This window comes from Chanodichthys erythropterus, chromosome 2 (genome assembly GCF_024489055.1).
Source record: "Chanodichthys erythropterus isolate Z2021 chromosome 2, ASM2448905v1, whole genome shotgun sequence".
Lineage (NCBI taxonomy): Eukaryota > Metazoa > Chordata > Actinopteri > Cypriniformes > Xenocyprididae > Chanodichthys > Chanodichthys erythropterus.
Genome location: NC_090222.1, coordinates 24,249,298 through 24,393,476, shown reverse-complemented (window position 1 = coordinate 24,393,476; position 144,179 = coordinate 24,249,298). Strand labels below are relative to the sequence as shown.

Sequence of the window (144,179 nt, the reverse complement as noted above, 5' to 3'; positions counted from 1 at the left end):
TTTGCTGTATAAACACATTTTCTACATATGTGGCATTCCAAAAATCAGCAGAAAAATCATGGTACATGTTGCTTTAGATGCAGCCTCTCTACATCATCTTTGTTTATGAATAGGCTGTGTTCATTTATGTAAAATTATAGCCAGGATGTAACTAATCCAGAGTCTGGATCTGGATTGCAGTCCATTAATTGGTGACCTCTATCTTCAAAATAGGTAACAGGCAAGAAAAACAAGTACAAATGTAGGACGTTTCCCTGGGTTCAAATCATTAGAGTTGACTTGTTTCCTAAAGTCAGCATGAAGCGTTGTGATAGTCTTTTCTTATCTATTGTGACATATATCTGAGTGAAACAGCTTCTGGAAAAAATAAAAAATGTAGGACGGGACCTGATTTTTTATTTTATTTTTCATCAGGAATTGACTGGATCATTGTGACTCTGCTCATTGTGGTTGGCTATTGCTGCGATCTCATGTGAGTGACTCATAAAGAGATGTGTCGTTGTGAAGTTATTTTGCTTTTTTTTTTTTAAGTCATGATGTAATATAAACACTGCTACTGTATATACCAGAAAAGAATAAGAATTGCCCCTTTTGATTTCATTTTGATTTCATGACTCAGTTTAATGTTTAATCTTTGTTCTACGCTGTACATTAGATGGATATTGAACTTTGGCCATATTGTTTTACTTGGTAGCCTATGATTTATCCTACTTCACACATATTGCATCTAAATGTTAATGCATTAAATAACCTCTATATTTAAAATCTGGTCAAAGTTACTTTATTTTCCACACTGGCAACATAAAAATGTAATTTTGATCTTTTGTCCCCATGGCACTCTGTTTATAATATAAACAAACAGCACTGATGTTACCATTAAACAGTCACATTCTAGCTATTCTATTCTATTATGGGTGGCACCTGATGATGTTTCTATGCCCAGAACACATGGACAGCATCCAGAGCAACACATTAAACAGCTAATCAGAATGTTACAAGGCTGACATTATAAACTCTGTCAAATCATTTAGCAAATAAAATAACTTCATACCTGCCAGTAAGCTAGCCGGCATGTGCTTACCACTGAGAAGTCACGCTAACAAAAACCTTCAAAGAAGATTCTTTACAATATTCTTTATATTCTTAATACCACATCCAAAAACATGCTTTTAAGAACCACAGCATAACTATGACATGTTTCAACAGCACAAATCTTATTATGGATCAAAACTACGATGAACAAGAAATCAAAAGTGACACTGTAGTGACAAGAGTTTATATATGAATTTTGGTAGCCAAATTCTGATGACTGACAAGGGGATTACATCAAACCAGAAAAAACTACTGTTTTCTGTTGAAAAATATACTTGCCAATATAGCCTAAGCTAATTATAATTTTAAGAAGTTAAAGTAAGATACTGTTTTGAAAAATAGAGTGACAGCAGCAAGAGATAACGAAATTATATTAAATATCATAAAAACACTGACATTTAGGCTACATAAAGTTGCAAAACGTCGCAAACCATCATGAATTAATCTGTTCATTTACGTGAACCGTCCGAACGAACCGATTCACTAGAATGAATCGGACTTTCCGGACCATTTAGGATGAACCGACTCACTAGAATGAATCCAACTTTCCAACAAGAAAGGTGACCATTTAGGATATTTATTTATTTATTTTACACTTTATTCTACAATTTATGACAAGAATAATTCGGTCAACGCTACATACGTGAGGCGCATTTGATTATTCGAGACAGAAAACAACATTAGCCTAATTAAAATAGCAACGCCTGTAGCGTTTGGTCGCTGCTTGTTGTTAGAAGTAAGTTAGCTTGTTATTGAACTTTAAAAACAGCTGAATTTCTAATAGCACTGTTTAAAGACAATGTAATAAGTGGACATAAGTTAGCTACTCACCAGCACTGGCGTCTTTTCACTCCAATTCAGTGTCACATTTGACAAAATGCGTGGAGGAGAGCTTCTTAAAGCCCCATATAGTTTTCAAGTAACACCGGGCAGATTCATATAGGCCTAGTGCAAACTGATTAGTGAGCTAAAACAGATGCAAGACTGTCAATGTTTTCAGTGGCCACCACTGTACTTGTACTCACTGTGATGAAAATGTTGAGGTAGGTTAATTCACTCATAACACTCTCTTGCCAGCTACACTTCAGACGTGTTGACAGTGGTTAATTTAAGGATGATGTAAAACACTGAGCTCAGACAGGCTATTTTTCTCCCTTGGCAATATACACAAAATTATGTTCATTTTTGTGTTAAGATTTTAATAACACAAAATTAAATATAAAACTTAATGTAAACTAAGAACTTTTTGTCTTTTCTCAATATTTATTTAAAATCAGTGTTTATGAATGCTTGATTTTACAATATAAATAGCTTATTGTGCATCACCAGCTTTTCATACATCCCAATCTCATGAGAAAATGTAACTATTTTACAAGTTTAAATTTCAAATTAATTTGTAAAATATTTTTTGTACAAAAACAAGATTTTCAGGGGGAAAAAGGAAGGTCCAGCCCTAATCCTACCCCTAAACCTAACCCACAATAGGGCGTAAGCAGATCATACGAAAACGTATGAATGAGATTGTAAAAACTGACCTAAGCGTAAAATAGTTATGAATTGCCATGAGAGTGAGTTGTCCAGGCCCACCCCTGCTTGGGGCTGAGCCAGTAATTTTTGTGCCAGCAAGCTATGATTTTTTTTTTTTTTTTTTTTACCTCCAACCCATATCATGATGATCTCTAAGTCATCTAGATTTCCTCCATTGTTTTAGCTTGTTTACTCCTTGACCAATCCTTGGATTGCCTGTCAGTTGTTAGGACAAAGTTGAGAGTGCGTGCCGTAGTCTAATAAAGAGCAGGAGAGTTTTCTTACGAGTTTTGGCTGAGCTACCAATATAAAAGAAAATATGTATTGTTTACACCAGATCTGGCCTCATATAAACCAATCTTGCATGACATGGAATCATACTAAAAGTTTTTCCTAGTTGAAGGATAAACGTTTTATCAAAAGTTTCCACTGAAAAACAGCAGTTAGCCCACAGCGCAGCGTCTCTCCTTTCTCTCATCCAGTGAGTTTAAACGAGGATTAGGTGTTGCCATTTTAATTTACGTAATTGGGAGTAATTTCCTGTCTGTTTATTGTTACCGAGAGGGATCAGTATATAAAGGAAAGAATTTAAAATGAGCTATTCTGAATTTTTTTTTTCTACATCAGTAATCAGAAGTTGTATAAGGTAATTTTGTCCATCATATAAGCATTATATCTTTTAAAATTATTAACTTTTTTTATTTTAGTTTTAATCTTTTAAAGTAATGTTCATTGATACTCTATGAAAGAAACTAAAGAAGTTTGAGAAAGTGTGTACTGCAATTCTGAAATCAGTATTCAGTGTTTTATGGTCCATTCACAGCAGCTAAGTGTTGACCTGACTGCATATGAAGCTGACATCAATCATAAGGCACTTTCCATTTCCTCACAATTCAACAAGGGGCCATAAACAGTTCCTGGAGACTCCTCTAAACAGATACCATGAAAACTTTGACCCATCTACAGCTGCTAAAATCTGCTAACAGGTAAGTTTAATGTCAAGTATTTGGGGTTGATTTGTTCTGTTCCAACCTGACAATGTCCTTAAATGTGGAGTGAGAAAAAATGCTGTTTTTGTGTCTCCCATAATGTTTCACAGTGAAATCCACATCTCAACAGCATGGTGCTGTTCCCATGAAGCAGTAAGTGAAGCATTCGGGCAGCAGTTCTTGTGCGCACATCTCATTAATCTCAGCCATTCTTCAGCGTTGTCATTGGTCAAGAGACAGGTAATGCTTATCTCCAAGATAATACTGCATACACACCACATAAAACAAAACACCTCTAGCAGGAATAGGTATTTAAGAGAGTTTGCATAAGATGTGCATGTGTTACTGATGTGAGAAAGTGGGTGGTTATGAAAGTGAGACTGCATGCTTTCAAAACCTGTCAAATGAATACTTTGATTCGGATCATTTCAAACTGTTCACTGAAAATAACTGACTTAAAATAGTCATTCATTTGAGAATTCCAGCTTCTTCTGATTCTATACACACGTCATTATTGCTAAAATATTGTCAAGAAAAATGTACATTACCATTGAAAAGTCTGGAATATTTGAAATATTATTACAATTTAAAATACATTTTCTTTCTATTTTATTATATTTTTTTATGTAATTTATTCCTGTGATGGCAAACCTTAATTGTCAGCATCATTAGTCCAGTCTTCAGTGTCACATGCATTTATTAATCTTTAATGTTAATTTCAACATTTACTAATATATTATTAAAATCTTGTTAACATTAGTTAATGCACTGTGAACTAACATGAACAACTGTATTTTCATTAACTAATGTTAATGAAGATTAGTAAATACAGTAACAAATATATTGCTCATGGTTAGTTCATGTTAGTTAATACATTAACTAATGTTGTAAAGTTTTACCGATCATTTTAGGGCATGCATCTTGAATAAAAATATTATTGTCTTTAAAAAAAAGTCTAACCCTAAACTTTTGAACAGTAATGTTATACATATATAATAGCAGTGCTTCTCACTGTGAATTGTATTTTAATATATGTGCTGCTTTTAGCAATGATATACTCTCCATCAGTTGACTGGGTGGTTGTCTAGGGAATTTTGTTTTGCTCATTTTATCATCTGCTTGGCGAGTTCAGTCCAGTTGCTTGGAAAAGTACACCCAACAACTCGCATTGTTTGAGGGATCATTAATATCTTGGGTTTAGGGGTTTACAAAAGCTTTGATATAGACTACAGCTTTGTTTCTGATGAAATATGTTTGCAGTGAAGTTGTGGACTTATCAATAAATATACAGAACAGGCCTCCAACATTGTCGCACCTTCTCATCCTTAAGTACGCACGCCTTATGATATTACCTGGACGACATATGTTAACATTGGCAATAGGTTGTCTTACTGTAAATAATTTCACGTTCAATATATATAGCACTCCTTAGTTTTTGTGTTAACGTTTTGTCCAGATATGGGCAGAATCGCTTGCTTGATTAATCTTCAAGTTTCTGAGATATGCTGTAATTCTTCTGCTCTGAATTGCTTATGAAGTTTTATCTTTAAACCTGATCTTTAAGCCTTTGTTCTCAAGCTTTAAGTATAGGTATTATTGATCATCTCAAAAATGTATACTCAAAGGTAGCAATGATTTACACTGTTTTTATAAGTATCAGATACACAGCATCTGTTTCTTTTCACTGGCGCTTTGTAAAGTAACACACGGCAATGAATCTTGCAAGACACCAGGATATGAAGGAGTTCTATTGTCCTGCTCTTTTTCTCACAGATCATACTGTACCTTTGAGCCTGCAGAAATGAATAAATGGTTATTGCCATAATCCACCCCCCAGGATTTTAATCCAGTGCTCCCCATGAAGACAGAGGCGAAAGGAAAGCAGTGGTGGTCTCGCTCATATAGAAGAGTATAATACGTGTCTTCAAGAAGGGTGAAGAATTCACAGTGGATGCAAGACATTAAAGAAAGCATTAGGTTTTAAGAAATGGTGGGAAAAGGATTTTCTGGAGTTGGGGCTCATTCAAGGAAATAAATCCTGTCTGAGAGCTACTTTATATAAGATACAATTTCACAAGGGGAGGATGTCACAAAGGATATACCTAAGTAATTTTAAGGTTAGGTCAGTAAGGTACAGTAAAACCACAGCCTACATTTAAAGGGATAGTTCACCAAAAAATGAAAATTTTGTTATAATTTACTCACCTTTATGTTGTTCCAAACCTGTATGAATTTCTTTGTTCTGCTGAACACAAAGGAAGATATTTGGAAGAATGTCAGTAACCAAACAGATCTCGCCCTCCATTTACTACTATAGTATTTATTTTCCCTACTGGAAGTAAATTGGGGGCGAGATCTGATCTTGAGACAAAAAATGGCACTGACATATTTTAAGATTTGTCAGTGCAAGTTGCTTTCTGTTAAAGGTGCCCTAGAACTTTTTTAAAAAAAGGTGTAATATAAGTCTAAGGTGTCCCCTGAATGTGTCTGTGAAGTTTCAGCTCAAAATACCCCATAGATTTTTTGAAATTCATTTAACTGCCTATTTTGGGACATCATTATAAATGAGGTGATTCAGGGCTACTGGCCCTTTAATTCTCATGCTCCATGCCCACAGAGCTCACACTTGCCTTGAACAGTGCATAAACAAAGTTTACACAGTTAATATAACCCTCAAATGGATCTTTACAAAGTGTTCATCATGTATGCGGCATGCATGCGTCGGATTATGTGAGTATTGTATACTGTTATATTGTTTACATTTGATTCTGAATGGATTTGAGGTTGTGCTCCGTGGCTAACGGCTAATGCTACACTGTTGGAGAGATTTATAAAGAATTAAGTTGTGTTTATGAATTATACAGACTGCAAGAGATTAAAAATGAAAATAGCGACGGCTCTTGTCTCTGTGAATACAGTAAGAAACGATGGTAACTTTAACCACATTTAACAGTACTTAGCAACATGCTAACGAAACATTTAGAAAGACAATTTACAAATATCACTAAAAATATCATGTTATCATGAATCATGTCAGTTATTATTGCTCCATCTGCCATTTTTTGCTATTGTCCTTGCTTGCTTACCTAGTCTGATGATTCAGCTGTGCACAGATCCAGACGTTAATACTGGCTGCCCTTGTCTAATGCCTTTCATAATGTTGGGAACATGGGCTGGCATATGCAAATATTGGGGGCGTACACCCCGACTGTTATGTAACAGTCAGTGTTATGTTGAGATTCGCCTGTTCTTTGAAGGTCTTTTAAACAAATAAGATTTATATAAGAAGGAGGAAACAATGGAGTTTGAGACTCACTGTAGGTCATTTCCATGTACTGAACTCTTGTTATTTGACTATGCCAAGATAAATTCAATTTTTCATTCGAGGGCACCTTTAAAACAGCTCAAACATGCATTTTAGTCTGGGGGTTTATCTTTTTACCTGGGCAATATCCATGTAAATTTTCTGTATATTTTCAGTAGTTCAAGTGACACTTTTCAGTCTCAAGTAGTTAAGGTACATGACTATAGAAAAACTGACCTGCACTAGAAAAATATTCACTGGACTAAAAACCTCGTTCTGCCTTAACAATTATAGACAATTTCTGGATGTCTGGATGTCAGTTAAATCTTGTAATATTTTGATGAGCGATTCTAAAAAAGCACAGCCATTACTGAGATGAGATTTATGACCTTTGGTTTTCATTTGGGAAGGACTTGTGAAGTTTATGGCCAAGCATCTGCTTGCTATCCCTTCAGACACCCCTCCTCAGTAAAGAACAGAAAGCAAATCTCTAAAATGGTCAAAGCAACTATCATGTGTCTTGTACCATTTGTCATTCTCACATTGAATAATTTAGTGTTGTTTCTTAATCTTAATACCAAATGTCACAGAGCCATGGTCTTTCAAATTTAAAAGTTAGGTTATCGAATCTTATTTGGCATTTGCCATTCTAATTTTAGTTTTTTAACAGTGGATTAAGTGTTCATATAAAGAGTCCACTGTATAATTTCATTAATGTTATTCCTTATATTATCCCCTTTATTATCCTCAACCTAAACAAAACCAACTGTTGCAAAAGCAATCCCACTTTTTTTTTTTTCTTTTTTTTTTTGCTGCTGTGAACTGAAATTGTGTCGTTAACCTGTGGTGCAAGTATCAGCAGGATTCTTCACACTTTTCATGCCAAATCAAAAAGCATTCCCAGCTCCCACCATCATTGCTATTAAATGTTAAAGTTAAATACCCATAAACAGTGTTCTTGGACATTGAATTTTACAAGCTTTGCTGTGATCGTTAATTAAATTTACAACACAGTTCTTAAATTTGGTGATTGCAGACGCCTCCAGCTGTATTTGGTCTCTGGAGGTCTGCAGCATGAGGTGACGTTGCAGTATTATTTTCATATTTCCAGCTAGAAGGGTAGAGAAGGCAATGATATAGAAGGCAATGACATCGACTTTAACCTAAAACGCAATGAGATGACTTGGAACGGAGTTAAAAGCCCATATTTACTCAAACGGCATCACTGCGGTCCCTCTCCAAATGGGAGTGCCACACATCACTTATCCTGCCAAGAAATTTCCCAGAGGGAGCACTTAAAATGAGCCAGACAGCCTTTGCAGTGTCAGATGTAAGATGCTTGTGCATGCAAATATTATAAAATATACTTTATTAAGGTAATAATTTTTGCTGAAGTCTATCAGCCAATGGTAGTTAAGGTTGTTGTAATACCTCCAGGGTAGACTGCAGAATGGCCGGTTTAATGAGGGACCTGGGGATTAATGATGTTTAATGATAGGTTTATGACTCCAGCATCAGGATGTGAATGTCAAAATAAAACATATGGATCCATCACGGCTAAAAGGAAAAAAAGGAAAACAAAAAACATCATCATAATCCTTTGGCTAAAACAGAGAAATGAATAATGGGCCAGAGTAAGAAATGGAATAGAGTACAATGCCGTGTTGTCATGGGTTAATGGCTTAAACATTTCAAGTTTGTCCAGGGAGAGAAAGAACCATGTGAAATGTTGTAACAATATCTGTAGAGGGAGACTGGCCATCAGTCTGTCGTGAACCTGTGATTCTGTACACAGAATCATACATGAGATGTGCAGATAGACATTTGCTGCATGCTTCTTAGAATTACGGTATGTGCATAAATCGTTTCTTTCACATTAGGTAGATAATGCCAGAAACGCACAATAGAAGTAGTCTGTTTTATATGTGAACAACTTTAGAGATGTACAAATGTCTACTAATTCCACACTGAATTTGTGGAATGATTAAGTTGGTGTATTTAAGCAGTGAGATTAATTCAATATTATATTTACATTTAGTTCTGTTCTATCTTATTTCTGGTGCCACATTTGACTTGTGTTAAAAGGAATGAGTTTTTAATTAAAAATATCAGTATGTATCTAAAATCTCTTATGCTCACCAAAGCTGCATTTTTATTAAAATGATATATTAAAAAGTAATATTTTGAAATATTATCACAATAAAAAAAGTATATTGTATTTTTTTTATTATTATTATTAATATTTTTTTAATACTGTATAAAATGTAATATATTCCTGTGATGGCAAAGCTGAATTTTAAGCAGTTATTACTCCAGTCTTTAGTGTCACCCTTCAGATATCATTCTAATATGCTGATTTGGTCCTCAAGTAACCTTTCTTATTATCAATATGTTGACAATTGCTGCTTAATGTTTTTGTGGAAAGCATGATACATTTTTTTCAGGATTCTTTGTTGAACAGAAAGTTCAAAATAACAGCATTAATATATACAGCTATGGAAAAAATTAAGAGACCACTTAACATTGATTTCTGAACTTGGAGTGGTCTCTTAATTTTTTCCATAGCTGTATATGTATATATTATACAGCTTTTTGGGTAAACTGATAAATCATCTATTTTTTCATTGATGCCAAAATGGTAACATCCTTTCTGTCTTTTCGTGAGGATATCTAGTGCTGTGCATGTTTGCTTTCTGTCCTCACCACTAAACTCTTCTTTTGTTCTTATAAAAGCTTGTGTCATCCATCTATTATGATTCACAGCAAAACTCGAACAAATTGTGAAGTGACACTTCTGTTCCTCGATGTGCTTTCTGAAGTTGTGCCTCTATGGTTTTCTTCATATGGTAGTCATTGACACACACTCATTGTACATGTGTTACTGATGAAAGACGGAATCATTTATATTATAAGCAGGCATTAATTTGTTTGGTTTTCTTTTTCTCGTCATCTCCATGTGAGATCTTTTCATCATTGCAATACATCAGAGCAAACAAACCACTATATGATGAAAAAAAAAAAATGCAATAAACTTTGGAATTCCTGAACTCAGTTTTCATACATTTATCCATTTATCCAAGAAATCTGGTTTATATGTATACTTTGTGTTGATCAACTTTCTTACTGTGTTAAAATAGTATCACTGGAATATATAATGGAAATAAAAGCCTATCCATCCTCCTCCTCTCCTTTCAAACCAAGAAACCAATAATGGCAACAGCGTGAAGTGTATATGATAGACGTGCTGTCTGAAAGTCAAATCAAATCGGCTCTGGAATCAAACCAAAGTGGCCTTTTAAGGCTGCAGAATGTGATACAGCTTGGCACCAGGAGTTTGACCTGATCCTACAGCTCTCTTATGGCTGGGCAACATTCCATCTTGACTGATTCGACATTTCTGCACACTTAGTGTGAAAGGCAGGGTGGTATAAACAGGGTGTGATGCAGACACCCTAATCCCTCCGCAGCTCATACATTGTCTGCCATCAGGTTAGTCACTCACTGGGGGTCTGCAGCATTTGCAGAAATGTTAATCCCCTCCCAAAAAGAACATGGCCATCATCTAATGCTGAAGTGTGGGAATCCAAGGAAACTGCTTAGTAATGCTAGGGATGGAGATAAAATCTATTTTTCTCTGTTTCATAACAGCCACTTTGACACTTTGTCTTTGTATTTTTCGTGTTACAGTTTTGGCAAGCAATACTATTTATGTTTACTAATTATGTTTAATATTAATAATTAAATAAGTTGATTTATAATGTAATTAATAAATTAAGTTAAATTTAAAATGTTTCAGAGAAAAAAAGTTTGAACAAAATAAATCTTAGGCCTAGTCCACACGTACACAACAGGTATTTTTATAAACTTTTTTTTCCTCCATTTAAAAAAAAAAAAGAAAATCATCCACATGAAAAAGCAAAAACAAGCTATGAAAAGCTGGCAAGAGCATGCCAAACCAACAGGTGGCGATATAACCCTAACTGGAAAGCCATGTTGGCCAATCAGAAGCCTTGAAAAAAGGTTATTATCAGTTCCAGTTCTGACATCACAAGTCAAAATCTCTGGTTTCACCATCAACACTGCAGCCAAAAAAGTTTGGTTTCAGTGACCGGATACTGGGTTTGCATGTGGACGAATGGCCAAACTGCTTAGAAAAAGCTGTGGTTTTGAAAATACCAGTTTGTGTGGACCGTGCCTTAGTGCTCTCCCAAAAAAAAAAAAAGAGTAAAGCATCTATTACGCTATAATGTTTATATGTCTGGTGTTTTTAATATGCCTTAAGACAGACCGTGTGCAAATTCATCAGTCAACACCATTGCTGAGTATTTTCTTTTTAAATCTGCAGTGATCTAAAGAGAGTTTCAAAAACACGGTTTGAAATCGCTGGTGTTTGTGACGTCACAAACTTCCTTGTAACCAATCACATCAACATGTCGGCAGGCTTTAGCATATGACCACGCAAGGGAGTATCAAAAGAAGCTAGGTTATCCCGGTACATTTTTCTCTTGATATGAAAAATCTGGTAGATTTAGCAATATAGCGGGTGTATTATGATGCTATGATGAACTATGTCTTTCTGTACTGATGTTCTAAGTTGTTCAAAGCGTTTCTAAGGATATTGATTTTTAGAAGGGAGCTGTTTGACTCTGAGATGAACGGGAACATGATTTGTGTACCATTAGAAAAACACATTATTAGCTGTTTGATAACGTAGTCAAGCAAAAGGCTAATCATATTGATTACCGTCATGTGTCCAAAGTTGTAAAAGCAATACCATTGTGCAGCATTTACCTCAGTAAGTTGACCGAGTGGATCTCTGAGCTCGTGCTAGTGAGTGGAGGTGGGGCTAATTATCATATTCATAGATATGCATATACTAAATGAGAGAGGGGTGTAGAGTTACATTCAAGTTATTTTAAGGCATAAAGAATTTTTTTTTTTCACAGGAACAAAAATGTTTAAAAATGTAATTTTGGTGATCAAAGATGATTTTTAAGGGGATACAATTATTGTTTGTGCATTACTTCTTCCTGCATGTTACATCGTTTGACCAGTAGGTAGCGACAAGTGACAGACTTTATGAATGAGTCATTGAATCATTCATTCAACAAAACGCATTACTGTGTGTTGCGTGGAAAGTATAGTTTACTTTTTATGCGTATGCAAGGGTCAGCATACAGTGCGCGTTACGCGAATTTCCTCATCAGAAGAGTATATGCAGACTTGTATGTGCAGGTCACACGTGCATTTAACTTTTTTTATGCAGTAATTAGTTTATCCACAAGGTGGCATCCGTGCTCTTGGGGCATCGATTCACAAGGCATTCAAAGAAAAACTGCTTAAATAGAACAGACAGGAACACATGCAAGCTACAGCGACAATGGAGATAGATGAGAGATTTTGCAAAGAGGTTATGAAGTACCCTCATTTATACAACTCTAGCATGAAAGAATACAAAGATGTTTACACGGGTTGTAACTTGTGTAACTCATGCATCGAATGCCTGTATGCGTACAAGTCAAATGAAGTTTACTTTCCAAGGCTGTGTGTTCGACTGTGCGCATACATAGCGTACATGTAAAAAAAACTAATTATACCCAATGCTTTAATTGCACCCATTGCCTGTTTTACTTTTTATATAAAATGGTTTAATAAAACAAAATGTGTGTAGTATCAACAAAAAAAAACGTAATCTTTTTTTTTGTCATCTATTTGTTTATGCAGGGGATTAAGGCTGCGCATGGATACTGCAATCAGTTGATCAGTCCAAGTCTAGCACAGAAGACAATGACTGTTTTATTGCAAATTATCTTTGCTACAATTCGTCTTACTGTTCAAAAGTCATCCAAAATCTACTGAGAGCATTCAAACAAAATCTTGCCTTGCCATGCAAGTAAATGTGGAACTCAGGAATGTTATGGGAAGTATTTTCTTTGAATCCTTTCCCACTGCTTCAAGATGAAGATTGATCATGCTGAAAACAATGTGCCCAGAACATCACAACTGCCAACATATGTTGGCCATATTATGACTCGTGACCAGGCAAGAATAGCACTGGCTACAAGTAGCGCTCAGCAGGTGGTGTCACCTTCAGGCAGCCAACAACCAAAATGGATCCAAATGAAACATATAATTACAATTTGTTTAACAATTATAGCTAATTCTTTATATTTTCTATAATTATTAATATTATTCTTTAAAAATGCATTATACTGTGATGCGTAAAGCATCATTTCAGTATTCATTATTGGGTGCATACTGAAAATTGTGATCTTCGTCTGTTTTAGCCATTTGCAGCCATAGTCATTTGTCTTGGCTTTCCTGTTAAAAATAATGTGGCTTCAATAAGTATCTTTTAGAATTTTCACCTTTATGTAACACAAATACATTACATTAGTCAAGTAAAAGACAACATTAATATTCAATGAATTTTCACAAGTTTCCAAAAATAGCATCGATTGATCTACTGACCTTTATTTTGGCTATTTTGATCTCGATCTTCTCAGTTTTAGCACTTTCAACATAAAATACTCCTTTTGATGAAATGATGAAAAGACCTTTAGTCATAATACATGATAGCAAAAGAAAGAAGACAGAAGCTATATGGCAAATATGGATCGGGGGATCAAATAATAGTGTTCGGTTTGGTTGAGATGAATGGGTGTCATCAGCGGATCTGGTGCTGTTCTGTCAAGGCGTACTCATAGTGATTTGTTCTTTTGGATCATACAAAAACATTTCATTTGTGTTTGATTAATTAGGGATACAAATCAAAGACTCATTTAAGATTCCTTTTAGAAACATGTACCAGGAGCACCTTTCTGTGTGATGTCTAATCAAGAACATGAGGGTGTTTCTGTAATCGTGCAGACCAATCTAAGATGATCTCCATTCCACAAATTTTTCAACACTGTCTCTCAAAGGACGCTTGAAACATTTCATGCGCTACTCTCAATGCGATTTGAAACAGGTGCGAGTGATGTGCTCTTAAGTTTCAAAAGAACAACATGAAACATTCTCGAGTTTAATCTTACATCAGTGCAAATGCATCTTTCAGATGGTGACCTAAAATATTTAAATTAAATTATGGTACATTTTGTTTTGCCGGTTCTAGGGCCAAATAACGGTAAGAAATTATGTATCAAAGGTATTCCAGCATGAAAAGCGCGCTTGCACACGTTTGGAGACTTTAGTTAAGCATAGCACCATCATCTTTGGCCTAAATTACAAAAATAGCTTAAAAATAAATAAAATTGCATGGCATAATAGATCTGCCCTTAGATTATACAGTCTCCACAAACATATTTTGTTTTCAGCATTGAAAATGAAGAACTGTTTCTTGAGCCCCAAATCAGAATATTAGAATGATATCTGAAAGATCATGTGACACTGAAGACTGGAGTAATGATGCTAAAAAATCAGCTTTGTCATCACAGGAATAAATTACATTTACTAAATATGTTAAAATAGGAAACAGTTATTTTTAAATTTTAATAATATTTCACTATATTGCTGTTTTTACCGCATTGCGATTAAATAAATGCAGCCCCTTGATGAGCATAAGAGACTTCTTTTTTCTTTTTCAAGTTTAAAAAATATTACTGACCCCCAAACTTTGAATGGCAGTGTACATTTAAAGCAAAAATATACAATATTTGCATCTTTTATTAGTGAGACTAGAACAACTGGATCATATTTAGACTCCCTGGCACAGAAAAAACTCCAGGTCATCTTAATCTCTCTCAGAGACCGATGATAGTTCAATCAGTAGCTTTTGCTCTCTCTGTTCTCATCTTCAGTCAGATACACAGATGTTTTCTGCAGAGCCCTAACAAGCAGAGCAATTTATGTCCTGTGGTATGAGCTCTTTGGGCTTGAACTCAAAGGCTGTGCCCTTATTTGACCGACACTACTCATCTCCGGGAGGCAAAGGCAGCCTGAGGTGAAGGTAAGGCCCTGAAGGTCGAAGCCATAAAGCTGAGGAACTGCCTGGCTTTTGTGCAAAAGGATGATCTATATTGGTTGGTGGAGCATAAAACAATAGCTACGGTTGCCAACCTGATATAGGCGTAGACAACAATCCAGTATCAGCGAGACTCCATTGATCATAAACAGAGACACGCAAAGGGGTGGTGAACTAACAAGTTGGACAACGCAGAAATTCTTTTAAAGATTCTTTGTTTCTCCAGGTCAAAAAAAAATGATTATTTTTCAACCTACCTGAAGAAGGAGGAAAAGGCAGTTGTCCAAGACCATGTTTTATGGGTTTATTTATCTTACCACATGTTCAACTATGTCTTCCTTCCAAGGTAAAAATAAAATTGTTAAAAGCAATATATAGTCTCTTTAATTTCAACCAGGTGTAATGCCTAAGTCTGACCAGGATGTCACTATTGAACTGGTTTGCTTTGTTTATTTGTCTAACCCCTTGCCGGAATACATTACAAATGCTTTTATAATGGAAGTCCCAGTGAGAGACCTCAGAGGGTTTCTTTTCTAGGGATCCAGTTGAGAATCTTTACGCTTGTCAGAAAGACGACTCTGGATTGACATTTATAGAGTAAAGCAAATATAGCATCAATCGCCAGAAAGAAAAACTCCTGTGATGCAAGCATGAATTTTCAAATCAATTTCTTGACTGCTAGCCCACATTCAGTCTAAAAGAGATTCGTTTTTATTAGGCACTTTCCTGGAGAACTGGGCACTTAAGAAAGGAAACCTTGCTTTTGACTGGCATAAGTGTATCAGAGCAATTAAACTGAAGTGATTCATGGTCAGACCTTAATGTTCTTGGCTCTCGAACTCCCGCAAGATGATGGTCGGCCAAGCTAATGTAGGCAATACGCAGTAGCCGCAAATGGGTTTTACTTGTACCAGACAGATTTAAAACGCGTCTTTGGTACCAGCTGAGCCACGTTCAAGTGTTGTAGAGTTTAAGCAACAAAATTACTGACTTATCGAGACATTCTGAAACCAAACCTAATATAGGCATAACCCATATCAAAACAAAATGTTATCCAAATCACATGCAGTGCATTTCATCAAGTAGATCCATTGCAGTTAAGTTGCACTATACAGGAATAGAGCAATGCCATGCCAAAATGTAGGAAAGCTCTTATTTGTCTTGTAATACCACTATTATCTTTAGGTTCATCTTTCCTTTTATTGCTTTTTTTATGTACATTTTATTTTAGTGAAATATAGACAACATCAAAAACAGTATATTTCACCAAATAAGCACTTCTCTAATGTTCCCTAATTGTATTATTTGTACTGTGTATTATGTTTCCACTGCTTTGGATAAAATCAAAGAAGCCATGGCTAATATTTCCTAAATGTGTTTTGCTTGGAACGGACTGCGCCGCAATCTCTGAGTTATATTTAATGCTTCCAAATGTGTAGTTATTAACAGAATAAAATCTCCCTTCTCAAGCCCTTTGAAAAGTGGAACAACGTACAAGGCTTTGATCATTTAAAATGATATAAGTGATATTGCAAAGGAAAAACTGGACATCTTATCTTGCTAGGTAGTACATCAAATGTCCTGGCATCTGGTGGAGTGTTGGAGAAGGATTTTTTGTGAAAGGGAAAAAAAAAACAAATTCAATATTTTGTGGTCACTTTTAACGGCATTCTGTGTTAGTTCGTATACTTGTTGTCATTTAGCCTCGATTGGTCACTAGTGTATATTAAACACCATTCAGACCTCCTGTGTAAGTATGGCCAGTTGTTCATTCTCCAATTGTTTTTTGTCACTGTTCTCTTCGTACAGAACATCATGCAATACCTGCTCTCCAAAGCATTATTTATTAGCCCAAGGAGATGCATTAAATGTTAAATCTCACAACTAGTGCAAAGTTTTCTTGTCCCTGCCCAGCATCTACAAGCTCCATGTATTACCCAATAAAAATCTGACTAATCATATATTATTTTAATATTATTATAAATTTATTGTTATTATTTTTACTTAATACCTCTCCACAGATGTTTGGGAACAGTTAAAGGTGTTAATCAATGGAAATGTCCTCTTTTTCACTCTATCCCGTCTCTGTCCTGCCAGTATCAACTCTTGTGCTTTTTACATTACAGGGGTAATGAGTTCGTCGGCATCAAATGGAAGTGATTGGGAGAAACATTTTGTTTTAGCTCTTTGGGAATTTGGTTGCATGCATTTGTCTAGTTTTTCTTCTCAGCTCATTTTTTCTTCACTTTGAGTTAAAAAAAATCAGTACTGTAAACTCAAATTCAATAGAAAATGTAATAACAAAGCTGCGCTAAAAATTTTAACACAGATTTGAACTTGCAAATTTCATTAACATCATGACATTTAACTGGCAACTCTTTTCATTTTGAGATGTTTTAGATGACTCCGGTTGTTTTTAGAGCTCTTGGTTTGTATTAAATATTGCAAATCCAGTTAGGAGATCACACTGCTGAAAGAATCAGACTATGTTTCATTGTGTGCCAGCATTGCTGAACAAATACTGATAGAAATACCTGTAAAAAGATACTGGTCAATGTCTTTATTTGCCTTCATTTCATGCTTTCTGTATTATGTTCAAAGCCTATGTTTTACTGGAAAATAATATAGCTTTACTGATTGCTTGCTTAACTGATTATAATCATGAGTATTTCTTAGTGATAGAGCAGGTTAAACCATTATTTCATCCTTTAATTAAAGATAGATTTTAAAAGTTATTCACAAATTGGAAATTGTCATTTTGATATTCAAAAAAATGAAATAATGAAAAGCAGACACAAGCTCTCGTTGATCAATATACTTGATTTGTGCCAGTCAACTGCAGATGAAGTCTTTAGCTTGCACTGAAGATTTCAGCATCTGCAAATACACAAATACATCTGGACATATTTGACAACTTGTTAGAACTGGAGAGGCTGATGCAAACATAATCCAAAATAAACATTTTTTGTAAGTTAAGCATTTTTTTTTTACCGTCTGAAGCAGGAACAGATGTATGATCCAGCTGATGAATTGAAACCATCTGAAACAACTCTTACAATCTTGCTCCATAAATATACCTTTCAACATTTAGTGTGAGATCAAGAAAAAAAACAATAAGAAGGAGAAGAAGCAACATGTTTGCCAGCCTTGTCTCATGGGTTCGCTGTTTCATGGTGAGGAAGTGCTGTACCTGACACTCTTATTATAGCACTTTTGTTTGTTTATTGTATAAATAAATACTTTCTCACAAGCTTTAAAGTATGTTTAGACAAACACATCTGAATGATCGCATGATTTAACTTTAATTTGACGGAATTAAAATGTGTTTTATTCCAAACCCTCTGGGTCATGGCACCAGATTTAACCTCTAATAGTGTATGAAAACTGAAATTTTGCAAGTGCTAGAAAAACACATTTTTGAAGTGCATAAAGTTAACTCAATTTTTTGCAGTTTGGAGAAACGATGGCCATTTAGCTCTTACTATTGCCTGAAAGCAATTTAAGATTGGGTGTACTGATATACAATCATATATATTTGCTAATGCTGCTCACAATACTCTGCAGCAGAAGATACACAATACTAAATTACAGATGGAATAATTAAAAGTGCAACAATTTTATGTAAAATGGATTGATACTAGCGGGTGACATTCATTAAACAGGGTACAGTCAGTAAAGACAGTAATCCCCAAAGTTCAATAAATGAAATTAACATTGCATTATGAGAGAGAGAACAAACAAAGTGCAACCAATCAAACAATTTAGAAATGGAAAGGGCAAGTTCAACACTTTCTCAGTGTTCAAATAAACATACTCCAACTTTCAAATAAACACATTCACGCTTTTCAAACAAACACTTTCAGCATATTCAAATAAACAGTTCCATGGTTTCATTTGCTTTTGCCAAATGGAGAAAAAAAAAAGGTTAAGGTCACCTCAGGTCAGTTAGGTCCAAACAAAATTCTAAATTCTCCAGAGCTAATTTCTGTAAATTTCAACATAATCTGGCTTCTTTTAAACTGTCTGTATTCTTTCAGACTTGTTAAGTAAATAAGTGCTATTTGTGTGTCTGTTACAGACTGGAAGCTTGAATCTAGCTTTTTTCCAAGTTCACTCTACTCCATAAAAGTCTATACATTGCAACCAATTGTGCAGTGCTGATAAAAAGTGTAAAGATATCATTTGCATTGAGTATTTATTTGTGCCACCTTTTGGTTAGTGATGTCAGAACCCATTTACTGGTTTATTTGTGCCAAAAGAAAAGAATTATTAGCAAAAGATTTTCTGCCTTTTCTTTATATCACCTCATTACAAAAGTCTCTCTTTTTGTGTCAAATCTTTAAAAGGAAGTGTAAATATGCAGAGGGGATGTCTCTACTTTGCACAAAGCCTTTAAAACGTGCTAATGTCAAAATGGTGGAGTCATTCAATAGAAACCAGAGCTGTGTACATCTGTGACTTGTGTACTGGAAATGTCAATATGCTAGTAATTAGTCTGTCACTTTGCAGTAAACACCATGTATCAAAAATCGAATTTCTTGTCAGATGAGACAAAGCTGGTAGAATATTGGTTGCATGTAAGTAGTGCTTAATCTCCATGCCACATTTCCTAAAAGCACTGTTATCTATAGCATGTAAAAAAAAATTTTTATAAATTATGATCAAAACTGATGAGTGCATCTCATCTTCTTCTAACTAATCCAGTAGCAAGGCATCTTACATGTTGCATAATGGCAGATACAAGCTTATAGCCCTCAAAACAGATGATCTATGAATGCACAGTGTCTCTCTTTATCAAGATATATAGATCATAGGCCTTGTAATGCTTTGCTGTTTGCATCTGTTAAGTTTCCAAAAAAAATGAGAAAGCAGAGCCCCTAAAAAATGATCTACATTGTGTGCAAACATAATCAGACTATAACCACTCTGACAGTATGAATGCTGTAATAATAACACGCTTGTACTTTCATAATTTAACACGTTTCCTATGACACATTAATCTAGCTTGTTTTTCCAGCTTAATTATTGCAAAATTTCCTTGTCTGAAGTAAATCTTTAGTGTTTTAAGATTGTTTTAAAGGTGGTTTTATTTGCTTGAAATAAAGCAAATAAATTTCCCAGAAAGATATACACGCTCACACTTGCATTCACATAGCTGCAATCTTTGGGAGTATAGATGAGCTCATCTCTTGGCAAGTAGCTCTCAGTCTAAACACTGAGTTCACCACTGATTGGCCCATTGTAATCCTTCCTTAAAACAAATTATGTCATTTGCTTGACTAAAAAAATATTGGAATATTGTCACAATGGCTTTGATTGGTGACATTAATCTGGAAAGTGGAGATAATTAATCACTGGGTTGTCTTGATGCATTGCAAACTTTAGCTTTGGTTGAAGTTAACTTCATATTTGGATTAATGTTATACAGATACTACTGTTCAAAAGTTTTGGACCAGTAAGGCTATGTTCAGACTGCAGGCAAATATGATTTTTTTCTCAGATCAGATGCTTTCAGGCAGACTGTCCACACTATTAATCGCAAGTGATCAAGTAATATTTGTGTGTCCAGACATAACCAACATGTGTGACGAGGCTTTAAAACAGATGCAGGGAAAATAGAGGTGAATCATCTTGCTCTTCAAATAAGTGTCCTGTTGAGTTGTGTCGCCGAACTCCTACGTTGCACAGGAATATGCCGAAATCTTTGGACATACCATTTGAACACCATATGAATGCTTCCGGCACTTCAGTCACCAGTTTTGACGTTATTGCTATCGTGTTGCATTAAGAGTTTGAAATCCAATTTGAGCAGCCAGAGCATCCAGACTGACTCATCAGTAAAAATCTGATTGTAGTTTGAATTGGATTTTTTTGCTGTCCAGACCTGCAAAAACCCATCTGGATATGCAAAAATATTTTTAAAACATCTGTTTGTTTTAAATCCAAGAGTCCTGACAAAAAATGTATCAAGGTTTTCACAAAAATGTTAAGCTCAACTGTTTTCAACACTGATAATAATAAGAAATGTTTCTTGAGCAGCAAATCAGCATCTTAGAATGATTTCTGAAAGATCATGTGACACTGAAAACTGGAGTAATGATGCAGAAAATTCAGCTTTGCCGTCATTAAATTACAGATTAAAATAAGTTATTCTAAATCAATGTTACTGTTTTTACTGTATTTGATCAAATACAAATTCTTTCAAAATTTTATATTTTATATATATATATATATATATATATATATATATATATATATATATATATATATATATATATATATATAATATGAATGATATTCACATTTTGATTTAATATCAATATATGCCTCTTAGTGTACGCTGTTAGCTTTAAATCCATCTATATGCTATTGTACTTTATATAGATACATGGACTCAAAGCTAACAGACATGTACAATAAGCCACAAACCTTCCAAGCTGCACATGTGTCTGGACGTGTCACACACTTAATTGGGCAATTTCCGCACACAGGCCATACACATTGAATACCACCAGGAATTTCCTACGTTTTCTATTTTCATGCAGTGTGATGAAGTGACAAGGTGAAGTTTGCAGGCAACCATATGGACCTGCCGTCTCATTAATACATCAAAAACACTTCTCTTGTGAACCTATAAACTAACTGAACGTTATGTTTTTGTTCTCCTAATTGTTCTACTAAAATGCACACATGCAGATGCTGCCAGTGTGTCTAAATGAGCAAAATTAAAACACTGCCATGACAAAACAGTTCATATGATGAAGAGGCCTCTTGGTGAAAGAGCTAATATGAAGATTGAATGACCTGTGTGAGTATGGCTTTTGTTTGTGCATCCCTCTTATGTCTGCTTGAAATCAAGCCTCTGCACCATATGCTCTCACAACCCTGCATTCCTGTAGCAGGAGTGTGCATAGTTCACACATCCTATCAGCTGGCTCAATTTAAATATTTTGCTGTGTTTAAAGTGCTTCTTAATTTTTCTTCAGCCTTCTCACCCGATCCATTCCAGATGTGCGAGCCACAGGCTAAGTGAGGTGGCAGTAAATTGCACACTTATGTTCTCATCGCACGCCGGCTGTGTGTGAGCACACAGTACAGTAAATCAACACAATGGTAATTTATCATTTGACAAATACACCTTATTCTATGGAGAAGTTATAATATTGCTGTACCAGATGGGCTCTGCCCTCCCAACTACATCAGACTTCAAACAGTTGTACGTGATATTCAGCACAGGTACTGAAAAACAAGCTCATGAAGTTATGGCACAGACGCCTCTTATTTTGTTCTGCCACACCCCAAGAGACAGAAACATGGAAGAACCTCAAAATTCCCCTCATCCTTGAAGGGAAAGTTCACCCTAAAATGAACATTCTGTCATCATTTACTCACCCTCATGTCATTCCAAACCCTTTTACTTGGTAGATGAACACAAGGATATTTGCTGAAGAATGCAAGTAATCGCTCTTTTTTCTGGGTCGAAACTTAAAAGCAAAATTCCATAAAGATATTGTAAACGTCATGCATATGACTGCCGCAGTATGTAAGTTGAAACCGTACGACTGCATAGACTGTATAAAAATCTACCATCACGTGACGTCTTGTGGATTTTCAAGCTTCCCGTACATGCTCGTTTAAAAACGAGAGAAGCAGAATGGGAAAATGGGTTTCGCGTTAAATGCTGCCTTTACGTGCTTTTTTCCTAAATTTGAGTTTCCTAGTTAAAATTGGACATGAACTCCCTCTCAAGTCGTATTCATCACTGGGATGCTCAGGGATAATTTTAAAATGCAAGTTTTCAAATTTTGGCTGGCCACAAACTTTAAAAAATGGTGAAGGGGAGAACGATTGCTGCTGTGACTTGTGTTCTTTATTAGTTTTTTCCACAACAGGTAAAGTACTACATGTTTACATATATGAATAACCAATCTTATTGTATGTTTTAGGCTACACACAGAGAAAACAGCCAGTATTTGACAGAAATTCCAGAATCATCAGCAAGCTGCTGTTAACACTTTCTCTAACAATAAAGAAAGTGTTAACAGCAATATTAAATGACAGTGATATCTATGGACTTCTAAGGTAACCATGCTAGTTATTTTTATTGTTGCTGTTTTAATATTTTAATATCCTAATGTTAGTGAGAAGAAGAAAAGTAAAAAACGTTTAGATCTCAATCTGCATATGCGATAGACATCGGTTATGCTCATCTTTGGTAGCTCTTTTGAAGGTATACTGAGTAAAATCAAGTCCCTTGAAAGTCCACATCCAAGACCAAGTCCTATCTGTTTGATTGGTGGAATCCTGAAATCTTAAAAACTGCTTGCCAAACTCACAATTAAATAACATCTGCAGTGATGCAATGACTTTACCAATCAGTGATTGGCTCTTTTATTTAGAAGGCGGGACTCATTGCAGTTTCTCCCATTCTTTGAATATCTATAGTTTTTGGTAAACAGCTCTATATTAAACAAAGCACATACGAAACATCGGAAGCGATGCAACCTGTTTTACAGAATAAGTAAGTTTGTTGCACATAGCCCCCAATTCATAAACTCTGGGCTTAAAGGGATAGTTCACCCAAAAATGAAAATTATCCCATGATTTACTCACCCTCAAGCATCATTCTACGTACGTCCAAAAAGCGTTAACTTCCACTACATAGTACACAATGCCATGACGTTCTACACAATGACACTACGCGTTATGGCATAGTGTAGAATGTCATGTCATTGTGTACTACGTCGCGGAAGTTAACGCTTTTTGGACATACGTCGAATGCGTATGGCTGTTGCGCCGGAAGCTCGTTATTTTACTTTATAAAGTTTTAAATAAGGATACTTGTCGTACACAAATGTACGACTTTGGTCAGTCCTGACTCCTGTGGCTGTTTTAAAGAAGCTTTAAAAATAAATAAACTTAAACATAAATGCATCGATTCACTTTAGAAGGCATTTATTAACCCCCTGGAGTCATTTTTTTTTTTTTTTTGTGGCTGGATGCATTATTTTTGTCTTCAGAATTTGGGCTTCCATTTACAAACATTATAAATCTTGGAGGACTATGGATATTTTGAAATATATCTCTGATTGTGTTCGTTTGAAAGAAGATAGTCATATACACCTAGGGTGGCTTGAGGGTGAGTAAATCATGGAATAATTTTCATTTTTGGGTGAACTATCCCTTTAAAGAAAATCCCAAGCTTTCCACTTGTATTCATGTAGTCTACCGTTAATGTGCACGCATTTGAACGCATCATTCTTTTAAAGGGGACCTATTATGCCCTATTTAACAAGATGTAAAATTAGTCTCTGATGTTCCCAGAGTGTGTATGTTAAGTTTTAGCTCAACATACCCCACAGATCATTTTTATAGCATGTTAAAATTGCTACTTTTAGTGGTTGAACAAAAACGAGCGGTTTCAGTGTGGTCCCTTTAAATGCAAATGAACTGGTAATTTGAATTTAAATACATCATTTGCATACGAGCTGATTCTCCGGTGACAGTATTCAGTCAGGACGCACAATAATGTCAGAAACTGCGAATATATATGCTGCATGGTTGTAGAACAGGTATAGTTTAAATTATGGTTATAACTTATATTGTCTTCTCTTTTTTATCCATTATATTATGTTACAGGCCTGTTGTACCGTCCGAATGATGGCCAAAACTATACAGATAAGTTTTATGACGTTTATTGTAACGTACTTCACATAAAAGATGAAGCGTCTGTTTTTACTCTAGAAAATCACTATAAGAGCTTAATAAAACACTGCAAGTTTGCGTTAAAATATTATCCATAAACTCCCTCTCTTATCCCTGTATTATCACCAACACTCATTACAACTAACAGTAAACAAATATATAAAGACCTTATGCCTTTCGGGTGCTGCTTAATAAATGTCATACCCGTAAATAAACTCAGATGAACTGTAATAATGTGCCCTCACCTTCATTACTGCCATACAGTATCACTCTGGAGACTGTAAGCTGGATCACGAACAGTTTTTCTTGTATATCCTTGAGTAGCACATTTTAGCACAGTCTCTGTTTTGTATTGTTCTTTTGTATTGAAATTCGTTCACTGAGTGAAATTATTCGCGCAGACATAAGCTAATTTCGACAGAACTGAGGGAGCATTTTCCTGTAAAACCAAGTTAATCCACCTCGTTTTCAGCAGCTCAGATTTAGGTAGTAAATGAAGAGAGCTCTGTGGATTAATCCATCCAGCTACAGAACACCTAAAACGCTCGGGAGACATTCTCGTTAGTGCAGCAATGGCGGACTCCTTGTAAACAACGCGCTCAGGGCGGTTCTATGTTCAAACTTAAGTGTCAGTCAACACTGTGGGCGGGGCCTGTGGCTTTTGTGACATCACACTGCCAGGGATCTGGAACGCAGGCTGCGTCCGAAAACTGGAAAATGCTGCCTTCCGAGGACACATTTCAAGATAGTAAGGCATCAAGGCACGTCCGAATCCAATGTTAGCTTCACTTCCTCTCTCATGAGATACCTTCCTCAGATCGATTTTTGAAGGAAGCATAGATGTATCCTTAGCTGCCTTTGATATCCCACAATCAGGGGCGTAGCAACCGGGGGGGATGGGGGGGACACGTCCCCCGCACTTTTAGAAACAGGTGATTCTGACCCCTGCTATTTTTTATTTTTTTGGATCCAGCGTGAATATTTCCGGCACCGGCAGTGTTCTCTGATTTGTTACTTAGATTTGAGTGAACTAACATTCAGCCAATCACAGAGCGAATAATCTCTTGGGCGCGTCTGCTATGAGCTTCAAATCTCTTGTTGCTGTTGTGAGTTTTCGTTCGTTCATTCGCTTTGCTATTAGGCCGTCTGGGATAAAATGCACCCCAGAAAAAAGCAAAGGGCGATTACATCCTTTTTTCAAACACACACTGTAAGTATGTTACAGTATGTCGCGATGACACGAATCACGCGATAAAGTTTTCATGTTATGATTTAAACTAACTGTTACTGTAACGTCAAAAGACAACAGAACCCGTATGGACCTCGTCACGTCGCGCCGGATTCAGTGTGTTAAATGCTCTCCTACTTGTCGCTTTGTATAAAAGCGTCTGCTAAATGAGACGTAACAAATTATTGGTTTCTGCTGTCTTTTGTTGCCTACGTGCTGCTCGCGGAGTAGAATTATCCTTTCACAATAAATCAAATTTGTTTTGCACCGAATATCTTAAAATACTTTATCAAATTTAAAATATATATATTTTTATACTTTATGTAAATATTCTACTTTATGTCCTAACTGGTCTGTAGGAAAGGCAGGCTGTGACGTCACTGACAGAGAGAGGGGACAGTTGCTCAACCTCTCCAGAATGTGTACAGGTGAGATTTGTATAAAAAAAGCAGATTGACTATTTTTAAGGCAGTGTTACTGCTTGCCAATATTTTAAGGAATTACACATCAATTTAATTCCTTAAAACAAAAGATCAACCATCAATCACCTTTATTTATATAGTGCTTTTAATAATACAGATTGTGTCAAAGCACTGAACAGTATCAAATAGGAGAATAGAGTAATTTATAATGACACGATTAAACACTGAATTTCCAGTTTAAGGAATTTTATTATTGAATGCAAAGACGTCATTGTCTAGGTCAGCTCAGTTTAAATAGGATCTGTGTAATCAAATCAACGATAATCGCTAGAAAAAAAAAGATAACATTTTCTATTTTATGTTCAAACTGTTAAATAAAATTAGTTTTATGTATAAAGGCTGTGTGGTCCAATAGTGTTAACTACTGTATTAATTAATGTATAATTATAATTATATTAATTAATGTATATTAATGTATAATTCAGTTTGGAAGTTTTGTTTAAAAATCTCACTTCGATCATGAAAATATTAAAAACTTGTAAATATATATTTTTTTAGGTTTTATTGATATATTTTCATAAAATGTATGCTGTATAAAATTACTGTAGATGTAATCTGTATACTCATTTAACACAACTATTAAGAAGTAAGAAAAGTTATTGTTCAAATGTAGTGTAACTGAAATATTTTAAATATCATAAAATATCTTTATCTAAATAAAGTATAGATGGTCTCACATTGGTCTCAAAGTCCTGCAGTATTTTTAAATTTTGAGGATGATTTCACAAAAATAGGTTCCTGTAAGCTATCATGGCATGTTCCCAAAATTGCCACTAGGGTGCTGTAAAATGCCAATTGGTATTCTATTTAGAATTTATTATTATGAATATCAGCTTTGGGTCACATCACCATACAGCTGTCCCCCCCACTTTTAAAATGGCTGCTACGCCCCTGCCCACAATCCTGTGCTTTCCATTCTACATTTACATTTACATTTATTCATTTGGCAGACGCTTTTATCCAAAGCGACTTACAAGTGAGGAAATATAACAAGCGAGTCGTCATGACGAGGCAAATAGACAAGAAGTGCTCATAATACAAGTTATAGGCAGTGCTCAGATTATCCTAAGATACAATAGAGAGGGATTAGAGGAAGTGAAAGGATAGGAATAAGTTTTTTTTTTGTTTTTTTTTGTTTTTTTAAGATGAGGTTAAGTGCTCACGAAAGAGATGGGTTTTCAGCTGTCTTTTGAATATTGCCAGGGATTCCGCATTCCGGATGAAGGCAGGAAGATCATTCCACCAGCAAGGGACAGTGAATGAGAATGTTCTGGAAAGTGATTTCGTGCCTCTCTGTGATGGTACCACAAGCCTTCGCTCCTTTAATGAGCGCAGGTTTCTGGTAGGAGTGTAGACTCGTAAGAGTGAGCGGAAGTAGGAGGGTGCTGAGCCTGTGGTAGATCTGTAAGCAAGCCTCAACACCTTGAATTTGATGCGAGCAGCAAGTGGTAGCCAGTGAAGAGAGATGAAGAGAGGCGTGACGTGGGCTCTTTTGGGCTTGTTGAAGACGAGACGTGCTGCTGCGTTCTGAATCATTTGTAGAGGCTTGATTGTGCATGATGGCAGTCCAGCCAGAAGTGCATTGCAGTAATCAAGCCTAGAAATGACCAGAGCCTGGACCAGAAGTTGTGTTGCATGTTCTGTTAGAAAGGGCCTGATTTTCCTGATGTTGTATAGTGCAAATCTGCATGACCGAGCTGTCATTGCAATGTGGTCTTTGAAGGTCAGTTGATCATCAAGGATTACTCCAAGATTTCTGGCCGAATTTGATGGGGTAATTGAGGATGTGCCTAGCTGGATGCTGAAATCGTGATTTAGAGTCGGATTGGCAGGGAAGACGAGAAGCTCAGTCTTAGCCAGGTTGAGCTGTCGATGATGTTCTTTCATCCATTCTGTGACAGTTGAGCTAGAAAAATAAAGATGGCGTTCGAAAGTTGCGTTTGCTGCTCAGTTTGTGTATAAATGTACGATTTTGATCAACATATTTCAATTTTGATATCATTTCTATCGAGAAATTACTACTGTAGTAATTAAATATTTGTCTAGTTCTCACCAAAGCTCGCGCTATATTGCTGTAGATCATTAAACTGTTACGCTGCCTCAGAAGTCTGTCCGAAATCAATTTCGTGAGGTACCTTCATGCACAAATGCTGCCGTACAACTCATTCTCTTATAAGATAGCGAGGCAGCAAGACAGCTACCTAGGTTTTCGGACGCAGCCGACTGTAAAAAAAAATATGGACGTAGTGTCCGTGACGTCACCCATAGCGTTCTGAACAGCATTTTTGAAGCGAAAATGAGGCCGCTGCCATCTTAGCAGCACGTGACCGCACGTCACTCCTGGATAACTGAAAATGGGCAAAGAGGCGGGACGTTGTTGGAGCCCATGTTTTAAGGTGCGTTCACGCGGCCTTGTAATTCCTGTAGTTACAAGATTCTAGCTTGTAAAAAGCGTTCACGTCCTCGTAGAGCTCGTAATTACAGCTTGTAAGCTGGGAGTTTTCTGAAAGCTCCCAGATGTACCACGTGGCCGCTGTACCACCTGACCGCTGTAGATTGATTTATTAGGCGTTGATAGTGGTGCCATGGAAACGCATAATTCCCAGTCCAAGGACCAAACGGACGTGAAATGCTCCGAATATAACGTCACGTGTTGTCATTTCAAGATTCTGGTAAATACGAGGTGACGTGAATGCAGCTTTACTGTCAAGCTTTACTGTCAAGCCCACGTTTTACTGCCAAGCTTTACTGTCAATCTACGGTATTTTTCTTTTATTTTTTCTTTTATAAGATATAGATGCTCCAACACCATTAATTAATTTGTGTGGGGTGTGCAAATAACATGAAAAATCAAACGGAACTTCATACATAATGAAATAGAGATCGCGAGATGAATCCAATCTGAGGCACATGGGTAAAATGTCCATTGCAAAACAAAAAAACAGTACTTTTTGTCCACGAAAGCGTTAAATCCATGAAATATTGATATATTATCCATTGTTTGCATCACATTTCTTCTGAATGATCTGCTCTCCATCATCGTTCTTCAAGAAATAATGCAATCTGAGCAGCGTTTATGTTGTAAAACTGTGTGTGATCCTATCTAACAAACAAATGAGCCGTGTCCAAAGTATAATTTTTCAAAATAGTGCAGCAGTTTTAGATATAATATCCAAGCAGTGCTGTCGGAGTTTTATATCCTCCTGCTATTGTCATTGTAGTAAATCTCAGGAACTTTTAGCCAATGCCACGATCCAACAACGTGTGTTCTGTTTATCTTCCGCATTCGAGCACATGTTGACAGACGCACATCTGTCTCGACTATTAATGCAGCAAGCCATATTTTATAATTGTATTAAAAAAAGAGAGAAAAAAAGCACAAATACGGCTGAGATGCCAAATTCAGCGGCAGGAATTAGCTGCTGAGGTGACATGACGGCTCACAGCCTCAGCGGCATATACCTGTCACTCAAGTGACCACGCCCTTAATTATGCAGAACTTTAAGGCTTAGTATAATTTAAACAGTTGAGTTATAAAAAAAATTAACCCCCCTCAGAGTTGTCATGAAGGGCAAAATTAGCTATACAGATCAAAACCAAAATTTGAACCAGACTGTAAACATGTTTTTTTCTGCTGTAAACTTGGCCAATTTAACATGGAACTCAATGAGATTCTGCTCTCTTCTGCAGCCTGTCCCCAGCGGCCAGTCGATGAATCGCAGTTTAAGTCACTTCTGTATTGGCTTCACGAGAAACTGGGGGAGGTTGCCGCTTGATCTGGAAACGGCTTGTTCTGAGACACTGCTTATGATTTATGTGGATTAAAAAAAAAAAGGAGTGGGTGGATTTTTATCATTGTAGGGTGGTTGTATACACACACTGCCAACATGTCCAAACACCAGGCAAACGTGAATTTTGCATAATAGGTCCCCTTTAAATTTACACCATGTCTTAAAAATGAGGTGCTCATGCACAAGATGCTGAAAAAAATCAAAACTTTTAGGACTTTTATTTTTAAAATAATTTAAAAGCTGCATAGCATAACAAATAAATGAGTTCTGTGTAAATCAGCTCATTCAATAAAAATGCTGATATATACTCTAACATCAACTTCATGAATCATGAAGAAGCCATTCCCATTTCAATCAAATATCTCTGGAGTCAAATCTTTTTATTGCATCAATTGGTTCACAAATCCGGTATGAATGATTCATTCACAGCAGTCAATTATATTACTTATATTAAAATTACTTATATACATACAGTATATATTACAATTACTTATATTATTATTCAATTATACTTAAAAAAAAAAAAAAAAAAAAAAAAAAGGCACACAAGCCACGTTGGGCTGCTAAAAGATGCTTTTATGATACATGTTTTGAATTTGCAATCTTTCTAAAGCTTTATAGGCTACATAAAAATATACATAAAATGCAGCTGTTTCTATTTTAATTCTAGACAGCAAAACAAGGTAGGCTATAACAAATAAGTCATTGACTGACTATGGATTTCATTGCAGAAGATGAAGTGTTGTTTGCACAAACGCCACACTGTTCAAATTAATTTAACAGGTATTTCAAAGTCCTGAGTGCTGTGTCTCTTTCAAGGGCTGTTTCTGTGCCACTTGTTTTGCTTTCTTCTGAATGGACATTTAGAAGTGCAGCGCTTAAAAAGATGGAAAACATTTAGTTGGAATGTGAGTAATGAGTAAAAATGTAATGAAGATGTTGCTTTATGATGGGCAGGTCACTTTGTTGATGTCATATGTTTTCTCTACAATTTCATGGAGATTTGAAGATAAACACGATGAAGAAAATTAAATTTAGAAAAAAAAAAAACATTTCATGCAATTGACCACAGTCTACTAAGGCAATTGTTGGTACAAATATTGGCACCCATTCTGAAGAAAAAAAGAGTCCCACGGAAGTACAGAGAGGGAAGTACAGACTAATTTATCCCAGAAAACATTTGGAGCACATCTCCTTAGGCTGTTGGTGATGTGCTGGTAAAAGCCCTATTCACTCAACACACAAAAGAGTATGGACTCCATAATGAGGTGCAAGACATGACTTTCTGTCAGAACTCAGTAGTTAACTTTTATATCACTTCATTGGAAGTTTACAAAAGTGCTGCAATGAAGAGCAAGGACACACATCTATTATTCAAGGTTGACTTTTCCACAGTGATGGAGCTTATCTTTCCTTTTTTGCCTTTACGTTAGAGTTAACTTTTTTCTTTCACTTGACATGAAGCCTGGACACACAGAAATGGTGTGACCTCGGTTTCAACAAATTTATGGAAGGAAGTGTAGTAAGACAGTTTTGGCAGTGCGAATGCCTGCGCAGATGCCTTCCCGGCTAGAGAACACCATTATCTGGCAAGGCTCATTCATCAAAGGAGCATAGGGGACCTTAATTTACAGGTCCTGGAGCATGCATCAGATGGAATATTATATTTGGCCCGAAAACGTCATCTCTACTGAGAGCTGGCTGCGAATTAAGAACATTTTCTCATACTGCTGAATATCTGGTAACCCTCCATTAATACCGGCAGTCATCTTGACCCGTCTGAAAGTTTAAAAGGGATTGTTCAACCAAAAACCAAAAATTTGTCGTTACAAACCTGTATGACTTTCTTTCTTCTGTGCAACATACAAGGAGATGCTGTGTGAGAAACAGATCCAAATTTGAAAATCAGAAATGTCGGACATTTTGAATATTTTCAGTGGAAAAAATAACTTAAATTTCAGTTTGTTCTTCATAAACCATATGGCTTCAGTAGACTTGGAAAATGGTTTTATTTGGACTAGTTTTATGGTGATTTTCTTTACAGCTCCAACCCCCATTCACTTTCATTAAATGGATAAAAACCACATGAACGGGCATCAGAATGAAAGTCATATGGGTTTGGAACTAATGAGATCGTATAAATAATATTTGTATATTTTTGGATTCTGGAAAAAAATATTGATCACATAAAGCATTTCTTGTAATTTATTGAACATTTGTATATATTTTTTCATTTTATGCATATGTTGGGCATCAACATTGTAGATATCGCTCAATCCTCTAACTTAACTTCTAACAAACATCTTTAGTGACGTTTCTGTGCAAACAGAAATTCATTATGCTGCTTTAAATCAAAGTCAGTAAACCTTTGATTGATACAAAATAAACAGAAGTGTTTCATTTCATTTTATTTAAAAGTGTTTAACTGCGAACATTAGAACCCACAAATCATTGCTGGTAAAAGAAGAAAAAACACAGAGACACTGAAAATCTCACATTTACAATCAAATTTACTCCTGAAAACAGAGATTCAACAACATTTTAAACAATGAAACTGACAAATAAATAATATTATCAGATTCACATTACAAGCCAGTTAAATTCTCTTTTTATGACCACCTCGCCAGAGCTCATTAAATTATTTGAGAGTAGTGGTACAGATTGTTATTTTGTAGGACTGCGCTGGGTAAACATGTCTGTTAAATGTTAAAAAAAACTATCTCTGGCCTCTTGTTTTGACTGTGATTGATGCAGGTTAGACATTATGACCTGTGTATGGAGAAGTAGCATGAAAACAAACAACAGAGAGTGAATGTGTAAGCTTAGAAGGCAACAGAAGCACACTCGAGATGATTATATTGCAGGATTGCCCATGCCCTGCATCAACATGTGCATACTAAAGTGCATCCTTAACTCATGTAAATGTATATCTCAGGAGAACAGTGAGTGTGATGTATTGATGAAGCATGCCATCTAGGTGCATCTGAAGACTCTCTTCAGCTGAATCCAAACATCATAGAACAAGTCTAATTCCATTAGGTATACACTTCATTGAAGTTTAAGGGCACACAAATAACATGCCCACCCTGTAACACTGACCCAGAATGAGTAGTGTGCAGTGATATTTTCACCTCGTAAAAATGCCACTGCCTGGTTTTAAAACAAATCCACGATGGCTCTATAGCAGTCATATAAAGGTGGGATTGAGGCTGACATGTGACAAGTCATAGACCCTTATTTACTGAAACCGCATATGATTCTCTTGGAAACAGCTGCTGAAAAGTCAAGGCCATTTTCTGAATAAACATCATCAGACCCAAACACTAATCATCTTTGGTCAGTTTGATGTCAAACAGACATGGGCCTGAGTAAAGAGCAGAGAAGAGAAACAGGAAAAGTCATTTGATTTCATGGTCAAAGGAAGCAAGGAATCCGAGGATAGTTGGCTGACTGCTCTGAAACTTTTTTTGAACAAATTTCCCTGTTGTGCTGTAAAATAACAACAGTTTGCTGACACTCAAAGTCAATATTTAAATGAGCGTGCTTTTTGGCCTGTATTGATAAACTCATTTGTATTTTTTGTGTGTTTATGTAGGGGAAAGAGAAGTGCAAAAAAACACTCCTGACCTTTGACAAAGTGCAGCCTTTGACAAGATACATGAAAAAATATTCACCTGGTTACATGTAGAGATTGAGTGCAGACCAAGATTGGCCCGCAGAAAATGGGACAGGTCAAATAATTCAAACTTTACCTGTTTTCTTCATTTCGAGTGAGCAGAACAGTAAAAACCCTTTGTAGTGTCAAACCAAAAGGATATAGGGATCTTCCAGCCTCTTGGAGTTATGTGAATGGGTAACATATTGGGATGGTTTAGATTCTCAGAAAATGTTCATATAGCACAGCCAACAATTCTTCCATGACCAGTTCAATTTTGAGAAGTTATATTCTGTGGCACCTCCGTAACACAATTACAGCTAACATTTACTTCTTGCAATTGAATGATATTGTACAACTTTTCCATAATTTAGTTGTTCTTTTTGACCTGCTCTTCCTCGGCCAGACAGGCAGAGCCAGTGATCAGAACTGACCACAGATGTGTTCCTTTTGGAAACCTTTAAAGCATTGGTTTATAATTCACAAAGTTCAGACATTTTGAACATTATGCACTCAATCAACATAGAGCAAAGTATTTTTTTCTCAAGCTCTTATGTCAGCTGATTTTTTTTTTACTCTAAGGGAAAGGGTGGAAACTGGCTGTTTTCCAGGAGATAGAATGGATTATAGTAGTGTGCCCTCTTTTGATCTTTACTGAGTAACTTCCTCTGGAGAGATGGACCTGTGTCTTTACAGTCTAGGTAGTGAACAAAGAACAGAAGACTAAGTCAGAAAGAACATGACTGAGAGCTAAATGGCCTGCACTGTTGTCTCTATCTATGTTAAAGGGCAAAAGATAAGCACTGGAGTCAGAGGCTCCCGGGTTGCCCTATGAAGTGAGCATTTTATGTGTAAATAAGAAATTTAAAGAAATAAATTCACTTCCACAGCTAATGATTCTTCATTGAATCAGAATGGTCATTATTTAGCCTTAATTAATTAGCTATTTTTTAAGATCACAAAAATTCAGAATTTGATGCTTGACCATCCAAAGCATACCCAATCCCCCCTTCAAATACCTGAGGAAGATCGCCAAACCAGATGCACTAAAGTGATGCAAAGAGAGACTAGAATTTCATGACGGCTTGTCTGACTTTTTCGAGATGGAAGAGCTTATTTGTTTTGGCTAGACTTAAAACAGACTTGGTCTGGCAGTACTATAGGTTCGTGAAACTGAGATTGTGGGTAGAGAGCGATTTTTGGATTACACTTTAGATTAACACAGGAAACCATCGTGCGGATATTTTTTACAACAGAAGACAATTAGTTGTACCATCTAAGGCACTAAAAAGTTATTTTATGAACAGAATGGCCATGCCAAGCTAAATGGTACTGCGTGTTGGAATAGAATGGAATGGCTTATTTACTTTCCTTCTTGTTCTACAATATGTTTTAGTTAGTTCACTGGTTTTAGATAAACATAGAAACTGAGAAAGAAGGGGAAATTACATCTTCATACCACTGACACGATTGCACACACGCCGAACACGTCCGCATTCAACCTGTCACTCACATGAGATCACAGCAACAGCATACCACAACGATCCAATGATACAATCAATTCCCGATGGACAAAATCATGTCCCGCCCTACATTTTTTCTTGTTCGAGAAGCCATTTCACTCAGATATACATCAAAATACGGAAGAAAACTTGCCACAATTTTCATTTTATGCAACTTTAACTTCCATTTTACAAATTCAATGTGATGAAACTCTAGATGGCGCAGGCTAATATGACCTTAACTCAATCTGCTTGCAATCACATCATTCTCTATGGGGCACAGCTGCTGTAGCAGTAGCCAATGAGCTCGCTGCTCAACATTTACATGGTCAGCATTTGCTGTAGCAGTTGTAGCGCGTATTCAGAAACCCTCCACCTTCCCCAGCTCCACCTGTATAAATCAGCTACGGGTAATTCATGTATGCAATACAGCAGCAGTATGTCTTAGTTGTGCATAGCAGCGGGTTGTGTATATATTGTCAGTAGCATGTCCCGTACTTGCTCTGCAGCAGAAGCAGCAATTACCAGTGTAGCAGACCTATTCCGCCAAGTCCAAGCATATCAACATTGTCAACATTGTCATGACAGAACTTAAATTGTGTTAAAATGTTCAAGAATTGTGTTGCTAGTTCATTTTAATTAGGTATATTGAAAAAGCAGCATAAATCTTTTTTTTTTTTTTTTTTTTTATTTAATTTAGTCGTGGAAACAATTATATTTACATGTTTAGTAATGTAAAAGTAACTCCATATAATAAATATTCATAAGCCAAGTTTTAATTCCTAAGTTTATAATAACTTGGCTTTTCAGATGGCTCTTATGCTCCTGGCTAGTGGGTTTACAGATAGATGTTTTCCTGTCTCTTGCTATGAAACAAGTAGAAGAGCTTCTGGCTGATCTTCTTAAAACAGACACAGTGCTGACACACAGTATAAAGAGGCCCACCGAGAGGGCCAAAAAAGAGTACGGCAAAGTTCATTGGGTTCGTCACGCACTATTTTAGGATCAAAATATTAACCATATTATTTCCTTGTCTTCAACTTTGGTGAATTACATAGGAGAGGGGTCGTCATAAACACTGGTGGTTTAAGGAGCGTGTTCCTGGCACTATCTCTATCAACTGCTGCCAGCAGATAATGCTGCCCTGTGATTTATGTGGTGCGAAAACTGAGGCTCCAGGGAGCAGAGAGCTAAACAAGTGGAAGCTTAAGGAGTAACTTAACAGAGGATAAACACATTAGTGGATTAATGTAACACCACACACAAAAAACCCACACACAAGTCCTGGCTCAGATGTGCCTATCTGCATTGAGCAGTATGTATTCACTTGCTTCTTAAATTGTTTTCATTTTTTATGCCCATAAAACACCCAAATATGATGATTTCCATGTGAGGGAATTATAAAGGCAGTTATTCATGTATACAGTACAATAATAATGATAAGTTAAATACTAAATTTACTAAAGTAAATAATCATTGGCCTTCATACTGTCATTATTCTACAGCAATTTATTTAAATATTACCTGAAAATCACTTATTTTGTATTATATTTGTTCTACTCACTGTTAGATTTTGTTAAAAACACAGAAACAGTTTTTAGAGTTCCTCCAAAATCTGACCACTGCTTACAATCCATATCAAGTCTGTTTTTCCTATAATATCATGGTACCCAAAAACTGTCACAGTCTTTGCCTGATCATCTTTTCATCTGGCTTCTTAACTTTATCAACAACCACCTTTCTTCTTTCATTGTATCATTGAAGCTATAAGTTCTAGACATGAAGAAAGCATTTGTTTTAAAAAATGGCTGTGCTGACAACATAAAAAGTATTTTATTTCATTTCAAGCCTGCAGTGCTTCATTCTAGCTATACATTGCTGTCCGATAAAGATGAGTAAAGTGTCCTTCTGAAATATTATCCAGATTTGCACATATGAAATCATAAGACAGTAATTCAACTCGACGTGACCGTGCAGCGTAATGGAATATCTGTCATGAGGCATGTTTTGATTATCCGGTGGCGTGGTTTCATTTTGAAAGAGAGATGTACCTTTTAGACTGTAGCATCTTGTATCTGGAATGTGTCTAGTGACAAAGAGGGAGCTCAAATGTTTTAGTCCCAAAAAAAAACAAAAGTTTATGATTTCTGCCACAGCATATTATGATCTGAGCAAAGAATGGTGTTTATAAAGGATCATTGTGAATTTAGGAATATTTTTGTTTAACCAGAAGCTCTTATTTGGGATAAAACAATATGCTACGCTCTCAAACAGATGAAAGATTTGAATGTTTACATTTATAAACCTGGAAAAATGCACTTCCTGTTCATAGTTTTTAGAAACAAGTAAAAGTAATATTTACATAAAGTAATGTTTAGACTTTTCTTATGAAGCTATTAATATAACTACTATCCTGCAAAAGGTTTAGCATTGCTAATTCTGTTAAACTAAAAATGTTACAAGTAATGTGAAGTCTCTAGAAAGCCTCAGTGGTTGTCAGGAATTAATTGTAATGTCACTTTTTGAGATACAAATGATGGTTATATTGCATTTCCATGTTTGCCAATAACATTCACCACTCTCATACAAAAAAAAAAAAAAAACACCCTTTTTCCTTCGAAAGCAGTTTCAATCAAACTGCCGAATGTCTTTGAATGCCAGGAAAACACCTAATTTATTAAACAAAGATTCTGGCTTTTGTAATGACTTAAAATATTCACTGCCTGTCACTGGTGTGAGAAATGTGGATAGAGTGCATATGACTTCCTGTATTAAATTACAAAGTCACAAAGTGTGCAAACAGTCATTTTCATTCCCATAGCAGGTTCTTAAAATAAATGAATAGAATGTAAATAATAAATGTGAGGTCAAACTGTATTAATTTGTCTGCACTTGTGCCTTTATCCTTTTGTTTTTGCATAAAAAAGCAACTGATTGGGTCTTTAGTCTGTTAGTGTTTTGCCTTTCTGTTTTGCCAGCAGTCAAGTGTTGCCAGTAGGGTATTTAACTTGATGGTTTAATGACCAGTTTAGCCTAAATCCTGCTTTAAGTATAGCTTCATGTACTTCCCTTTGCTGATGAGAATAATTGATAGCATTTGCTCTTTTAAAAGGACAAACTGTCTGCTTTCAATTCTTTCTTTTTTTTAAGCTTTAATCTTGTATCATTTACCAGTGACTCAGCTATGATTTGCTCAGTGCAAAAAGGGGTGACGAGGCCGTAGGCCATGATGACTGACTGTTGAAAGATAACTCTGGAGCTAGAGATCGTCTCTGCACTACAGATGATTCTATGAGTTGTGCTTTAGCGTTCATCTTTAGTGCATTTTCTTTATAATTATAAATGTGCTGACATAAAAACAAAAAAGATTTCTTGATCTGTAACCTGTCTTGGCTTCGTTATGGTCATTTATTAAAGTTGATTGTTAAAGTCAATTGTGGACATCAGTGGACATCACCCAAATGTGCTGGGTAGTTTTATTTAACCCAACTATTGTTTTAAAATTACTATTTGTCTGGCTTAAAATGAACCCAAAATAGGTTGGAAATTAAAAATTAGACACATAATTACTAGAGGCAACAATAATAATCAAAAGGTGAACATTTATTAATAAGCAATTTAATAAATGTTTATTGTTTAATTATTATTCATTACACTCTAAAAACAACTGCTGGGTTGTTTCAACCCAATTTTAGGTCAAATATGGACAAACCCAACCTTTGGGTTAAAAAATGCATTTAAAAAATTTAACCCAATGGTTGGGTTTGTCCATTTTTGACCCAAACTTGGGTTGAAACAACCCAGCATTTTTTAGAGTGTACACTTATTAGTACATGTTCATTTATTAATAATATTAATAAATATTAATTTCCAACATAGGCCTACTTTGGGTTCATTTTAAGGCACCAATACAGTCATTTTTAAACAATAGTTGAATTAAAGAAAACTACCCAACAGGTTGGGCAAACATTTATCCCAACGCTGGGTTTGTCCATTTTCAACTGAACTTGGGTTGTTTTTAACCCAACATTTTTTAGAGTGTACGTTTTAATATTTTTAAAGAATTGAAATTAATTAATAACATTTTTATATTAATATTTAATATTAAATATTATAATTAATACAAGTATACTTATATATAATTATTTTCTCTAAAAAAAATGTTGGGTTGAAAATGAAAATACTGGGTTGTTTTAACCCAGCGGTTGGTTAAATGTTTGCCCAACCTGCTTGATAGTTTTATTTAACTCAACTATTGTTTAAAAATTGCTGTATTGCTTGGTTAAAATGAACCCAAAGTTGGAAATTAATAAATGTTCACCTTTTGATTATTATTGTTGCCTCTAGTAATTATGTGTCTAATTTTTAATTTCCAATTTTTAATTTTGGGTTCATTTTAAGCCAGACATATAGTAATTTTAAAACAATAGTTGTACCCAAATTTAACCCAACCACTGAAACAATAGCTGGGTTTGTCCATTTTCAACCCAACTTGAGTTGTTTTTAACCCAGCAGAGTGTGCTTATAATGATTATAATACATTATGTATGTATGTATAATTTTAATAATTTAAATGTATTTAATGTTTATAATAATATAATTTGAAATATATTTGCACACACTTTATTATTAAATATGTAAAATAACACTGTACATAAAGGGATCATTTGTTAACATTAATGAATGCATTAACTAACATGAACAATGAGCAACATATTTTTATAGAATATATTAACCTTTGTTAATGTTTCTTAATAAAAAGGTTAGTTAACTAATGTAAACGAATACAACTTTTGATATTAATAACTGCTGTAGAATATTGTTCATTGTTGGTTCATGTTAATTAATTTAGTTAACCAGTGTTAACAAAGAACCCTTATTCTAAAGTCCTACCGATATGTCTGTTAGATTTAAAAAATATATTCATTCAATTATAATATTATTTTTTAAATATTATTTTATATAATGTAAATAATATAAATATATTAATCTTGAATTTTACAACTAAGCAGATTTTTTTTATCAGTCATAAAAATATATATTCAGATAGTTTTGGTTGTATACAAATAAGTCTTCTTTGTACAAATATATGATATTTTTTAACTTTCCTTTTCTGCTTTAGAAATGGGAAATGCAAAGAATTGTTTTTTTTTATTGACGTAAGAAGTGTGAGTTACTGATGACAGTGGACACCTGAATGATGAAGGTGATCAGGCCCTGAACAAATAGCCTGCTTACTGCATTTCCCACAACCAGCCAGATGCATCCAAATCCAGCAAAGACTGTGGACTAGATCATTACTTTCTCCTGTGTGGCTGCCGAGCAGTTTACTGGCAGTGCCGAGAACAGATTAAGTGAATACCTAAAGGGATATCATGACCCTGCAACTTTACCTAATCTTGACGGAAAAATCAAACAAGCAAATTCTCCCTCCCCGACTAAAACAAAGTGGACCTATCAGCAAGCCATCTTAAAAATACCTCTCACTCTGGCATCAGTTGTTGGAGCACACCTGTTTGCAACTGCTGTTGAATTGCTCAATAAAATATAATGAATGCTGAATCCTTTATTTTAGGATGATATTTAAAAAGAGTTGATTCAACCTGGGCTGTTATTCTTAGTGTTTAACATGAAACTGTGGTGTCCTCATTTGACTTTTAGAGTTAGAAAAACAATTCACACACCATTTCAATGCAATTTACATTTATTTACGTACTATTTATTATGGTAATATCTGGCAAATGTAACAATGTTGTATTCCTGAACGTGAATAGCTCAACAAGTTTCTGGAATAAAAACAAAATTTCTACAAATCCTTCTCCAGATGTACTTTGAGTAACTGTCATTACTTCAATTTTCAAATATTCAGTACAACCAAATCAAATATTGCTCTAGTTAATACTATACATGAGATGCCATTAGTAATTTTCAAATATTATTGATGATAACTTTTCATAGACAACAATATACTGTTTGAATCCAATCCAATTTTGAAAAGTATTGTTTTTATGGTGGCTTATACCGAGCAATCATAGAAATGAGTAAAAAGTCTGGAGCTTTCATAAAAGGATTGGAAACAAAATATAGAATTTCACGCAACCGCAACTTTCAGAGACAGTTCTCTGAGAAAATGTCTCAGGAAATCATGATGATTTGCCTCTCATTCTCTTTTATGATGTCAGCTTCTTGTTTAAGACAAGTTGGACATCAGAGTGATGTGGGTCTTAAAAGGGAAAATTAAATCTGAAAATAATTTATGCATTGTTTTAGTTTCTTGCTTGGTCGACCCCTATTTGCAGTGCATTTCTGTTGTTGTCACATTTGATTTTAACTGAGTGAAAGCGAACAACTGAAGAAAAACATGACAAAAAGAACATTACAGAGTCTGAACTGTTTCTACGATATTAGTGCAAATCGGTTCTCTCAACTCTCAAAGTTATTCCCCAACAGTGTAAAGATGATTCCAAAACGAAACTTAAGACATATAGGAAAGTTCTAATCTCTTATGCTGAAATAAAAGAAAATACAAGAAAAGAACAAGTTTTTATTTATGAATAAAAAGTATCTATAAAATATTTGGAGCCAAGTAGAAACATCAAACTATTAAAGATGATCTGTGATATTTCCCTGGATTCTATGTCTATAGAATACTAGTATTATACAAGGTATGCCTGGTTCTCATTGACTGTGTGGGCCGCCCCAGAAGCCATTATCTACGCATTCCACACAGGCTCTGTGCAGGTTTTAAGTTTACACGATACACCGGCTGGCAACACAACACAAATTTATCATTGCTCCGAGCTAAAAACTGTTCAAATGCATCTGTGTAATGTTTTCTATAATTCCATTTTGACAATATGTAAAGTTTATTGTTCTTTTTTCCATTTTGTTTTCTTTAACTTGACTGGAATGTAATCTTGAAGAGTAGAACAAGCTGAAAGAAAACAGGTAAGTTATACATCTTATTATAATGTCAAAAAGTTCAAAAGGCTCTCTTTAATCGGTCCAAAAGCAGAAGACAAAGTCTTGATTAAATGCAGGGAACAGATACTGGTTGAGCTTAAAGACATGGGACAGGATAATGAAACTGAAGCAATAACTATCCCGGCATGCCCTCTTCTGGGTATACAGAGTCCTGCATGAGTGTAACGCGTGCATTACCAATAGTCATTCTAAAATTTAATGCAAATAAGAGTTTTCATAATTCATCAAGATTTCATTTAAATTAAATTTATAAGTACAAGTTTATATTCTAGAACTATATTCTTCTAAATCATATTTCTCTGTACATTAGTTTAACTATCCTGCAGGCATTTTTTAAAATAAAAATAATCCATGTAGTCTCTCAATTCACATAAGTTCATAAAACTGCATGTGCAATAATAACCATGAAAGATGTTAAAATGTTAAAATTCAATAGAAGTTAACGTGACCTCGGGACATGTTAACAATGCATACACCGGTTTGTGTACATGGACCTATAGTTAAATTTGTGCCTTTTTTAGATATTTAAATTATAAGTAACTTAGATTTCAGTCCGAGGAGCAACTGACTTTACCCAACTTGGTGAAAAAAACGAAAAGAAAAAATCTGTCGCCTGATTGATGACGTACTTCCTGTGCTGTGTAATTTATTGTAACACGTGGAAACCTAAAGTGGACTGAAATACAGCTTTATTTCTTTATTTTCAGTATTGGGAGTGTACCGGAGTAATCGGTCACAATGGTTAAACCAAAATTCAAGGGGAAAAGCTCCATAAATCCCTCAAACTCCAGCAGTAATCCCGGTAAGATAAAATGAAGCGCTGGTCTGGATGTGAACTGCTAGCCAGCTAAACTATTAGCCAACTCTTGTTGAGAAGTATACGAGTCGTTCTGTAGCTGTATTTTCACCGTTGCATGTTATGAAGCAACTTTCTTCCATTCGCAGTGGGTTAGTTGTTGATTGTGTGTAACCATGACTTCTGACAAACCTGTAAATGTCCCATCACAGGCTCCTGGCACTTGTATTGTGAAGACTGTCTGTGTCTTGTTTTTACATGACAATTATAACAATAAATAAAAATCGTACTACATTGCTACCACAACGTTTGAATGTTTTCCAAAAATGTTCAGGATAAGTGTCAGAAATTATCTTTATTGTAAGGGTATATTTGTCCCCTAGAATTGATGATTGTTGTTTTTTTCCACCATTATGCGGACATATTTTTCTAACTAAGTTACATGAAAACACACTGCATGTTGTTCATCTATTTCAAATGCTTCAATTGAATCGGTATAAGTTACAATTATGGCTGTCTCTTACAATAGCTGTCACATTTTTAATATCCCAAAGATTTATTGCTGTCAGTGCCATATTGCTCCAAACCCAGAATCTTTTTTTTTTTTTTTTACACTGCGTATAATAAACTATTTATAAATAAAGGCAGTCTTTCTCTTTGGTCATGGGATCATGCTAAATATTTTTACAATCTGAAGCTAACATAGGAACTGAATGCTACAAATTATACATTACCAATCAAAAGTTTGATGTTTAAAAAAACATAATGAAAAAAAATATTCAGCAAGGATTCATTAAATTAATCAAATATGAACGCTGCTTTTTTGACCCATTCATCATAAAATAATTGACAATAGAGTATCGTGGTTTCCACTAAAATATTAAACCGCACAACTGTTTTCAGCAATGATAATAAATGAAATCTTTCTTGAGCACCAAATCAGCATATTATTAGAATGATTTCTGTAGGATCATGTGACACTGAAGACTAAAGTGATGATGCTGAAAATTCAGTGTTCCGATCAGAGAAATAAATTACGTTTATAAAGTATATTTAAGTAGAAAACAGTTACTTTAAAATTGCAGTCTTGGTGAACATGAGACTTCTTTTAAAGACTTACTGTCCCCTAACTTTTAAACATTCGTTGTTGATATGTATGTGATATAGGCTAATAAAATATATAGTGAAGACAATTGAGGTTTACACACAAGCAATGATATTTCACCTGTTTTTTTAATTGAATAAAATATTTAAAAATAGAAATTGTGCAGTCTATTAACAAGGCTGTTAGTAGACTTGTGTTCCAATCACAGTTACGCAACTCACCCAAAATTACTGTAGATTCACTAGATTGCACTATATGTCCCTGTGTAATTTATATTCTTAATATTATGTATAATATTATTAATATATGTCTTAATATTCCCAACCCTACAGACCGAGTGAAGGGAGCTGGAGGGAACAACATGAGGGACCGTGCCACCATCAGACGATTGAATATGTACAGACAGAAGCAGAGATGGTAACCTGTCATTCACAAAATGACATATACAAGATTCAGATTAGTAGCAAACAATAGATGAATTATGTGGTTTTTGCAAGAATTAAAGGGTTAGTTCACCCAAAAATGAAAATTATGTCATTAATGACTCACCCTCATGTCGTTCCAAACCCGTAAGACCTCCGTTCATCTTTTCGGAACACAGTTTAAGATATTTTAGATTTAGTCCGAGAGCTTTCTGTCCCTCCATTGAAAATGTATGTATGGTAGACTGTCCATGTCCAGAAAGGTAATAAAAACATCATCAAAGTAGTCCATGTGATATCAGTGGGTAAGTTAGAAATTTTTTAAGCATCGAAAATACATTTTGGTCCAAAAAAAACAAAAACTACGACTTTATTCAGCATTGTCTTCTCTTCCGGGTCTGTTGTCAATCCAGGTTCATGACTCCGCAGTGACGCTGCTGACTTGTTATCCGGTGCGCCCGAGCTTCGTTTACAGTCTGAGGGAGACGCACGCTGTATTCAAGCTATTCTACATTGTTTGTATTTTGGTATTGCTATATTTTTTAAAATGGTGCGTAAGTGTGCATGTCGCGGATGTCCTAATCGCCAAAAACAATGACGTAAAAGAGCATTACCAACGCCGACAGATGAAAGGATTCAACGGAATCAATTCAATTGAATCAGTTCAATGGAATCAATTCAATGGAATCAATTCAATGGAAGCAATTCAATGGAATCAGTTCAATGGAAAGGATTCCGGAAGAGAATACAATGCTGAATAAAGTCGTAGTTTTTGTTATTTTTGGACCAAAATGTATTTTTTCGATGCTTCAAAAACTTCTAACTAACCCACTGATGTCACACGGACTACTTTGATGATGTTTTTATTACCTTTCTGGACATGGACAGTCTACTGTACAAACATTTTCAATGGAGGGACAGAAAGCTCTCGGACTAAATCTAAAATATCTTAAACTGTGTTACGAAGATGAACGGAGGTCTTACAGGTTTGGAACGACATGAGGGTGAGTCATTAATGACATAATTTTCATTTATGGGTGAACTAACCCTTTAACTATGATAAAACGTGCATGTTTTTTTATTCATATGCTCACAGCAACAGTCGAGGTAAGGTGATCAAGCCCTTGCAGTACCAGAACACAGTTGCTCCTGGAACTGTGGCCCGAGTTGAGCCCAACATCAAGTGGTTCGGTAAGAGCGATACATTTTAGAGTTTTCGGCCACGTTCACACAGTCATTTTTTGGGACTAACAACCGCATTTACTTTACAGGTGTGAGTCTCGAAATGTCTCGTTCACACAGCAACTTTCAGTAGCGTCTGGAACACTGTCTGTATGAACGTGCAGCAAGTGTCAATCCTGTATTCTCTTGCTAGTAACCATAGCGACTAGGGGTGTAACGATACGCTCAGGTCACGATACGGTACGAATCTCAATACGGAGTTCACGATACAATACGTATCACAATATTTTGAACAAAATTAAATTGAAATTCAACTAAGATTTATTTAAAAAACATTAACAAATTTCAATAATTTTCCTTGTTGTACATACAAGATCACATTTCAAAGTTTAATAAAAACCTTCTGTATTCAAATTAACAGCTGAAAAATGCGTGGAAGACGCGGCCGCACTGCTTCTCCTCCTTTCCAAAGCGCTTGCGCTCCAGTGGCATCGGTCATTGCTTTGCAACCATGAACTGCGCTCACCAAGAGGAGTAGAAAGTTTCAGCAAAGGATAAATTGATTTCTAGCCCTTGCATTACCTTTACTACTAGATATATTTATGTAGATAAGATATAAAAACCACCCTGTACTGCTATGATCAGCTGTTCGGCTGAGATTTTGATGTTTTGTTACAGAAAAGCCAAATCTGACCGGTTGGTTCTTGTCACATATCCTGTGGTGCGCTTGCGGCATTCTGAAAAGTTGATAATTTTTCATCTCGATGTGCCTGGAAAACCGCGTTGCTTCCATTATGAGCGCGCCTGCCGCGTGGCTACATTTGAAATAACTGACTTGCACACGGAAAAGACGCAATATGTGAACGGCCCCTAACTTCTTAAAGCAAAGCATCGCAAGCATCTTTTGCAAAGAAAGCCACGCATTTTCTCACGTGACCAAGAAAGAGACTGACATGAGAAACGTTTAAACCTGCTTGCAAGATTCGATGTGTTCGCGAAACACTTACTGAACTAGAGAACTGATTGAGACACACCCTTAATATGCGGTGACAACCCGGCTTCTCTCACTCCCACCTCCATGTTGCGGAGTAGGTCACGTCGGCAGCTCAACCAATAAGAATAGACTGCTGTCATATCGTAAAAGTATCGCCATCATTCTACGATACATATCGTAACATTTTTGCATCGCAAAATATCACACTACGATATATCGTTACACCCCTAATAGCGACAGTAATCAACATAATATTAAAGATTGAAAAGTATGATCACTTTTGACATGACAAGAGACTAATTGAACCGCGAGTTCATCCATCAAAACTTCATTAACCAACAGCAGCATGTAAACACACGCTAGCCAGAGTCTTTAACAGCTGCACACACGTGTCACGTCCTATACGACATCTTGTGCATACGTGGCATTTGAAAAGAAACACAAAACTGACATGAGCCGCTCCGGTGGAAAACAGTGACTGGATCTAATTACACCTTAAGATGACGCACAGCTTACATCTGTCGCAGTAAGTTACTGAAAGTGAAACCACACACAAAACACCTTAGAAGAGCAGCTCTCTCACACTGACAGACAAATAGTTGTCTAGTCCGGTTCCGTTCACACAGCCTGAGAATTCCGAGAATGCGGTCGTGAGTGCTGAAAATGTAAATGAGTTCGGTTATAGAATGCGGTTGTCACTCCAGTAAATAACCGTATTGCGCGTGAACGCAACCGTATTAATTACTCAAATACAGGACTGACAACCGTATTCTGCTGCTGTGTGAATGTGGCCTTAATGAATCCTAATCTGTGTGATTGATTATGAGGGGAATTAGCCTAAATTGTCCTCTTTTTTTCAAGTAGATCTGAATATATGAATATTTCTTTGCTTTTCCCCATATGCTCTCTATGCAGCCAATACACGTGTCATCAAGCAGTCATCCTTGCAGAAATTCCAAGAAGAGATGAACGCAGTAAAGAAAGATCCGTACCGAGTAGTGATGAAACAGAGCAAGCTACCCATGTCCTTGCTACATGACAGAATAAAGGCACATGTGAGTATGCAGATACTTTAGTATACATCCACTGTTTTTTAATACAAAAAATTTTAGTCTCAATGTAGCCTGTTGAGAAGAGACAGGTAGGCTAATTGTTTGCATGAAACCCTTAGAAAGAGTTTGAGATTTGCGGAGTAGTCAATCCCATAAATCATTGTGATGAGCTCAGAAAAATAAATCCATCCAAGAAATGTGAATCCTAAATATATTTATAATTCACTTAAAACCAGAAAAATGTAACATAAATAAATAATTGAATTAGTTTTTACGTATTTTAGAGTACCATAATAATGTGTTAGCATTAGCGACATGCTAACGTCTAACTCTGGGCTTTACATGAGGCAGTGTTATTTTAGTATTATTTATATCCACAATTATAGTATTTGTTAATATTTCTTTGAATAAGCTTTTATTTTTATATTTTCAGTTTTTATTTTATATTTGAGTTCCTTTTAACTTAAGTTTCAGTTAACAATTTTAGTACTTCAAACTTAAATGTATTCATTTCAGTTCATTGCCAAGGCTATATTTTAATTTACATTTAAGTTTAAGTTTTTCATCTTATATTAATATTTAGCTTTATTTTAATTACTGAAACGATTGATAAGTTTTATTTAACAATAACAATGCTGACATTAATAGTGCTGTTTTTTATGATACACAGAGTTTCTGCCTAAGTAGATAGGAGTCAAAGTATGATATTGCGTATTGTCTTATAATTAGAAAAAATACAGCAAAAATGTCCCTGATGTAAACCAGAGGGGGTAAGGTTGCCCTTTCAAAAAGTTCATTTCTGACTTGAATGACCAGTTGTCCATTTCTGGCAAATTCTCATAAACAATTGGCCTTTGCTCATGTGTGTTTATGTTTTTCGGGACACCTCTTGGCTAAACGTCTCGTACTTTTAAACACATGAGGTAACTACAGCAAGAACACAACAATATTGTTGTGCCAAATTGTTGTGCCATGTCAACAACAGTTATTTTGTTAGTCTGACAGCGGTGCAGTGAGGGTACGGCCTGACCTGCGATAGAACTTACTTTTTGGCACCTAAGGGCCTGCTATTTGCCAGTAGTAAAGAACAGAGCAAAAAAAATATGTGCTCAGAATAAAATGTAATGTTTTTCTCAGTTCTTCACGTTCCTTCTGCAACTGTTGTTGATTCGCTTTAGGATCTAAACTGTTCCATGTGTGAGCAAAACCTTTTAGGTCTTTGTGTAATGAACATCTCTACTTTATGTTCTCCGTCTCAGAACGGCGACTGTTTTTGTTCTTGTATTCAACCTTGGTTGCAGGGAACTGGTAATGCTATGTCTCAATTATTGATTTTCTTCCTCTCTTTTTGATTTGTGGTGTTTGAGCAGCTCCTCCAGTGCGTGCTGTAATGCCCATTGTTTGCGCACATTTTTGCTCTTTCTCAGAAATATTTTGAACATGTTGTGATGTGGTGGTTAGCCTCAAATCAGGTTGCTTTTTTATCATCCACGTCAATTGTTCCAAAGAAATGTAATCTTACCAGAAGTACAATTTCTTACGAGAAATGTTACTGACTTTGACAAGATCTGTAAATTGCTTGTCGTTTTATTTCATCCTCTGTTGCAACAGTGGTATGGCTTCCCTTTTGTTTTGTTTTTAGGTCATTACAGATTGCAATTTGGCCTGGTGCAGTTAAACGTGTAAGATGTTTCTTTCATTATTCTTCATTCAGGTTTTGTTTGATTTTTGTCTTGATATAGGCATATTTGTCTTTATAAACACTATAAAATTAGCTGCCTTTTTGTTAAAATGTTAGTTATATTCTAGCTACACTACTGATCATAAGTTTGGGGTCAGTAAGTTTTGAAAATGTTTTTGAAAGAAGTCTCTTATGCTCACCATGGATTCAGTTGATGATCTCACATACAGTAAAAAACAGTAATATTCTGAAATATGATTATAGTTGAAAATATAATTTTTCTATTTTAATATATTCTAAAATGTAATTTATTCCTGTGATGGCAAAGCTGAATTTTCAGCATCATTACTCCGTGTCCCATTAGGGCTGTCAAACGATTACTCGCGATTAATCGTATACAAAAGAAAAGTTTGAGTTTGCCTACTTTGCAAACTGTGCTGGTTAATATTTTTATCTAAACCATGATATATTTGTTTTTTTCAGGATGCTTTGATGAATAGAAAGTTCAAAAGAATAGCGTTCTCAGACACTTTTGATCAATTTAATGCATCCTTGCTTGAATAAAAGTATTAGATTGTTTTTTAAAAAAAATTATACTGTAGTGTATATAAAATTGTAAATGTGTAAAGCTGGTGTTTACAAATCTGATTTAAACCACATCTGCATTTAGTTTGAAAAAGTTAACAATCTGATCTTTTTTTTTTTTTTTTTTGGAGTTTGTCTAAATAATGGTCAGATCGGATTTAAAGTTTTCCTTTGTTTGGGATGTTACAGAGTGTGCAATGCTTTCTGGTTCTGTGGTCAAATATACAGATTTAACCTGGTTTAGTGTATTATGTCTTTTAGCATCGTGTTGAGGCTTAACTCTTTACTATAGTCGATACAGTGTAGACTACACTGTCTAAACAAACAGATTTCGCCACTTCATCAAACAGAAAGTCAGTCCTAAAAATCAGATTGAAAAAATCAAATAGATTTATGAAATGTTTACAGTCTCATATTAATATATGCACACTCTTGTAAGCGATAAAATGTGTTGAGTACACTCTGCCATAAATCAGTGGGGCTTCTTTCCTCTTGGGAATGGGGCACAGATAACTGAAAGATCAGATACTTCATCCAAGAAATTCCAAAAGTTATGAAGATCTTGGTAGGAGGTTATAACAGTTCTCAAGAATCTGTTTCTCAGTTGATCTTCTGCTGGTTCTTGTAGAACTCCAAGGTGCACATTCTGGACACAGAGACATTCGAGACTACGTTTGGGCCAAAGGCACAAAGAAAGAGACCCAACTTGACTGTAGGAGAGCTGAAGGACTTTGCTGAACAGGCAGAGGTCTCGGCTCAGAGCTACAGTGCTGAGAAAGACCGTGATTTGGTGTCTGAGGACAGCGGAGTCAAGTGAGTCTAGTGACTTGTAAAGATCCTATAGTTCAGAACATCCCTACTGCAGGAACTATGCCCTGTTTGTCTATCTGATATGGTTTATATATCCTGACATAACTGGATAAATGTCTTAAAGCCATTTAATTTCCCCATCACTGCAGGGATGAGGTTAGGGAGGAAATCTTCAAGAAGGGTCAGTCAAAGAGGATCTGGGGAGAGCTGTATAAGGTAGCTATGACCGTCTCCCAAGAACTTGCTCTTTGAAAGTTTTGATGAAAACCACAGTACTCCCTAATGATGGCACATCCTAAAACGAAGCATGTTTTGTGCAGGTGATCGACTCTTCAGACGTCATTATCCAAGTGCTGGATGCTCGGGACCCTATGGGCACTCGTTCCCAGAGCATTGAGTCCTACCTAAAGAAAGAGAAACCTTGGAAGCATCTCATCTTTGTGCTCAATAAATGTGACCTCATTCCCACATGGGTTACGGTAAGAAGTTAATATCTATCAATACTAGTTAATTATCTATACTAGTTTCAAAACCTGTTGAGCTGCCTCTGAAGGCTGGAATGATGTTCCAGATGCTTTTTTTACCTTCACTTGGGAAAACTCAATGTAGAATGCAAGTATAGTGCACTTCAGTAAGCTAAGTGAAAAAAGCCCATCCAAATGGCAGACACAGTGCCAGAAATCTCAATTATAAATCTACTTATTCAATCATTAGTAAAATTGTTTTATCCAGCATTTGTGTGTGCTATGTATTAGAGTATTGTGTTGTTAGCTTAGCTTAACATTCCAACACACCGTTTATGTAGGTGAAAGAAAATGTCAGAAATCTTGATGATAAATCTACTTATTCATTTAGCAGCAAAAAGCAGTATTTTGAAAAATGAAGATATTGGTAGTTCAATAACAAATAAAAAAACTACATGTAATCTGGATTACATAATCAGATTCCAAAAAAAAAGTACTTGTATTAACTACTTTTTAAAATACTTGTAATCAGACTACAGTTACATTTTTATGGATTACATGATTACATATTATGATTACATATTATTTACACAATGGCAGTAAGTTGTTCACAATTCATTGATTCTCTTCATTTTTTTTTACTTTTATATTTTTTTCATTATAAACCTGCCGCTTACATACATTCATGAGTTTTTCTGGCGGTGAGGGGGAAATATAGATGAAATATATATGAAATAATAATAATATATGAAATATAGATTAAATATTTGATGTAGCAGTGATATTGCTGTGAATTTCATAATAAGTAAATATGTTTTAAAATCCTTAGATGTGATTTTGTTTTATTCAGTGTTACTATCAGCAAACTCTTAACAGGTACATTAGTGTTAGTATTTTGAAGTATTAACTGTCCATACATTGCACTTTAAAAAGAATCTGTTGAGGCTCTTGTTGGTGAATAGAATATACTTTTTTGGAATATATTTTTTCTTTGTATCTGTCAGAATAGTACAAAATTATCCTACAACATATGTGACATCAAATAAGGGTTAGCGCAAAAGTAATCTAAATGTAATCCAAAAGTAGTTAGATTACGTTACCAAAAATGTGTAATCTAAGGGATTATATTACTGATTACAAATTTTGTCATGTAATTTGTAATCAGCAACTGATTATAATTCATAAGTCATCTACCCAGCTCTGGCGTTATTAGTTTAGCTCGCCTTTTTGATATCCATTTAAGTTGGTGATAGAAATGTCAAAGTCTTAATGATAAATATACTTGTTCATTAAGTAGCATAATGTATTGATAAAAGAGTTCAATCTAATAAAAAACTTTTATCCTATATTTATGTGTGTTATGTATTTGTATGCCTATTAGAGTATCGTGTTGTTAGTTTTGCAAGTACTTAGCGAGTTCCTGCCTGTGTAGAGCTATCCAAAATGGTCACTTTTGCTGTTCGAGGACAAATAGGATATATGGAACCACCTACGAAGGCAGTAGACAACAGCACACTAGGTTTTTGGAACAGGGCCACTGTCTGCAATGTGTCTTGTCATACATTCAATTATCCTGTCTCTGGAGTTTGTTTCACTGACAGACAGGCATGTTTATCTTGACTTTCCCAACTTTTCTAAGATTTAACCAGTTAAAGGCTCCTTCTCTGACAGATTCCATCTTTCACATCTATAATTCTTGTTGTTTGTAAATTTTGTTATTGCCGATTCTGAAATGGAGTAACAAGGAACGAGGGAGCTTTACCAGTTGTTTATAAGCTTCAAACCTGACTGAGGTCTTTTATAAACCTAATAGAAAAATGATTGGGAAACCCACTATTTTTGTTGTTGAGAGGGAATCACTTATCATTCTGCAGTGATTTCTTGTTGGGCAGCTTGTGCCCTTGTGCTTTTTTTTTTTTTTTTTTAAATCTGTTCTCTCTTATCAAAAACCATTTCATATATCACTTCTAGTGTCTAGACCTTGGGAGACATTTACAAAGTCCACATTTGACCAGATTTGATCCTAAATTCCATGGATTTCATCCTACATCAAGAAGTGAATAACAAAACAGGATTTATAAAGGCAGAAACTGACATGAAAATCTTCTTATGTATATGCCAACTGAAGAGCATGCATACATTTATTTTTTTATTTTTTGTGCTCATATACCAGCAATTAAAATAATCCAACATGTAATATGAAAGATAAAGAGGCAATCACAATATGCATTAAAATTATAAGTGCAAATTTACAACATTTGAACTGCTTTGTGTTAATTACTTGAAATGAATAAATTCATTAATTATATGATATGAATTAATTATAATTATATTGACTCATGAAAAGATTTTTAATGAGGACCAGATTTAGTTTTAGAATTTTAATCAAAGATTAAGATTAAAACCCTTTTTATTTTATTTATATATTTATTTACTTTTTACATCTTTTGCTTTTTTATTTTGCAATGAATATAGCCGGGGTAGCTGGCAACAAATAATTATAACTATACTAATACACATTTTATACACATGAATATACTCTTGAATTTAAGATTACCTGTGATTTATAAAGAGGGATGCATTTTGGATTTATTTTTTTTTGTTGTTGTTCATATGGACGTTTTATAAATCGGCGTATAAAATGTTATACATTCACTTACGATCATTCTACGGATTCTTGCTTATACGTGTGTGTATTTTGTAGAAACGCTGGGTTGCGGTTCTCTCTCAGGAATACCCCACTTTGGCCTTTCACGCCAGCCTTACCAACTCCTTCGGCAAGGGCTCCCTCATCCAGCTCCTGCGGCAGTTTGGCAAGGTGAGACCTTAAACATTTACAACATATTTTTATGTGCATACACATCATCATGCCTTGGAAACCAGGGGCAGCAGGTGTTAAACACAAAGCAGTTTTGCTCCACAATGTTTATCTACTCAAGCTGCAATTTTAGGACATGATCAACCTGTTTTCTGGTCTGTAATGGCAACAGATGTTGAAAGCAGATGCACCCCACCCTCCAATATTTTTGGGCTCCTCTTCTGTCTTCACATCTGCCTCTAAGTTATTTTTGGGAGCACAGCCGTAAACAAAAACTTGGAAATACTAAAAAGGAGAGTGGGCTTACATAACATAAATTTTGTTGAGAGTTATATGACAAGACACTCTTTTAGGAGTTAGAAAACAGCAGCACAAAAATATCTCGGTTACCATGCGTGCAATATAAATCTGCAGGTGTAATGACATTTAAGAGGCCTGTGTTGGTTGTGTACCAAGTCTTAACTTCTTGGCCAGGGGCCCCACTTTTAAAAGTGAATAGTGTAATGTAAGAGGCGATGTGTGCAAATTATTGGGGAAAAAGTTGAACCAAGGTTGTCTTGTTTTCCTGACCTTGATACCATGAACCCGACATTATATCAGAGGAATTGACAATATATTTGTGTATTTCTTCTATTTAATTGCTATTTTTCAAAAAGACTTTTGCCTTGTATTAACATGTCCATATTGATTTTTGCTCAGCTCCACTCAGACAAAAAGCAGATCAGTGTTGGCTTCATTGGTTACCCCAATGTTGGAAAGAGCTCTGTTATCAATACCCTGCGCTCCAAAAAAGTCTGTAACGTGGCACCCCTTGCTGGTGAGACTAAGGTAAGACCTCTGAAGCTTTTTTGTTTTCATCTCAAGGGTGTTTTTTTTTCTTCTTCTTTATCTTCTTCCATATTCATATGGATTTCTTTTTTTTTCTACCTGAAATGTATGACCCACCTTCACTGTGTAAATCTGAGAAAATACATTTGTGTTTTCAAATACATTTTAAATACTTTGTTTTTTAACATGCAAGCAGATTATGATGTTTTCAGTGTCTGGGAGAGGGTTTCTGTGTTTCGTCGTAATATGCATTTGAAAATGCAGTGCACCAACCATCTTGTTAAATTTGTAATGATATTTGTTTTTAAGTTAAAGGGATAGTTCACCCAAAAATGAAAATTCTGTCATCATTTACTCTCAAGTTGTTCCAAACCTCTATGAATTGCTTTCTTCTGCTGAACACAAAAGAAGATATTTTTGAAGAATATGGGTAACCAAACAGTTGATGGGCCCCATTGACTTCCATAGTATGGAAAAAAAAATACTATAGAAGTCAGTGGGGCCCATCAACTGTTTGGTTACTGATATTCTTCAAAATATCTTCTTTTGTGTTCAGCAGATGAAAGGTACTCATACAGGTTTGGATCTACTTGTGATGACAGATTTTTCATTTTTGGGTTAACTATCACTTTTAAGCTCTATGGTTTAATGTTTGAAAGCAAAGAAAGTACGACAGCCAAAAATATTAGTATTGTCACTTTACTTGTTCTGTAAAATAAAAATATTCTTCTTAATAATAATAGTAATAATTTACAGTACATAATATTTTCACAATATTAATATTCTAATGTAATTCCAAACCGGTATGAAAAATCCATACAATGAATATTCCATACAATGAAAAATCCATGCAATGAATATGAATGATGAGGAAAGGCTCTCAACCAGCCAATAACCCATTCAGCACTTAAACTGCATTTCAAGTCACCTTCTATTTAATAATTTTTAGTGATCTGTCTGTTCCTATAACTTCCACTTGTAGTTGTTATGCTCTGATCGTGAACATCAGACGATTAAGCGACTGTTCTTGTGAAATTTATTTTGTAGTCCACTAGCGAGTGTAAGACTACCTGCCTGTTCCTGACATGTGTTAACATTTTGGACGGCTTAAGTTTCCAGCAGTTTGGTTTTGGCTGCTACTTTTGTGTATTCATGTTTTTGTGTGAAATTACTTTTTTATGTTGTCAAATTTTTCCTCTCATTTCACAAACATGGAACTGAGAAATGGTTTTCAGAGAGTGAGTGAAAGTTCAAGGCGAAGGAAAAACAGATTACTGACAGAGGCCAGATTGAAATCAAATTCTAAACAAATCTGGACTTCCACGTTCTGCTGTTTATATTTTAAATGATAAATTATATAATTTAAAATTTCCCTTGTGGGCTCTGATTTGGGTGATTCTTCAATTATTAGACGTTTTCTTTCCACTATTTTATTTTCTTTTAAAAACAGTGTTTCTAGTTCGATTATGAAATAAATAGATAGGTTTGATTGATTAAGAAAAACTAGTTAAAGAGGCACAACAAAAAAGTATTTTAATGTTGAAATGTTAAATTTGCCTGAATCACTGTTTAGGCCTTTGGCCAGGCAGCAACATTCAAAAACAATCTGTTCAGTTTCATTTTTATAAGCTCAAAAGTTAATTGACTGCTTTCTAACTTGTCGCAAGTTATTATAAATTGCATTGTTTAAATTGCAGTTCCTTATATTGAAATGTTTTAGGTCTTGTGGTTTCTTAAATGGGGGAAATGGATGAATCTATGGAGCTCAACTTTTATGCCACAATCAACTGTTTTGTTTCTGTCTGACAGGTCTGGCAGTATATCACACTAATGAGACGTATTTTCCTCATTGACTGTCCTGGCGTCGTCTACCCCTCCGACGACAGCGAGACTGACATTGTGCTGAAGGGAGTGGTACGATGGCCTTGACTCTCAAAATCAACCATTCAGATTTTGCAATCGCTGCGGCTTCATCCACTTATTTTGTATCTGTTGTTTTTAGGTCCAAGTGGAGAAGATCCGAACTCCAGAGGATCACATCGGAGCGGTGCTGGAGAGGGCCAAAGCGGAGTACATCCAGAAGACATACCGCATTCCGTCCTGGAGCTCCGCCGAGGATTTCCTGGAAAAGCTAGCCTTTCGCACCGGAAAACTGCTTAAGGTCTGGACTGATTGTGGAGTATCTGATAAAATGAACTGTCAGCTCGGTCCTCGCAACACATTTGTTTATTCGTTCCTCTAGAGTGTCCGATTGAGATGTGACAGTTTGCTTACTTTAAGCCGGTGGAAAACATTTAATTTAAAGTTTGAATAGCCAAATTTTTAATACTCTCATGCCAAAACCACTAAGATTTAATTCAAAATCAGAGTTTTATAAAAGGGTTTTAGCCTACAGGTTGGTTAAACTGGTTAGTTCACATCTCTATCTTTGTCTAAATATTGTACGTGTCTGTGCTGTAACGGTATTTTGTGTTGTTCTTGTAAAAAAGGGTGGAGAGCCAGATCTGTCTACTGTGTCTAAAATGGTTTTGAATGATTGGCAGAGGGGACGCATCCCCTTTTTCGTGAAGCCCCCTGGGGGTGAGATGGATGAAGAGGTAAATGGACATTTGTTCTTAATTTTCCACAAATTTTAGATTCTTTTAGTAAAACAATAGCTCAGGCTCTATTAAAAAATGGGTTCCAAGACAATTTTTTGCTAAAATTAGAGCTTTGTGTTTTAACAGACCTCAGAAGACATTGTTTATATGTAACTTCCTTAATGCATATTGAATTACTTGGTACAAATCCTATATTAAGTCACTGTGGCCAACAAAATTACTTGAATTCTAAATTACTTGGATCCTAATGCACTTTTAAACATTTATAGTCTTAAACTGACACTCGATCTTTCTACTCAGAACAAAGCACAACCGATGCTGGAAATGCCTGAGATGGAAACTGAGAAGGAAGAGTTGGAAAACAGACTTGAAGCTCAGGATGTGGAGGGGGCCTCATCTAGCCAGCAGGATGATCAAAAGCTGCTGAGACAGAAACAAGAGGAGATGCAGAAAATCTTCAGTAACGTCAAGCAGAACTTTGGCAAAATTAACGTCGCTCCGGAGTTCAGCGAGGAGGATCTTGTGCCTGTCGAGATGCCTGACATACTGGATCCCTCTGGGTCAGAAGACGAACAAGACGAGGAAAATGAGGAGGATGAGGAAAAAGAGCAAAATGGAGAACTACAGAAAGAAGAATTGTCTGTTTCCGACCCCCTGACCACGGCAGAGAAAAAGAACACGCGTGAAGTGAATAAAGAGATGGATGAGAAGATTGCCAAATTGAAACAGTTTCTTGATCGTGCCAAGTCAAAGCAGTTCTCCGCCATACGGTTTGTTTACACTCATACTGATAAAGTTATGAGAGGTTTCTGTGATTTTGAGTTCAGTGTTTAGCTCTTATCTATTGATATTATAATGTGTTGTCTTGATGTTTTTACAGCATTCCTAAAGGCCTTTCTGAAAAGGTGTTTACTGAAACCATAGCAAAGCAGAATGCTGCAAAGAATCTTCAACGGAAAGGTATACCCAACTAACCCAAGATGATCCCAAATGTTTGCGTATTAAAAAAGATATGGCCACTAGAACTGCATATTTAGTGTACATCAAATACCTATTTTTATATATATATATATATGTAATTTATTCCTTTGTCAATCATTAGTCCAGTCTTCAGTGTCACATGATCCTTTAGAAATCATTCTAATATTCTGATTTGCTGCTTTAAAAATTTCTTATTAATATCAACATTGAAATTAGTTGAATATTTTTGTGAAAAACGTGATACATTTTTAAGGATTCTTTGGTGAATAGAAAGTTCAAAATAACATTTATTTAAAATTGAAATCTTTTTAACATTATAAATGTCAATTTTGTACATCATTGCTAAATTAAAGTAATTTAAATTTCTTTAAAAAAAAAAACGATTACTGACCCTAAACAGTATTTAAATATTCAAATATTGATATAGACATCAGTATAAAGAATTTTTTTTTAAATCTTCATAATGGAAGGTATTGCAAACCCAGTTGAAATATACTAAATATTTCCATAGAATCTTTTTAGAGATGTTTGAATGATTAGGGGATGTCTGGTACTTTAAAAAAAGTGAGTAAAAGACACTCATCCTCTCTTTGTTTTCCAGCTGTGACAGTGGGCAAAAAGAGGAAAGCTGTAGAAGATGAGGAGTTCGCACAGCCTACCAAACTCACATCTAAAGAGGTATGCACTGTTCTCCAAGCTCCACTGCTGCTGTCACTCTTCTTGATTCCTCGATTCCAAAATAAATTTGAAACCAAACTAATTTCTCTCTCTGTTATACTACTTCAACCAAACAGAAAAGAAGACTGGAGCGTGCCCATAGAGTGAAGAAAGTGGGGGTCCGCTATTATGAGACACACAATGTCAAGAACAAGAATAAGAACCGAAAAATGCCCTTGGATGGCAAGAAAGCCAAACGAGCTAAGCGATAAGACATGGTCAGATACCCAGTCAAATCAATCCCTGTTCCCACTGTCATGTCGGTGACTAAGTTGGTACATCTGGAGTGGAATCACAGTGATTTGTGTAAAGGTGAAGGTTTGACTGATCTGTGACGCAATCGTTCCAATGGACTGTGGCATCAGCCATCCTCATGAACATTATGACTACAGTTAATTTCAGCACTGTGCATTTTTTTAACTTAAGACAGAAGTGTTGAAATGTGGATCATGTACCAGTGTGTCTATGTCTGTTCCTTTTCTTTTGATTGGAGAAAAAAGAATAAATACTCAGAACAGATGTTTTTATACATGTTTTATTCATTGAAACTGAATAGTGAGTATATTATTATTCTAATAATATCTAGGCTTTATTCTTCAAGGTAATTATGCCTTCCAGTTGTGCCTAAAAATAAATGGAATCATTAGAGTCTGCAAAATAATGTCATAAATCCTGATTATGATGATCTCTGCTTTACCTTGAGTTGCTGGTTGGTTCGTTTGAGGAACTGGACCTCCTCAGCATGCTTCTTTTCCTCAATTTCCCGCCGTTCTGCTTCCCGTCTCTCGATGGCCTCACATTTAGCCTTCTGCTCATTCAATAGCCTCTCCAAATCTCGCTTCTCGCTCTCCAACTCTGAAATCTACCAAGAGTTTTTATCTCACCAAGTAGAAAATGATAATTGTCAGGTCTTGCTTTAAAGATAATTTTTTTTTTCTTCTTCTTCTGTAGAACACAAAAGATATTTTGAATAATGTCTGTTTTTTTTCCTACAAAAGTCATGTTGTTTTAGATGCGATTGACTTTCATTATATGGATAAAAAAAGAAAGAAACATTTGAAACATCATCTTTTGTGTTCCACAGAAGAAAGTACGTTTTTGGATTTTGGTTGAACTATCCCTATAAGGACCTTGTTCTCCATGTCAGACTTTCCCTGTTCCCCCTGAAGTGCTTTCCTCATGCCAAAGGCCACGCTGCTCTCGTACAGTGTCTGATAGGCAGCGATGGTCATGCGAATCTCATCTCTTACTTGCAGCAGCAGGAGGCCCCGCTCGGCACAGTTAATGGTGACCTGTCTGATTAACTCATCTAAGAGATTTGAAAGAGGGAATGTCATGTAAATGAATCAAGAGCTATTAATATGACACTTCATTTAGAATATGTGTATTTTTACCAAAGCATTGAGAGTAGAGCTCCCTGCGGACCGGACAGATGCCCGTCTCTCTGGCCTGTCTCTCCTGCAGGCTTTTGTCCAGCTGTTCTTGCAAATGAATAACATCCATTCGTGTGCATGGAGCGCTGGACACTGGCTGCACCCACAACTGGTTGTCCTCCATCCATTCCCTGTGACAGAACCATTTGTACGATTTAAACAGTTCCAATTGTATGAGTTTTCTATTTTAATATATTTTCAAATGTAATTTATTCCGGTGATGGCAAAGCTGAATTTTCAGCATCATTACTGCAGTCTTCAGTGTCACATGATCCTTCAGAAATCATCCTAATATGCTGATTTGCTGCTCAAGAAACATTTATTAGTATCAATATTGAAAACAGTTGTACTGCTTAAAATATTTGAGGAAATCATGATGCATTTATTTCAGGATTCTTTGAATAGAAAGTTCAAAAGAACAGCATTTATTTGAAATAGAAATCTTCTGTAACATTATAAATGTCTTTACTTTAAAAAACTTTACCTTTACTTTTTTTTGAATCTTACTAAGCCCAAAATGTTTAACTATTGTGTAATGTGATAAAACACATTTGCAACTAAACTACCATGCTATGGTAGTTGCAACACCCAGTTGAAGAAAAAATTACTAATCATTGTAAGGGTTTATTTTACTTTGGTGGTAGAATGGCATTTAGGATATCTTCGGTTTGCTGCTTGCTGGCATCCGCTGAGGGACTCTTGGGTTTGGGTGGAGGTGGGACTGGGCCGGAGTCAACCATCTGTTGGGGACTCACTTTTAAAGGACGGCTCTGTGTGAAATGTAAAGGAAGAAATAAATATCAATTGTTAAGGCTTTGTTACAACAACAAGGTATACTTTACAGTGTTTGCAGGTTTGTTTTTATTCGTAGACATACAATAACTGCTTACCTTTGGAGACTTCCTCTCTGTATTTTTGCTCACTAACACCGGATAATCATACTTCAGCAAGGAGTCAGACGGAGGAATCATGCTTATGATGTAAAAGTGCCAAGAAAATATACAGAAATGCTTCAAATTCTGCGTTTTGGTAACGTATAAAGCTTGGGAAGACTTCAAGGTCCCTCTGTAGCGCTGTAGAAGTTTCGTTTTGTTGCTATAACAACCGCGCGTGTCCCATCAGGTCTTCAGTCCATGGGAGTGAACCAGTCGAAGTATACTGCTAAAAATGATCGATTAAATATGTATGACTTTTAAGCCTTTTAAAATAAATTACACAAATATATTGTGGTATTTTATTTTTATATATTTTTCTGTTCTAAAACAGAAAAAGAGATTTCGCCACTGGGTGGCACTAACGTAACGTACATGTTAAAGAAAAAAGGCTATTGGCGCGTGTAATATCCATGGTAATATCAAATATGATTTTTATAGACGAATGCATCCTTTTACTCGTTGTATACTTGTTTTTGATTTATTTTTTAGTTTTTATTACGCTCTGACACTTTTTAATTTATTTATTTATTATAATTATATATAATGTTTATTTTACTATTTGCATAATTTAACCAGTTAAAAATGGTTACTTATTGTATATTATTAACATTTCTCTTGTTTAATTTCTCTATAATCTCAATCTCTTTTAAAAAACGGTACATTGAATCCCTGAAGAAAGCGGAACTAAATTGCTTTCCAGAGAAATGGGGACAGATTTCTTCAGCGTACAATCATCGAACCGGAAGTGTACATGGAAGTTTCGTAAATGTGGTTTGAATCTGTTTTCATGCTCTCCTTTGGTATGAACGACTCTTACGTTCTACGAAGCTAATAGGCGAGCTCATATCATAATGGATAACAAGAGACGGCACAGAGAATCTCCTGGCCGGGTTGTAAAGACGAAAATTAAGCAAGAAAAAGTGAGTCCCGCGCGGCCTCCGCGGACACGTCGATCCAGTTCAGGCTCCAGCCGAAGCAGCAACAGCCCTCCAACGAGACGACGAGACAGCAGGTGAGCGCCTTAGATCTCACAGCCTGTTTATCTTCATGACAGCTCAGCCGAATAAAGAGATTGCTCCTATTTTTTATTTCATTTGGCCATTCCCTTAAAAATAGTGTAGTATGTGGGGAGGATCAACAGGTCATTTTATTTGTAGCCAGTGGTTTCTTACAGACTGTTTCCTGAACTGTATTTGTAGATCACCAGTCAGAAGAAAGGACAGATCGCCAGCGAGAAGAGACCGTTCCTCGGGCAGACAGCAGGAGAGGTCACCTCGGCCCCGGAGGAGCAGAAGCCCGCATCGCAGCACCGACGTCAGGTTAAAGCGGGTGAGTTGAGTTCAACAGATACAAATCAACTTGTACCGAGTTATGTCATGAACTGATGAGAAAGCTGTATGAATGTAAGGTGTTGAATGTGATTTAGCTGTTGATGTATTGTTTTTCTTAATGTATGTTCTCTCTAACGTGAGGGAAATTATCTAAATATACTCCAGTGGTCATTAAATCTAACTAATAGAGTTTTATTAATTGTTTTGGGGTTATAAAATGTTTAATTGTTCAAGTTAATGTGTTAAAATATAGCGTTAAATGTCTCTGGGAAGCTCATTCTGTGATCGAGATAGCTCGAGGGTTTTGGAGGGACCTTGGTGGGGAAAAATGTGATTATAATAAATGATATATATTATTATTTACTTCTAATATGAATTTAAAATACATGTTATTAATATGTTAGATTGTGGGTATTTTAAAATATTTTATCATAATTTTTCATTGTTGTTTACAGAAACATTACAGCATTACAGATAGAATATAGTAATCATGCATTATGCTATATTATTTTATTAAATAGCCAATTCAAATTCAAGTTATTATTTTTGTTAATTTGTGGATATTTATTTTAGAATATATGTGAGCATATTGATTTACCTTGTTTACAAAAGATTTTATATACTGTTACATTACACATCCAATATAGTCATAATAATATAGTAGGTTATATAATTTTTTTAAATAGAAATTTAAAATACAAATTATTATTTTATTTTTTTTGTTAAATTGTGGATATTTTAGAATATTTGTATTTTTATATTTATATTTTTTTACAAAAGATGTTATTTACAGTTACATTACAGCATCGCAGACCTAATACAGTAAGCTATATTATTTTCTTTAATAGGAATTTAAAATACAAATTATTATTATTATTATTATTATTGTTGTTTTTTTGTGTATATAAAATTTTGTTTATTGTAGAATACTTAATAAGCAATTTTCATTGTTTACAAAAACTGTTATTTATAGTTATATTACAGCATTACAGACTAGCATACATACACACACACACACACACATATATATATATATATATATATATATATATATATATATATATTAGTTGTTGTTGTTGTTGTTGTTGTTTTTGAAAGTAACTAAAAAGGCATTCTAAGTGGAGATTTTGTTTTTATTACAGGAGCAAGATGATCACAGAGGGTCTGAAAGTCATCGGCATCGTGAGAGAAGGGATGATTCAAATGACCGCAGGGTAAAAAGGGAGGGAGATCGTCCACGGCAAAGAGAGCGAGACAGAGAGCAGGACAGATATAGGGGAAGAGAACGGGATGCCCACTTACAACAGCAACAGCAGGCTGAGAGGGAACGGCATAATGAACGACGGCGTGAGAATCGCCTCAGACAGGAGGCTCAGAGTGGCAGTGGTGATGACGAGGCAAATGAGTTCGGTGGTCAACAGGATAGCGATTCTGCCCCTGCACCTGAGAAGGAAAAGCCCAACTTTGAACTATCAGGTGCCTTGGTGGAAGATACCAATACATTCAGGGGGGTGGTGATCAAGTATAATGAGCCTCCTGAGGCCCGAATCCCCAAAAGAAGATGGCGTTTGTACCCCTTTAAGAATGACGAGCCACTTCCAGTCATGTACATCCACAGACAGAGTGCGTATCTACTTGGACGGCAGAGGAAGATTGCAGACATTCCTATCGACCACCCTTCTTGTTCCAAACAGCATGCTGTTTTTCAGTACAGGTCAGAACAACAAAAGATAGCATGGTAACACTTTACAGTAAGGTTTCATTTGTTAACATCAGTTAACTACTCTAGTTAACATGAACTAAAAAGGAACAATATTTCTACAGCATTTACTAATTTAATAACGCTATCATGGATTTACTATTGAAACAAATTGGAGAAAATGGAAACTCAAAAATTATATATGTAGTAGTTTCCATTCGCCATCATAGGGTTACCCATCTTTGATGACTTCTGCTTCTGAGAACCCCCCAGAAATGTGAAAAGGGCCTGTTGACTGCAAACTTGCATTCATATCTGCCTCCTATCACCTACTAAGTATAGAACCAAGTCCTACCTTTTTTTCTCACTCAGATGTACATCACGATATGGAAGAAAAGATCTGTTGCTCCTTCCACAACATTGCGACTTTAAAAAATAAAAATAAATATTACTGAAATATTACTTCCCATAACGGTTGACCTTTTCTCTTTGCCTTTTATCATCTCCAGATTAGTGGAGTTCACACGGGCGGACGGCACCACGGGCAGGAGAGTGAAGCCGTACATCATCGATCTGGGTTCTGGTAACGGCACCTACCTAAACAATCAGCGTATAGATCCTCAGCGTTACTACGAGCTCAAAGAAAAGGATGTACTGAAGTTTGGGTTCAGCAGCAGAGAGTATGTGCTCCTTCATGAGTTCTCCGACACAGCCGAGGTTGATGCAAAGAAGGAGGAAGAAGAGGATGATGAAGGCCTGGATGAGTAGTTCTTGTCCCACGTTTACCAAAGTTACCTGTTTTGTGCTGGACTCTGAAAGAATTTCCTGTAGGAACAGGTCGAGCGTAAATTGCTCAATTATTCATAATTTTCTTCTGGACAATGAAACAGTCACGCTTCAGCCTGCCCAAGTTGTCTGTATGACTTTATTCTCAGGTGGATAGCTTTTGTATCCCGTCAAACTGTGTACATTGTTGTCCCTCAAAGCAAGTGCTTAATGCCAGAACTAATTAATCTATCCTCAAAAAAAAAAAAAAAAAACATATATTTTGGATACTCTTGAAGTAGTGAATATAATGCCCAGATTTGGTTACTGTAAATATTACCGGATGTAATTGATGTGCTTGTTTCACGTGTTTTCATTTATAGTCTGTTATTAGAGACATGGTTAGTGAGCGCCAGCAAGTTAATCATCCTCATGGTTATTCAGAAAATACTGATATTAAATTGAATATTGCTATACAAAAGATGCCATCTTTCTTTAGAAATTTTCTATTCTCTCACAGTACGGTCGTATTTGATTTTTAGATGTTTTGTATTGTAAAATAAATATGGAGAATAATGAATGTATGCCTTTTTGATTGATTGCACACGTAAGAGCAAATGAGGAAATCTGAAATTGATGGTCCCTCTGATGAGCCAAGCATTCTTTCTTTTGTCATATGTGCATTGAATTAAGAAGTCCAATAATTTTATTTGTTAAAAGCGATTATAATGTTATATTTTAAATGTTTCGGTTTACATTAGTAAACTTATTTGAATGAAACTATCGCAAATATACAGTGAAAACATAAAGCTCACATTTTGTCCTTCAAATTATACATTTTCTCCGTATAAACGGATAATCTTATGCTATTTCACGCTGATTTCGTCTGATTTATACAGTTTTGTAACGTTTCTGTATTCACTAATAAAAAGCATTAAGTTTTATGGGACTTTTATTTTGGAATAATAAACATCCGGTTCCCAGCATGTTTCTAGCATCATGTTGCAGCGAAATAATTCACTGACTTTTAAAGGTTTGTGTTTTGTTTTATGTATGTCTTAGGACATTATACATATTTCATTTTCAATATACGTTAATTCTAGTTTATCTTGGTTTTGTCTTCTCTGTCTAAAATATTTTGTTTACGGCTGCATACAGACTTATTCAAGGACCGCACAAATCTGCATAATCATATCTGCTCTGTAATATTTACATTTAAGGATAATAATACACGATTACCAGAGAATCAAAGTTAAATGTCTAATTAAACTTAGTTGTACCTCGTTTTTAATTTTCAATTTAAATTTGAAATTTTCAATTTACTCAGCTTCATGTTGTTCCAAACCTGAATGACAGACACATTCTTCACAATGCAAGTAAATGGTGACTTTTTGAATAAGAACATGGTTCATTTGTAAAAACATTGTCAATTATCTTTTAAACTGTACAATTCGACATTATTTTCTAAAAAGCTGTCATTTTCTCTTTTAGATGAAGCCTAGTTTGTTTGCATAGTGGTGAACCTGTCTTCATTGTGATGGCATCACATCCTTCAAAACCAGCTCTACATTTCGGCCAGGTTGTGATTGGTCCACCTGGTTCAGGTAAAACCACTTATTGCCGGGGCATGCAGGAGTTCCTGAGCCACCTCGGGCGTAAGGTGGTTGTCGTAAATCTGGATCCTGCCAATGAAGGGTTGCCTTATCCATGTGCCGTGGACATATCCGAGCTCGTCACTCTGGATGATGTGATGGACGGTCTAAAACTTGGCCCCAATGGCGGCCTCATCTACTCTATGGAATATTTAGAGGCAAACTTGGACTGGTTAGAGAACAAACTGAAGCACCACCATGACTGCTACTTCCTTTTTGACTGCCCAGGTCAGGTGGAACTGTACACTCATCATAATTCGGTCAAGAATATATTTGCGCAGCTGTCGAAGTGGAATTTTAGGGTAAGTACATGGTGGGAACTTTTCCTGAACTTCTCTCTGATTTATCAAGATGTATTTCCTGTCTGATTTCATCTGATATTGGCAGCTGACCGCAGTCCATCTGGTGGATTCCCATTACTGTGCTGATCCGGCCAAGTTCATCTCTGTGTTGTGTACGTCCCTGTCCACCATGCTGCATGTTGAATTGCCACATGTCAATGTGCTCTCAAAAATGGACCTCATTGAGCAATATGGCAGACTTGGTAAGATGATATAGTCCAGACTGATGCAGAAAGTCTGAATAAATAATCAATTGTGGATGAACTTTTCCATTAATACCAACTCTCTTTCAAAAGCATTCAATCTAGACTTCTACACTGAGGTTCTTGACCTGTCATATTTGGTGGAGCACCTCGCTGCGGACCCTTTCTTCAAAAAGTTTCACCACCTGAATGTGAAGTTAGCTGAAGTGATCCAGGACTACAGCTTAGTGTCTTTTGTACCTCTTAATGTCCAGGTTAGTGCACACTTTTTGTAATTGTAATTCTTCCTGTAGCTCAAACATGGTGCTAGCAATGACAAGGTGATAGGTTCGATTCCCAGGGAAAGCTAGAACTGATAAAATGTGTACCTTGAATGCAATGTAAGGGTGTGCTCACACTTGTACTTTGGTTATCTCGGGTCTTTTGGTCCAGACCAAAAAAAGAAAATGATACATCTAGTCCTGGTTGACTTAGCATTTACACTGTCATTTTTAACACCGGACCTATAGATACAGAACAAATAAAACATATTTTATGCCATATATTTTGCGACAGAATATACCGAACACCCAAAACTATGCAGTGTGCTGGACTAAACGCGCTCATTGTATGTGTGTACGTATGGCGGTATTTTTACCATCTAAGAACTGCTTGTAAAATGTCCAAAGGAGTCAAAATAGCACCAGAAATTCCTCTGTTGCACACAAAATGAAGATTTTTTTTTTCGGTCTGGATCAAAAAAGAAAATAATAAATTTAGTCCTGTTTTGCTTAGCATTCACAGCACACTGCTATCTGTGTTGTGTATATATTTCAGTTGTACCACACCAAAATTTGTTTTCAGAGGGTCTCGGTCCTCTTGTTTGGTCACACCAAGGTTCGGATTGCAGTGTTCACACATATTCAAGTGAACTGCACTAACAGAGCAATCGCACCAGAGTTCATTTTAATTGAACAAAACTGCCAAGTGTGAAAACACCTTTAGGGTGCGTTCACACTTGTCATGTTTGGTTCGATTAAAACGAGCCCTGGTGCGATTGCTCGGTTAGTTTCGGTTCATTTGAACATATGTGAACGCTTCCAAACGAACTCTGGTGCGGTTCGAATGATATATGAACGCAACACGGACAAAGACATGTAACCGAACCAAAAACAGGAAGACGAGACCCTAAAAAGGACAGAATCCTCACGCATGTCGGTTTTTCTCGTCATAGACGCGAGTCTGCTCATCACAGCAGATTGTTTGTGTGTATGACGGATGGATACCCGCCAGTGTTTTGACTACTTTACACATTTTATAAGCTCTTCACGAGTTCCCAGCTGGCCAAAATACCATCACAGGCTACGCCCCGCTACACACACACAACAAGCGCATTTACCTCAGCAAACAGCACTGTTTTGGATGTTCGGTAAGTTCCGTCTCAAAATAAGCAATACGTCATAAACGCCGACCAATCACGTTGTAAATGTATCCCTGTGCCTTAAGGTTCGGTATCTTTTGGTTCAGTGATAAAATTGCCAATCTGAACGCTAACCGGACCAGGACTAAATTTTTTATTTTTCTTCTTTGGTCCGGACCAAGTGAACCAAACGAACCGAACTACAAGTGTGAACGCACCCTTAGTCTCTTTGGATGAAAGTGCCTGCCAAATACATGAATGTAAATGTAAACGTATGTGGTTTTGTGGCATATCTTTTAACCATTGTTATTTCTCTACAGGACAAGGAAAGCATGATGCAAGTTTTAAGAACTGTAGACAAAGCCAATGGCTACTGCTTTGGAGACCTGGAGGAGAGGAACCTGCAGGTCATGATGTCTGCTGCTGTCGGAGCAGACTTCCAGTTCAGCACGTATCCTTCTCATACTGTTTAGTTTTCTGTTTTTTGTTAAAGTTATGTTCCATTAATTCATGCAGTCACAATCGTGAAAGATTGTCCTTAACAATTTATTTCAGAACTCTTGGTGTACAGGAGAAATATGTGGAGGCCGCTGGGAAAACTGTGGAGGATGAAGTCATGGATTTGTAACCCCTTGTTTATATTGATTAAAAAAGAAAAAGTAAAAAAAAGTAGCAGAGCTGTCTTATTTCACACATTCAAACATTGTAGACATGTTGAACTTCCACAAAGGAGCAAATAAAATGCATAATAAATATAAAATAAAATAATAGAATTTTTTTTTGTTAAATACTTATTTTGCATTTAGTAACAATGAAATCATTGTCTTGAGCACTTAAAATGGTTTTAGGTAAATGCATCTCAAAATTGATCTACATAAGCATCCAGTTTATTAGATGTGAGTTCACAAGTTTAATAATTATAAATATGTATTTTTTTTAATAACTTGTAATTCAAAAAACAAGTTTCTTTATCAAAGAAACAATGGACATATGTATCAACAATAAAATGAATCCTTATTTCAGTTTGACTGGCACTGATAGAAAGTTACTGAAAACTGAATTCTCAGTTTTATAGATCTACATCTTGTTTGGGCTTGAAATATTTGATGCATAAATAGACATGGACTTTCTTTTATGAGCAGTTTATTGATCAGTGCACGGAAAATATCACCACTAGAGGTCATAGTCGTAACGGCTACTTGTTCACACAATATATTATTCAGCTTTATTTAGCCTCGTTTATTATTGAATTTTAGGAAACTGCAGTCGCCTCAATTTTAATAATGTGACCGTTTTAAAAACTGTATAATTCAAATGGCACACATTACTATCTCATTATTGTCGTGCTTAAATGTGTGAAATTTGCGACAGTTTGTTTGGAAATTAATGCTGCTTTTTATCATTGGTTACACCCTCATAAATCAGTATAAACGGTTCTGATTTGGTTTAATAATTTGCGCAGGTTTTCTCCCTCGCTCTCGTGACACAGGGCGCGTATTTTGCGAACTTGTGGCAGAGCCGGAACACCTTTCATATGTGTAGTCTGGACCTTGAAAAGGCCTTCTCACCCGCGGAAGAACACAGGAATGCATTGTACACGAGAGGAAGACATGACAACTATGTTAGATAGTGCTCGGTGTTTGTAGAACTTGTCCTTTGGTCAGGTTTTTCTTGCTAATATCAGTAAAATATGATCTAATAATTTAAGTTTATGTATGAAAGTGCTACAGCATCCCTTAGGAATAAATCTGCACCACAGTCACCTTAACACATACTTGTGCGAGCCACGGAAGTATTCCAGGAACCAGAAAGAAGTGCTTCGCCTCTTAGCGCACTCGGTTTGGGAACCATGGAAAACGCGGGATGGAGTATGAAAATTATATTGCGGTCTAAAAACGCTTGTGACAGTCAGATGACTTGGTATCATTTATATACAACTGTATGTGCTGCGATATACTGTTATATATACCTGAAAAAGAATGTACAGAGTGTAATATTCTTGCAATAAGTGCACAAACAGGACTAATGCTATTGCACACACTGCATGTCATTAGAACCTCATGTGCCAAAGCGTTATCCATGTCGGTTCATAATCCAGTCCACATTTTAATCGAATCCGTAGGGTAAAAACAGGAGACAGACAGGGAATGGAGTTGGTAATGTGAAATCTGTTTCTGCTTTACAGGTTCTGAGTATGTTCAAGCTTGACACTGTATTTGCTCTAGGCATCATTTAGGGTGATAAAAGAAGTTTAGATATTTCAGTATGAAAGAAACTTGTTGGTGTGTGACTATTGAAGTCTAAGAAAAATTGCTGCTGTATAGGAAATATATTAAACTGTTTTTGTTTTGCTCTTTTTCTTTAAATTTGGGTCTATGATTTCATGATCTTTGAATTCTGTTGACAAAATAAATTGACAGATAGGAACTGTTATAGATTGCAGCTAAAAGAAAAACAAATAGAAATTAGTAAAAAAAAAATATATATATATATAAAACCAATTTTTTCTCAGGCAAATTAAGTCACCGTGACTTGTTTTATATATATATTTATATATATATATACATTTGCCTGAGAAAAAAGTGCCTTAATATATATATATATATATATATATATATATATATATTTTTTTTTTTTTTTTTTTTTTTTTTTTTGTTGCACTTTTTTCTCAGGCAAATGAAGTCACCATGAAAAAGTCACCATAAATATTTTTGTTGTTATGAATGTCATGAGTGTGTGCCGAACACACGATTATGCCCCAGTTATGGTTTCCTATGGCTCTCTGGAGTGGTACTTCCTTCCCTAGCACACTTCAGAGAGTAATTTTGTGTGTATGACGGCTGCCCAGCAACCTGCTGGCTGAGGACCAACTTCCTTGTGTCTGCTCTTGCTACTTTATGGATTCCCATGTGGGGGTGTGTCTGAGAACAAGGGATTGAATGAAACTCTGATTGAATGAAGGGCTCTGCTGAGCAGTTTCCTCCCTTTACCTGCAGTGTATACATGTGGCTTATTGGCGCACCGAGGGTCATGAAAGGGTTTGAGTACACATGGTTTTGTTTACACAGAAAATGTGGCATACTTTGTACTCTGCCTCATTAAAACTGTTGACAAACAAGGACAGATGAAAGTCGTACTTGTTTGGCTTTCATTTTTCGCTTGCAAATCTCAGCAAAATCTATGTCTTCCAGATTTTATTCTCTCTCAACCATTGTAGGCAAAGATCAATGTATTTAAAATGACATTGTCAATGCCACTTATTTAGAGAAAGAAGACAGAAAATCTGCAACCATTAAATTTTCAATATTTAGCACAATTTATTGGATTTAATTACTTTTTTTTTTTAACTAAATATCTTCTAAATGTGAACCATTTACATGTAAATATCACAGTTCAAAACTGATTTGTGTGTTTTGTATTGATTTGTTTTGTTGCTCGACTGGTAGATCTTGGTGCTTGCAACAGGTCATGGGTTTGATCCAGAATACCAACCTGATGTCACGGGAAAACGTACAGTAAAACCAAAATTTATTCAGACACCTTGAACAATTCATTCATTAATACAGTTTATTCACTATAGTTTAAAAAATTGGTAATAAAATATGACAAGATCTCAGAGTTAAACTGTATATCTGAATTATGTCAGATAACACTTAAGCAAAACATGGTCAGGTCAAAGTGTCTGAATAATTTTTGGTTCCAAATTTTTTTCAGTTTTACTGTTAGTGCACTGTTTGAAGAATTTTTGTGTATAATATCACAGTTTACTTTATTTTGCTATCCTCACTTACATAAATGAACTATAGTGTCCTGCGCCCACGCGTAAAAATATATCAAAAACATAAAAAATGTCTGAATCATTTTTGGTTTGACTATATGTTACAAGTCGGTGATTTCCTATGAATTTGTATGATGTAAATTGTTCAAAAACGTTCAAAAATATACAAATGAGCAGAGAATTCATAAAAAATTAGCTGCCAAAGTTTAAAATAGTTGGGAATAGACAAGCAAAATGTATACCTTGAATTGAGGTTATTATCATAAAACTACAAAATCTAAAACCATGACAAAACATTTTCATTACTTAAAATAAACATTAAATGAAATAAAATAAATAAATACATTTTAGCTAATTGCCAATTTCATTTTCGTTGAGTTTAACTTGAAGTACTAAAATAACAAACTAAAAGTTAATAAAAACTATATAGGCATATTTAAAAAAAATAAATAAATAAATAACAACTAAAAGTTACAAAAACTTTAAATAAAATTGAAATGAAATCTAATTTAACATATTATGGGGTTGGACAATGAAACTGAAACACCTGGCTTTAGACCACAATCATTCAGCTATTAATTTGGTGTAGGACCTCATTCTGTGGCCAATACACTAACAATTCATCTTGGGAATGACAGATACAAGTCATGCACAGTGGCCAGAGGGATTTTGAGCCATTCCTCTTCCATAACAGTGGGTCACTATGTGATTCTGCTGGAGGAAAACGTTTTCTGACTTGCTCCTCCAAAATACCCCAAAGTGGCTGTGCAGGCCATGGGAGAAGTTCAATTTCATGTTTCATCAAACCATTCTGTCACAAATCTTGCTGAGTACTGGTTCATTATCATGCTGACACACGGCACCCCCTTCAGGGTACAATGTTTGAACCCTTACTTGCACATGTTCCTCCAAAATGGTTGGGTAGTCCTTGGCAGTGACGCTCCCATCAAGCACAGTAGGGAATACCTTGATATTGCAGCCCAAACCATCACTGATCCACCCTCGTGCTTCACTCTGGGCAGCAACAGTCCAGGAATTAAGCATCTTTGGAGCTTCTAATGCGGGAAAGACAGTGAAGGTGGACTCTTCGGAGAACAATACATGTCCACAGCCCAAGACTTGCACCGTTGGCACTAATGAAACCGACATTTTGCATTGGCACGAGTTACCAAAGGTTTGGGTATAGCAGCCTGACTGTGAATATTGACTGTGGAATTACCAACAAACAGTTTTGGTGGAAACAGGAGAGCTGAGGTGCGCATTTATTCTGAATCCTGTTGTATGTGGTTCGTCCTACATGGTGGTATGCAGACATTAGGCTCTGGACACACCAAAAGGGTTGGTCACAGATGAGCCAGAGAGACGCACACCAACAATTTGTCCTCTTTTGAACTCTGACATATCTCCCATTATGTTGTGTGGATTGCAATTGCTCTGCTAATTCAACCTTCACACTCTGCTCTTACTGATGGAATGTAAATCAGCGAAGACTGGCACAAGGCCGAGCATATATAGGTGTGAAACCTCCAATGCTACATTGGCCATTGTTTCAGTTTCATTGTCCGACCCCTGTATATATCAATGCTACTAAAATAACACAGCCTTGAAAAATGCTACTTTGATAAAAGCATCTGGTATTTACACACTGATCAGTAAAAGCATTAAATGAAAATGATTTGCTAACACATAGAGATAAAATAATGGGACTGACATGAAATAGTTTTTATTAGTTGTTCTTATTATTATTCTCTCTCCAAAAAAATATATATTGTATCATAAATGAACTTTATCTTCACCATATGTCCCTTTGACTTTGCTATTTTTGTTGTATAACATAACACCATCATGTATATTATTGTATGCTTTAAATATTTATTAAAATATACTTAACCCTGCTATCATTTTCACTGACAAAGGATTCAATAGTTATTTAACAAAGAGATTTTAGATGTCCAAATATATGAAACACTATATCACATTTCCCATAAATGATTCATCTTATTTCCATACTCGTTGCTTTAAGATGAAATATGTATACATTTCACTGAGGAGAAATGCATTTCCCAGATTCAATATACTCTTACAAAGTGCCAGAGAAGATTTCCCTACTTCACAGGACACAACTAGAGTTGGCCAGCAATGCTAGCGGCTCTGCATTGCATTAAGGTTGTGCGCTGTGCTGCTCTGCTCTGCTCTGCCCATCCCCCATACTGAGATACCAAAGCAGAGTTGTGCCGCTTTTGCAAGCAGCAAAGCTTCAGCTCGACTGAGAGGCAGGCAGGGAGAGAGGGGGTGGGGAGCGCAGAGAACGAGAGACGGTGTGTTATTCCCCTTAAAAGATATTTTTCCCAAGAGATTCTTTCTCTATCTCTTTTTAGATTCCAAACTGAACCACAGTATAAATAGATGGGCTTATTTTGTGATGATAATGTATTCTGCCTTTCAGCCACTTTGTGTGGTTTATCTGATTTTCTTTACTCGTGCTCTCTCCCTCCCTCTCGTTTTTCATTTTCACTTCCTGCTTGCAGACTAGCTCAACCCACCACCAACCCTCCCTTTTCTTACTTTCCTAACGCATTTCAATCAGCACAACCCCCTAAAACAGTTTCTTAACCGGTTTGACTTCAGAACTCAGTTTTTACTTCAAGTGATTACCTCACCAAAATTGTTTTTCATATAAAATAATAATGAAATGTATAGATGGATAAGCATGTACTGTATAGGCTCTACAATATGGAAATTATTAACCTAACTTGCAAAAAATGTTCAGTGCACACACCCAGTTATCTGTATGTAGTGCCGCCTGGAGTGTATTTACATTTATCTTGCATAGTTTCTTTTTTATGATTATGATGTTGTCATAAATGCATATTTTGACCAGCTCCTGCCAAGTGACAGATGAATTTGTGCCAAAACACAAGACACACATAGTCTTTGACAACCTCAAAAGATATGGGAAGCATTTTCTCTTTCGTGTGTGTCTGCAGGCTTTGGTACTTAATAGAGCAAACCAGAAAGACAAGCTTACTGCATGGGGAGAATGCATACAGCCAATGCAATAGTAATGTCTGGCTATACGGTTTCATTCAGTTCACTACTGCCACAGTTTTCCCACCAAAATCTGTTCGAGGAGCCGTTTTCAACCTTGCCGTTATGCAACGTCAATTTAACACCACCCCCCTCCCCACTCCACCAGCCCCCCTTCTCCGAATCCATTCCGCACTCCGAAGAAAGTCCAAGCCGTATTTTACTGGTCTCAGCGCACCTCGGTAAAATGGCTGTATCTAAGTGAGCCTCGTGCTGGTGTGATCCGTTCCTCGGCTGTAGTCTACTTCTGCAACAGAACCCCCACAAATTCCGTGTCGGTTAAATTTCATTTCCCGGGAACTCGGTGCGAGAGAGTCTAAAAAACGGGGCCGACGGTGGAGTCCGGATTCGGTCCGGCGTAAGGGGTGGGGATGAGTCGGGACACGGGTAAATTGTTGTAAAACTATTGTATTTACATTCAATGTTTCGCGTTTGATTGTGACCGACTCGCCGAGAGGGAGAGGGGGGGGATCATGGCCGCTCAGGTCGCCAGCGCTACCTCTCTCAACACCAGCCCGCCTTCCGAGCTGAAAAAACCGGATCGAGACCCAAAGGAGGAGTCGGTACCGGGGGAGAAGCAGCAGGAAAATAAGGAACCGGGACTAGAGAGCGGATCTCCGGCTCGCGGGGAACTGCAGGACCGGGCCGATGTGGGAAATGCTGGGGGAGGAGGGGAGTCGGAGATGAAGAACGGCAACGGGAATCCGTCGAGAGTGAACAATAATCAAAATGAGACCACCGGACCGGAGGGGAACAACCACCCTGGGATGGTACACCATCACGCGCCCGGGTTTCAGCCAGCTTCCTATAGCTACGCGCAGCACTACGGCCGGGCCCCTTTTCATCAACATGGCGGACAACAAAGCCCTGGCATGGCAGCTGCAGCGGGGCCAGGCGCGCTGTCGAGCAGCATGATGGACCCCTATCAACCCAACTCCCATGATCACGGCTTCCCGAACCACCAGTACAACAACTACAGTCCGTTCGGGAACCGAAGCCCGTACCCGGGCCAGGGCTACGGCATGAACTCTCCGCGCAGCGCTCCTCAAGCTCAGGCGGTAGGGGGGCAGTCAGCCAAGCAGCAGCAGCCAGCAGCGGCTGCATCTTACAGCAATCAGCGGTATAACATGGGAAACCCGCAGCCAACATCCACCCCGACTCTCAACCAGCTTCTCACCTCCCCGAGCGGTGCCCGGGGCTACCCGAATTACCCACCGAGCGACTACAACAGCCAGGACGGGGCTAAGGGACCAGCAGATATAGGCAGCAGCAGCGGGCAGTATGGTGGGGGCCATCCGGGTTGGCAACAAAGGACCCATCACCCGCCACCCATGAGTCCTGGAAGTACCGGACAGCCCCTGGGTAGAAACCAGGTAAAATTACAACCCTAATGCCTTTTAAAACTGCATCTCTCTGGCTTTGCTCAAGTCATATGAGTGGTTGAAACGCACTGTGCTTGCTATTGTCTGAGCTAGAGACTCTATAAAATGGCTGCCTCCTTGGTTTTCCACAGCAGCTCATCATTTAACTGTTTATATTTAGTTTAAATAACGAAACTTTCGAATAGTCACTAGGTTCGTGGCTGGACGTGTGTTGTAAGTTGAAAACTGTTGGCTATTATTGGTTGAGTTGAAGGCAGATCTCTGGTTGAAAATGCGTATTTAGCGCAGGCTGCTTCTCCATCGAGGAGGCTTAAACGCATTTAGCTTTTTCCTCTTAGGCCTTTCTGTGTTTTATATGCTTTTATTGTTCTCTATATTTATCTAATATGCTAGATGTAGTCGATTGGCGAGTTGTTCGTCAGTTCTGATGTCAATTAGGAGGACGATTAACATAAAATCAGCAGATATTTCATGTGGAAAAACCCGTGTTGTGTAAACCGATACGTACGTGTTACACTTCTATGGTCGACAAACATAGGCTAATTAACCTTATTTTGGTCTAAAATGTGTTTAAACGCACTTTAAAATGACGTTACTAATACGTTTGATGAGGAAAAGCTTTAATTTTAAAGCGTAGACTCAACTAAACGTTGGTCTCTGTGCGCGCAGTTTGTAAACACAAGCCCAGTGATTTGAGTAAGTGCAGATTGGTTTGCAGTGGGATTTGAATTGTGGAGGTAAAGTCCTCCTGTCAAAGGCAGGAGACAGTTGGTCTTGGGTTGACATGCTCGCTGAGATCTGATTGGCTCTGCATCCTGTGCTCTTGGCCATTTATAATTGCATATGATGTAACTGAAACACTTGCTGATTAGCTCATGTTCCTCACCTCCCTCAGTTTTTCAGTAATGTAATGTAAATGTGAAATTAATGTGATTCTTACATTTAGGGCGAATATACTACGTGTCAGGAAGTAGGAGTTTATTAATTTAGTAAGTTGGGTTGAATTCAGACACTTTTAACACTTTTAACAGCATGCTGTCACTTAATGTTTTATAAACTTTTATACAACATATATATATATATATATATATATATATATATATATATATATATATATATATATATATATATATATATATAAAGAGCCTACGTATAGAAGGCATATAAAAAGGATTCGTGTCAGTTCTCCTCATGAATATTTCTTGTATGGGAGAAGATAATATAAACAGCAATTTAAATTTTTGCAAATCTTGGTGCTCATATCTGTTGTGATGGTGTGTTAGACCAAGATTTTTTTTTTTTTTTTTCAAAACCCGTATTTGAAAAAATATAAGAAAAATGTAATTCAAACTTTGTCACTCACCGACTGGGAAGCTTTAGTGCGTTTTTGAAGTTTAGGTTATTGAAGACACTTGAATAGTCTGTGTCTTATTTCTCTAGCCTGTTAGATATTGAGCTAGAAAACCCTTCTGAATTCTCTTTAATTCATGCCAGTTGTTTACAGTATGATGTTGTGCACCATTTCCTGTCTGGTCATTCACTGCATGCTAAATTCTTGTTCATGTGGTCCCTATCATGATTGTTTGTCTTGGATGCGTCCAAACACTTTTTTTTTAAAGTGCAATTTCAAGGTTGAATTACATCAGTTTACCACAGTTAACTTAGTTTCTCATACTAAGTTGAGGCTGTGCATCTGATAAGGGTGGTTTGCAAGGTTTTTTTTGTCGGTTTTGTTTTTTCCTTAATGCCCAGAGTTTCTTAATATACTTCATTAAAGAAAATTAATTGTAAGTAACAATATGAAATATTTAGAACTTGTGACCTATTTTCCTACCTTTTTAAACGTCCTTATTAATCTGAGCATTAGCTATGCTTTGTTAACAATATTAGGATCTCATTATGGTATTGCTCACTTTTTTTATTGGAAAATGTCTATTTATTAGACAAGATCTTTTCAAAGTGAAGTGCGATCTCTGAGTTTAAGTTACTGCCAATGAAGATCTGTTTAATGGTTTGGTCCTCAATTTCCACAGTGACTGTAAATGGGCCAAAATATTTCAGGTATCATGATGGAAATCTGGTTTTCAAACCTAGATTATACACTACTGTTAAAAAGTTTGGGGTTGGTATTTAAAACAAATGTTTTTGAAAGATATCTGTTATGCATTTCTTTGATCAAATATTTTTTAAAATGTAATTTATTCTTGTGATAGCAAAGCTGAATTTTCAGCATTATTACTCCAGTCTTCAGTATGGCACGATTCTTCTTGCTGCTCAAGAAATAATTCTTATAATTATCAAAGTTGTGCTGCTTAATATTTTTGTGGAAACCATGCTACTTTTTTTAGTGTTCTTTGATGATAAAAAAAATGTATTCCTTGCAAAATAAAAGTATGAATTAAAAAAAATTCGTACTGACATCAAACAGTAGTGTAGGTCTTTTACAATTTGCACAGAACTTCTTGGTTAATTATATTTGCTTGATTGATTGATTTTTGATGTAGCTTTGAACTCTGACTCTATAATGTCTTATTGAATCTCAAACAGAGTTATGCTTACTGCAGCTTCTGAATGCCGTCCTGCCTTCAGTTGATCTATAAGTCTTCTAGTGTCCACCCCATCCCCCCCCGTGGCCAATCACAGCACCCGTCCAGCAGCCTCTCCTGCCAAGGGAGCCCTCATTTTATCTTATGCAGATTAGCCATGTGCTGCTTTTATTTATTTTATTTTTCCATTCGGACACTGGAAAATGTCAAGAGCAGCTTGCCCTCAGTCATTTCACACTTTAGAGCGTTTACAGCCGTAGAGTAGACCTTCTTTCAAGGTTTGAACTCAAGCCAAATTCAAAACAAGCCTCTTAGATATTAGACATGCTTCCTTCCTAGTTGAGGTTTCACTGGTCCAAATTTAATAGGACAACACGGTGTACTTTCTTGTCTATTTATTTTTCATGTTGTGTCATTCAGTGATGATGTTTAAGCTTTGGTCATGTTTGAGTCAGTGCCCATCTGTGAAGAACAAACAAGGCGATTGTGCCATCCATTTTTACACAATCTGACTTGAATTCACTAGAAAAAAATATATATATTTAAAAGAGACTGAAGAAAGGATCATTTAAAAGTGTTCGCTGAATATTACTGTTGTCGATTTGGTTCCCAGTTTTGCTTCCATCAGTTTAACACTTCATATCAACATTTGCATTTCATAATTGTCACAGTACCACTTCTTTGTCAGCATATGCATAAATGTGTCATTTGTACATTGTCATTTGATTTTCAAAAAACTAAAATCATTGTTTGTTTTTATATATTCTGGGTCATCCGATACAAAGATGGAAAGAAGGGCTTTGTGATATCATAGTGTGAGACTCGAATGTAATATGAATCAGTGCAACTACACTCAGGGTGCACTACAGTTACGTTGCTCATCTATCTTCTGAACTGAAATTACAATATAATTACGCCAAAAGATCACATTAATATTACAATGATTGATACGTTGCCTAATGAACTTGAGTATGTTTTATTATCATGATGATTATCACCTGATGTTTAATGTGGTGTGACAATAGTACCAGCAGCGTGATATTCAAGAGAAATGTTGAAATTTTAAAAACGTAATGTATTGCAGGATCTGGGCGATCTGAGCTAAACTTATTATATCTTGATTTTTCAGCCGTTTGATGATGTTTAATGCATAAATTTAGTATCAGACATTTATAAAATATCTTTTATAACTCTCATCCTTGGAGTTGCAAAAAGGATCATGAAACTGTTAATGACTCTACTCTTTAGGAAACTGAATGGCCAGTTAAAAAGCTTATTATAATCATCACCATATTCACAAAGTTGCTTAATTTTATTATTGTGTATATTCAGTCTATCACCCAGCCGTATTAGATGGCATAATATGGTATACATTACTGTGCAAAAGCTTGGGGTTAATAAGGTTTTTGAAAGAAGTGTTCACCAAGGCTGAATTTATTTGGTCACCTGTTTTAATATAATGTACTTTATTCCTGTGGTATGCAGCAAATCTGAATTTTCAGCTTCATTACTTCAGTCTTCAGTGTCACATGATTCTTCAGAAATCATTCTAATATGATGATTTGATGCTCAAGAAAAAATCCTTATCACTGTTGAAAACATTTGTGCTGCTTAATATTTTTGTGAAAACCATTATACATTTTGTTTTTTAGGATTCTTTGAAAACTAGAAAGGTCAAAAAGAACATACCATTTTATATAGAAATCTTTTATAATATGTGTCTTTACTGTCACTCTTGAACAATTTAATGCATCCTTGCTGAATTAAACAAATCTTATTGACCCCAAACTTTGAACTGTATTTTATGCTGTATTTAGATATCAAATACTGTGTTGGTGAGCACTGGTGAGGAGGATTTATTTGGCTGCTTTATGATCATATTAAGCTGACCTTTAGGATTTCATTTTTCATGTTGGATAGATTTAACACCATGAAACAGGACAATATGGATGAATGTACGCTTAATATTTCATGCTTCTGATTGTTTTTTTGTGAATGTACAGGGAGAATTATGAACTGCATATGCTCCTGATGTGATTGATTTTTGTTCTCTCAAGTATGGCAAGTAATTGTTCAAGTGTAAGTATTACTAGTATGAAATACTATAATTGAATGTAACACAGGTATTTAAATGAAATTTATTTTTAACCTGCAAGAGAATGGGACTATGAACTCACTGTTACAGCCACTATTCAGTCATCAGGATGTTAATTTAATTAACATTCATTTGCTGTTATTTAAAAAAATGTTAAATACACATGTAGTAAAAATAACAAATGTTGTGAGGACACAATAAAATGTTATCAATATAACTGCATGCACATGCAATTAATGGTCATTGCTCTCGTGGAATGAAGTTCAGCTTTTCAAAGGCATTTAAAGAGCAAATTTGTTTGAATCAGTCAAATTGTCTTTGAAAAACTATTTTAAGTTGCTGCAATTACTAACATACTGCCATGTTCTGCATTCAGCAGGAATAGATGATGGAAACTGGCTGTATTTTGTTGTTTATCCTAGGGCTGGGCGATATGGCCAAAAACTCATATTTTTTTTGCTGAATGGCGTTATACAGTATATCTTTCATATTTTCTTCTACTTTCTATTTGGATAAAAATATTTTAAAAAAGTTATTTCACATCCTGCACATATCGAAGGCTATGAAAACAAATATAGTGAATGCAACAATGTAGGCTGTGAGATATATATATATATATATATATATATATATTTGTCACATTATATTCTAACATTGTAACAACATTACAATCTAAAAACAGAGTAAAGCAGAAGTAAAAACCAAATTAAAAATAAAATCAAAAGCACATACTAAATATAAAATGGTAAGACGAACACATATTTACTCATCTGAGCTTATAATTATTGTATTAGTCTACATTTGATTACCCCATTGCAATAGTCCAAGTCCACTCCTGACTGTAAAACGGAAAAATTTGCAAGTCTTTCTAACATTTATAGATGAAGAATATAACTGTGAAATGTAAGTAATGCACTAAGGAAAAACACCACATCTCAAACGCATTAAACAGCACAAGTATCTGTCAGAGCATCTGACGGGTCAGGCTGCAATAAACTACATGCGTTAACTATATCTTACGAGTTATTTTGAAGCCCATAAAGTGTTAGTTCACCCAAAAATGTAAATTCTGTCATTTAATTTCTCACCTTCATGTCGTTCCAAACCCGTAAGACAATCATTCATCTTCGGAACAAGAATGACAATCTTTTTGATGAAATCTGAGAGCTTTCTGTCTCTCCTACAGCCTACACAATTGCAACTTTGACACTACAAAAGTTTATAGAGGTCGTAGCCAAAATTTTAGTCCAAATTTTCAGACACGATCGCTTTATATGATGAACAGATTGAATTTAGGCTTTTATTCAACTTCTGTATATCGATATAAATGGAATTGCCTCATCTAGTCATTTATTATGTGAGTGTGTGTATAATTATATATATTATATATATTATATATATATATATATATATATATATATATATATATATATATATATATATATATATATATATATATATATAATATAATATAATATAATATATATATAAAATATAAATTTTTATTTTTTTCTACAAACTCGAGTCAATATACCGCCCATCCCTAGTTCATCCCTGTCTATGCAGTTGTTTTGTTCTCAATAATTGCTAGTTTACAAAAACATGGCTGCAATTCCAACTCCAATATTTACATGACCCCTCATTCTGGACTTTTATGCACCAGCACTCATCTCATTGCAAGTCAAGCTGGACTTCTCCATGTCATTAAGCCCTGTGTCATTCATTCGGTGCCAAGATTGCCGTCTTTTCCGAAAAAAGGAAAAGCTGGCTTGGCCGAGGCTCAAGCAGAGCTACAGCTGGGATGTGTTAAATATTCGGCAGACTGCCCTCCATTTGAAATGAGTTATATATAGCACTGTTGACTTCCTTAACTAAGGCTGAGCAAGGTAACGGTCAGGTTAATAACCGTGGGAATCGGCAGCAGAGGGTTATTTGCTGTCTCTCTTTTTCCTTCTCCTTTTTCCACTATCGCTTCCCCCTCTGGCTGTTCTCTCTCTTCTTCTCTTGTGGTTTCTTGCATTTTCATTCTGTCCTTGCTATTCTTTCATTTCCACCCTGGCTTTTTAAAATCAAATTCTCAAGTGTGGGAGTGCAGTAGTACAGTATAATAGTTTGATTTTATGGTTTTGGAAAATATGTCCTTGAGTTTTTGAAAGCTTTGTAAATGTCTTTGTGTAAAACTGAGTTTTTACTTTTCTGTCATTATCTGTGAGTTACCTTTGCTCAAACCTCTTTGTTACTTTCGTTCCACAGACTCCAGGCTCCATGGATCAAATGGGGAAAATGCGCGGTCAGCCGTATGGGTCAGGTGGGCCTTACTCCCAGCAGCCCCATCAAGGGCCTCCTTCAGGGCCCCAGCAGGGCCCTGCTTACCCAGGCCAGGGCTATGGGCCCCCTGGCCCACAGAGATACCCTATGGGCATGCAAGGACGTATGCAGTACGGCCAACAGGTCATTGCTCTTTCTCAGTGTTTTAGGGTTCACACTTTGACTTGGCTTTCAGGGATGGCGTATGTTACGCCATTTATACTGTTTTTTTCCCCCCGCGTTGATACAATTTTTTGCTTCATGTGCTTTACACTTGCAATTAAATGGAAATATCCTGGAAATTGTAAGTGTTGTGAAACTAGTAATGCATATTTTGTAACATACTGCAATGCACACTCTCATTTGGATAAGAAATAGATGTTGGGGTAAAATACTGGATTGTTTTTCAGTGTTCTTCGATTGTGATTTCGATGCACTGCCTTTTAAGCTCTTAAAGTTAGTTCAGCAGCATAGTTACGCAGGCACTCTGTTCTGTCTGTTTTCAAAGAAATAAGGTTCAAGGTAAAACATTTTCAGTTTGCTAATAGTGTAAAATGAAATTGCAGTCAAATAATAAAAGGAATATTACCTCTCTGATGCATGTAGACATATCTTTAGAATTTATTATTAAACATTCAGGATATGATGTTACAATCAAACCATCATTATCTTGGACCCTAACCCATAATTCTAAATGACTTCGCTCTTGATATGTTTGGTAACATAAATTCAATATTGCTGTCAAATGTGGTTATGCACAAAGTACCACACAACAGTGTCTTTTATGTTTAACTCCCAGAATGCATGATCTTGAGAGGGGGAAAAAAGACCGATTAAGAATGATTATATTCTTAATTTGAAGTAATTTAGTTCTTAGCTGGTTTTTGGTGTTACAAAACATGACAGTTTTGTTTGGACAACACTGTGTCCCAGGTATCATTGGCTCTCTAGCCATTCCTAGCCTTAATAAATAATTACAAATGTGATGTCAGACAAGGCCAGGTTAAGGCCACTTTCTGCCTGGTAAAACAACCAAATCATTTCTTATTATTTAGGGAATATGAAGGATAAAATGTTGTTCGGCTCATTATGTAGAGGTTATAAATAAAACCCATCTGATCTTGTTTCTTTAGCAATAAACTCTGTCCCTATTTTGATATTTGTTCATGTAAACTCATATTATCAATATCAGGGAATTTTAAAACTGATTTTTCCCAGTTTTAATTCCCCTGAAAGAGTCATGGACATTTCTGAGGTGGAAATATCCATTTTCCTTATGGTGTGTGTTAAATTGAGTTATTCTGTTTTGCTACATTGAAGTACATTTTGGTCTTACTGATGACATTTGTAAAAAAAATTTAAGTAGTAATTTAAATCTTTTAATCCTTTAATCAAGAACGACTGGAAAAATAATGGAAATTTAAGTCAGGTTTACTTTTATAGCGCTTAATACAATACAGATTGTTTCAAAGCGGCTTTACAGTAATTAACAGGAATAAAAGCATCAGTTTTGCAAATTCATTTGTCAAAAGGAGTGGGAACCTTGTCTTTAGCATGTGAAAGGAATTGTTTCTTTTTTAGTCTATTTACCCGCATGATGTAAATCAGTGTAGGAAATGCCATGAGTTTAATGATCTTTGGTGCCATCCTACTTGTTTTCACAGATGCCATCATATGGACAGCAGGGACCAGGGGGTTACGTGCAGCAGGGGCAGCAGCCTTATTATGGCCAGCACGGTCAGGGGCCTCACTCCGGACAGCAGCAGTCGCCGTACCCCCAGCCATCCTCTGGGCAACCAGGAGGCCAGGCACCTTATTCACAGCAACCTCATGCTGCCCAGTCATCTGGCCCACATGGACAGGCTGGCCCTCCTTACCAACAACCCCACATGCCCCAGCAAACTCAGGGGCAAATGCCCGGCCCCTCGCCGGGCCCATCCCAGTCCCCGTACTCGCAGTCCTCGGCAGCATCCCAGTCTAGCCAGTCTCCCTATCCACAGCAACAGGTGCCTCAGTCCCAGCCCTCACAGCAGGGGAGCTCCCAGGCTCCTCCTGCATCCCAGGCCCAGCCCAGCTACCCACCCAGCCAAGGTCCCCAGCAGCAGCAGCAGCAGCCGCCACCACCATCATCACAGCAGCCACCGCAGACGCCTACACCTGCTTCTCAGCAGCCCGCGGGACACGGACAGATGCCGCAGGGACAGCCCACGTCATACTCCCAGAATCCCCCACAACAACAGCAGCAGCAGCAGCAGCAGCAACAATCACCGTATCAGCGATTTCCTCCTCCTCCTCAGGTAACTTAAGCTTTCTGTTGTTTTTTTTTTTTTTATCCAAGTGGTGGATGAAAATGAGAAAGTGAAAAGACGCTGAATTTTCAGCAGCCATTACCCCACTCTTCAGCTTTTTTTTCACAGGAATAAATTACATTTTAAAATAGAAAAGTTATTTTAAATTGTGAAATACTTTTTACAGTATTACTGCTTTTACTGTATAAGATAAATGCAGCCTTGCAGAGAGAGACTACTTTCAAAAATGCTGAAAGAAAATCTTTGAATGGTAGTCTATATTTTCTTTATAATGTATTATGAATGAATATGAATTAAGAATGATTAATAAATGCCGTAAAAATGGTTTGAAAATTGAAAATGGTTGTTCATTGTTCGTTTATAATACACAAACAAATGTAACCTTATTGTAAAGTGTTGCCAATGTATATGTCAAATAACTTTTCAAGTGTAAATCAACTGTATGATGCTTTGTCAACCTATATACCATGTTTATTTGTGAATGTATGCAAATGTGAAGGTGGGATGTGAATTGCTTGTTAATATTCACTATGTGTGTTTGAACTAAATTGGATGACTGCTTTTGCATTTATTTAAAAATCTGGAATGCATTTTATTTTACAGTGCCACCGCATTCACAGACTTGTACAGTAATAAAAGTGGTTTTGTAACTGGTTATTCTTAAGTACAAAAACAGAAACTTTTATTATTAACTTTGAGACTGACCTAAACTGACCCATAGTATCTGTAAGCAAAAGCATCTATGAATGCGTCCACTGGCCTAGATACCTATATCGACTGACCTGGGATGGCTTTTTCCCCCACAGGAGATTTCCCAGGAGTCTTTTAGCTCCCAGTCCAGTGCTCCAACCTCCGGCCCGCCTTTGGCATCGAAGAGCAGCACAGAGGACAGACCCTCTAGTCTACCAGTGAGTCTGACGCTTTCATTTCGCACAAGCTGTTGACTGCGTCCAGACGCATTTAAAGATGCATTGTGAATTTGACGGATTCACAAATGCACAATCAAGTTGTTTCAGTCAAAGCGTTCTATTTTATGTTGACTTTTTGTTCTGAGTAATTAGCTTGCAGATGTGAGCGTAATTCAGCCTTAGCTCAGGAGTGATTATGTAGGACCTTTGGGGTTGTTGCTAAATGGAGAATTTCATATGGTCTGTCACGGAAATATATGCCATTGGTTCTCTGTCCCTTTTTTGTACTATCCATGTGAATTCTGCTTCTCTGTCTTCGAGATATAATTGCATTTGAGTGTGTGTTATGACCTGTGAGACGGTGTCTGAAAGGGACACATGGAGAGACACCCAGCTGCGCTGACTCAGCACACGTGCAGCCGACAGCCGTAGCCATGGCAACCTCAGGGACGCTGTGATCTCACTCCCCCCTCCCAGATGAGATAAATAAGGCCAGCAGCCTCTGGCTGTGTGATTGTATGTGTACGAGAGCACTTGAGCATGTGTGTCCCAGAGAGAGAAAAAAAAAGTGTGCCAGAGTTCATTGTTGCAGGGTGGAAGAAGCTGTCACAGGGAGATTTATTCTGAAGAAGAAAAGTTTTGTGGTATAATTAAATTTGCTATTGTGCTGCTGATTTGTTATTTATTTTTTTTAAGACAATGATTCTTTTCTTTTTTCTTTATTTTTGTGAGTCCTTGGGCTAATTTTCAGTATAGAAAATATATCTTGCCTTGGCCTAACAATTAAGCAACAAAACTTATCCAGAGGCTGCAAGTTCTTGTGCTGCTGAATGTGGATTTATTTTTTTAGAGATTATTCTTTAAAATCTGTGAAAGCTGAAGATAATGGCTGACAGCTTCATTTTTAAAGTCCTAGCAGAAATGCTGAAATACCAAATGATAACTCCAGCTGAGTCTTTTTGTGTTTGTTTTCTTTACATTTTGTGTTTTGTCTTTCTAAGGGAATTTAAACTGTAAAGCAGTGATTTTGAACTCTGCATGAAATAATTTGTTTACGTTTTATAAAAGCATGTCATTGATCTTACTGTGAAGGATTCATCCATGCTCATTTTTTTTTTTTTTTTTTTTTTTTGCTTGTAATTCTTGATCTTCCTGCGAAATGACACACTGGTGATATGCCATATTTCTCCAATGATTTAGTCTACCCCTTCCTTACGATCAGCTGCAAGCTTGCATTCTGATCGGCCTCCATCCAGTCAAAAAATGTTCCACAGAACCCCGCACTCTACTTTTTTCTTTTTTTTTCAATAGTCTGTTTCTCTCAGATGTACAGTACTGTGCAAAAGTCTTAGGCACGTTAGTATTTTCACCTCAAAAAATAGTTTCAAGCCAGTTATTTCTATCTTTTGCTGTAATGTGTCAGTAGGAAATGTCAGTTTACATTTCCAAACATTCCTTTTGCCATTAATTGTAGTAATCCAGCGAGATCTTTGTATGCACAAGGAGTCTGACAACAGCCGGTGCTCCACACAGAGATCTGATCTCACCATCATGGAGTCCATCTGGGATTACATGAAGAAACAGAAAAAACTGAGACAGACTAAATCCAGAAAAACTGCAGAAACGTCTCCAGTTTGCTTGAAGAAACCTACATCCAATGCTACAGTACTACGAAAAGTTTTAGGCACTTGTGTAAAAATACTGTAAAGTAAGGATGCTTTAAAAAATTTTATAAATGGATTTTATTTATTAGGTAACTTCTATTAACAAATCAAATCAATATTTGGTGTGACCACCCTTTGTGTTTAAAACAGCTTTTTTTCCTAGGTACACTTGCGCATAGATTTCAGGTAGCTTTGCAGGTAGGATCCTTCAAGCGTATTGGAGACGTTGCCGCAGTTCTTCTGAATTAAGTCTGTCTCAGGTTTTTCTGTTTCTTCATGTAATCCCAGACAGACTTGATGATGGTAAGATCTGATCTCCGTGTGGAACATACCGGCTGTTGTCAGACTCCTTGTGCATACAAAAATCTCTGTTAGTAGGATTATTACAAGTAATGGCAAATTAAATGTTTGGAAATGTAAACTGATATTTCCTATTGACACACTACAGCAAAATATATAAATAATTGGCTTAAATCCATTTTTTGGGGTGAAAATACTAATGTGCCTAAGACTTTTGCACAGTACTGTACATCACAACATGGAAGAAAAGATTTTTTTTTCTACTTCTGTTATATCAGGGCTTTAATCTTTGATTTTCTGACCTTTATGGTTCTATTTGCTTAGGACCTATCCGGTTCTATCGATGACCTACCTACTGGTACGGAGGGTGCTCTGAGTCCTGGAGTCAGCACATCTGGAGTATCTAGCAGTCAAGGAGAACAGAGCAATCCAGCACAGTCGCCCTTCTCCCCCCACACCTCTCCCCCGGTGAGCTCGCCTGCCAGCGCCTCAGCATCTCGCTCTGGGCCGCTGTCTCCTGTCACGATGCCAGGTAGGCAAATTAAATTATTTTGAAATCCTAAAATGTGTTAGTACCACTTTGAGTCATCATGCAGATGATTTGGAATATTTACCAAAATTAAATATGAAATGTATTTCCGTAGTACCATTTGCAACCATTTTTTTTTTTTTTTTTTTTTACCCCCTTTTTTTTTATCTCAATTTGTGCATTTCTCATTTGTAGGGAACCAGATGCCTCCCCGCCCTTCAAGTGGACAGTCTGATGGGATCATGCACCCTTCGATGAATCAACCTGTCATGGGACAAGAGAGAGGTAACACAGTCTATATAAGTTCTACTTAACAATGACATCACTTTTTATTTATTGTATCAATTCATCAATCTTGTTGTCTGCGCAGGATATATGCAGAGAAACCCTCAGATGGCTCCCTATGGGTCTCCACAGTCTAGTTCTGCTTTGTCTCCTCGTCAGTCATCTGGAGGCCAGGTGCATGCTGGAATGGTTCCTTATCAACAGAACAACTCTGTAGCGAACTATGCGCCTCAGGGTGGTGGTCAATATGGGCCACAAGGTAAGTGACTTGTTGCTAAACAAATCACATCATCTAGAAAAATCAAGAAAAATGCTCATTTTAAAAAGGATCTTATTTTAAGAGAAGTGATTGTAGTGGAGGTGCAGATATTGGACTTTTATTTTAGTCTTTCTCTTTCTTCCTCTTCTTGCTGTCCCTCCAAATCCTTCTCACTCTCACTCTTTTTCTCTTTGTGCGACCAGTGGATCACAGTGTGGTTATTTTTAGCATTGGTGAAAAAAAGGGAGTTGACGTAGCATGGCTCACGTCAGTTGAGCAGCTATAGTGACTGTGGGTTACAGCAGTGCTACATGCTGCTAAAACACTCAAGGGCCTGGAAGTCTCTTCACAAACCCACCAATGAGGCATCCATACCCCACCACATTTGGCCAATGCTGACTTTTAATTGACCAAACTGCTAATGCTCTTGTTGTGGTTTTCAGACTTTTTGTTTCATTGCAGAAAATGTTATCCTGGATTAGATTTCTTATTAAATATATAGCTTTTTCTCTACAAAAAGATAACATAAGCAATGTGCTGTTTATGAAATTAACTGGCTTTTCTGTCATTGTAAAACTATTATTAATATAGCATTATGCTTGTTTTGCATTTGCATGCATATATTTTACAACAAATTTAAGTACCCTGTTTCTACACAACCCTTTATCAGATTACAATTTCCCATCTTCCTCTTCAGGTTACCCCAGGCAGCCTGGTTATAGTGGCATGCCTAATGCCAGTTACCCAGGTCCTGGCATGGGCGGATCCATGAATCCTATGACTGGGCAAGGAGGAGGGCAACTGTTTGCAGGCATGGCTTCTGGGAGGATGCCTCATGGCCAGATGGGTGCACGTCCCTTTGGCCCCAACATGGGTCCCAACATGAGTCCCAGTATGGGCCCTAATATGGGTAACATGCCCCCTCAAGTGGGAACGGGGATGTGCCCACCTCCAGGTCTCAACAGAAAGCCGCAGGATGCAGCAGCAATGCAGCATGGACCCGCCAACTCGATACACAACAGGTACACAAGAAATGAATTTCAACTGAAGTTGCACAATATTATTAACAAGTACACATTTTAAATGTCTGTTTTTTTGGGGTTTTTTTGCCTTGTGTAATATAAAATGGTGGCAGTGAGTCTGTTTGAAGTGAAATGTTACATTTTGCCTCATAGACTACCAGGTTACCCCAATATGTCTCCTGGCCCTGGTATGATGGGCTCAGGACCTCCGTATGGCCCCTCTATGAACAACATGCCTGGGATGATGAACACCCAGGGTTCTCCCTACCCCATGGGTGGTAACATGTCTAACAACACAAGTGGTAAGATCATAACAAATGTTTCTTTTTGTATACTGTATAACCTAGCTGAAATTAAAGCACTTTATTTGTAAAGTCAAATCTTGTGCCAGGTCAAAATCATGATTAACAAGTTTCTCTCCTAGGCATGTCCCCTGGTCCGGACTTTGGTATGGATGGGAAAATTAACCAAGCCCAGAAAATGAATAACAAAGTTGAGGGTACACCCAAGACTGAATCAAAATCCAAGGTTTGCTTAACATTTAGATGGTAGATATTTAGATAATGCCTTTATAGCAGAATTCAGTCACCCTTTGTTGCACCTCATGTGTAATTCCTTCCATATAAATGCTTCTGCCTAGAAGTCAAGTTCCTCCACAACAACCAATGAGAAGATCACTCGTTTGTATGAGCTAGGCCCAGAGCCAGAAAGAAAGATGTGGGTAGACCGTTACTTGGCTTTCATAGAGGAAAAAGCCATGGGCATGAGTAACCTGCCAGCTGTGGGTCGTAAGCCCCTTGATCTCTTCCGCCTCTACATGTCCGTCAAGGAGATTGGAGGTCTTACACAGGTATATCCAAGCTGTCCATACACATTTAGATAATGTTTAAGGTCTCAACTCATTTTCTCTCAAGGGTGTTATCTTATATGCTTTGGCATCCTTGTAATTGCAGGTTAATAAGAACAAAAAATGGAGGGAGCTGGCCACAAATCTGAATGTGGGGACCTCCAGCAGTGCCGCCAGCTCTCTGAAAAAGCAGTACATCCAATGTCTGTATGCTTTTGAATGTAAGATTGAGCGTGGAGAAGACCCACCACCTGACATTATGTCTGGAGATAGCAAAAAGAACCAGGCCAAAATTCAGCCTCCCTCCCCAGGTGAGTGCTTGCAACTTGGATTTGTATCATGCCATGTATTGAAGCAAGTACAGGTAAATCTGAATTAAACTGCCGCAACAAAACCCCTGTTCGAAATGAAGGAAGGAAGGTTATTATATAAATGTCTTGCTTAATTTTTTTTAGTTAAAAAAAAATTACTGTTATTTAAGCAGCACCATTATAAGTTCATCAATTAATATTGCAGGTGCAATTTAAGCTCTTTATTTGAACTCCTGTATATATGCATAATCAATAATGACTGGGTTGCAGGAGTCATAAATGATATCTTTTAAAGTGTCATAAAACCCTAAAACACATTTTTTGAGATGTCAACATGATTGCAGATTGAAGAGTATGTGTCTACATCATTAGACTATGAGCATTTTTTTCGCATTATTTGTGAGAACTTTATGAAATGGGGGCATTTCGTGACACTATCTTGGCCAAGAATTTGGCTTGTAGTACTATTGGTGTTGTAGTACTTGCATGTAAATATAGAAGTACTTTTTTTGCATGGCACAGCTGGATCTGGCTCTCTCCAGGGGCCCCAGACACCACAGTCCACCAGCAGCTCCATGGCGGAAAGTGGAGACTTGAAGCCCCCTACTCCTGCCTCCACCCCACACAGCCAGATGCCCCCAATGCCAAGTGGCAGGTGAGTTTTGCTTGTTTGTCTTGTGCTACTGCCTTTGTCATTTGAACTGCTCCTTACCTGCCCTGTTTCTTAGGAGCAGTGTGAACTTGCAAGATCCATTTGCTGATAGCGACTTCTCACGGAGAAGCACTATGACCCCCAACTCTGGCTACCAGTCAGGCATGAGCACCCCAGAGATGCCTGTACGCATGGGACCCTATGAACCCAATAAAGACCACTTCAGTGGTATGCGTAAAGGTTTGTATTGTTTGTTGTATTTTTGTATTTCTGTAACATAATTTGTCCTGTACACCTTGTATAACAGTTCATATTTTATAATAGTGTCATGAGCCATTATAGTTCATGGTAAGCTACATTAGGTATAATGAGCTGTGTGCTTGTGGTCCTAGTTGGAGAACAATTCATATCTGGTGGGCAGGGTCCCAACAGCAGTCTCAGTGATCAGTGCAACAGGGGACCACAAGGCCCTATGGGAAACATGCCTATGGGCCAGCGACACCAGTATCCATATGGCCCCGGTTATGACCGAAGGTATACTAAATCTTTACTTTTTTGGATATAAACTCATCCTTTTTCTTTTGTTGGTGTCATGTAAATGATGTAATCGGGGTTCCTACGCGGTTTGGAAAAGTATGGAAAAGTATTTGTGTTTCCAGACTATTGTCTCTATTCAGTTTTCTAATTTATTATACCTGCAAACTAGACACTTTACAGCGAAATTAGCTCTTTTGAATCAAAATACATAATTTATGTGAATCGTGTAGATCCGAAGAGGTTTTTTTCAGGGCGAGCGCGTGTCTCAGGATTCTCACAAGAATCGAAAATGGGCTACTTTCCCATAGATTGGAGTGAGTCGTGATCTTTCTTGGTGCTCTGTGGCGTGATAGATCGCTGTAGTGCTCGTGAACCGACCATCTCTTCTGCTTTACTAGTTACAGCACAAAATAAACATGATTGAACATCCGAAGGAATGTTGAAAGATAAAGTACAACTTACTGAATTCTGTATCACATGCAATCGATCAATCATTGTTTCAACTGCAGAAAGGCATCAATAAAACAGCATGTAAAAATATCACATTTAGCCTACCTCAGAAAAGCCGTTCAATGGCCAAAATCTCATTATTCAGCTACAAAAATGAACTTCAAGAGGAGAATTTTGCTAAATATGTGCATTTAATTGTCATTAAAAATGTATATAAACTTCCTTATGTGTAATTTAGCCTATATGAAAGTAGCTTGCAAATCAGTTTTAACCAATTATTATAATGATACCAGCTGTGGTTCCTTGTATAATTTACAGCATTAGTTGAATTTTTTTTTCTTTGAGGAAATTTGCCATGTATTTGACCTGATAGGCCCCCAATGAATCAATATTGAGGTAAGGTAATCAAATCAAAATCAAAATTTTCAAAATCAAGCAAGCTTCTGAATCAAAATCGCATTCAATTGTGAAATTTGTCAATTCTCAGCCATACTGTCAATAATTTATTATTATTTTTATTATTTTTTTATTTTTTTTACTTGAAGGAAATGTTGGTTTTCCCATTTATGATGTTGTCAGAGTGCACCAGAATGCTTCATTTACATGTTAAAATCACAAAAATCTTCTCCTGGGGAGGATGCCCCCAGGCCCCCCTACACATCACCTTTTACACCTCTTTTTACTTTGCAGATGTTTATAAACTTGTGAATTTCTAAAATATTTCTAAAATTTCTAAAACTGATACTGCGCTTTTGTAGGCTACTTGTACTCGTAGGCTACTCTATAGAAATGTTTTGATACCAACAAATACTGACAACAGAACAGAATGGATAAATCAGAGAAGGATGTCTATGAAGTAAATGTGTCGAATTATTAGAATGTTAAACAAATTAAATATTTACGCCTATGTAGCGAGTGGTATGGTCAGAAAGGGAAACAAAGTCACTACCCTTTTAAACAGGGAATATATTAGTACTTGTAAATTAATCCCCAACAGAAGTCACACAGCAACGTAGTTTTAAGAAGAGAAGGGCCTAGACGTAAATACTAAATACAAAACTTTATTTCAACAATCAAACACTGATTTAAAAATCACTAAAAGACTGTAAGAACCTTACTACAAACATGAAGCAGAGAAAACATAGAAAAGGAGACAGAGGCTTACCAATGGCAGAAAAACGTTTGGAAGGAGGTCTGGAAAAGTATGGAATTTTGAAATGGAACATGTGTAGGAACCCTGTGTAATAACCTCTAACCTCTCCTGCATTGCGTAGACCAGAGTCAGGGATGGGCACAGATGGCAGCATGGGGCCTGGAGTGCCACAGCCAAATATAATGCCTTCCAGTGCTGAATCTGGGATGTACTCACCAAATCGTTACCCTCCACAGCAACAGCGGTTAGTCGACTACTCTGTTTTTTTTGCAGATTGTATTTGTATTTCTGCTATATCTTTTTACTGATCTCTCTTATGTATGGTGCTTGTGCAGACATGATTCCTATAGTAATCAGTATCCTGGGCAGGGTGCGCCTCCTGGTGGCACCTATCCGAATCAGCAGCCTGGAATGTACCCGCAACAACAATTGGTAGGAAAGCAGTCATAGAATGAGTCTATTTGATGTTGGTATAATGAATAAATGAACAAATGTTACTGAAATCCTTGCCATACATTTTAAATGTAATTTGTTTGCATTTAGAACTACAAAAGGCCAGGTGATGGCAGCTACCCACCAGCTAAACGGCATCATGATGGTGAGATGTTCAGTGGGCCATACAACGCTCAGCAGCCACAGCCACCACCACAGGCTCCCCCTAGTGGTCCCTCAAGTGGTCAGCAGGAAATGTTTAACCAGTATAACAGTTCTTACCCTGGTTCTGAGCGCCGTCCACCTGGTCCTCAGAATCAGTTCCCTTTCCCTTTTGGAAGAGATCGGATGCAAGCAGGGACGGGCCCAAACTCCCAGGGTTCCATGCCACCTCAAATGATGGGCAGTCCAATGCAGTCTGGTCCTGACGGTCCTCAAGGTGGCATGTGGCAGGGCCGAAGTGATATGGGCTACCCCAGTTACCCTAACCGTCAAGGACCTCCTGCTGGTCCTGGCCAGGGACCTGGCTACCATGCAATGAACCGATCTGAAGACATGATGTCGTCTGAACCACGCATTAATCATGATGGGCAGTGGCCTGGGCCACGACAACCCCCATATGGCCCTGGTGGTGCAGGGCCACCAATGAGCAGACCCTTGCAGTCCAACTACCAGTCTCCTCAAACCATGCAAAACCACATTCCACAGGTTTCAAGCCCCACACCCATGCCTCGCCCCATGGAAAGTAGGACTTCCCCCAGCAAATCACCCTACATGCCCAGCAATATCAAAATGCAGAAGGTGGGACCTCCAGTCCCTGCATCTCACATTGTACCTCCCTCAGTACAGCCTCCAATGATGAGAAGAGACCTATCCTTCCCTCCAGGTTCCATAGAGGCTACGCCACCAGTTCTCAAATCACGCAGGCGTCTTACCATGAAAGAAATTGGTAAGAGTTCATTATTTGTTGTAGTGAATTACAATCATTTATTTGGCTTAGACCTGTGAGATATGGAAAGATAACTATATCCAACTTTTGTAGGCACTCCAGAAGCATGGAGAGTCATGATGTCCCTTAAATCAGGACTGTTGGCAGAGAGCACATGGGCCTTAGACACCATCAACATCTTGTTATATGATGACAACAGTATTTCAAATTTCAACCTTATACAGGTGAGTCGTTTTGGGGTATTGACAAAAATATTTGCCATTACTTAAGTGTTCATCTAAATAACACTATTGTCTTCTTTTGAAGCTCCCTGGTTTCCTGGAACTAATCGTTGAGTATTTCCGCCGTTGCCTCATTGAGATCTTTGGGATTCTGAGGGAATATGAAGTTGGTGATCCAGGACAAAGAGCTCTGCTGGATCCCAGCGTGCTCAAAAAAGATGAAAACACTGTGGAAGATGAGGTATTGGTGGAGGGCATGGAGGAAGACGGAGAAACAGAGGAGGAAGATGAAGGAGAGGAAATGCACAGGTCAAAACATCAAGAACAACATTCAGCACCACTCCAGATAAAACAGGAAGAAAAACCAAGGACGCTTGAAGACTCTGTGAAGAAAGAAGATTGCCAAGGGATTGAAGGAGAGTCATCCTCAGAACCCAAGACTTCAGAGCCACCATGTCTCGAGTTGGCTGTGACTCAAGAGAAGCCCAAACAGGCTAGCAAGTTTGATAAGCTTCCCTTGAAAATTGTAAGAAAGAAGGATCCATTTGTGGTGGACTGCTCGAACAAGCTTGGCCGATTGCAGGAATTTGACAGTGGCCTTCTGCACTGGAGTATCGGTGGAGGTGATACAACAGAACACATCCAGACACACTTTGAAAGCAAGATGGACCTGTTGCACCAACGGAAGCATCTTCCTGCCCAGGTCCCAGACAGAAAGAGAGGAGCTCAGAAGGACAGCCAGGCACCTTCACTGGCCTCATCCAGTGAAGAGCACCGAAAAGAAGTGGATCGGCAGCCTTCTCCAGAGTCATCCACTGAGAAAGTGACCAACGGAATTTCAGATTTGAGGGAGGACAGACCTGCTGTCTGCTTAGAAACTGCCTCTGAGGGGACATCACACGTAGACAAAGATCAAGAGAAAAAAGTATCAGAGGTGACAACTCCAGAAAACATTAGGCCAGCACCTCCAAGCCCATCATTACAGGGTCAGCACTCCATTGCCATTTTAGAGGATGAGCCACACAGCAAGGATGAAGCTCCTCTCGTCACGCTCTCAGACTGGCAAGATTCCCTTGCCCGTCGCTGCATTTGTGTCTCCAACATCGTCCGCAGCCTCTCGTTCGTCCCGGGCAATGACTCAGAGATGTCCAAGCACCCAGGGCTGTTGTTATTGCTGGGCCGCTTGTTGCTTCTCCACCATCTGCATCCAGAGCGAAAGCAGGCACCTTTAACCTATGAGAAAGAAGAAGAGGTGGATGAGAGTCTTGGTAGCAAGAAAGACGAATGGTGGTGGGACTGTCTGGAGCTACTGCGGGAAAATTGCTTAGTCACTCTTGCCAACATCTCAGGCCAGCTTGACTTCTCAGTTTACACTGAGAGCATCTGCCTGCCTCTGCTGGACGGCTTGCTCCATTGGGCCATTTGTCCTTCAGCCGAAGCCCAAGACCCCTTCCCTAGTCTCGGGCTTAATGGCGCCTTGTCCCCCCAGAGACTAGTCCTGGAGACCCTCTGTAAGCTCAGCATTCAGGACAACAATGTGGACCTCATTCTGGCGACGCCACCTTTTAGTAGATTAGAGAAGCTGTTTGGGAACCTAGTGCGTCTAGTTGGAGAGCGAAAGGTGCCCGTTTGTCGGGAGATGGCGGTCGTGCTGCTGGCCAATCTTGCACAGGGTGACAGCCTGGCGGCCCGTGCCATTGCGGTACAGAAGGCCAGTGTAGGGAATCTATTGGGCTTCTTGGAGGACAGCTTAGCGGCTACACAGTTCCAGCAGAGCCAAGGTTCCTTACTGCACATGCAGGGGTCACACTTTGAGCCAACAAGTGTGGACATGATGCGGCGGGCTGCTCGAGCTCTGCTCGCCCTCGCTAAAGTGGAGGAGAACCACTCTGAGTTTACGCTCTATGAATCGCGGCTACTGGACCTTTCTGTCTCCCCACTCATGAACTCATTGGTGTCCCATGTCATCTGTGATGTACTCTTTTTGATAGGCCAGTCATGACAGCTGTGCGGAGCTATGGCTCCACCTTCTCTGGTTTTCATACTTCCCCCTTGCCTGTCCTCCCCATTTGCGAGTGGGGATTGAAAGCAGAGAAAATTGACTGTTTCTTGTTTTTTTTTTTTTTTTTAATTTATGCAAGCCCTTTCATATTATACCCACTGGCCCCCCTTTTCTCCATGTCTCACTTTGGGAAGGTTGTCACGAATTTGCTGTGGATCATGAACCAGAACCTCAACACACTGACACAAACTGTAACACTGATGCCAACTAGATGACATGGACAGGGACCCCAACTTTTGTGTCCTTGTCTGAGGTGAAAGAACTTTTTATAATAAAATAAATAAATAAATGAATAAAATAAATAGCTTGAAAAACAAACTATTTACCAAAGTTGCTGTCTTGTTTACAGTGAGTTTTGGGGTTAATTGTTCCTTTGTTCTCTCCAAGAGGGTGCAAATAATACACAGCTCTTGTTCACATCGACAGGTAGACTCTTCATTGTTTGGTGGTTGTATTTTGATGCTACACGGTCAACTTTTCTGGATGCGTGTACAGCAGAAATGAGTTGTCATTTTCTGTACAGTACTCCACAACTGTAAACATACTGCAAACGTACTGCACTGTTCCACATTGGGAAAATGTTGGCTCAGTCGGCTCCATTTTTAAACCGTTTTTAAACCATTAGTTTGCTGGTGAGGAGAATAACCCCCAAAGTATCAAGGACGTACAACACCCTGACCTCTTCTCTTTAACCCTTGATTGTATGAATTGACCCCTATAAAGAAATCACCTTCTAGGACTGGTTTTCAACTTAAGATGCAGCTGAGGCTGTACTGTATATAAGATGTTGTACATTTAGACCTCCTTTTCTCTTTCTCTCCCTCTATCTTTCACACACTCTCTTGCTTATCCCTTTTTATCTATGAAGAATAAGAGCGGACACTTAAGTTGGGTTAATTGCATCAAAATCCCTAGGTATATAAACTGAACCATCTTTTGGCCTCCACGGTTACTCCATAGTGCAGCAAACAACTGAAATATTTTAATTTCATCTCCTGGTACAACAAAATAACTCTAGATGAAGAAACACAGTTGAGATATTTTTTTCTCCAGTGATATGAATTCTGCATATTTGTATTTCAGACTATGTAGCTTAATGTAAATTCCTTGTTTTTCCCTTTTTGGCTCAATGAATATCATTTATTCACTATGAAATCTTTATACTATATGTTCCACGTGGTAAGAATAAATGTACATTAAATCTTGGTAAGATGTTTGTGATTATTTTCATATAGATGTTTTATTTTATTTAATAAATAACAGGCCGTTTATCCTAGAATGTGATTATGAACGAAAGGTTGAATTAATTCAGTGTTTAATTTTTTTTTATAGTGTTGTCTTTGTATGTTACAAATTAGTTTAATTGGTAAGATTTAATATTACTTTAATACTAGTATTTAATGGTATCGGTTGAAAAGACAATGAAAACAGTTTGTCTCCTGAGACCATGAAAAGCTGAAGCAAAATATACATATTTTCTACGTTTATAAAGTAGAAATAATTGAATACCTAAATGTTTTTAAAGGGCGTTCATTGCAGGGGCAGGATAAGTAATATAATATAAATGTTTATATAAAGCAGCTCTACATTACCGGTTAAGCAATTGGGGCTTTTATTTTGACATTTGTAAGACTGCATGACGGAAGTGCGTGTCGTCAGTTCTATCATTCCTTTCAATGGCTTTATGAGACGAATTGGAAAACGTGAATATAATCTGCTTTTTATTATTCCACTGCGGTAGCGATGTTTTTGCTGTTGTTACAAACTCAACGAAAAAAAAGCATATTGCCTTTTTTGGCTTCTTTTGTTTTAAGGTTGCCTCGGTTATCGTATCTGCTAATTAACTGAGATTAATTTGATTATTTTCAGTAAGGGAAATGTTCTATTGTTTTCGTTAATGAAAATTTCTGTCAAACATGTCGCCTTCAAACAATTGTGAAAATCAAGACGTGTGGACAGTAGCACAGTTTGCAACGTTCACGCGACTGCTTTCCCTTTTATTACAGGTAAGCAACTGACATAAACTACTAAAACAGACGTAAAATTATACATTTTTATTTGTATTCTGCATGATGCCTGCCTTTGTGATTGATATAAAGCTTCATAAAATAAGCGTTGGCGCTTTTTTGTGAAGTTGAGATTAGAGTGACACCTACTGCAGAACTGGGCATATTACAAATCGCTGTTTGTTTATTTTGTGCCCTCTTGAAGGCTGTGCTGAATGCAGTGATTCCAGACCATTTGGCAGATGCCTTCAGCCCTCCGCGATCAGAGACCCCTCTCCTGCTTGACCCTGTCATCGAAGCATTATTTGGTGGCCTTAGTCACTGGGATGCAGAGCATTTCCTCTTCATTGCAGAACGTGGATACTTATATGAACACAACTTTGCATTCTTTCCTCTGTTTCCTCTACTCCTGCGAATACTAGCAGCCACTGCGCTGTGGCCCTTGTGTGGATTTCTCACAATGCATGGCCGATTACTTTTAGCTGTGGCTATAACGAATAGCATTCTCTTTGTCATAAGCGCCGTGGTTCTATACAAACTGAGCCATTTGGTGGTCCAGGACAGAAAACTTGCCCTTGTTGCAGTCTTAATGTACTGTCTGACACCGGCTAATGTGTTTATGGTTGCAGGCTATTCAGAGACTCTCTTTGCAGCTCTTACCTTTACAGGCCTCTGGTTACTAGAGAAAAGATTCACAATAGTAGCTTGTCTTCTCCTGGGGTTTGCTACAGGTGCTCGTGCCAATGGGCTCGTGAATGCTGGATTTTTGCTGTATCTCTCCTTGCAATGGGGTCTTTACCGTACCCGGGCCTTTAGCAAAGGAGAAGGGGGCGTTCGATATCGTCACTATGTCTTGGAGCTTATTCGTTTTGTGCTCACAGGAGCATTTTATGCAGCTGTCGTAGCGCTGCCTTTTTGTCTGTTTCAGTTTTATGGTTACCAAACATTTTGCCATCCATCTGCTACTCAAGTTTCCCCTGCTCTGCTTAATTTGGCCCGGGACAAAGGATACCGCGTGGCTGATGCAGCATCTCCAACACCAAGATGGTGCCAATGGCGAATTCCACTTTTGTATTCATACATACAGGATGCTTATTGGGATGTGGGCTTCCTTCGATACTTTCGATGGAAGCAGATACCCAACTTTATTTTGGCACTACCTGTCGCAACTCTGGGATTCATCGCCTCGTATATGTACATAATGGCTAACCCAGTGTTTTGTATGTATTTGGGGTTGGGAGACAGAGGAAAAGACAGAAAAATGCATGGCTTCTGTAACCCAAAAGTCTTTGTTTACATTGTGCACAGTTCTGTCCTCCTTCTTTTTGGAATTTTTTGTATGCATGTGCAGGTAAGACTCTTGAAATTGATTATTATCGTGCAACATATGTAGTATACTTCCTCAACATGCCTTGTTTTATTGCGTCCTCTCAGGTGTTGACACGGTTTCTTGCTTCCTCTTCGCCTGTGCTCTACTGGATCAGTGGCCATCTGCTTTTTCATTATGAACCTCTGCTGCAAGATGAAAGGTGGTTCAGACATGACCAAATACAACAGCAACAGGATCACAAACCTGGCTTAAGATGTTCTGTGGGAATGTGCAGAAATAATCAAGTCCTTTACCTCTTGATGCACTGGCAGACTTGCTCAATTTATACACGATGCATCCTGGGGTATTTCATATCATATTGGTTTTTAGGTCTGGCTTTGCACTGTAACTTCCTTCCCTGGACTTAACATTAGGGGAAGAAATTGAAGAGCTTGTTTCAGTTTTCATAACGTTCATCTGCTCTTTTAAACAACATTAATGCTGCTTGGCAAATATTAATGTTTTTTTTTTGTTTTGTTTTTTTAAAGATGGTTTTTGGTGTTCCCTAAAGGACTAATATATATTTTTGTATTTAATAAATATCCTTATTGGACCATTTACAAATTAGTCCTGTACTTATATTTCTTATGAAAGAAATAACATTGCTAAAAAGCCTTAGCCAAACTATATGCTGTTTTTGAATGTTGTTACTTTTGATATCCATGAAAATTTCATGATTTGGTCTGCAGTTTGTAGGGGGAAAAAAAAGAAAAAAAGCACATGGTCACATCACATCCCTGTTATATTGTGTTGTATCACCATCTAGTGGGTACAAAGTGTCATAAATGGTAAAATAAAAAGGTCTGTGACAGTTCCAATGTTATTTATATACTAGTATAGTATTTCTTGCTTTGTTTTTAAAAAGGAAAACATAAGTTGAATCACTTTGGCCCACAAAAGGTAATTAAAATAGATTTATTTCTTTAATATTTTATAAAGGTTTATATATTCGCCCCCTATTGTAGCCTAAACATATTTTGTTACATTCATGGTTGTGAATGTTTTGCATATATTTGTTGTTATCGTAATTTTGGTGTACAACAAATGAGTATCCATAAAAAATTACAGAGAAACGACAAAAAAATTACACAGAGAGCGTGACATAGCGTATCGGAAGTGATCTTTCATTGGTCTGGCTGAGATGATGCATCTCTTGCGAGTCATTGGTCGCTTTCTTCAGGTAATCCTCGGCTAGGGAAGTGATCGTACTGAGGTAAATATTGTTGTATCTCAACTGTAGCTGAACGATACGTTATATTAGCTCTTAGAGAATTATAAACAACATGGTTTGATGTAATTTTCAATACCTAATAGACTCATCACGGTTGGACAGCGATCGGACGACTGGGCAGCGCGAGGAGCCGACTGTCGCTCAGATGACGGTTGAACGGCGCGTGAGGATAATGTCGTCCGCTGAGATAGTTGACAGCTAGTCAACAAGCTAACGCAATTAGCTTAGCAAAGTGACTAACATTTATCGGAAAAAACAACAACATGGCATGATTATATAATAATAACTCGTCGGTGTAATCCCTATAGGGGATGTTTGGTTGCAAACGAATGCATTGAGCAACGTAATATGTACTTTGTGGACTTTCAAGTTAGCTTAGTTCAATAGATGCGTTGCCCTTAGTTATTAATATTTGTACCCAAGTGATTGGTCAGTACACTTGTGACAGTATCTTTAGTAATATGTGTCGGAGTTTTACAGCTGATAAGTAGTTTCGATCTAGCTTCCTCTTTGTTAGGGATCGGTTTGTAACCGGTTTATTAAGCCTGTTCTTAAGGTTACATCTATACTGTCCTGCCTCCTATACTGTCAGTCACAATTTCTTAAAAAATGAAAAACTGTGAGTATCAACAAATAGACCCTCGAACGCTCAGAACATCAACCACCCGGACGTCCTCCACCCTGCCCTGTGGGAGGAAAAGCTCCCATCGCCTGCGGAGAAAATGGGAGGTTTTCCCTGGAAAAAATCGCTTCTACTGCGATGGGCGTATTATGTTGGCCAGGCAATGCGGCGTGCTGCCGCTGACCATCGGCCTTATTTTCATCACCAGTGGCTTATTCTTCACATTTGAGTGAGTAGTATGCACTTACTCACAGAGACACCAGTGTTCACACTGCTAGACAATACTACTGCTTTTGACAATAGAGACATCTCCACCACCTGATGTAGTTCTTCTTGACATCATACCAGTCTGAAAGAGTTGCATTCACATGGTTATCATCAGATAGTAAGCTTTTTAAACCATATTTGTATCAGGTGGTAACTTTGTTCTTGTCTTTGTGTTTGATTCATAACAGTTGCCCCTTTCTCGTGCATCTCACTGTCTTCATTCCAGTAATTGGTGGGGTGTTATTTGTATTCGTCATCGTATCCCTCTTTCAAACCAGTTTTACAGACCCTGGGATCTTACCCAGGGCTTCGCCGGATGAGGCTGCCGACATAGAGAGACAGATTGGTGAGGCTTTGAATGTGTAGTTTGTTATTTGTCTCTATTTTGCTTTCTAACTTATTTGTTGTATATGTTGATATTAAAATTGTGGGTTTCTTTAAAGATAATTCTGGATCATCAACATACCGTCCACCTCCCCGCACTAAAGAGATCCTTATAAATGACCAGGTGGTCAAGCTTAAATATTGTTTCACATGTAAGATGTTCCGTCCGCCCCGGACATCGCACTGCAGCCTGTGTGACAACTGTGTCGGTAAGGCAGGATTTACATATTCAGCACACAAAATTTCTGCATTTAAAGAAATAGCTCATTGAGAAATGAAAATGTTATCTCTCACTCACCTACATGTTATTGTAAACCCAAATGAACTGATAACATGATGACTTGGTTGCTGTTTTTTCATGAAATTATAAAATTAAAATTCTGTCATGATTTACTCACCCTCATGTTGTTTCAAACCTGTATGGCTTTCTTTCTCTTCTGAGGGAACATACAAGAAGATATTTTAAGGAAATGTCTCTGTTTTTTTTTTGTCCATACAATAGAAGTCAATGGTAACCAAAATGGTTTGGTTACCAACGTTCTTCAAAATATCTTATTTTGTGTGTCTCTGAAAAAAAGAAAGTCATACAGGTTTGGATCAACATGAGGGTGAGTTGATAATGACAGAATTATTTTTTTTTAGTGAGCTATCACTTTAAAACTTCAACAAGAACCAAAAAAGCAGTTTATATAAATACAATATTCCATGTCTTCTGAAGCCTTACACTTCATGTATAGACTGAAATTTAAGTAATTATTCACTATTTATCTTCCCCTTCAGTGAACTGTTTACTTCTGCGATCAGTAAGTTGAACAAATTGGATCAGTCCAATTCATGAACTAATACTTCAGACCTGGATCAATCAGCTCATTCAGAAAATCGGAATAAAAATAAATGATGAATGATCTAGCTATGTAGTGTGAATGTGCCATGGAGAATTAGGGTGGATACAAAGATTTTCAGTTAAATTTATTATTTTTTAATTTTCATCTGTTTCTCATTCACAGCCATTGAATGGCTTCAGAAGTCTTGAAATATAAGACAAGTCATGGTCCATTTTTATTAAACTGTTACTGTACTTTTGCTTTTTGAACATTTAAAACTCAAATTGTAATTCAATGGAAGGAAATGGGGGTGAATAAGTAATGACAGAATTTTTGGGTGAACCATTTCTTTAAAAGCTACAAAATGTCATGTTGCTGCTGTGAAAATGAATGTGTAATAGTTTAACCCGTAATGCAGATCACTTCCTTATAATCATTGCGTGAGAATGCAGAGGTTTCTTGTAAGCGTTGTTTCTCAGAATGCCTCTGTTCCTCTTGTAGAGCGGTTCGACCATCACTGTCCTTGGGTGGGGAACTGTGTTGGAAAGCGCAACTATCGCTTTTTTTATGCCTTCATAGTGTCACTATCCTTTCTGACCTCCTTTATCTTCGGTTGTGTGATTACACACCTCACTTTACGTAAGTTTCACCACAGTCACTTTCATACAAAAACTTGATGGTTAACTTCAGGTTTGTTCAAGTAATTTACAATACTGTTCAAAAGTTTGGATTCAGTAAAAAAAAAAAAAAAATTTAAAGAAAGTAATACTTTTATAAAGTAAGCTTTTATTCAGCAAGGAATATTAAGTTGATCAAAGTGACAGGAAAGTCACTCATGATGTTATAATAATGCTGTTCTTTTGAACTTTCTATTCATTTAAGAATTTTAGAAAGGAATGCATCACGGTTTCCACAAGAATGTTAAGTAGCACAGCTTTTTAACAGCAATTCAACCGTGCTAAATGAGAAATGCTTCTTGAGCATCCAATCAACATATTAGAATGATTTCTGAGGGATCATGTGACACTGAACACTGGAGTAATTATGCTGAAAATTCAGCTTTGACATCACAGGGTTAAATTACATGTTGAAATATATTAAAATAGAAAATGGTTATTTTAAATGTTAAAAATATTTCACATTATTACAGTTTTTTGATCAATTAAATGCAAACTTTTGAACAGTACTGTAGATGTGTGTGAGACTGTTGTACTTATTGTTAATCAGTTTTGAAGCAGTTTTGTTCTCTGATCAGTTACTCTCATCAACAGGATCACAAGGTGATAAAGGTATCATCCAGGCAATACAGGACAGCCCAGCCAGATATCCTTTTTTTTACTGTGTTGAGTGTTCACACTCCTGCCTCCATCGCTGGCATGCTTGTTGTCTGCACCGCTCCATGCTCAGAAGCACACAATAGCAAGGCTGACAGAGTTCACTATCTGTTTACAGACCCACTGCTGTTGGTTCCGCCTTTTTCCTAATCCCATTCATCCCTAATCGGCTCAAGGATTCCACCACACCCTGCTTTCCTGTCAGGATTGCAACAGTTGCTGCTAGATACAGATACCGCTGGTGTCCAGCCCCCTTTTAAGTTTGTGGCTTGAGGTCACGGTTTTCGATCACAACCTCTGAGTTAATCAACCTGGCTGGCTGACCTCAGAAGGATACTTGTGGTTCAGTGATAGGGCAGAATGACTGTTCAAGGCAAGCACACGGGATTGATTTTGCATAACTGTTCTCAAATCACTGTACTGTTTTATACTGTTATTTCTTTTGTATATTTTGTACTGTTAAAGGGATAGTTCATCCAAAAATGAAAATTTGATGTTTATCTGCTTACCCCCAGTGCATCCAAGATGTAGGTGACTTTGTTTCTTCAGTAGAACACAAATGATTTTTAACTACAACCGTTGCCGTCTGTCAGTCTTATAATGCGAGTGGATGGTAACACAATTTATAAGAGTCAAAAAAAATGCACAGACAAATCCAAATTAAACCCTGCGGCTCGTGACGACACATTGATGTCCTAAGACACAAAACGATCGGTTTGTGCGAGAAACCGAACAGTATTTATATCATTTTTTACCTCTAAAACACCACTATGTTCAACTGCGTTCAGCATCCGCTTAGTGAGGTCTGATCGTGCTCTGACAACGGCAGTGATGTCTCGCGCATATACTTCAATGAGTGCTAGACATTACTTCCGTTCTCAGAGCACAATCAGACCTCATTAAGCAAATGCTGAATGCAGTTGGACATAGCGGTGTATTAGAGGTAAAAAAATGATATAAATAATGTTCGGTTTCTCGCACAAACCGATCATTTCGTGTCTTAGGACATCAATGCACCGCCATGAGCCGCAGGGTTTAATTTGGATTTGTCTGTCCATATTTTTTAACTCTTATAAATTGTGTTACCATCCACTCGCATTATAAGACTGACAGATGTTATAAATCATAATTTGTGTTCTACTGAAGAAACAAAGTCACCTACATCTTGGATGCCCTGGGGGTAAGCAGATAAACATCAAATTTTCATTTTTGGGTAAACTATCCCTTTGAGGCCCGTTCACACCAAGGACGATGACTATAATGATAATGATAAAGATAGTTAAAAATCATTCTAAATATAAAAGTCAACATCACAACTGTACTGGTAATGGCACAGTTAAACAACAACATTGGAATCACAGAACATATATTTACCGTTATAGTTATCTTTATAGTTATCGTTTCTGGTGTGAACAGGGCAGTATTTGGACACTGACACACATTTATAGCAGATTTGCACCCTTAACTCTTTTTGCACTGTTGTCGAGCTGGTCATTTGCTTCTTCTCCATCTGGTCCATTCTGGGTCTGTCAGGTTTCCATACTTATCTTGTGGCCTCCAACCTCACAACCAACGAAGATGTAAATATCACCATGAATGCATGAATTTAATCAATAATATCAAAAAGCTATATAATTAATTAATTAATAATGTAGTCAATACTTATCATTTAATTGCAATCTTTTATACATCGCAGATCAAAGGCTCTTGGTCCAGTAAAAGAGGTGAAGAATCAGGGAATCCCTACACCTATAACAACATCTTCACAAACTGTTGTGTGGTGCTGTGTGGGCCGATGCCACCCAGGTCAGTACTGTATGCATATGCCAACATCATAGCAGAAACAGATGTTTATTTTAGTATTCATCAGACTAAATTATGAAATATGCAAATATCAGAGTTTTTTAATGTGTAAGTGAAGGATGTCAACTTTGCTTGTCATTTAGCTTCAGGCTGATGTACATCCTGGCCTTTAGTACATATTGTTACAGTTTCTCAGCCTGCTATGACATGTTAATTGTACAATTCTTTGACTTCTTTCTGAGTTCAGCGCATGCTATGTTTTGAAAGTCAAGTCACAATAGGTCACAATAGGTCACGCACTCATCCTTTTCATCTTTTACAGCTTGATTGATAGAAGAGGCTTTTTACCTGCAGATGACGCACCTCAAACGGTGACCTCTGATGCTGAGCTCCCTCCTTTCATGGCCAAGAATGACACAAACATGGTACGAGTGCCTCTGTCTCGCACACGCAAAACTGTACTGCACGCATGCTACTGTGGTAAATTTATTCATCGCACAGACTGATTTTTTTTCTTAGCATGTGTGACATATATGTCACACCGTACAGCTCTGGTAGCCGTGGTTTAAAATCCTCATATTACCGCATCCACCATCCACCAAAAAGCATTTCATGGCATTTCAAAAGTTCAAAGGTTTTTATTCAGCATGATATGGTTGATCAAAAGTGACTGAAGGACTTTTACATTGTTACAAAAAATCTGTTTCAAATAAATGCATTCGTGGTGAGCATAAGAGACTTCTTTCAAAAACGTCAAGTCTTAATGTCCCCAAACCTTTGAACAATAGTGCAAATATGAACAGAAACCACAATTTTAACAGATCTAAAACCTAAGTTTTGACATAGGAAAGCGTGTGAAAATGCACATGAGTTTGTCCAGGTTTAATTATAATCACAATCATTTAATGTAAACCCTGGCTAATGATGTCTTGCTGGGAAAGAAATACAGTTAATGAGGCTTGCACCTTTTCTGTTTGATGTGTGAAGATATGCACACGGAAAAATTACAAAGCTAGAGTGGTGTAAAAACATGGAGAGGGGGATAGAATTGTAAAAATGTATGTTTTTAATGCCTTTAGCTTGGAAAATATTGAAGTTCACAAATGCAAATCCAAATCGTATTAGTAGATTGTGCTGTTTTGATATTAACCTGCATCAAGCCCTGATGTTTGAAGTTATAAACCTCACACAGGAGGAGAACTGTCAGGAGTTTGCCCTCTCCTGCACTGCCTGAAGGCTCCTGCAGCTCTGTGACATTCAATGGTAAGGGTGTGTTATAGGGCTGCTTGCATGTACTTCATGACCACCTTCTCATGACTCTCATGGCCTTTACTCAGCCTTTCATTCTAACCGTCTGCTTGGCTTCCATTTCTATGCATTGAAACCACTATCATAAGACATATCTTTCATGAGAGCGGAAATCAATGGGATCGTCTATTCTCTGTTCCTCCTTTGCTCCTGGATGAGCTGAGTGTTTTAGCTGACATCTGTTTTTACTCCATTTTATAATGGTCACATGTTCATATATTAGTGCTCGCCAGAGGTCTGCAGTTGTTTTGTTTTTCCTCCATTATGTCATCGTTTCCTAATTAATGTACCATCATCATCACGATTCATCTGTGCTTATCTCATTTTCATCCACTCTCGGGATTCTGTTGACTGAGGTCACGCTAGTTATCATGCACACGTGTTCTTTTCCACCTTCTCTCATGATGGATGTTTATCCTGAATTTAAGAGGGGTTTTGATCCTTTTGTGACCCCTGGAGAATCCCTTATAAAATCAGCTGCACCACTTCACCCTGAGCTCATCAGAAACCGTAAAACAAAATGCTTGTTTCAATGTTTTCATCTCATTATTTCCTTGGCGGTACTAACCTACTTTCATCTTTATTCTGATTTGGCTCGCTTCTCATACTCATACTTGCTCTGCTGTCTTAACATCAGTTGGCACTTGGATACCCCATAAGCATTTTTTATGACTGATCTTCTTTGTTAATATTTTTAGTCTCTTACCCTTTTTGTTGCCGTTCTTTTGCAGTGCACACAGGGCACAAAGGAGCTTATAGAATCAATGGCACACTCCACAGTGATCCAGAGCACCTGCACACCAGGCACACCCAAAACCGCACCTGTTACCCAAGAGAGTCTACTAAGTACCGTCTCTATCGCTGTCTCTCCTCCCAGCAAGCCTTCTACCGGCTGCTCAGACCGCCAGGCCCGACGCCCCACAGACATGCCTTGCCCCCAGAGAGGGAACAAACGGGCTGCTCTTCACGTCCATAAACCTATGTTGCGTCTACCTAGCCCCCCATACTCCCTCGGCCACAGTCCGCTCATTTTTAGTGACGCTCCCGACATGGGCTTTATCCCACTGAACTGAGCACTGGAACTCTGCCACCAGCAGCCTTGTGCAAATATTCTCCTCTCTGTTACCACTTTTTGAGAACAGCATCACACTTTTTCAGAAACTGTGACGTACTATACTCAGGATCCTCTCAGGTAACATCCCATCTTTCAACGAATGAAAATAAGCCTGTGTTGATTTTTTTTTTTTTTTTTAAATAACAGAGGGATTTCAAGATTTTTTTTGTTCCGTTATCATCAACATACACTTGGTGAAGAGAACCGCAAAACAACATCAGAAGATGCTTTTGGTTTTCAGTCCTTTTGCACAAAAATATCAGCAGATGATCAGTGTTTTACGGAACCTCAAGCCATTCTTTCAGCCTTTTGTCATTCACTTAGACCTAATGCAATAATTACTTGCTTTGAAAGGTCACTTGGGTCTAAAAAAGCCTTACTTCAGAGTCACTTCTGTTCATTTTGTGTGTTGTTAAAGACCTTCTACAATAAAGTCATTGGTTCAAAGATATTCACATCCAACAGTATCGCAGAGCTCAGGATTTGAGTGTTAATGAGTTTTCTATGTACATGATAGACTGTTACTGTTGGTCCAGAGCTTATTATCTCCTGTATAATGTTGTGACTTACAGTGAATTAACAGCTTTCATATTTCTGTTTATTTTGTGTCCTTTTTAATGCAGGGTTTTTCCTACTTTGAAAATATTTCTGTGGCCGCCAAATTTGTGTATTTGTCTATTTGTGTTTCCTAAAGCAAATGTAGTAGTCTTTGATGCAGTATTTTCCCATACTTTTTCCCATTTTATTTTCCCACTAAGATCATTGTCTCTTTATCTTGAGTTCTGCGTTTTGAGATGAAAAGTGCTACAGCACAGACCATAAAGCCTGTGTGACACATTGAGAGGAAGTCAATCAACTTAAACAACTAGTTAGCCCTAAATTCATAATCAATAATCTTGGAAATGGAAATGTGGAAGTTAACTACTTCTATTTTTCTTCGTACAATTCTGAAAGTTCAACTTTAGTTTGAATTCCCACAGCATTTTGAGGTAGAACAATTGGTATCACTCTGTTGTAAAGTTTTAACTAATGCATTAATTTGTTACTCCACCATGAACAAACAAAAATATTTTTATTATTAAGTTATTGTTAAATTCTACATATAATAATAATAATAATAATAATAATAATTAATTTAACCTATTGAGTTGTATAAACTAACATTAATGTATTATGAACAAACATTAATTCATTATAACTTAGATTAATACATGCTGCGTAAAGTTTTACATTTGAAGTTTAACAAATTGAACCTTGTTGCAGAGTGTTACCGAAAATTGTCAAATTCATAAAGTTCCACATGCTTAGATGATCGATATCTCACATACCCTATATAAATGATTACAATTATACTTATTATATATATATATATATGTGTGTAATTATTATAATTAACTTTTTTCATTTAGTGCAATCAATCAAATTTGCTTGTGTATGTAAGCTACCACCGAAAAGCATTTTTAATCTAGGAAAAACCCTGTAGTATTTCTGACTTCCCATTGGTGGGTCAAAGATTGTTTTCTGATTGTTATTATTAAAGTGTTGTTACTAAGCGTGAAAGAAGAACTGTTGTAACTGAAACATTTTGCCTTGAGATTGATGGATTAGTGACAAATTGCATCATCATTAAGACAGTTTTTTAGTAAAGAGTCTGGCACATTAATAAAGTTGACAGTATAAGTTGGAGAACTGTCTTGCACATCTAAGAACTAGACCTTAAACTTCTATTTATCACTGCCAGCTGTGTTGGAGGAAAGGTTAAAGAATGTGTAACTTTTCTTGTGTTTTGTGTTATTATTCTTTTTCACCTAAAGACTTAAAGTAATAAACAGATGTTCTTTCCAGATGTGATTTAGTTGCATGAATACTTTCATCTGATTTTGAGGGACACAATCTCATAACATCTTTTGTTACCTTCTATGATCTGCTGCATGCCAGACTGGGCACATTCATTTAAACAGTAGATGGCACAGTTTTCCACTTCTTGTTTGCATGCATCAGATAAGGAGTTTGTTTCTCCTGGAAGCATTGTTGATTGATTGCCTGTTTGATTGATTCAAACATTCAAGCATACACAGTACTTGAGCTATTTTGAATGTGATAGCACATGTCATCAAGCTGACATTTATTCTGTTTTGATGTAACAAAATTGGATATGGGAAATGCTAAAATGCATAATTGTGGGGTTGATGTGTCCTCTCTCTCTTAGTATAAGGCAGTCTAGACTTACAAAAAGATGTGGGAACAGTAGAGAAGAACAATATCGTCAGCTGAGTTTGAACCAGTGCTTTTTCTTCTTCTTTGCAGTACAAGGAGCTTCGTACCTGCCTTCGTAGTGTTTTTAGCCCAGAACTAACCTCAATTACCCTCATTTAACCCTTGCTTTTTAGATTCCGTCATAAAAATATAACAAGTCATCGTTCATCGTGTCAGCAAATCATCGAAAATTGATTTGCTGACAAAGGAACCTCTGGAGCTGAAGTGGTCAAATTATCACAGAAGTTGATTTGAGGTTTGCTTTGTTGTTACATGTCATTTGAAGTGACTGTGGTTGGTATTTTTAAGATGCTCTTCCTTTGTACTCAGTGAACTCAGTGAACAGAATTTTAATTGTAGACAACTTGAGTATAACAGTCCAAGTCATTTAGATTTTATTTGAATAATTTTATTGAAATGGTGAAAACATCCGCTCATTTTGACTGACAGTTTTGAAAACATCATCAAATGTGGTTATAGTGAAGGAAAAGTGTATGTCACTGCAAAGTCATGAAATAAGGGTGTTCGGGTTAAACCGCATCCTCTTATCTAACTGCACGATAAAATCAAAAGCATGTAATGGTTATGGATCACACTGTAGACAGTGGCTTTGCCGCTCTCTCCACAAAGACTTTTGTCTGGACCACTTCACATTGGCTAGAGGATATCACAAGTTGCTATTTTTCCACCTACGCTGATCTCAATTAAGCAAAAATGAACACTGTCTGCATGTAGTAATTTGTACCTTCTTTTGCATCGCAGATATAAAACATTCTTCCTCAGCCACTTTTTGGATATTGTGGAAATTACAGGTGTTTATCTTCTTTTGTAGATACTAGACAAACAGGAAATGGTTACGACTGATGATAACACATTAGTGGTGCTTGCTAAGGCTTTTTCAATTGCTCACACTCAGGGTTAAAGATTTGAAAAAATGCACACCATTTGTGTTACAGACATGTATCTCAAATTGGACTTCTTATTACAAAAAAGGAAAAGTTTTTTCTTTGTACAGATGACAACATTGTCAAAAGATCCCCGTTCACACGGATCCACGAAAACGACTAAAAACACTGTATTATGCATGCCAGGCCAGTAGTTGGTGGTCACGAACGGCCCCTAAAATAAACGCATTGAAAATGAGTTGAGGCGCAACTTTTTATTGAGCTTAATTAGTTCCAGGTGTTTTGTACAGGTTTGTACAAGTATAAATGCACAAGATGCGACTGTTACAGTGCAACTATCGTGATTATTGTTAAATAAGATAAAATATACATAATATAACCAAATGACATTCATTTTCATATTAATCACTGCAACAGACATTCATCACTCAATTTAATGCTTTCAAATATGACAATTTATAATAATTAAATGAATAATATAAGTGTAACAATAATGTGTGTGTGTGTTATGTAGGGTGAATTCATGTTGATTGGGACACTTTTTCTGATTCATCTCAATGGCAAAAAGTGTCCCAATCACCCTGAATTCACCCCATATTAAATGTAAGTATGATCATTTATATTACATTTATTTACATAAGTATATTATGCCATTATACCTCCATATGAACTACTGTTTCTTCGTCTGTGTAGGATGATGTTCCAGGAATGAACGCATTTTGACAAGTGAACTTCAGATATATGATATCGTGTGCGTAGGGGAATAGGAAGCAGTGAACACTTCATAGGGACCCTGTCAATCTGAACTCAGCTTTGGTCCTTTAAACGTTCACATATGCAATGCTCTAAAAACAACCCACAACTCCCTAACATTGTGGTAGTGAGTTTTGCACAAGCAAGTACAGGTAGTTTGTTAAATTGTTATTTGTTGTTGTTTTTAATTACGGGTGTCATTAGCATGTCATTGTTTGTATCAGTCACATTGTTTCTTAGCATTTTGAATCCACTCTGACTTCAAAAGCTCAACAAATGATGCATTTCATACATTTTTTTTTTTTTACCTTAGCTCTAAAAGCAGGTTTGCAGTCTTAGATTTATTACTCTAGAAGAAGATGAAGCCAAGGTTTCTCAGCATCTGTGTCCAATTTTTAAAAGTACTATGTCAGAGTAAGCTGACAAATAGCCTCTTTTTTTTGCATTCATCTGTGTATGTTTTTTCACCTGTTTATTTTTGTGTTGTTCCTGTTTCTTTTTAATTATTTATTTGTTTCTCATGTCAGTTTAACTTTTTTTTACCAATTGTACCAGTAAGGCTCTTGAATTCCTATATTTAGATTTAATTACTTAATATGCATGAGTTGTTCATTTGTGAAAGTTTGTCATTGCAAGTGCTGCTTCTGTTTTCACACATTGGATTTCATGTAATGGTGATTCTTGGTTATTCAACAGCCAAGAAATCATATACCAGACTTTTATGCTTCATCTCATGATGGTATTCCATAGTCTTTTGAATACTACAAAGGGTTTGCTGACACAGGTCAGATGAAGAGGGAAATATTTTATTGCAGATGTCAAGGCCAGTGATTGATAAGGCAAAACCATAATGCTCTTCAGATGGACGTCTTGTCCTATATGCAGAGGGTTGGAGGTATAGTTCTTCAAAGACCTGAGTTCATGCCCTCCTATTTTTGAGCCAGGAAAGCAGGCCTGCATTGATTTAGACATGGCTTATGTGTCTGAAGATTCAAGATTCATTTCAAGGCTTGTGTTTGTGCACAAGCTTTTTGCAGGCCAGTCATATGGTTTGCTTAACTACAGTGCTCAGCATAAATAAGTACACCCCCGTTGAAAAGTAACACTTTAAAATATATCTTAATGAACACAAAAACAATTTCCATTAAAGCTGCAAGCAGTGATGAAAGGGCCCTCACACCCACTGCCACCCAATGGCCTTAGGAAAACAGTGAACAGTAGGTGACATACATGTAAATACAGGAGAAATATGGCAAAGTCATTTCGACGTGCCACACTTCCTGCTGCCAACAGGTGGCGCTTTGACTATTACTGAATATTGGCCATGTAGATTTCTTCTGACCAGGACTATTATCAAACATTAAGTTTCGAGCAGATCGGACATTGTATGCCTGAGTTAACCAATGTGTAACCAATCAGCATTAGGGGGTGCATGACGGTTGAGGACAGAGGACGAGTAAGAGGGAGGTTTGAAGAAAAAAAACTGCAGAATGAGAGATGGGACACAATACAAAAGAGCTCAAAAGAAAATAACTGGAATGAAGGTTTATGGCTGGGCAAGCACTTTAGGACCTGCGTTTATATTAGAAAAGCTTTCCAGCACTGGAGAGAGCTAAGTGGGAAGGCCCAAAAACAGACGCTTCACATGTGAATAACACTGGTTTTTGATTCTCTGGAGCTGAACGAACACTTTGTATTTACTCTTTTGTACTGTGCGTTCATTTTTTGCGCTTCCTTGTTATTCCTTAATCAACTGAGCTTTATTTTTCATGAAGCATTTTGTTGCGCATCAGCTGTGATAAACAGACATCCACTCTTGCATTGCATGCGTAACAGTGGCCAGCTAGTGAGAGTTGTGCAGTTAAACTACTGCACACAGATGGCCACTAGAGAATGCGGTGTTTAGCATCATTGTTAGTGCACTCGCCTCACCTGCCAGCAGCAATCGGGCCGGGGTTTGAGATCGACTCGGAGCAGGGTGGTTAGGATTGAAGTGTGCGTTTTGGAGGCGGAGCAATGAAGAGAGGGGTGGGTTTGTTTGGGTTGATTTCAAGTATCAATAATGTCCAACAGCATTTTTCAAAATCTACTTACCCCACCTTTAAACCTAGTCATTCTGATGACAGACTTTGGCTTCAGGCATTTCAGAATGACCAACCAAAATTTGAGATGCTGTGCAATGAAATTAGTCCGCTGGTAAGTCTAATTATCCAGTCGCATCCAACGTTGAGGCAAAGTCACGTGAGTTTTTTGTTGGGCATCAAGTGGTTTATTCATTAATTGTGTTTCCATCATAGTTTATCATAGCTTCTTATCAGATGAAAATATGTATCTGCCTCATAATGCCCTTGTTTGAATGCATGATTTTTATACACATTTTTAGAATTTATGACATCTATTTCCTTCCAGCTTTTTTTTGTGGGAACTGTGGTACTCCCCACCCCCCCAGGATTCTTTGATGAATAGAAAGTTCAAAAGAATAGTTTTTAAAAAAAGAAATCTTATAAAACAATGGAAATATCTTTACTGTTTTTATTGGATGCCCTGATTTTGCAGAGTTAGACATGTTCGTGGGTCAGCTTATTTTGCTAATCAGGGAACAACATATCTGTCTGAAAATTTAGTCCTAACCATATCCTTACCCCTAAACCTAACCCTACTAATAAGCTACCCCAAATCTAAAATCAGATGCAAATGATGGGTGAATAACACTGATGAAGAAGTACCAAAACCCTGACTGTAAGCCTAAACTTGACATCATTTGTAAACTTAAATCTGATTGGTTGATTGGAATGTTGTTCCAGGATCAACAAAGATGTTGTTCTCCGTAACAGCAGATTTCAACGTGATCAATGTGTCCTTGCATCGACGACGTACAAATAAAAAAAAGTCAATTCATTTAAAAAAGTTACAAACTTCAAAACTTTTGAACTGTAGTATGTACATGTGTATGTGTGTATATATAAATACACAAAATAAGATCATCAAAAAGTTAGAACATGCTGAACTGCAAACAAGAGGCAAAAAATACTGAACAGCAGCCAGACTACTGAAGGAAATCCAAAGTCGTGACATTACATAAATTATAAGCTTACGAAAATGGCAGGGTGTATTGCAAAATTGACCCAAATTTGAAAATTCTATCACCATGTCCTTTCACCTGTAATCATATCGTCTGTGGATCACAATTCTGAAGAATTTTCATGCTACTTTTTTAAACGGGAAGCTTTTATCACTTTTGAAGTAAAACACTGTTTGTTTGAAAGCGTTTTGCTTGCCAGAACCTTACAACCCTCTCATTTACTATAGCAAGACATTATCTCATTGCTTTCAGGCATGCTTTTTTTCTGAAGATTTTTAAATTAGTTTTCATGAGTGAGAGTGCCTAGAGGGAAATACAATAAATCACAGACAGGTAAAGTATCACTTCATTGTGTGTTCATGATGTGTTAAAAGTGCTTGGAGAGCATCTACTTCAAACACGTGGGGAAAATTAAAAGGGAATGTCTGCTTATGGTATTTCCTCACAGTTACCGCCATTGCATTGCATATCAAATCATTCCCCGAAACAGATCCTAGTTCTATATTCTCCACAGTGAAAGCAAATACTTGTTACTTGTCTTGTTACTCTTTTTCACTTCACATTTTCTGTCCCCTCCATGAAGTCATTCAGTCTCTGCTCAATCAGCTGTCTACGCTAATGAATGAGACAAGATATGGGACAAAGGTAAGCCCAAATCACCCATCACTCGTAATTGGATCAGTAGCCTGACAGATGAAGGATTAGACAAAGCTCGCTAATAGAAAGTGAGTTGCATTTACTCATAATTAGTCCTCATTTGCATTCTCAAGTTGCAGTGATGATTGAAAGTGAAAAAGTCGCTTACATAATATTAGACGTTAAAGGAAAACTTGTTTTAACAAATAAATTCACCATTTGAATCACTGAAAAATGTCCCAAATTATGCGTCAAGTGTGAACCATTTCCTCCTTGAAGCGCTATAGACCACCCACACACCATGAACACACATGCCGCGGTTATGCACTGTTCAAGGGTGAAGGTTCCTGCCTTGTTTTAAGTCAAATAATTACATTGAGGTTTTGACTCAGCTGTCCTCACCTGATTTGAACATGCAGTGGTTGCAATGCAGTGGAAGTCTGTCCTCAGATTTTTTTTATGGTAACACTTTAATTACATTGTCTTTGTTACATGTTACATGTACTTGCAATAGTAATAATAGCAAATTATGCATAATTACATGCACCTAACCCAAAATCTAAACCTAATCTAATAGTAAGTACAAGTTGTTAATTAATATTAATCAGTACTTAAATGTTTAATTATACTGTAACAAGGACACCCTAAAATAAAGTGTAACCTCAATTCTTTAGCTCTCTTTAACATTCTCATTTGTTCATTTAAAAACAGTTGCAAAATTGACATTTACCTCATGTCAAACCTGTTATTTTCTTTCTTCAGTGGAACACAAAACAAGAAATTTTGAAGAATGTTCAAAGTCAAAGTCAATTGTATTGTCACATCACCACAGCACATGTGCCTTGGGGAGTGAAATTCTTGGGAGCGTGCTCCAAAAATTGCAGAAACAATTAACATATACCATACAGACATATGACCATACAGACTTCAACAGGTAAAAATGTGCAATATGCACATACATATAGTCAGTACACACAGTGTACTATTAGACATACTTACAGTTAGCACTACACTACACATTATACTCAATATGTACATACATACAGTTAGCACTACACATTATACACTATACACAGAATGGACACCTTCTACATGATGCTCTTTTCTGTAAATTTAGGTTTAGACTAAAGTGACCACATACACTCTTAAAAATAAAAGTTCCAGAAGTTTTTTTTGCACTGATGCCATAGAAGAACCATTTTTGTTTCCTTATAGAACCTTCCCACTGAAGTGCCTTGGAACATGCAGCTTTATTCACTGTGTTGACATAATTTCCAATGAAACAGGAAGACAGGGCGTTTTGCTTATACACAGCTCGGCCACAGCCGTTGAGCTCGTAAAACTCAATTTTCCTCGTAACCTCTAACCGTTTGTCCTCCATATTTCTTTAAATTATAGCATTGTTTGTAGAATTCAACTGTCTGAACGTTTTGTGGCCTGTGCCAACTTGCGCGTATGATCCGCTCTGTGCTCTCGTGATCGGAGCAGACTGTGCTCACGCTAAGGTGGTTCACGTGACACTAACACGAAAATGGACTTCAGTCGCGTCAATGGAAAGCATATTTACACTGTCTGAACTGTTCCCTATAATTTATAATAGTGTACTATGTGCCATTCACCATATAGATACTAGTAAATGTATGAACAAATTACCTATTTCAGCCACAGCTTCAGCGTCAGCGTCAGGAGGGGGCGGGACTTCAGATTCTAGAGAGCATTTGATTGGACAGAAGATTTGATGAGAAGCTGAAGTGCGATGTGATGTCATGAAAATCCGTGATCCATTTTAGCTGAAGTGAGAGACTGTAAGTTTTGAATGCTTATATCTCCTAAATTTGTCATTGTTTTGGAAAACACTAGCTTATTCATAACCTAACATATTCATAAGGCTAACATATTCATACTAAAAGCTAAAAAAAAACTTTTGATTTCATTCATTCTAATTGCTTAACTGATCCATTCTGTTCCAATCCTGTTTGGATATGGTTTCATTTTCCTCAGTGGGGCTGATAACAAAACTCTTTGGTATGTAATACAAATGCGCCAGTCATTGCCTTGTTATAACGCAAGAGTTTACAGACAGTATGAGATGTAAATAGCGACCGTATTATAAAGGATGCTCAGTTTTTATTTTAATTTTATTATTAACTTGTGTTTACTTTGCTAAAATAGTGCTCTTGGCCAGCTACAGAGAAACTGGTAGCCAGGCAACAGACAAGTCACCAATCCTGAATGGCAACATCATTACATGCATTCTGCCAGCACGGTTAGCCAACGGTTTGTAATCGTGCCATGCCGAACCAAGCTCTAGTGGAAATACCTGTATAACTGATGCATATATATTCATAGTATACTATGAAATGCTTTTGTGTGGTGTCACTGTGAATCTTTTTAAATGGCCTTTTAAGTCATCGATCATGTGTGATTGTGATAGATTGAGGAATTTTATTGAAATGAGTACAATAAAGATTTTGGTGAAACAGATAGAACACTATTTTAAGGACAAAGGGTTTCATGATCCATTGTACAGGACTGGAAAGTGCTCTTAGCAGAATCGTGACTGCGTACCTTTGGTTTGTTAGCAGGTCAGATCTTATCAGGGTCTTGCAGTCACATGGCTCTTGCTGATATGCTTTCCCTCCATCTCTAATGGGTTCATTGCTTAATATTGCTGGTTAAATGTTCATTTGAACTCATTAGCACTTATTTCTCTGCATGGTAACTGTAAATACTTTTTTGTCTCTGAATATAAAAATGAACTTTCTTTCATATTTTACTTACCTTCTTTTTGTTCCCAATCTGACTTATAGTCTGTTCCTCACACAAAGCTATTAACTCTTACTTACCACTTTTTTGGTACTTTTGTCATTTTTGGAGTTTGACACCCCCTGACTTCCTTTCATTATTAAAAAAAAAAGAAGAAAAAAAAAAAAAGGTTCCTAGCTCATTATTAAAATTGTCTCCCTTTGTGATTCACAGAAGAAAGTAAGTCATACCGAATTGGAACATCATGAGAGTGAGTAAATGACATAATTTTCTTTTTTGGGTGCGAGACGTGATCGGCAAATGATAAGCTCCTCCTGAATTTTTCTCCAGTGCATTCATGGAGAACACAAAAAGTTCCGTGATGGGATCCCATAAATATGAGAGTGTAGTGACACATTAAACAAACTCCTTTTGATGTCCAAAACAATTTGCTTATCTTCATAAAACCCTTTAAAATCCCCATAAAATCATAGTTAAAAGGTCACAGCATCCACAAACATTTATATACGTGAGAGCGAATTCCCCAGCGTGCGATAATGGTAATTGTTTGGTTATAAATCTGGTTATTTCCCTATTACTTTTAGGACACGTATGATAAAATCTTTTTAAAAGCACATATTTACAATGACTAATAGGTATTTTTTCATGAAGAGAGACATTATAGGTTATGGTTACACATTACATAAGTCATGGCAGGTGCAATAAAAATAAAGAAAGGCCTGATAAGTGTTTCAATAAACTTATTTGTGTTTAGCTAGGCAACATGAGATTCAGGCTAACTTCCAGTAATGCGGTTGCTAAATCCATGTGTGCAATATGTGAACAAATATCCCGTCAAACGTACAACCACATGCGCGCATGATATTACACTCCTGGTGAGTGTATTTAGCTCTATTTGTGTGTGCACACAGTATCTGATTCATTCAAAACAGAGGTTGATATGCCAGCAAAGATGCTAAATTAATCTAAATAGAGTGCATGTCTACCAGGACTCATAAAATGATCTCATGGCATAGCAAACAGATTCTGAGTCACTCATATCTTAATCATATCTTCCTGATTAAATTTGATGCTACGTGATGTTGGTTGGGGAGGTTACCATATGTTCACCAAACCTGAACTTTCACGGCAAAGCAAAAAGTGTTTTTGTTTGGTTTTCCAGTAAAAATATCTAAAAATCCCTAAAACAAGATATTCAAGTAAAAAGATAAAAAGTAAACAATATTTACTTTTAGAGCTATTTACTAAAGTCAAAAAGCTGATTTAGACATCTATGGCCCTGTTTCACAGACAGGGCTTTTATTAATCCAGGATTAGGCCTTAGTTCAATTAGGATATATAAATAGCTTTTATAAAAATTCCTTAGAAAAAAACAATACTGGTGTACATCATGAGACAAGATATGTCGGTGCATGCTGCTTTGTTAAAACAGCTCAAACATGCATTTAGTCGGGGACTAGATTAAGCCTTGTCTGTAAAACCGGGGGTATATTTTGTTGTCGTGGAAAGCTCATGATTTGAAGAATAAAATTATGAAGGTATATTATCTAATTTATTCAATCCATGGTGGTTGAACATTTCAGGAATAGATAGCACAGGGCTACACAAATAGATGCCTTATGAAGATTTACTGAGCTTCCAATTGACCAAGCAATTACTGTAGATCATCATGGTTTTTCTTGGATCTGTTGTCACTGCTCTTTACTTGTGAGCACTAAAGATGGAACTTAGTTCTATAATCATAGCGTCTCACTGTTTTTATTGGAAGACAATGCATTGCCATTATGGACATTGGCAGAAGCGCTGAGAGTGGAAGCTGCACAAAGATGTATGTGCCTTCTGGTTTAGGATCTGAGAAGAAACCCTGAATAAGTATGAACATCTTTTAAGAAAGCAATATAAGAAAAAAGAAGTAGAATATTATTTAAATATCTAATTTTCCCAGAAAATCTAATTTCTCCTATTGATTTCCTATTGTCTTTTCTACACTTAGATGAACTAACCGCAGTCCATTCACAGGATTGGTATTTCTACATACATGTTTGTATAATATAATTAATAATTATCCAAGGTGCTAAACTGGTTTTCAATTAATTTGTTATTTTAACACTGTTTCCAGAGTGATAGTGTTACTGACAGTAGGTGGAAATATTATTTCATGTCCTTGAGGCAGAATTCCAGTCTGGCAGCTTCCCACTGCAGGGGTCGCTGGATTTATGATATAAACAGAACTTTAAAATATTCACTGCAGCATCACCCACGCATATCTTCATGCAAATTCAGGCCTGTAATGGGAAATACAGGTATCTGATGAAAGCTGCAATAGGCCGTGGTGATGACTTTATAAGTGCATGCTCGGCTGCACCGCTGAGGATCACATCCTTAGTACACAGAGTTTTAAATCCTGTGGAGTCCCTTCTCAGGAAGAGTCCTGGAGGAATTGATTTGAGGCACACACTGACTTTAGATTTTAAGGCACACGGTGACTCTTGATTTGAGTCACACACTGATCTCTTCACAGTGGACTGGATCACATTTTTCATCATTGGCAGGGGAACAACTCACCCTCATTATTTCTATTTAGATTTGACAACAATAAGGTAGACATCCCCTAGTGAAAAAAAAAAAAAAAAAACTTATGTAGACTTTGTATACTACAAATCCAGTGACATTTACTGAAATATCGCTTGAGACCTACTGGTATAAATATTATAATTAAACTTTATTTGGAGTACTTCTTTATTGCACAATGCACATTTCATAATATATTAAGCCTAAAATGTGTTTTAATATCACTTTTAGTAAGGATAGTATGATCACTGTATAATATCAGTCTTTAAATGCAAGATATTTAAAGTGTACCTGAAGTATACTTGCAATAGTTCAATTTTTAGCACAATCAAACCCTTCACTTGGGTACTTTGTTTCGATGAGCATTTTATCTATCTATCTATCTATCTATCTATCTATCTATCTATCTATCTATCTATCTATCTATCTATCTATCTATCTATCTATCTATCTATCTATCTATCTATCTATCTATCTATCTATCTATCTATCTATCTATCTATCTATCTATCTATCTATCTATCTATCTAATCTTTCTGTCTGTTTATCTAAAAGCAGCAAATTTGAACATATTGCTGTTTTTTAACAGGATAATATTGCTGAAATAGGAGCTTACATGACGTCTGCACTGGCAGTGACAGTTGGCAGAGTTTCTTGCCTGCTAGAGGATTCCTCTGGTGGTGAGGGGACAATTCTGGCCTTTAGTATGCATCATTGCTTCTTCTGTTACACTAGTGATTTAGGCTGGCAACAGAGAACCAGCTCAAATATATGAGGACAGATGTGAGCTTGTTGCGTAACTCCTGATATGGTTTCTTTTAAGGCTGGGGTTCTCTCCCTGATCTGGGATGTTTCATTCGGGGGAGGCCCTTGTATTCTTATGTCCACTTTTCTTTCTCTCTTAGGAAGTGTACTGTAAAATGTAATATGTGGTACAAAATCAATTCATGTCACTCTTGAGATCTGCATTCTCACTGTTTATGAATGTTACACAACCAGTTGTATTCCTAAGCTGTATTACATAAAAAATCTTTTTACATAGTTTGCCGTGAGAGAACGCTTATAAATCCTCCAAGAATGATTGTTGTCTACACCAGTGATTTTTTCCACCCACACTTTTCATTTCTCCTGCGACATACAAATGCACATGTCCTTACGCAACAAGAGGCCTGCAGTAAATCTGACCCTTGTGCTTAAAAGAGCAACTGTTACAAGGCATTCACCCCCCCATCAAACTGAATATGATATAGGGCTGAACTACAAGTCATAATCTGACATAAAACCAGTGCTAAGCAGTCAGTTAATTGAGGAAAATAATTCTTAGTTATATAAATAAATGAATACACAAGATTAGTTAATTGAATAAAATATGCAGGTGGCACACCTTGCCTATGACGCAAATGTAAAGCAAACATGAGAAAAATAAGCTTTTAATCAATCACATAGAGTGGCCACTTTAAGTGTTACAGGGCCTGAAGGGAGATTATCATGGGTTGGGCTGTTCCTTTGTCTGTGGTTTCATGGAGAATTAGCTTTTGTACACCATGACCAGGTAGACAAGAAGCCTTGTGTGTACTATACTAATGCAACAATGAGCTGACATCTGGAAATGTAACAATATGGAAATGAAAGCACCTCTTAACCTGAGATAAGATACATATTCAAAGTGATCGTAATAAGCTACTGCAGCAAATGTGTAAAAATTATGTTTGCTTTGACTTAAACTACATTGTTATGTTCTGTAAAAGTCCCTCAGTCAGCAAGAATCTGTTTTTACATCACAGATAAGGTTACATAACATGATTCCAGAAGTTGAACAGTCTCATGGGACTTCTAGATAAGAACCTGTGGATCTTATCAAACATTAACAGGAAATTAAGTTAAAAGAATAGCCTAGTAACACTAAAACTAAAAGACAAACGGTGCTGTTGTAATAGAGAATGTCTCGGGTACCTATATATTTAAGAGGTAATATTGTTTGCACCAATAATCATTTACAAAAAGTATTATGAATGACTACTTCTATTCAGCAAGGATGCATTAAATTGATCAAAAGTGACAGTAAAAAAAACATTTATACTGTTACAAAAGTCAAGATTTCCATTTTAAATAATTGTGGTTCTTTTGAACTTTATATTAATCAAATAATTCTGAAGGAAATTATTAGAATGATATTCCGAAGCATAGAATGATATATTTTATATATAATAAATAAATTATATATATATATATATATATATATATATATATATATATATATATATATATATATATATATATATATATATATATATATATATATATATATATATATATATATATATATATATATATATATATATATATACACAGCTATGGAAAAAATTAAGAGACCACTCCAAGTTCAGAAATCAATGTTAAGTGGTCTCTTAATTTTTTCATAGCTGTATATATCATTAATAATAAATAAATATATTAGAATGATTTCCGAAGCATCATGTGACACTGAAGACTGGAGCCAGGACAATAAATGTTTGAATCAATTTAGTCTTCGCTTTAAACAGTATATCTATTGATTTATCATTTAAAACCTTTTGCTTAAAAGTGTGTTTGTTATATTTATCTTTAACATAAATGCCACTTTTATTTTGTTATCTGATGCAATGATACTCATACATCTTTTTGGGGTTCAGTGTTTGGTTAGATCCATAGTTATTTATAGTATATTGTAATATTAGATCAGTGACAATGTAGTATCAAAATGACAGTGATTAACAAGTTACATAGATCATAGACTATTTAAAGACTAAGGGGGATGGAAAAAACCTTTCAAACCTCTTTAGCACCTGTCTCACACTGACTGGTTGTTTTTCAGCTTTGAAGTCATGAAATATTGTTGACCTTCAGTCAACTCAGACAGACCTGAAGAATGAGGAAGTTCAGTTTTTCTTCATCAGGTGTGAACTGATGAACAGCCAACGATTAGCTTGCAGTGTTATGTAATATACGTCATAATTCTCTTGTTCCTATCCTATTTGCAAAGCCATACACCTCACCCTAGCTCTAATGAAGTAAGGATACTCATGAACATCATGTCAAACCCTGATTAGTCACATTGAGATGTCAGTCTTGTGACATTCTCCAGGATTTGTGTCATCCTAGTGAGGGAGCTATGTGCTCTTTTATAGGCCTTTTGCCTTCAAGAATGTCTTTATTTATACTTTTTCATCATTTTCTTAATTATCAGCAGCTTGTAATGACAATCAATCCACCAGTCAAGTGATGCATTCCATACAACAAACTAGTTAGGGTACAACCCATTTTATAGTGCTATATTGAGCCCTTTGTTTTTATGTTTATTTGATGATTCGAGGAAGTAATTGCCAAAGCCTACCATAAAATACAATATGACCTGAATCTGTTATGGGATCTGTTATCTGTTAGGAATCTCTAGACTAGACTTTAAGTAACTTATATGCTAACCAAAGATAAGGAACCTTTTTAGACTTTTGCCTATTTCTTTTTCCTTGTCATCGCTTATGCGTCGGTGTAGTCAAAAAATAAAAAATGATCCACATCCATCAGTCTGGGTGTTGTTTAATGCTTCAAGGGCGGCAGAATTGCATTCCAAACAAAAAGACTAGTTGTGAATCCTTTCTAAACAATTTCGGGATTAAGATGCACCCTTTCTTGGGTGTGAAACTAGGAATAGTCTGGGAACAGAGATACTTTTCTTTAAGCTAAAGGTGTTTGTCTACATGCATTAGGTCAAGTGGATACACCCAGAAGTGTGCTTCACGGATTGCAATTACAGATCCACATCCACCACAGCGAGGTGAATATCAAGTATTTCCTTTCTTTGAATGTTCTGCGACCCTTCTAAATCATTCCGGCCCTGGATTGTCACCAACAATGCTCTCCTACCTCAAGGCAAGCTATTTTTAGGCCAATGACGCAGGTGTTTCATATCACCACCTGCTCAGAACACAGATGAGGGCTCCCTCTTCCGTGCTGCCTGGCGACGGGGGATGCTGTTGCCAGGGGAACTGAAATTGGTTGACATCACACACTATCAGGACCTCCCCTATTGAAATGGTATGTAGTTTGGCTCTCTGATCACATACACCATAATCTATGATGACTAACCCCCGCTGCTGTTGCCCCCAAGACTGATCAACAGCTTGCGAGCTGTGAGTCATCCACAAATGTCACGCAGCAGAGAATCGTGCGTAGCAGCTTTTCTTTTCATCCTCCGTGTAGCCAAATAAATCTAGTCTGAACAGATGTTTGGATGTTTTCTAGGCAGTCCACACAAACATAATGTTACAGTAATCATTATTATATAATTGGGAATTAAGTCATTTTTAAAAATCTATTCTTCATTCCCCAGTGAATAATGAGACATGACTTCAGATTTAGGACAGTCCCAGTAGTAATAAGCTATGTGGTAACACAGTATTTGCATTTTTAACATCAGTATAATTTGATGTTGCATGCTGTGTTTTTTTTTTAGATGTGCGAGTCTGATTTGGTTCCCTAAACATCCCACGTTCAGACGCTTACTCCTGATTTATGGGGTTTGTGGTTTTCTCTCTTTCTTTTTTCTTTTTTCTTCTTTTCTCATTTGGGAGCAGTGAAGAAAAAGCCTGTTCTTTTGCTTTGCTTAGTTTTGCCGCTGAAACATGTCAAATTTATTTTCTTGTATAAAAAGCCATTACAGTTCTTGGCTTATATAATAAAAAATAATAAAAAATAATGATAAAGATGTAAATGTATCTAAAATAAAAATAAAATTAAAAAAATTATATTTAATGGCAATTTGCAATATAAATTTAAAATAATAAAATTACAATACATTATGTATATATTTTTAATATTTTAACTATGAGGGAAGAACAAAACACTAAACTTGGTTAAGGTAATTATCTGACAAAATTACTTGGCAAAAAAGGCAAATTATAGCTACAGATTTTATTTTATTTTAAAAGAAAAGAAAAACAAAGCTCACATGCTAAGAAGAAAAAACATATACATTTATCAATTTTCCATAATATAAATTTACCAAACGAGACTATTATAAGGTTCAAATTCACAGATACGGATAACTTAATGGTAAAAATATAAATGTTTATTCTTATTTTGTTGTTTTGTTTCAGTTTCTGGTTCCTCTTTTTAAAACCGAGACATTTACTGTGAATGACAACTGAGGCCTTAAACCGGTGGGTGTGTCCCAGCTGCACGCTTCCGCCAATCCAATCCAAAGGTGCTAGGACATTATTCATGAGCAGATATTCAACCAATAATACCGTGAGTATGCAAATCTAATAGGTATAAAGACCATTCAGATGGTGCGTTTCCAGCATAACTGTAATACTTATAGCGTCTCTCGGTTGTGCGTGGATTGGGAATAGTGAATCACGAACGCAGCTGGATGACCTCACATACTGTGTCGATACCTCACGAACCGTGTTATATATAGCTGATAACGAGAGCAACTGCGAAATAACTGAGCTTTTCACAAACGTTGGAACTTCATCTGTTGGAAAGACAGCGATATCTGTACGGGAGTAGAGCAGAAGTTTTTGCCTTTTTAAAGCTCGTTGTTCTTTCTATCGACATGTCCTCCGGTGATGTGTCAGAGCAGTGTCGGCGGTTTTGCGTGTTGTCTTGGGAGCAGGTGCAACGTTTGGACTCTATTCTTGGCGAGACGGTTCCAGTTCACGGACGTGGAAACTTCCCGACGCTTTCGGTGCAGCCACGACAGATTGTTCAGGTTATTATGAAAGCGCATCTCTCTGAATACTTTTCTGCACATTACTATAGGCTATCCTAAACATTTTCTTATTATTACAGGTCTGTATAGCCTAATATTTGACTTTTATTTTTTGTATTTCATTAAAAATAAAAACATACTAAATATGGTTAGATGTTTCAAAATGTATTCTTTAAAACTATAGGCTATCATTTTATGTTATTGTTACCTGTTTCTTTCAGTTTCACTAGTTATTGTTTATTACATGCTGGTGCTTAGTATTCCAGTAGTGATTAATATCTATTCATTTATTCACTAGGACTCTTGATAGTCACTATCCCAATGTGACAATTCAATATCAGCTATTCACTTCGAACTAGAGTGTTTTGCACATATAAACCCTTTACCTTCAAGTTTTACTACTAACTATTCATTTTCTAATAATAGTTTTTATTCTTTAGTTGTAAACTAAGTTTAATAGTAACTAATATCTATTCTAGTTGCCCCAGTGCTAAATGACTAGTGCCTATTTATCAGACACTTGTGTGTTACTAATATTTAAATCTAATTTGTAAGGTTTTTAGTTGAAATATAAAGTAAAAAGCAACTAGTAATAACTGGGATAGATACTAGTGAATACTAGTTTATACTTCTCATAAATACTAGTAAAAGTGGAACGGATAATACTACGGGGAAGAGTACTTGAACCTAATGAAGAGTTACTAGTAAAAATAAAAAATAAAATAGGCTATCAAAAGTGAATAGTTAATATCTGAATCACAGATGCTCACAGAATTCAGTGGCAAAAATATGAAATGGAAAACAAGTATTAATCAAAAATACAAGTGTAATGGTAAAATATGCTAGTCACTATTGGATTACTTGTAAAAAAAAGTTCTAGTGTGATGAAAATTGATATTAGTTCATTTTAAGGAATAAATGTAAAAAAAAAAAAAAATTACTCAATTTTTTTTTCAATCTGGCCTGTCACTGCATGGCCGACTACTGGTGTAATGTCTCAACCCCCCAAGGATAAGCAAAACATTCTTAGCCTTTGGCCCTCCAGCAGATACAGAAAACTGTGCACTTAGCAAATTTAAGTGACTTGTTAATGACTTGGACATTCTCACGAACCCTACACTGAGTGTGACTCATTACCGACCCTAATCCCATGCAATGTAACACTACTTGAGCTAGTCCAGTGATAACCAGCATCAATGCCCCCCTTCTTAATGAAAAGAATTCTTGTTCTCATACACAAGCAGTGTGGGTTTGCATCTACACATGCAAGCAGATATTGATCTTTTCTCCAGATCACTTCCTTTAGAATGGCTTCACCCAACAAGAGAGGGTTTGTTTTAAGTGCTTTAGGGAGAATGCGCTTGCAGTTGAACAGAAAATGTGTTTAAGTTTTCTGCATTTCACGTATATATGATCCCATATGGTTTTAGGGAAGTTGCCCATCAGTCGTATATGTACATCTGACATGTTTTATTTCAGTGTTCTTAAGAATATTATATAAGTGACATTCCTTAGATCTTACAAACTGGCCCAAGATTGGCCTATATTGGTTCTAATTATTACATGAAGATGGAAACTACTTGAGAACTGGATCTGACAGTTTTCCTTAATTTGATCCAGTTCTGCTCCATATGGAGTGGACTGTAATGAATGGTCAAGCCTTTGACAATCTCTGTTTCATAATACCCCATTTGCCTGTGTTTGAACAGATAGTAATGTCCTGTCAATAAAACCCAACTAGGAAGCCCATTATATTTAATGGAAAACCTGTAAAAACCAACTTTGATGTTTTATTGCCTCCACATGCCATTGCAAAATTGACAAAAGATGTTTTAAAAGATCACTGTTACTCGTTTTCCTTAACCCTAATGATTTGCCACGGCATCCATGTCATTACATGGACTTTGTGGCTGTTTTCATTATCATCATAACGGTGTCATGATTGCACATTTGCACCTTGTGCTTTTAGCTGTGATGTACAATTGAACCATAAAATGTAGGTTTTGAATGCAATTGCGAACCTGACTTGGCGTCATCTTAATATCACAATATTCACATGCACTGCAAGGTGATCCGGTTAAACCCTCAAGCCTATGGTGGAAACTAAAGAACCTTTGAGTGTCTGTTTGTCATTGTCAATATTTTTTTAAACACCATTGACTTATGTTCATACTGACAATAGTCCATTATTAAATTAAGTAAACAGACTTTTTGTTTGAATTAATCACACCCTTTGTGGTTTAATAAATTGCATGCGGCCATATTGCTATTTGCATGTGGATTAATTGTGCTTCATATTTGTAAAACTGTATATGTTGTGCATTCACAATTGCTGCAATCTGACCTAATGTGTAAAAATAGAAGGCTAATGATTTGATTGACAGGAGTGAGGGTAGGTGATCTGATTGACATTAATCCGACAGAGCTGTGGAAAATGAAGGTTACGTGCATTCAGGACAGAGATAATGAGTTTGATTTAAGCACATTTTAATCTCTGAATGGTTGCAAAACAATATAAATAGCATATAAATCTGCTTGGCATGCATAAAATGTGGCCTGTGCCAAAATCAACATTTTTGCCTTTATTGAATTAGGCATTTATGAATGTGTACCCGATTTCACATTCAAGATTTACAAGACCTACATGCGAATGTGAAGTCTTAACATCTGCCTCTGTAGTTTTATGTATTCTTAAGCGAGCAGTTTTGTATAATGCCTTTTAGCATGTTGTGCAGCTGTACACAGTGGTGCATGTTTCCAAGTGTTTGTGGATGTATTCCTGCCGAAGCACAGATGTGCCAATCTCTACAGTGCACATTCCATATTAACACATTAACACTGGTCTTTACAATCAGCTTTAGCTGTAGTCTATGCATGAAAATATACTGGAAACATAATGAAGATGCTTGGTAGTAAAATGAAGTTTTCAACCTAATAGTTAATTTATTGAGGGGAGTTTTTTTTTTGTTTGTTTTTGAAGTGCATATACATGTATACCAACTTACAATTTGCAAATAAATGCATTCAGCACAGAAGATTAACACTAAAAGGCCAATTATAGTAAATAATGTTAAATGTGTGAATGTGGCATGCTCAAAAATTCTCTCAGGGGTAGTTTAGTTGGAGCTTATGGCTGTCAGTATGCTACTTTTCAACAGCCTGAATCACAGAGAGACAAAAGGACAGCAGCTGCAAACTATAATGAAATTATGTGTTATTGAGCCTAGACCAACTGTGATTCTGAGGTGTACTCAGTGTGAGGGGGGAATAAATACAAGAAATCTGTGATTTTAGCAGTTCCTGAAATAAACATTGACTCTATGCACTATACAACATTGAAGCCTAGCTTGTCTTATTAGGCTCTTTAGCTAATAAGGTAATTATCTAATAGCAGTGGTGGCAGAACAAAGTATCCTCAAATTGTTCACATAAGGAAGTACTTATTACTGCGGTATTGTTTTCCAGTGTTTACTTGTTCATGTAGTGATTAGATGTTACTGATTAGGGATATTTCAATTATGGCTGATATGGTAAGATGAAAATAATTTTGATATTATTGTAAATAACCGATAACTGGCCGATAATACTTTTGTAAATAAAAAAAATAATAAAACATCTAAAATCAATTGTTTTAAAAGCTAAATGAAGTATATATAGGAATCACAACATCATATTGTACAGTTTGAAAATTGGATGACTTTGAGATTTGCTAAAGATTACATTTAACAGCGTTAAATTATTAGTGTTTTTAAAGATTAACTTTAAGTGAGCATTAGATGACAGCAAAGGTGAACTACATGTAAAAATCGGGGAAAATACGTACATTTAAATATCAAATATTGACAAATAATAAATAAAACAATCTCTGATCTTAAATTATTTCTGCAGGTGGTTCGAGCACGATTGGAGGAGCAAGGCATCACGGTTCGAGATGTGAGGCTGAACGGCTCGGCTGCCAGTCACGTTCTGCACCAAGACACAGGGCTTGGATACAAGGACTTAGACCTGATTTTTGGTGTTTCACTGTCAGATGACCAGGCTTTCCGTGTGGTTAAAGATGTGGTTCTCGACAGCCTTCTGGATTTCCTACCTGAGGGCGTCAGCAAGGAAAGAATCTCAGCACTTACTTTGAAGGAGGCCTATGTGCAGAAGTTGGTGAAGGTTTGCAATGACAGCGACCGCTGGAGCCTCATTTCGCTCTCCAACAACACCGGCAAGAACGTTGAGCTTAAATTTGTGGACTCTCTGAGGCGCCAATTTGAGTTCAGTGTGGACTCTTTCCAGATAGTCTTGGACTCCCTTCTTCTCTTTGACCGTTGTTCAGAAACGCCCATGTCGGAATGCTTCCATCCGACAGTGTTGGGCGAGAGCATGTACGGGGACTTTGAGGAAGCTCTCGGCCATCTGTGCAACAAGGTCATCGCAACACGAAACCCGGAGGAGATCCGGGGAGGCGGTCTCTTAAAATACTGCCACCTTTTGGTGCGAGGGTTTCAGGCGACCTCCGAATCGGAGATGAAATCGCTCCAGAGGTACATGTGCTCTCGGTTCTTCATTGACTTTCCAGACATAGGCGAGCAACAGCGAAAGCTCGAGGCGTACCTACAGAATCACTTTGCCGGAATGGAGCACAAACGGTACGACTGTCTGGTCACGTTATACCACGTGGTCAATGAGAGTACGGTTTGCTTGATGGGACACGAACGACGGCAGACGTTAAATCTTATCTCCATGCTCGCACTGAGGGTGCTGGCTGAACAGAACGCCATCCCTACGGTTACCAACGTCACTTGCTATTACCAGCCAGCACCCTACGTGCGAGACATCAACTTCAGTAACTACTACATCGCTCACGTGCAGCCGCTGGTGCACACCTGCAGTAGTACCTACCCAACATGGCTGCCCTGCAACTGACCCCAGCAGAGGACTTCTGATAAAAATCGAGTTCAGCCCTTGTACCTTCCCATGTGGTGAAGATGATATGCAAGTGAATATATAAACTTTTTTTTCAAACACAAAAATGGACGTTTAGGAGGAGCTTTTACAAAACAATGGCAATTGATTTTGTGCTAAATGTGACATATATAGAATGACTGTTCACTGCTGTATGTCTAATTTGAGCCGATCCTTACGTATTCTGTTCTGCAGAGTGAACGAAGATCTTTTTCACATGTAGCAAGAAAAAAAAAAACTTTTTTTTTTCTCTCAAACTCATTATAGATTCAGTTAAACTCTTGCAGGTTATGTAAGTGGGGAGAGAAGGCTACATTCTGCGTTGTGAAGCTATATGGGATTTTTTTTTCTTTTTTTTTTTCCCAGACTGTGGTTTCAATCAACCTCTGTTTTGCTTCTTGGTTTTTTAAAGGACCAAAGATATTTTATTTTTGTCATGAAGAACGGAATGTTTGCTGTTGTAATTCCAAGTGCCTAAAAACATTGTACAAGTGAGACCTGTGCTCTCTAAAAACCATTTTTCTGTCTCCTTGTTAATTGTAAAACTCTATTTTCAGGGATGGAGGCATGTATTTTCATGTGATTAAAAAAGCACAAAACCCATCTTCATGTGTTGTAGACCTCTTTTACCTTTTGAAGTTTTTTGTCATTATTAATATTCAAGCATATATTTTTTAATCATTTGGGGCTTTTCATTTTGTGTTGGAAAAGAATTTCAAATGGTAAGGATTTACTGTATCAACAGAGCAGAGGTGAAAGTGGTCAGTGGTGAAACTTCAAGTGTAGCACTGTTGTGGTCTGAATGTGTGCTGACTCTTAATCTGAGGAAATGGATCCATTGCAGTTCCAGGACATGAACCATAAGGATCCTTTCTAAAGCACAATGGCCTCTCTTTTAGTGTGACACTAAAGGTAACAGACAAAGGCTGTTTTGTTAACCCACCCATGCTGCCCCTGGAGATAGAATCCTATTTCCTTTCATAAAGCCATATCCATGTCATTGTTTTTGTAAACATCAAGGAACTGGTATTGCGATGTAAGCTAACTGATCAAGGGATGCAATGTTAAAAATGATTACTATGGATTAGTAGACTAATATATAATGTAATTTATCATTGTGAATTGCTAAAAGAGACTTAATTATTTAAAGTTGTCACTACAACAGGTTCATTCTTTTGCCAATTTAAAGAAGTAGTTAATGGTCAGGACTGGTAACTGTAGGTTCAGACAAGTGGGAATAAATCAATAAAGTATCAATTTAGAAATTCCTCCACTTATTCAATCTCAGATATCTTTTTTAGAATAAGTTTAAAAAAATGTAGGTAAACTAATTTTCCATACAAAGTATATGAGAACATTAATGTTTTGCTTTTATTTATATGACTCATATGACTGATTTATGTGTTTGCAATTTTGGGATATAAAAAGCATCCTTAAATAATTAAAGGCTTGTATTCCGAGAATATGCATTTTTATTAATTAAATAAGAATTAATAAATATGAAGTATTTTTATTCTTAAGACATTAAAGAGAATCACCTGCTAAAGGGATCAAAAATGTCAAACTTTGAAAACATGTATTATTATTATTGTACACAATTTTAATAACATTTTAAGTAAATTTATGTTGTTTTAAAAACATGTACATAAATAATGGCAAAATTTACATTCTTTAGTGAAGTATCCCTTTAAGTGAAGGTGATATTTCATTTCAGTGTGTCAGGGAGAGACATGTTTGGCCTACGCTATTCAAAAGGCATCAGGGGAGCAACTACTGTCATAAAGCTAAAGTAGAACAACTGGGGAATAATACTCCACTTATTCCCTCATGTTAGGCCTCACATTAAAAGGATATAAATATACCCGTCTAGTTAAATGACTAAGGAACCCTAAAGAAAAACACAGCCATTGGTAAACCATATGTAATGTTCCGGCCCAGTGCAAACAGTTTCACTGGTGAAACTGACCCTGTCAGACAGTGGCTTAAAAAATTCGGATGAGGTAGTGCTATTTAATTCAATGGGTTGTGAAACAGACATTCAGGGATATATAAGGACATGCTCGAACATGTTGAGACATGTTTTGGACGAGAAGCGACAAGCTATGACATTTATTTATCCTTTGATGTAATTTATACCAGCTATTTTCTGTTATCTACACCTGTTATCTGTAAGAGTTTTTATGTTACCCTTTTCCTCAAGTGTAACTGCAGATGAAACCAGTATTTGAAAAAAAAAAAAAAAAAAAAAAAAAATAGAAAATGTCATAACAGAATTGTGTTCACAAAAGAACATAAAATGTAAAACATAAAACCAGAAACTTAATATAGCAGCCTTCAAAATGAGGGCAACAATATCATTTCATAGCACAAAATGGCAATATAATATGTCATGACTCATATATGATGTTATTCTAAACATCTCAGGCAACAGTGATACAGTGACCACAAAAAGGTGTTTGGACACCAAGACAACACTTAAAAATAAAGAACAAACACACCTTTCAAGCAACCATTTAACAAAAATAAGCCTGTTTGGTTTTTAATGATAGAGCAATAAATATATTGTTCAAAAATTAAGATAAAAATTAAGTAAAAATATGAACTACACTACCATTCCAAAGTTTTTGGTCATTAGGATTTTTTAAAAAGAAATTAATACTTTGATTTAGCAAGGATGCATTGAATTGATCAGAGGTGACAGTAAAGACTTTTACATTGCTGCTAAAAACGTTTGTTTCAAATAAATGCAGTTCATTTGAACTTTCTATTCATTAAAGAATCCTAATAAAGACGCATCATGGTTTCCACAAAAATATCAAGCACAACAACTGTTTTCAGAGTTGATAATAATATGAAATGTTTCAAATGATCATATTAGAATGATGTCATTTAAAACTGGCGCAATGGCTGAAAATTCAGCTTTGCCATAGCAGTAATAAATTACATTTTAAAATATATTCAAATACAAAATAGTTATTTTAACTTGTGATAATGTTTTACAAAATGACTGTATTTTTGACTCAAATTTAAAAAAACATTTAAAAAATCTTACCGACCCCAAACACTTATACAAAAGTGTACACCTGTGTGAATTGGCTTCATAGCCTACATCCACTAAAAAAATTACTTTTGACACCAGTTATTTTAAAAGAAATAAAAATAAAATGCCACTTTATTTTGTGTCTAATGCAATAACATTCAAATATTTTGTGAGACTTGAATGTCCAAAAGTGTCCAAATACATTTTGGGTCAACTGTATATTCTGCACAGCAAAATTGATTTGCCTAAAAGTGTGTGCCTCGTGTAAAAAAATGAAAAACTTTAATGGAAAATGAATATGATGTTTAATATTTTAGTAGGGCTGGGAAATATTTCTCCTCTGTCCATGCCAATAACATCCATGTGTGTGACTCACACCTGTCTGTCTTGTTTCCCCTGGAACAATGACGCTCCTTGTCTTCATCCTTGAATCACTGAGGGCAGGTCAACCGGACCGCCGCCGCAACACTGGGCAAGTGCAATATTCGCTGTTTAGATAATTATGTTCATGGTATTCATAAACCTGACAGGCTGACATTTGGAAAGAGTGCAAATTAAGTTTGAATTTAATGAATGTGTTTATTCTGTTTCAGAGAACTCCATGTACTCATCATGGATAATATTCTTGATTTTGTGCAGTCCTATTGACAGTGATCTCATGCCAAATTTAGGTCAATAAAAAAATTAAACTGATTGTTTTAATCATGTGTTACTAAAAAGATGACTCAGTCTACATTAATGAGCCATTTAAATTAAAACGTCTGCAACATTCAAAGCAGCGCCTGAGATGGATGATTCGGATGCTGTGTGACACACAAAATAGCTAAATCAATCTCAGTTAATGAGGATTTTAAATTACAACCTGTCTAAAACATCTTAAACAGTGTCTGCAGCACACAATGCGGTTGCAAATTCATTTTAAATGATCACACACCTTCAACACCAAACAATCAAAACCAGTTTTCCCTCAAGCACGACTGCTCTATTCAGTATATATGGAGTATTTTAACATTAAATCTTTGTGTCAAACCTAACACCATTGTTATAAATCGACCATCACTGAAATAAGTATCCAGAAAAGTGTTGGAGAAACAGCATGGCGAAACCATAAATTCATGAATGGAATGCACGATATGTGCCCTGAAGCCTCAGGGGGGAAAGACAAAGTTATCACATGTTTCGTCATTTGAATCAGGGCAGAGAAAAGAATGGAAAAATGAACAGGGCGAGCCTCTTTTCAATAGGTAGAAACCAAATAAGTCCTATTTTTGAAGGAATGCTAAAAAGTTGTAACTTGATGTGCAGACCACAAAAGGTAGGTCACTCAATATAATGTGTTGACATTTTTTCTAGTGTTTCTTAAAGTTACGAAGTATCTAATATTTTCTTTTCTTTTTAATCTGTTTAATCTGATTTTTTTAAATGTCATAGAAAATTCTTGTTACATTTTTTTGAGTAATATTTATTTTAGTGCCCTATTAGCATCAAAAGCTATTTTCATGGCACAACTGAAGAAATAAAAGATAAATACTTTTTTACATTACAATAAAAACTACATGTTTCATAATAATATAATTTTTCATAAATTGTTTTTTTTTTACATTTTTCCTGCTGAAACATTGTTTAATAAAAACATCTAATAAGTAAACTCTTTTAAAAAGTTAAAAATGTCACCTTGAATTAAAATCAGGACAGTCCATTAAAATATGCTTAAAGGGTTAGTTCACCCAAAAATGAAAATTATGTCATTAATGACTCACCCTCATGTCGTTCCAAACCCATAAGACCTCTGTTCTTCTTCAGAACACAGTTTAAGATATTTTAGATTTAGTCCGAGAGCTTTCTGTCCCTCCATTGAAAATGTATGTATGGTAGACTGTCCATGTCCAGAAAGGTAATAAAAACATCATCAAAGTAGTCCATGTGACATCAGTGGGTTAGTTAGAAGTTCTTGAAGCATTGAAAATACATTTTGGTCCAAAAATAACAAAAACTATGACTTTATTCAGCATTGTCTTCTCTTCCGGATCTGTTGTCAATCCGGGTTCACGACTCCGCAGTGACGCTGCTGATGTAAGACACTGCTGACTTGTTATCCGGTGCGCCTGAGCTTCGTTTACAGTCTGAGGGAGACGCACGCTGTATTCAAGCTATTCTACATTGTTTGTATTTTGGTATTGCTATATTTTTTAAAATGGTGCGTAAGTGTGCATGACGCGAATGTCCTAATCACCAAAAACAACGACGTAAAAGTGCATTACCAACGCCGACAGATGAAAGGATTCAATGGAATCAATTCAATGGAAAGGATTCCGGAAGAGAAGACAATGCTGAATAAAGTCGTAGTTTTTGTTTTTTTTTGGACCAAAATGTCTTTTCGATGCTTCAAGAACTTCTAACTAACCCACTGATGTCACATGGACTACTTTGATGATGTTTTTATTACCTTTCTGGACATGGACAGTCTACCGTACAGACATTTTCAATGGAGGGACAGAAAGCTCTCGGACTAAATCTAAAATATCTTAAACTGTGTTCCGAAGATGAACGTGTTACGGTTGCTGGTGTAAAGAGGAGGCAGATCACGGATTTCCACAAACATACAATACTTTAATATAAACGAAGGCAGAGTACACCATACAAACTCTAACACAAACAGAGAACGGACAAGGAGTGCAGGGAGTGAGTGCAATATATGGGGAGTGCTGACAATAGAGTCCAGGTGCAGGTGATGAGTGATGAGGAACTGACGAGGGAAGTGAGTGCAGGTATGGAGAACAGGAGGATATTGGGATATGGAGTCCAGGGAAACAAGGGATCCGTAACAGTACCTCCCCCTCCCGGTAGGCGCGTCCTCGCGCCGTAGATGTAACAACCGGGGGGGGGGGCGGGCGCCCTGGAGACCTCATGCCGGTGCAGGGGGAGGAGTAGACTGGAGTGGAGGTCTCCAGGGCAGGTTCAAAAGCCATGGCGGATCAGGGGCTGAAGGCAGCCATGGCGGGTCAGGGGCTGAAGGCAGCCATGGCGGGTCAGGGGCAGCGGGCAGCCATGCAGCGGGCAGACATGGCGGGTCAGGAGCTGAAGTCCTCACGCCGTCAAGCCCAGTCGGCGCAGAAGGACCGGCGGGAGATTGCGGAACCAAAGGCTCTGCCGACCGAAGCGCAGCCGGGACTCCAGAAGGCCGCAGTGGAAGCAGTAGGACAGCCAACAAAAAGAACACCGGGGGGAGTGAGGAAGCCAACTGAGGGACAGAGTGACCGAGCGGAGACGGAGGAGTGTAGTCCAGAGGGAAGGGCAGGCTGACAAGTGCACAAGGTGTGAGTGGAGGCAGGATGGATACTGGTGACGCTGGTGGACTGATGGGCAACGGTGGAGCAGAGGGAGGTTGGAGCCGGGGTGTAGGTAAGGGGTGCAGGGGGCTTGAGGTGGAGGTTCCGTGTAAACAAAAATGGATGGAGGTGGGAGAGGGAGGCAGGGAGGGAAAACAGTCTTAGAGCTGGCGGGTTCAGAAACACAGTTCATAGGGGCAGTAAGCTCGGCGGCGGCTGAGACTGGCGCTGCTTGCTCGGCGGCGGAGACTGGCGCTGCTTGCTCGGCGGCGGCTGAGACTGGCGCTGCTTGCTCGGCGGCGGCTGAGACTGGCGCTGCTTGCTCGGCGGCGGCTGAGACTGGCGCTGCTTGCTCGGCGGCGGCTGAGACTGGCGCTGCTTGCTCGGCGGCGGCTGAGACTGGCGCTGCTTGCTCGGCGGCGGCTGAGACTGGCGCTGCTTGCTCGGCGGCGGCTGAGACTGGCGCTGCTTGCTCGGCGGCGGCTGAGACTGGCGCTGCTTGCTCGGCGGCGGCTGAGACTGGCGCTGCTTGCTCGGCGGCGGCTGAGACTGGCGCTGCTTGCTCGGCGGCGGCTGAGACTGGCGCTGCTTGCTCGGCGGCGGAGACTGGCGCTGCTTGCTCGGCGGCGGAGACTGGCGCTGCTTGCTCGGCGGCGGAGACTGGAGAACTTTGCTCGGCGGAGACTGGAGAACTTTGCTCGGCGGAGACTGGAGAACCTTGCTCGGCGGAGACTGGAGAACCTTGCTCGGCGGAGACTGGAGAACCTTGCTCGGCGGAGACTGGAGAACTTGGCTCGGCGGAGACTGGAGAAACATGCTTGGCGGAGACTGGAGAACTTGGCTCGGCCCAGAAGTCTATCAGCCAGGCCGCATCACTGGGCGGCTTGTGTGAGGCTGGAAGAGGTGCCCAGTCCATCCCTTCATACATAATTAAAATGCCCGTAAGGACGGGAGCGGGCTCTGGAGACACTGGAGCGGGCTCTGGAGACACTGGAGCGGGCTCTGGAGACACTGGAGCGGGCTCTGGAGACACTGGAGCGGGCTCTGGAGAGACTGGAGCGGGCTCTGGAGAGACTGGAGCGGGCTCTGGAGAGACTGGAGCGGGCTCTGGAGAGACTGGAGCGGCTTTCTTCTTCCTCCTCCGCTTTCTGGACCCAGCAGAGGAGTGTGGGTCCAGCATAGAACAGGCAGGAAGTTCGCTGGAGGGGTATGCGGAGGAAGACGGAGGTTGACTGACTGGCCCGGCCAACCGTGTTTCTGGATGGACTGGACGACAACACTTATCCTGAACCCTATCCACGAAGAATTTGGAGCCATTTAAACACAAAATTAAATTGATAGTTTCGCTTAAGGAGAAACAAAAAACAGGTTCATCAAAACGGATAGTGTAGTCATCCAATCCATCCAAAAACAGGGAGATCAAAACTGCTTCAGGCCAGTCAGACAAATAAGCGAGCTCAACGAACTCCTCCACATACCTCTCCAGCGAACGACCTACCTGTAGGAGCCCGATAAGGCGATCGCTGGCTGTCAGGGTGAGAGGCGTTGGAGGAGCAGGAGCCAAGGAGCTGGGGGAAGTCTCCATTTTTTCCTTGTGAAAATCCAACGTTTTGGTCCGTTCTTCTGTTACGGTTGCTGGTGTAAAGAGGAGGCAGATCACGGATTTCCACAAACATACAATACTTTAATATAAACGAAGGCAGAGTACACCATACAAACTCTAACACAAACAGAGAACGGACAAGGAGTGCAGGGAGTGAGTGCAATATATGGGGAGTGCTGACAATAGAGTCCAGGTGCAGGTGATGAGTGATGATGAGGAACTGACGAGGGAAGTGAGTGCAGGTGTGGAGAACAGGAGGATATTGGGATATGGAGTCCAGGGAAACAAGGGATCTGTAACAGAACGGAGGTCTTACGGGTTTGGAACGACATGAGGGTGAGTAATTAATGACATAATTTTCATTTTTGGGTGAACTAACCCTTTAATATTAATGGTTAATGATATTTCTAGGCAACTATAGGTCATTGTGGTTAGATTAAATCTCACTATAATATTAAGTAGATGTTATATGTGGGTAGTTTTGATGTCTGTGATCTGCATGTGTCTTTGATAATGTGTGGTCTATGTAATGAGAGTTAAGCGCAAACCAACGAGGGAGGAAAGCTATTGATAGGCTATTTACTCGCTAAAACGGCTTTGGTCTGGCATGAACCGACTTGGACATAAAGCACAGGCGGTGAACCTTCTGGCAGAGCTGGCCAACTCTCAAAACTCCCACAGTCAGCACTGCAGCTCCAGACTTCTATCTGCTGACCCACTGCTTCAGGTTTGAACATATCTGTTAAGGTAGCTGACACAATTTTTCTATGGTTTAGTTTATAGGTTATCTTTGAAAAACCTATGTCATTAGCTTCTCTGTGAAGGGTAGGCCTACATGCAGTGCTTTCTCAGAATTCATCAAAAAAAAAAAAGAAGAAGAAAAAAAGGAAGGCTACTCGAAAACCCTTCACGTCAGAAGTGTGCCTAATGCCTTAGGTCCTAAACAATCTCACTCTCTAAGTATGTGAATGCAGACCATTTTAGTTACACAAGCTCAGTTTTGTGCATCATTGGGTTGTAAATGTATCCAACCTAAAATTCTTAACGCAAAGCGATTACGCGTTGCATTCTCAACGGCAGAGGCAGCGTAGCCGATTTTATCGTAAGAAAACATCCCCTTAAGGCTTAATCTTTATTCCAAACATATTATTTTAAGGTCAGAACGAAGATA

General features: G+C 37.1%; 8 protein-coding genes across 14 annotated transcripts; 7 read left to right on the top strand and 1 right to left on the bottom strand.

Annotated features, from left to right (window-relative positions):
- The first annotated feature begins 42,843 nt into the window (after nucleotides 1-42,843).
- On the top strand, nucleotides 42,844-59,800 carry gnl2 (G protein nucleolar 2). 2 transcript variants are annotated; one of them, XM_067405890.1, is made up of 16 exons: nucleotides 42,844-43,024; nucleotides 44,456-44,540; nucleotides 45,642-45,736; nucleotides 47,637-47,776; nucleotides 50,668-50,852; nucleotides 50,999-51,065; nucleotides 51,170-51,328; nucleotides 54,018-54,131; nucleotides 54,831-54,959; nucleotides 56,769-56,873; nucleotides 56,962-57,120; nucleotides 57,449-57,556; nucleotides 57,860-58,329; nucleotides 58,440-58,519; nucleotides 59,142-59,218; nucleotides 59,335-59,799. In XM_067405890.1, exons 1-16 carry the CDS (start codon nucleotides 42,961-42,963, stop codon nucleotides 59,467-59,469), a joined length of 2,172 nt encoding a protein of 723 aa, XP_067261991.1. In that variant the 5' UTR covers nucleotides 42,844-42,960; the 3' UTR covers nucleotides 59,470-59,799. The 2 variants fall into 2 exon arrangements, with proteins under 2 accessions (XP_067261991.1, XP_067262001.1); XM_067405900.1 differs by lacking the exons at nucleotides 42,844-43,024; nucleotides 44,456-44,540; nucleotides 45,642-45,736; nucleotides 47,637-47,776 and adding exons at nucleotides 48,879-49,081; nucleotides 49,385-49,455 and having other exon boundaries at nucleotides 59,335-59,800.
- A 133-nt stretch (nucleotides 59,801-59,933) lies between these two features.
- dnali1 (dynein, axonemal, light intermediate chain 1) lies at nucleotides 59,934-61,767 on the bottom strand. Its single transcript, XM_067398890.1, has 5 exons — nucleotides 61,581-61,767; nucleotides 61,324-61,460; nucleotides 60,652-60,821; nucleotides 60,388-60,566; nucleotides 59,934-60,119 (listed from the first exon to the last, which is right to left on the bottom strand). The coding sequence occupies exons 1-5, from the start codon at nucleotides 61,659-61,661 to the stop codon at nucleotides 59,934-59,936; spliced, it is 753 nt and encodes a 250-aa protein (XP_067254991.1). The 5' UTR covers nucleotides 61,662-61,767.
- Nucleotides 61,768-62,341: 574 nt separating this feature from the next.
- snip1 (Smad nuclear interacting protein) lies at nucleotides 62,342-66,248 on the top strand. Its single transcript, XM_067394214.1, has 4 exons — nucleotides 62,342-62,637; nucleotides 62,825-62,954; nucleotides 64,099-64,670; nucleotides 65,165-66,248. The coding sequence occupies exons 1-4, from the start codon at nucleotides 62,477-62,479 to the stop codon at nucleotides 65,421-65,423; spliced, it is 1,122 nt and encodes a 373-aa protein (XP_067250315.1). The 5' UTR covers nucleotides 62,342-62,476; the 3' UTR covers nucleotides 65,424-66,248.
- Nucleotides 66,249-66,379: 131 nt separating this feature from the next.
- Nucleotides 66,380-69,669, top strand: gpn2 (GPN-loop GTPase 2). Its single transcript, XM_067394227.1, has 6 exons — nucleotides 66,380-66,453; nucleotides 66,912-67,374; nucleotides 67,460-67,616; nucleotides 67,710-67,870; nucleotides 69,336-69,466; nucleotides 69,571-69,669. Exons 2-6 carry the CDS (start codon nucleotides 66,958-66,960, stop codon nucleotides 69,641-69,643), a joined length of 939 nt encoding a protein of 312 aa, XP_067250328.1. The 5' UTR covers nucleotides 66,380-66,453; nucleotides 66,912-66,957; the 3' UTR covers nucleotides 69,644-69,669.
- A 6,374-nt stretch (nucleotides 69,670-76,043) lies between these two features.
- Nucleotides 76,044-100,325, top strand: arid1aa (AT-rich interaction domain 1Aa). Of its 4 annotated transcripts, none has more exons than XM_067405857.1 (20): nucleotides 76,044-77,253; nucleotides 84,157-84,354; nucleotides 85,875-86,507; nucleotides 87,326-87,427; nucleotides 89,716-89,923; nucleotides 90,116-90,205; nucleotides 90,291-90,464; nucleotides 91,162-91,486; nucleotides 91,640-91,788; nucleotides 91,911-92,014; nucleotides 92,127-92,336; nucleotides 92,440-92,644; nucleotides 93,167-93,299; nucleotides 93,379-93,536; nucleotides 93,689-93,830; nucleotides 95,558-95,680; nucleotides 95,772-95,868; nucleotides 95,980-96,817; nucleotides 96,911-97,041; nucleotides 97,124-100,324. In XM_067405857.1, exons 1-20 carry the CDS (start codon nucleotides 76,354-76,356, stop codon nucleotides 99,038-99,040), a joined length of 6,837 nt encoding a protein of 2,278 aa, XP_067261958.1. In that variant the 5' UTR covers nucleotides 76,044-76,353; the 3' UTR covers nucleotides 99,041-100,324. The 4 variants fall into 4 exon arrangements, with proteins under 4 accessions (XP_067261958.1, XP_067261948.1, XP_067261969.1 ...); XM_067405847.1 differs by having other exon boundaries at nucleotides 93,373-93,536; XM_067405868.1 differs by lacking the exon at nucleotides 87,326-87,427 and having other exon boundaries at nucleotides 93,373-93,536; nucleotides 97,124-100,325.
- A 469-nt stretch (nucleotides 100,326-100,794) lies between these two features.
- pigv (phosphatidylinositol glycan anchor biosynthesis, class V) lies at nucleotides 100,795-103,125 on the top strand. Its single transcript, XM_067394200.1, has 3 exons — nucleotides 100,795-101,106; nucleotides 101,312-102,457; nucleotides 102,541-103,125. Exons 1-3 carry the CDS (start codon nucleotides 101,017-101,019, stop codon nucleotides 102,841-102,843), a joined length of 1,539 nt encoding a protein of 512 aa, XP_067250301.1. The 5' UTR covers nucleotides 100,795-101,016; the 3' UTR covers nucleotides 102,844-103,125.
- Nucleotides 103,126-103,611: 486 nt separating this feature from the next.
- On the top strand, nucleotides 103,612-111,577 carry zdhhc18a (zinc finger DHHC-type palmitoyltransferase 18a). Of its 3 annotated transcripts, XM_067405825.1 has the most exons (11): nucleotides 103,612-103,688; nucleotides 103,790-104,557; nucleotides 104,784-104,941; nucleotides 105,039-105,188; nucleotides 106,305-106,442; nucleotides 107,075-107,126; nucleotides 108,615-108,717; nucleotides 108,834-108,943; nucleotides 109,263-109,365; nucleotides 110,133-110,203; nucleotides 110,980-111,118. In XM_067405825.1, exons 2-10 carry the CDS (start codon nucleotides 104,316-104,318, stop codon nucleotides 110,172-110,174), a joined length of 1,098 nt encoding a protein of 365 aa, XP_067261926.1. In that variant the 5' UTR covers nucleotides 103,612-103,688; nucleotides 103,790-104,315; the 3' UTR covers nucleotides 110,175-110,203; nucleotides 110,980-111,118. The 3 variants fall into 3 exon arrangements, with proteins under 3 accessions (XP_067261926.1, XP_067261935.1, XP_067261917.1); XM_067405816.1 differs by having other exon boundaries at nucleotides 103,638-104,557; XM_067405834.1 differs by lacking the exon at nucleotides 110,133-110,203 and having other exon boundaries at nucleotides 103,637-104,557; nucleotides 110,980-111,577.
- An 18,110-nt stretch (nucleotides 111,578-129,687) lies between these two features.
- On the top strand, nucleotides 129,688-135,672 carry tent5ba (terminal nucleotidyltransferase 5ba). Its single transcript, XM_067405802.1, has 2 exons — nucleotides 129,688-130,083; nucleotides 133,972-135,672. The coding sequence occupies exons 1-2, from the start codon at nucleotides 129,928-129,930 to the stop codon at nucleotides 134,995-134,997; spliced, it is 1,182 nt and encodes a 393-aa protein (XP_067261903.1). The 5' UTR covers nucleotides 129,688-129,927; the 3' UTR covers nucleotides 134,998-135,672.
- The last annotated feature ends 8,507 nt before the right edge of the window (nucleotides 135,673-144,179 follow it).

Bases quoted from the DNA above. Each gene is read 5' to 3' on its own strand.
- dnali1 (XM_067398890.1), bottom strand. From the start codon at position 61,661: ATGATTCCTCCGTCTGACTCCTTGCTGAAGTATGATTATCCGGTGTTA. The intron at 61,461-61,580 runs GTAAGCAGTTAT...CATTTCACACAG, and splicing joins CAGAGAGGAAGTCTCCAAAG to AGCCGTCCTTTAAAAGTGAG. The intron at 60,567-60,651 runs GTAAAAATACAC...CAAATCTCTTAG, and splicing joins GCTCTACTCTCAATGCTTTG to ATGAGTTAATCAGACAGGTC.
- pigv (XM_067394200.1), top strand. From the start codon at position 101,017: ATGTCGCCTTCAAACAATTGTGAAAATCAAGACGTGTGGACAGTAGCA. The intron at 101,107-101,311 runs GTAAGCAACTGA...GCCCTCTTGAAG, and splicing joins TGCTTTCCCTTTTATTACAG to GCTGTGCTGAATGCAGTGAT. The intron at 102,458-102,540 runs GTAAGACTCTTG...GCGTCCTCTCAG, and splicing joins TTTTTTGTATGCATGTGCAG to GTGTTGACACGGTTTCTTGC.
- gnl2 (XM_067405890.1), top strand. From the start codon at position 42,961: ATGGTTAAACCAAAATTCAAGGGGAAAAGCTCCATAAATCCCTCAAAC. The intron at 47,777-50,667 runs GTGAGTATGCAG...TGGTTCTTGTAG, and splicing joins ATGACAGAATAAAGGCACAT to AACTCCAAGGTGCACATTCT. The intron at 58,520-59,141 runs GTATACCCAACT...TTTGTTTTCCAG, and splicing joins AAAGAATCTTCAACGGAAAG to CTGTGACAGTGGGCAAAAAG.
- zdhhc18a (XM_067405834.1), top strand. From the start codon at position 104,316: ATGAAAAACTGTGAGTATCAACAAATAGACCCTCGAACGCTCAGAACA. The intron at 106,443-107,074 runs GTAAGTTTCACC...TCTCATCAACAG, and splicing joins GATTACACACCTCACTTTAC to GATCACAAGGTGATAAAGGT. The intron at 108,718-108,833 runs GTAAATATCACC...TATACATCGCAG, and splicing joins ACCTCACAACCAACGAAGAT to ATCAAAGGCTCTTGGTCCAG.
- gpn2 (XM_067394227.1), top strand. From the start codon at position 66,958: ATGGCATCACATCCTTCAAAACCAGCTCTACATTTCGGCCAGGTTGTG. The intron at 67,375-67,459 runs GTAAGTACATGG...TGATATTGGCAG, and splicing joins TGTCGAAGTGGAATTTTAGG to CTGACCGCAGTCCATCTGGT. The intron at 67,617-67,709 runs GTAAGATGATAT...CTCTTTCAAAAG, and splicing joins TGAGCAATATGGCAGACTTG to CATTCAATCTAGACTTCTAC.
- tent5ba (XM_067405802.1), top strand. From the start codon at position 129,928: ATGTCCTCCGGTGATGTGTCAGAGCAGTGTCGGCGGTTTTGCGTGTTG. The intron at 130,084-133,971 runs GTTATTATGAAA...TTATTTCTGCAG, and splicing joins AGCCACGACAGATTGTTCAG to GTGGTTCGAGCACGATTGGA.
- snip1 (XM_067394214.1), top strand. From the start codon at position 62,477: ATGGATAACAAGAGACGGCACAGAGAATCTCCTGGCCGGGTTGTAAAG. The intron at 62,638-62,824 runs GTGAGCGCCTTA...CTGTATTTGTAG, and splicing joins ACGAGACGACGAGACAGCAG to ATCACCAGTCAGAAGAAAGG. The intron at 64,671-65,164 runs GTCAGAACAACA...TATCATCTCCAG, and splicing joins CATGCTGTTTTTCAGTACAG to ATTAGTGGAGTTCACACGGG.
- arid1aa (XM_067405847.1), top strand. From the start codon at position 76,354: ATGGCCGCTCAGGTCGCCAGCGCTACCTCTCTCAACACCAGCCCGCCT. The intron at 84,355-85,874 runs GTCATTGCTCTT...TTGTTTTCACAG, and splicing joins GTATGCAGTACGGCCAACAG to ATGCCATCATATGGACAGCA. The intron at 93,537-93,688 runs GTTTGTATTGTT...TTGTGGTCCTAG, and splicing joins CTTCAGTGGTATGCGTAAAG to TTGGAGAACAATTCATATCT.